The sequence below is a fragment of the Strongylocentrotus purpuratus genome, unplaced genomic scaffold (genome assembly GCF_000002235.5).
Source record: "Strongylocentrotus purpuratus isolate Spur 01 unplaced genomic scaffold, Spur_5.0 spur5_scaffold_15, whole genome shotgun sequence".
Lineage (NCBI taxonomy): Eukaryota > Metazoa > Echinodermata > Echinoidea > Camarodonta > Strongylocentrotidae > Strongylocentrotus > Strongylocentrotus purpuratus.
The window spans coordinates 32,725,624-32,836,824 of record NW_022145600.1 but is presented as its reverse complement, the minus strand read 5'-3'; the positions used below and the strand labels follow the sequence as shown (position 1 = coordinate 32,836,824).

General features: G+C 36.8%; 4 protein-coding genes across 5 annotated transcripts; 2 read left to right on the top strand and 2 right to left on the bottom strand.

Annotated features, from left to right (window-relative positions):
• Positions 1 to 12,864: 12,864 nt before the first annotated feature.
• On the bottom strand, positions 12,865 to 19,041 carry LOC100893965 (monocarboxylate transporter 1). Of its 2 annotated transcripts, XM_003724824.3 has the most exons (4): positions 18,653 to 19,040; positions 16,933 to 17,076; positions 15,162 to 16,169; positions 12,865 to 14,477 (listed from the first exon to the last, which is right to left on the bottom strand). In XM_003724824.3, exons 1-4 carry the CDS (start codon positions 18,729 to 18,731, stop codon positions 14,341 to 14,343), a joined length of 1,368 nt encoding a protein of 455 aa, XP_003724872.2. In that variant the 5' UTR covers positions 18,732 to 19,040; the 3' UTR covers positions 12,865 to 14,340. The 2 variants fall into 2 exon arrangements, with proteins under 2 accessions (XP_003724872.2, XP_030842103.1); XM_030986243.1 differs by lacking the exon at positions 16,933 to 17,076 and having other exon boundaries at positions 18,653 to 19,041.
• Positions 19,042 to 35,873: 16,832 nt separating this feature from the next.
• LOC105442979 lies at positions 35,874 to 37,277 on the top strand. The gene is made up of 2 exons (XM_030986242.1): positions 35,874 to 36,428; positions 36,923 to 37,277. Exons 1-2 carry the CDS (start codon positions 36,194 to 36,196, stop codon positions 37,057 to 37,059), a joined length of 372 nt encoding a protein of 123 aa, XP_030842102.1. The 5' UTR covers positions 35,874 to 36,193; the 3' UTR covers positions 37,060 to 37,277.
• Positions 37,278 to 38,326: 1,049 nt separating this feature from the next.
• Positions 38,327 to 103,150, bottom strand: LOC763857 (cilia- and flagella-associated protein 46). The gene is made up of 66 exons (XM_030986077.1): positions 103,020 to 103,150; positions 100,684 to 100,817; positions 99,957 to 100,088; positions 99,317 to 99,381; positions 98,713 to 99,001; positions 98,310 to 98,404; positions 97,766 to 97,918; positions 96,771 to 96,866; positions 95,882 to 95,914; positions 94,932 to 94,964; positions 94,314 to 94,337; positions 92,236 to 92,295; positions 90,928 to 91,027; positions 90,364 to 90,462; positions 85,754 to 85,944; positions 85,028 to 85,124; positions 84,435 to 84,566; positions 83,775 to 83,895; positions 82,969 to 83,092; positions 82,164 to 82,313; positions 81,038 to 81,188; positions 80,596 to 80,729; positions 79,557 to 79,769; positions 78,627 to 78,870; positions 77,825 to 77,974; positions 77,131 to 77,241; positions 76,272 to 76,444; positions 75,586 to 75,717; positions 74,377 to 74,545; positions 73,630 to 73,803; positions 72,766 to 72,836; positions 72,163 to 72,238; positions 71,668 to 71,775; positions 70,861 to 71,023; positions 69,892 to 70,008; positions 68,858 to 69,093; positions 67,908 to 68,132; positions 67,353 to 67,418; positions 66,692 to 66,840; positions 65,840 to 65,938; positions 64,946 to 65,093; positions 64,426 to 64,524; positions 63,670 to 63,834; positions 62,771 to 62,973; positions 61,840 to 62,019; positions 60,948 to 61,083; positions 59,281 to 59,427; positions 58,397 to 58,467; positions 57,375 to 57,453; positions 55,771 to 55,857; positions 54,972 to 55,142; positions 54,187 to 54,276; positions 53,245 to 53,517; positions 52,054 to 52,151; positions 51,110 to 51,259; positions 50,357 to 50,480; positions 49,770 to 49,888; positions 49,258 to 49,463; positions 48,479 to 48,558; positions 47,974 to 48,034; positions 47,262 to 47,297; positions 46,939 to 47,041; positions 46,107 to 46,219; positions 45,090 to 45,171; positions 41,193 to 41,329; positions 38,327 to 39,896 (listed from the first exon to the last, which is right to left on the bottom strand). Exons 1-66 carry the CDS (start codon positions 103,066 to 103,068, stop codon positions 39,493 to 39,495), a joined length of 8,700 nt encoding a protein of 2,899 aa, XP_030841937.1. The 5' UTR covers positions 103,069 to 103,150; the 3' UTR covers positions 38,327 to 39,492.
• Positions 103,151 to 103,296: 146 nt separating this feature from the next.
• Positions 103,297 to 109,718, top strand: LOC582155 (PACRG-like protein). Its single transcript, XM_030986241.1, has 7 exons — positions 103,297 to 103,605; positions 104,735 to 104,802; positions 105,276 to 105,366; positions 106,979 to 107,113; positions 107,658 to 107,765; positions 108,600 to 108,680; positions 109,245 to 109,718. Exons 1-7 carry the CDS (start codon positions 103,444 to 103,446, stop codon positions 109,296 to 109,298), a joined length of 699 nt encoding a protein of 232 aa, XP_030842101.1. The 5' UTR covers positions 103,297 to 103,443; the 3' UTR covers positions 109,299 to 109,718.
• The last annotated feature ends 1,483 nt before the right edge of the window (positions 109,719 to 111,201 follow it).

The following is a 111,201-nucleotide window of genomic DNA, read 5'->3' as shown; positions in this document are numbered from 1 at the left end:
GTTGTTGAGGTAATTAGAGTTAAGTGAGTTTCCGACCAATGTTTGACCTCTGACTACGCTTTTATTGTTTATGTTTCTAATAATATCATACTGGTAACGAATACTGATAATTTCATTAAATACGAAGCATACGACGATGTACATTGAAACTGTGACAAAACGAAATTGTTTTGAACTTTGGCTTTCGACATACAACCGATACTGACTCTGAAACAGGCCTAGACCTTAACAATGCCTACAAAAATATAAGTGACAACATAGCAGAACTTGAGATTGTAAAACGTAGTGCTTGATTTGACCTACAAAATTACTACAAAATTACAAGAGTTTTCTGACAATTACTCTTTACCATACATTTATTATTGTACCGAATATATGACGTATCTCTATCCATTAACATACAAACGAAATTATTCGACTATAGACTATGAATAGACGTCTACGCTTGAGTAAATAGCCCAATCGCTATCGATGGACTTGACAGGAAGTTAGCCCATCAACGAGTGATTCAGACCCAGCACCATATTTCTCAATTATGGACAAGTTAGTGACTACTACATGTATATACTGACTACTTAATAAGTCTTTTTATTCAGGTTAGTATAAATGTTACTAAAACAGTGGCAAATCCAAGGGCTACCGGGGGCAAAACAAAACAGGAGGGGGGAAGAAGGAAAAAAAGGAGAACCTTGCATGGACTGATGACTGACTTTTGTTTTCCTTGTCAGAATTGTTTTAAAACAAAAATCACACGAAAATCCTGATGATCCTTTTTTACTTGTTACAGAATTTCAGACTTATGCCCCCCCCCCTCAGCCAGGGAATCTTTGACTACCCGTAAAAGGTCTGCTACACGGTTTGCCAACTGTTGTTTCAGTTATCAGTATCACACCTGCAGTTATATTAGTAAGACGTTAAAAGTTATTTAATGCCCGTTTGACATTAACGAAAATATTACTGACGGACAAACTTGTGCAAGTCAATCTACTCTGATGTTGACCTATATTTGTAGATTTTATATATTGTTTTGAAAGTTACACTGACGTCACAGCTTTTCCAAAATGACCATGACCATCACTATTCGACACGTTGCAAGAATTTATTGATGAATACATTCTCAAATAGACAGTTGTACAATGTTTATTCAATGATACATTTCTATATTTATTTGGCATGTCTGGTGCAAGATATCTTTGAAAGGAACAATTTCATTACTTTTATTTTAGGACAAGCACCCCTCCCACCTCAAGAAGGGAAAACTATTCTTAGTTCAAAACTTATGGTAGAATACCCACACTGAGTTACATGTATTATGTCCTAACTTAAACGAACTTATTACATGGACTTGACGTTGTTTCGTTGTGACAAGTATAAAACTCATCATTTAAAGATAAACCAATCTGTGAAATCAGCCTTAGACTTGTTCATTAAGTCGCCATCTCCTGCGTATGATGACCTATGACTAATTATTGGACTTGACCGGGTCCAAAACAATATATTCTTTATGACATGCCCAACTAATTTAGATGAACTGACTTATCGCGGGTTCTCTAGCATCGTATACAACATGTTTTTTTTTTAATTGCAGTATTCTAAATTATGATAATAATTACAGATTAAGTAGAGTCACTCTTGACTTAGGATTGACGATGATTTACGTCGACAATTAATTCATATTTAATAACTATAAAATTATCCTCAATGACCAATGAAGTAGATTAACTCATTTATCAACGGGGACACGCCCTTCTGATTTCTGATTCGTGATTAAAGTTTTATAGATACACATGTACCAACGACGGCCAATGACTTTATAGAAACTTCTCAGTGTTTTATGGCATCGACTACATACATACATGTTACGATTCAGTGCACGATGACCGATTCCTCTCACGAATGAACTATGACTGGTGTTTTATGGCCCCGTGGCCGCTGACTATATAAATACATTCATGATTTATACATGGACACATAACTTCGGTGAACTTTCATAAAGTAGGGCACGACGGTGTTTTTCGAATCTGACTCCTACTGTGACGTAAATAGTCTATTGCGTTGCCGTTGACACGATTAGGCGTTATGAAGCCCGATAAATGCAAAATGTAGAGGATAAATTTGCTCAAAGACAGACAGCATACGGCATGATAACGTAATTATTGCCATTTTTTATATATAAATTTAATATTGCTCAGATAATTTGTTTTCACGGCATATAATTAAAACTATACGAGTAGGGGATCATTCAACGTCAAGTGTTCAATATACAAATTGGTACACAGTCCGTAATATAAAGAATATAACAAATTGAGTTTTTGATGGGAGAATTGACCCACAAAGTCAACATTAATTGTTTAGTGCACTTGGTCTGAAGAAGCCACAGGTTAATGTTGTTTCCCATTTTACATGTTATTGATTTTTGTTGTATTTTTCAGGGGACTGTGTGTTCAAAATAAATACAAATGATAAAGATTATCATTGCCTCAAAACTTTGTAGTGTAACTTGGTTAATTTCGCTTTGTATGAGACTGACCCTGACTTTGTAGACAAGCTATGAAGACACAACCTTATATGATGCCGCTGTGAGTAATTTAAAAGTACAAAGACAAAATGATCTTGCTCTTTTCCACTCTTCCCCTCTACGTGACTCGATTCATGAACCAGAGAAAATGAACAATTTTGTCCCAAAACTATCATACTCTCGAGGACGTAATAAATGTTGACGTTCCTGACCTTATGCAGGATAACTTGAGGTTGAACAAGGAACCTATACTAATGGACTGTGGAGATGACTCGTACAAAGCAATGTCAATGCGACTACACCGTCGACATTGAATCATGATACTGCTACTACATGTAATCATGATATATTGGACTTGGCAATAGACTCAAGGATTCCTGACCTATAATTAGTGAGAGCATTTTGTATCAAACAGTAATACCTTAGTCACACCAACGAAACCAAGACCAGACCGCGACAGAATAAAAAAAACATGCCTTATCTCTTATACCCCATTCACGCCAACGAGACCAACACCAGACCGACAACATACCGACACCAGACCGACGCCAGTCCAACACCAGACCGGCACCAGACCACACAAGACCGATAACAGACCGACAACAGACCAGCATTAAACCAACAACAGACCGACACCAGACCGACACCAGAACGACACTAGACTGACAACAGACTGACATCAGACCAACATTAAACCAACAACAGACCTACACCAGACCGACACCAGAACGACATTAGACTGACAGTAGACCAACAACAGACCAACAGTAAACAGACACGAGAACGACAACAGACGAACACCAGACCGACAACAGACCGACAACATCCCAACATCAGACCAACAACTGACCAAACATTAATCTGAATGGCCATAAGTCAATTGGTTAGGGTCGGTGTTGAGTCAGTTTGGTGGTGTGACTGAGTTATTATCTCATATTAAGACCTTTAACTACAAAAGCGAACTTTTAAACAGACTTATTACCCACTGTACATACGTCTATATGATATCATTAAATACCTGACTTCAATCTGATTTCATTTGTGGGGCACACGTAAAATTAAATAAATGTATTCTTTTCTAATACATCTTCTATAAAATCGCTTTACACATGCCAATATTGTAATTTTTTTTAAACAGTCTTCTAAATCATGTAAGGAATCATCAGAGTACTTCTTACAGATCTGTTAAATGCCGGTAGAGAATAACTAACATTAAAACAAACGACCTATCCTTGGTGAAATGTAGGGCGGATATACCTCGTGGTTATGTCTCCCAACTCTATTTTGTTAAAACGTGACGTTATTTGCTGGCCACAATCGAATATATTCAATGCTCTGTCCAACCACTCGTGTAAACTATGGTTTTTAGATTTGATTACTTCCGCTACCCAAGACAAACGACAACATTCACAAAACAATGATTACCTTCAATCGGAAACCAAAGATTTCACTGTGACTACTTGACTGCTCTATCTATTTATACAGACTCTTAAAGAGGGATTTTCCCCTCTGGATTACCAGTTTCTATTGCTCAATTTTCATGCATATAATTTCTCTATTTTTCAAAATACGGATTAAATTCATGATCTATTCTTCATCTTTAATAACACATCCAAATCATTACCGCATATTTTTATTTTGTTTTCCTGTTTTCGTATTTTACATGACATCAACAATGACATCGACGACCAGAGCACTTGATACTGATGGCATTCGACTTTCACTTCAACTTATTTTATATTAGTACCAACACGAAGACTCACCGTTACACATCGGGGGAGGGGTGTTACGTTTGAATACAAGGTCCATGAATGGACACTTTAACCTTATCACGGTGACCAGACCATATCAAATCTTCAAATCTTAGTACAGCATGATAAAAACAGCATTACAATTACCGATGTAACTGCGACGAAGAATGAGATATAGATTGTTACTGCGTGGTATTATCATGACTACGTCACCTTTTTGTGAAGTTGTTCCTTTCTATGTCGATCATGTCTTGTATATTTTATCCCAGATTATTAAAGATCTATTGCAGACTGACGGACCCAAATGGACCGTGTAATTCCCCCCCCCCCCCCCGCGAGGCAAACTGGGTCAAAGACATTTAGTGAACATGAACTTGACGGACTAATAGACTTACGAACAGACGGATCCTGTTAACTGAGAATAAAAGTCTGCTTTTCAAGACATGGAACACAGACATAGTTTAAAACCATGTTAGAGATCAGATGCAGACCAACGGACTCTATAAGGAGTAAAACAATTTATAAAATTAAAGACATACCTAACGATAAGCCAAAAATGTGGATCACTCGTGAGACTTTACCGATTTGGCAAGCGCCATCACTCGGATGTTTAACACGACTATGACGGATGTAGCAACGGACTCGACGGGAGAACCACTGGAGACTTGTACTCGGATACTGACTTCCATATGACACCAGTAATCTGTGATTACAAAAAACTAAGGCGGACTTTACCCTTTTTTCCCCGGGAGGTAGGCATAAGTACGTCAAAAATATGTAACGAGCTGGAAAAAATTATCAATTGCCAAAGATAGATACTTTTTGTGCTGAAAACATTACAACCGTTACCCCTATATCGTTGCCAAATGTTATAGCCTTCAATCTTGACAATGGTTTCAAATATTTTCAAGAATGTTAGGCATAATTATATACGTATTTTCTATCAGAGCTTAGCTCCCCCCCCCTCCCTCACGCACACACACGTGTTGTCACCACTACAAGTGAGTTCATTTATGAAACCTTTGTTAATATTGATTTTCATAAATTCCAGAACAATTTATTATTATTATTATTATTATTATTATTATTGTTATTATAACTATCATTATTATATTTACTACGATCGTTACTATCATTATTTCAATAACTTCATTCTAATATTGTGATATATGAACATTCTAAAAGATTTGCTGGGTTTTAAACTATGCAGGGCCTTCTGTGCGAAGGATGATCAAAAGTACAAGGTAGCCTAACACCAACTCAAATTCAGACAGGGTCTAAAAGTCTAAAGTCGAGATGATTTCAGCAAACCTCAAAATAGAGACAAAACAAATCAATTAGCATTATTGATGAACTATATTGAAGTGAATATAAAAATGCGTTCATGTTCACGACGCAGCGTTTCCTTGTGTTATAAGTGTATGTTACCCATCAATATCACATGTACATGCCTGGCGTTGTTTGTAAATACTGATTATAGTATGTATATTTCATGGATCTTTTTTATCAGAGACATTTATATTTTATTGTCGAGTTATACTTCAACAAAGTTTGTTGAATATGTTTAATATGAAGGTGATTTCAATTAGTTGGTGTCGTACAAGTAGAATTGCTGCAACGGTTGGCTATTTGACTTTGATTTTTAATACATGGGCCATTTCGGTGATAAAAATGTAAAATTTCATGAATAAAGAAAGCATCATTACAATAATTCGGTTTAAAAATTTGATGTCCGCATCATGATATTTTAATTTAATATTAAAAAACAATATATTGAAAAAAAAGGTAATATGTTTGTTGCTGGTGACGTTTCCTATTTCTTTTAAAATGATTATTTTATCAAAATTGGCGGAAAACCCCAACTACAAACATGAAGTGAACAAAATAGGCCTGTATCTGAAAAATATCTCGCAGATTTTCTGACCAGATGGTTACCATTTTAATGAAATCAGCAACGTATAAATATCTTGCTCATTTGATCTCACCTTCCATGAATATCTTGTTTTCATAAATTTCATGAGGATGCAGAGGATAAGCATCCAATTTGTCATGAAAATTTAACCATTATCCGTCAAAATGAATATAAAAAGCTACAATAATGCTTTGAGATCCATCCCAGAATAAATGTTTGCATTTTATGAACAGATAATTTAATTTCATTTTCTTTTTATCATGGTTAGGCCTTTTAAAGAAGATGTTGTATTGCCCTTTGCGACCTACCCAAAAATCTTGAAATCATCGGTCGGCTTTAAAAAAAAATATAAAAAAATTACCGTTTTTTAGAAAAAAATGTTTAATAAATAAAAAGAGCATTAAAAACTAAAAATATCAACCCCAAAAGGGAGAAAAAAAAAAGTTTTTTTTAAAAAGATTTCCGACCGACCGACCCATGTTTTGGCACTACAACATCTTTTTTAAGGCCTTATGTTACAACGAGTAAGATTATAGTTCGAATATCCCCTTATGAATGATTCGTTTGGCAAAAGCTGTTCTTAAACTAGCCCCTGGAAATGATCATTTTTATGTGAGATCAACGTAATAATACTTATCCAATGCAATTCAAAAGATATTTGATATAGCGCCTTACTAATACTTACTGCACCTTATTTGTGAAACTAAACAAAATATTTATACAAGGGTGTCATGACTTACAGATCAAAATTATTGTAAACGAGATATACTTTTTATGATCACGATCATTTATGTATTTATTGCGTTAGCTTTTTTAAAATACATTAATTTATTGTAGCTTGATTCCTGGTTTTTTAATTAGGCCTAGTTTTATTATATATAATATAACCCATTGTATAACATACAAATAGCATGTGATTGAATTTCAATTAAGTTGCAGAATTTTATATATGATTAACATTCTATCCATAAATCGAGGCTGGTCCTTGAGAAGGTCATTGAAAATCCGTTTTAGGAATAGTAGAACATGTTTCATTTTAGTGCAATAGTTAGATTTTTTTGTGATGCCTTGATTGGATTTTAAAGAAGAAAAAAAACTCGACAAATAAAAATATGAACCCCTCCCCGAATATTATTGGAGAATGCTTATTCTCTTGCACTGTAATCGGCTCTTTTTAAAGAAAACATGCGAGTCAGTATTAAAGGGGAATGTGTCATGTTGTACCGAACATAGCCTCGAGTATACGCAAATATAAAACATTGCTGTCAGTCTGTTGTATTAGTTACCTGAAGTATTTAAAGAAAGCTCATTCTAGCCAGTGGACAAAATAAGTTTAAGACCAATTAATCCACCACATATCACACACCTAAATGTATCAGTCTTTACATTGTTAATAGTGATGTTGTGGGAAATATCTTTTTGTTTTGTTATATTGTTTGTTTGTTTACGTTTTCCTTTGTTAATATAAGGATCATAATTATGGTCTATCATTCTTCCCATAAGCAGAAAACTGTAGCAATAAAACAGGAAAGATGATTATCGCTCTATTGCGTTGTGCACTTGGTTTTTTATTGACGTCCTTTGTTTCTTTTGTTAGTTATGTTATTGTATTTGTTAGTTTGTTTGTTTGTTTGCTTGTTTGTTTACTGTGAGGGTATGCCCAGGGTGCATATCAACATTGTTTTATAAATGATGTATTTTTAGAATTTCCTTAAAAATGCATTACTCTTACATCCGATTTTGTATGCATTATATGGTGAAGCTGGCGTCGCCCCTCCCCCCGCTCCCTCCCGAAATTAAAGGTAAGTAGACTGTACGTAAGTAGACCGGACGCCCTTCCTATCGCTGCGCTAGGTAGATTTTAACCACACTCTTTCAAGCACATGACTTCAGTCAGGCGCGTACGCAGGATTTTTTCAAGGGGGGGGGGGGGGGGTTTAACATTTTCAAATCGGGCCGATAATTTCGCACTCGACTCAGCCAGCCGCTGAATAAGCGGGGGGGGGGGGGGGGGGGGGGGGGGGGGTAAGAGGACACTTTTTTTTTTTTTTTGGTCACCAAAAATCGCAACGACTCAGCCGGCCGCTGAATAAGGGGGGGGTAAGAGGACACTTTTTTTTTTTTGGTCTCGAAATTGAAAATTTGACATTTTGCTCCGAGGGGGGGGGGGTAAGGTCACCTTTTTAGGTCAGCCATTTTTTTTTTAAAATTTTTTTTTTAAAATTTTTTTTTTATTAAAAAAAAAAAAAAAAAAAAAAAAAACCCAAAGGGGGGGGGGGGGGTTTGGTTTTTTTAGGGGGGTTTATACATATAAAAATAAAAAAGGGGGGGGTTAACCCCCAAACACCCCCTTGCGTACGCGCATGACTTCAGTGCCAAACATCAAACCTCAAACCTTTCGGCTTGTTTGTTACTTTTCGGTTATAATTTAAAAGAAACTTTGTTGAGGGGGGCTAAACTTGCCCTTTGAGGGAACTTAAGTAGCTGTCCTAGAATTAAAAGTTAAACGTCATCATCTCAATCACGACTTCCTCCCTCCCAATCTTAAAACCCAGCATCAATCAGATATGTAGTGGCGTAGCATGGATCCAAGAACTAAAGGGCACTTGCATCAGTGGGGGGGGGGCACTGATATTAATTGGTGGATAAAATGCTACTTTAAAAGACGGTCAAATGTGGGATTGGTATGGGAGACATTCTATCGTCTTCCCTTCCCGTATTTGTTGTATACATCTTCCTTCCCCTTCCCTCTCTTTTTTCTATCTTTTTCTTTTGATCCCTTTCTGCCATGTGATGGGGCTCGTCCCCCATGGTCCCTCGCTACGCGACTGCAAGTATGTCATGGAATTAATAGGCGTCACTGTGCTCCAGTCCAATTCGATTGAGCAAATATGCATGACCTGGCATGAAATTTCTACCAAACAAAAATATTTGCTTCGAAATCTTTCATCCAACCATTATCCCTGCCCCCTCCACTTTCTTCTTGAGTGAGCAGAGCAAAAATTGGTATACCTGAACAGACGTCGTATTATGGTAGCCGCCAAAATAAACCCGGGAAGGAAAATCGTTGACTAAAATCATTGCAAATCCCATTCCCGCCCACCGTAATCACTTTAACGTGGAATTATGTTTACATTTAATTCTCCTCGAACGAACGTCTGCTCGATTTAGGGTATGCCCTGGACTTTCCGTATATGACAGCAATATGTCAACTCGGTGAGGTAACCGTTCGTCTTTCACAGGTTCCAATTTACCCGCATGATCACGAACACATCCCAACACTATCTCTAATCTTGTTTATGTATCTTCTTTCTCTCTTTCTCACATACCCTCTCTTTCTATCTCTCTATCTCGCTCTCTCTCTCTCTCTCTCTCTCTTTCTCTCTTTCTCTTCCTCCCTCCCCGTTCCTTTCATGTTCCCCTCACGTTTTTTCTCTCTTCCATCTCCCTTCTCTTTATCTTTCCAACTATTTGCCCGTCTCTTTCCAGCCTTTTAGTTTATTAGTTGATTGTATAATACATAAATATACATAAATATACACAAGTACTTATAAATAAACATTATAATATAAGATATATATATATATATATATATATATAATTCAACGCCAAGAAGATGCAAAAGAAAAAATTTGAGATCACAAATACAAAAACAAATACATGTTGAGCAGGTCGTAAGAGTGTAGCCTACAGATTTCAAAGATTTAAGAAGAAAAAAAGATCGCTTTGATTTGGCCAGGGATTATTCTAACGTATCCGTGAATTTTAAAGCGTAAAAATGGGATACGTAACATTCCACTTGGTTTTGAAGGTCCCAGCTCCAAGCCGCTCTTCCACTGCAGGGAACTTCGGAGGCCAGGCACCAGTTTCACATACATTAAATTACCGTCAAAACTGCAGTGTTAATTATTAACTTCATGTGTAGATTGTATTAGGACTAGTGCATCAAATGTTTTTTTTTTTCAAATTTAGTACTCCGCGCTTCCTATAATGTGTGTGCCAGAGTTAGTAAAAGAAAAATTAGATCCTGACAAAAACTCAATATTTTAGGAAAATCCGATTATTTTCTCATGATTTAAGGTCCCGTCATTTATTCCATGATTTACAATCTTCGATTACTTTAAGTTTCCTTTGTGTTCTTTTGTATTTTTGCAGTTGAAACAAAATATGAACTTACAAAAGTGTGTGTTCGCCTGTTTAAGTCATAACGCATTCAACATTTGATGAGAAATCATTGAATGGGACAGCGAACATTTGCTGAAATACCATTTTTTGGAGGAATTCTAGATCCTGATAATCCATGCGCTCTTTTAGCTCACCCCCTGGCCTCCAAAATTCCCCGCAGTGAAAGAGCGGCTCTGAGCATGGAACTTCAAAGCCGAGTGGAACGTTACGCATCCCATTGTTACGCCTTTTATAGAACTCACGCATGCGTTTGAATAAATTACAAGAGTTTCAACTCCTTCTCTATCACTTCCCTGCCCTACCTAACAACACGTAATGCACGCAATTTGCCTTGCACTCCCGCGATGTCATGTACTACCATTTTCAATAGGTTACTTGTTACTTGGTAGGATTCCTCCAAAAGACGCCGTAAAGGTGTTTAAACTGGAGAAAATTGATGAATTAATGAAACTACCTAAAACGATGCACCTCACAAGGACGCGTGCACGAACTTGGTTACACCAAGGAGTTTGAAGAGCTGGAGTTCCAACCAGGCGCGTACACAGGGGGGGGGGGGGGGTTTAACCCCCCCCCCTTTGGTATTTTTCTGTGTGTAAACCCCCCCCCCCCCATAACCCCCCTAAACCCCCCTCCCCCCTTTGGATTTTTTTTTTGTGTTATTTATAAAAAAATATATATAAAAAAAAATATTCCCATGGCTGACCTAAAAAAAAAGCTGACCTTACCCCCCCCCCCCCAACGGAGTAAAATATCAAATTTTCGAATTTCGAGACCAAAAAAAAAAAAAAAAAAAAAAGTGTCCTCTTACCCTCTTATGATCGTCAATACTTAACCTTTTATTTGAACTGACAAGGGAAAATCGAAAAGATGATATAATATGAATACAAAAGCCTAATTGTGTCAAGAAATCTGCATACAGCAGAATAGCAGTTCTGTCACTTTTCCATTTACTTCCTACGCACGAAAATAAAAAGTGAATATGTTCAAGTACAGTGATTTATGATGTCATAATATGTCAGATTAGTGCCCACACATGCCCAGTCGAGTAATTTTGATTAATATTTCAGGAAATTTCGCTCCATTTCCTTTCGTTTCACATGCCTCCTGTAAAGGTAAGCTCTGTGTTGGCTCGTATTATCAGACGAGTGGTAGCAAAAAGTAATTATCATTATCATTAGCATAATTATGTTCCCTTGAAAGTGGCCTGTTAGTGTTAGTGTGTATAGCTAGGCAGGAATCTTTTGTCTACGTATCTGCAAGGAAGATCCAGTTAAACAAATGCCTGACATATTTTATCCTGACGGCATCGAAGATGATACAAAGGGAATGAGCTAAATATAACTCCAGCTCTTAAAATTCCGTGATCAATCTAAGTTAATGCTACGTTTATGACAACGCCCGCTACTGTGGCTATCTATTGAACATGTCCCACAGGCCACACATAAACCTTCACGCACGGTTTTCTCAAATTTAAAAAAACAGATAGCCACGGATCGGTGCAGATCGGTCCGCACCGGTACGGTGCGCAACGATATATGCTATGTTAATCTAGAGAGGCCGCCACGTTATATCAGATCACTATCAGTTGCATATAACGAAGGATTCATACGTAAATACCAAACTTGTCGTGCCACAGAGAAGATACACATTCTTTAAATTCATCCCGTCTTGATTTTGGAATTGTTCTATTTTTCAATAACCTCAAAATCCCCTGGTATGATTACACAAATTCCAGAATGCTGCTGCTCGTATAGTGCCCCTCTCTAAGAAAAACCAGTCACACAACACTAATTCTCAAAGCCCTCCATTGGTTGCCGACGAGTGCATGAAAGCATCTTTTCAAAATTGTTTTGCTTTTATTTCGTTGTGTCTATATGACCCTGTTCCACGGTACAATAGTACTTTAATTCATGAATCGTCAACTTTAGCCGGTAGCCCAAGGCACTTTCATCAAACGAACAAAGTAACAATAGCCTATATATATATATAATATACTGTATAACCAGTATATGGCCGTCTACCAAAAAATGCGTTTGATCAAACGAACGAGGTACCACTTGAATGCCCGTTGAATAGGCCATTTTCGTAATGTAACTAAATTTAAAGTCTTTGTGAAGTGCCTCAATACGAATTATTTCATTCACCTGATAAGCATAAAAGTATATCAATAGACAGAATTCGAACTGCATACATTAGTTTTGCCAGGTTGGACAAACATTGTGGTTTGACCTACCTAGCAACACTTAATATATGCGGTTAACATTCTGACTATTGAAATGTTATTATTCTTATCGTGTGAATGAAATAATTTGTATTGAGGCACTTCACAAAGACGTATGCACTAAATTTGGTAACATTACGAAAATGGCCTAATGCAAACGAAACGTAGAGGCTAATGAGATTCAAGTGTTCTTAAAAATGTTATTTTTCCATACCACACAATTTGCTTAGAGCAGCACATAAGAAACTAAAAACTACAGCTGGTTCTGTGTAGGGCATTAACATTCGTTCATTCGTTTATTTCATTTCACTGGAAGCAAAAACAAAGAAAGAAGAATTTTTAAAAGACAAGATGCATCACATCAAATAGTAGAATACCACAAACAGTTAAATACTTGTATGCTGAAGTAGGCAGCGGCCAAAAAAAGGATAAGGTCTTTTATTTGAAGTTGACATTGAAGTAACAAAATATTCAATATCTACGTGATATTTGAAATACATTTCAAATCGCAATACAAAAGGCTATACTATCAATTTCAGTTTCTGCTTGACGGAAAAAAAAAAGGGGAAAACAAGGGGAGGACTGACATGGAGATACAGAGAGATAATTATGTGAAAGATGTAGGGAGCACAAAAGATCCTCTCTAGCTTGTGGTATCTGAAAAACTTATAGGCAAATGCTAAATTATTAATAGATGTTAATTGGATTAAAATTAGTAATTTTTTGATAGTCACTAAATATTAGAATACACCACGTTTTATTCTGTAATCAACTTTAGGATTCAAATAATGTGATCTGCTTGAAATGTCGTGTTACAAGGCAAATTTAATCTACAATATCGTTCAATTCCTGAGGCCCACGGTCCACATCGGGCCATCCTTCTTTTTTGGGGGACCTTTGTATAATAAAATTTGTCTTGCATCAACAGTTGATTACTGTGTGGAATGCGCCTTTTTTAATGGTTTGGGTAGTATCTCCCATGTTTTTCATGGGCCATTCGGGGGCCCCTCTTATGTAGGGTGTCTGCCGGCCCCTTTGCAGTAGTAAATTTGTGTTTTTTGGTGTAATTGGGTTTTTTAAGACGTGTACCAACCAGATCTGAATTTATATGTCACTGACCTTAAATGTCACAACGAAAAGACACAGCTTGATATAAACAGTGAGGATACTATAACTTTTACAGGAAGTTGAAAGATACCATCACATGTAATGAATAATTGATCAATTTAGCACACAGTAATTACATTTTGTTACTTTGTCAATTTGTTTGCAACAATTCATTTCGTTATCAATACATAAAGTAAAATAGATATCGATTATTATCTCCATCACTGATTCTTGTAATTCCACTGAAAGATAGTACTTTAACTGAGAGGTAAAGTGGTTTTCATCTACATACTTACGTGTATATACATTATCATAAGATAAATGACAGTATCTATATAGTTGGACAAATAGTGGACCCAACATAGATCCCTGTGGTACGCCCATCAATATGATTTATGGTTCACGCTTTAGCTCTCTCAAATGAAGACCTTCTTCACAATCTGATTCAGGGTTACATAGGATCTAAACCATGTTAAGCATTTAACTAGAACACCCACTACCGGATAATCTCTGATGAAATATTGTGATCGATGGTATATTCCTTTTCGATCTTCTATCGTCTCATTCGTATCATCATGGAATTACTATCTCTATTATGATTATAATCACCACCTCGGCTGTTAATATTATTATAATCACAAATACTTTACTGCGTACTATGAACTATCTGGTATAGTCTCCTGACTAGTTTAGGCATTACCATGGAGGTGAAGGTAAATATGTCGACTACGGCCAGCAACCTGAAACTCGCGTCAAATGATGATACCCTGTCGGCTATCAGTCCTGTATAGTTGCGAAGACGAGAGAAACAATAAAAGAGAAGTAAAAACGGTGGGAGATTTTGGATAGAACATAAGAATTTACCTAAAGCATAGAGAAAACAAAATAACCCCCGCCTGCCCCTAAAGCCAGTTTGTAAAAATAATTTGCGACAATTTGCATGTGTGATAATAATGCAATCATGTGAAGAATTTATTTCAGCTAACTAGTTGAATTAGATCATCGACATTATTTGTGATAATATAAATATACTGTACATACGCTTTCTTCTTTCTTTATGAATGATTCATGGAAATCAGTTTAGGATTTTAAAGATAACCTAATTCGAAGACGTGAACCAATATTACCAGTTTGACAAACATTATCGGAAACAACAAATCAAACTGCTGAAATGGAAATATAGATCATGCTGCAATACACCATGGGTAATATATATTGAAGTTAAACAAATAACTAGCTTTCAGTTATCATTAGCCAAACTAGTTTTAAAGGCCGTCAATACTATTGGGCCAGAAGGAATTAGACTACCCAGCCAGGTCATTGACATGTGGCTTTCTCATCAACTTAGCTCTCAACTAACATAAGCAAAAGAGGGTCATGGGAGACCAACATGCACCGTTTGGGGAAGTTTTCTATATAGAGGGAGCAAGTAGCTACAAGTAGGACAGTAGGGCTTTAAGTACATACCTGCTGCGTATCCACCCAATAAACCTCCACAGCCCGAAGCGACATAAAGCACACCTATGACCATTGGCAGGTTCTCACCAGAGACTATGGCCTTAATCCCCAGTGGCCCTAGCACAGCCCTTCCTGCAATGGCGGAACCTGAAGAACACGATGTCACCAGCATGCCAAAGAAGTAAGGAAGAAATCCATCACATACCAGTGCAGATATGTTCAAGACTGTCAAGGCTAGGTACATATTGATGGGGTCCACGAGCTTGTGAGTCAAAACACCGACGGAGATGCGTCCGAATAGATCCCCCACAGCTGCACTTAAGGCTATGATAATTGTGTTTCTGGTTGAGGTTCCTCTTTGGAGGGCGTGTGGTAAAAGGAACACATGCCATCCAGTGAACACAAATTCATGCATGCCATACGAAAGGATGTTGAAAAATAACAACGGATTCGCATAAAATTCTGAGCTTCTCCACCACACTACTATTCTTCTCAAGAAACCACTGATGTCAAGTGGGCCATGCTTGGCAGATGGTTCATCATCAATGGACAAATTGTTGGAATCGCTTTTCACCAAATCTTGGTTCGTCGTAGAGGAAGAGAGAGTTTCCGCATGTCTGTCCTGGTCTACATAATCACTGTCACTGTCGTTATTAATATCTTGACAGTAGCCACCTTCTGCACCCTGGACTCTTTTGTACAATGTCGAGTGCGACGCATCATCGGATGGAATACCTCCTTGCAATGCAGTTTCAGTCCTGGACGCATGCTCTTCTTGGTCTAAGGGCACCTTGATGATCATGACACACGGTATTAGGTTTAAGTATAATCCACTCAGGATTAAGAGGACGTCCCGCCAACTGTATACAGCAAGCAACTCCTCTGCTAGGAAGGGGAGCAAGACCATTCCTACAGGATATCCACACATTGCTAGGCTAAAAAGAAGGTTGAAGTTCTCACCAGCAAGTCTAGTCAACACTATGAAGCAAGTCATCCACATAATGCTATTCCCGATTCCTGCAAAGTTGAAGATCAGTAAGAACAAGCAATGAACATTTGCATGGATGGGTATGCGTGTAGTGGAGAGGCTTTCTACTGGAGGGGGGGGGGGCAGGGGGGCACAGTACGCAACACGACCATGAATAGGGCTTACTTTATGTGGTAACAATTTTAACATTTTGTCACCCCACTGCCACGCAGATGCCTTGATGTTTATATGATGGCTAGGTTTCAAGGCTTAATTAAGATAACGCACAAAAGAAATGAATTAAAGCTAAACTTTAGTACTGGTAATGCGATTGCATTGTGAAAGAAAAGGTGTGAAAGGATCAGAAACAGTTGATCATGTAGCATGTAAGTATTCGTGTGCACTGCAAGGTTCTGGAGTCATCAAAATCATAATAAATTTGACCGAGTCTTGGTAAAGTAACAAACACTCACATAGAAAGCTATATATGGGACAACACACATGGTGTCGGGGATGGTACTACCTTGGTTTCCTTGTCTTTCTATGCTCATACTCAGCCAGTATACATTTCTTCCAAAATTGTTTGGCACATGTCATTATTTGTTATCTTGAACATCAGTGTAAGTTTCGTTTGATTCTGTGAGAATTTTTTTTTTTTTTTACCAGTACTGGAGTTTATCTTTAATTATAATATTGTAAAAATCCTTCAATAAGTAAATATCAGTCTTATCTGAACTTCACCTTTTGAGTCATAAACAATCTATTCCGAAATGTTTTTTTTCTCCATCGTACATAGTTTCTTTGACAACCTACCCACAAAAGCAAATAAGATGAATACTACTAAGTTAGTAGTGACAAACGGCATAAGCATCATGGCACCGGACTCCAAGGTGGCGCCTACCAATAAAAAGACGCGCTTTCGACCACAACGACTATAAAGGGCTGCAACAACGGGGGCTGAAAAGATCAAAATGTATATTTATTTATTTTCGTTAATGAAAAAAAATGAAAATATATAGTGTGAGTCAGAGAAATAGGAAATCCACATTTAACCCCAAACAACTAAATTATTTATAGCCCTTGTAAATTTTAAACATTCAAAAGAAACATACATCGGGACATATCGGTTTTTTCAGATACTTGAAAAACTACAAAACTTGGTAAGGGTATGAATAATTTGTTTCTTTATTGTATGTTACATTTTTTGTAAGAAATTTAAAAATCAAAATCAGATGAGTGTGCTGCTTCGAGGGAAGCACCGCAATATATTGCTCAGACTAACTCTCTTAGGGGGGTCCTTGGTCTGATCCTCGCTGTAGCAGACAAGCCTCAGAAATAAAGAAAAGGGGGCTCTAGAAAAAGATTCAATGGCATTTTGGCATAATGCATGATATAAATGCGGAAACTATTGCAACAATACCAAGGAATAACATAGGATGCCAGTCGCACTTGTATTTATTTCTTTTTAAACTGCATGTGCATGTTTGGGTCAAAATGTGAAAGAATGTCATTAGTTTTATGATCAAATATGCACCATGAATTATCAGTTTTAAGTAATAAACCTCTTGGCTCAATGAAAATTAAAAACTGTGATTTACTCAAAAATATGAGGGGTGACAGTGCCCCTCCCCCCTCATTTATAAAAAACGTACCCCAAAGTGCCCATTTTTAAGTAGAAAAGTGCCCCCTTTTTCTTTACAACAGGTGCACGCTCCACATTGTTACAAGTCCCCCTTACGACCTATGATAAGTGCCCCGTTTGCCTCTGATAAGGGCCCCTATTTAAATCTGAAAGGTGCCCTTCTCACCTTTCATAATAGCCCTTTTCACCTCTGGAAATTGCCCCCATTCAAATCTGACAGGTGCCACTTTGCCTTTTTTTTAAATGCACTTTCCATCTCTTGTGAGTGTCCATTTCATTTGTACACGTGCCCCCCTCTCCCTTTTCAATAAGTGTCCCTTTTTCATTCTCAGAAGTGCCCCTTTCACGCCTGATAATTGCCCCTATTAAAAGCTGATTGATGCCCCTTTTCACCTCTGATAATTGCCCTTTCTACTTTGACATGCGCTTCTTTTTCCTCTCTAATAAGTGCCCATTTTCCTTTCTACGTACAATTTGCCCCTAATTTAAAGCGAATAAAAGCAACATTTCTTTAATACCCCAAAGCTCGCATTTATAGTTGTTATAATTATGTTACTTTTTAAAGGTATTCAGTCTTTCATGATTAGACTGCTTTAAACAAATCTTAAAATCCTCACTGATCATGTCATCACCGTGGTGGGGTGTATACATGCAATGTCTAAGAATAGTATATTTTCAGTTTGAGGTTTTCCTTTGTAGGTGCCCCCTTTTCCGATGAGCGCCCTTTTTGTTGGAACCCCCCCCCCCCCCCCCCCCCACTTTGGAAGACGCTCCGCCGCCTATGTATACATGAAGTCCATAATTCTTCAAAATATCCACAAAGAAATAAATAAATCAGAATGATGTCTGTTATTCATGTTTAAACCAGGCTTAAGAACATTACAAACTTACCTGCTAAAAAAGTAAACGCAACGAATATTCCCAGTGCGGTTCCTAGCTCTGTAGAAGTCGTCTGAAGTGATTTTGACATATCGGCGACCAACACACATCCATGACTTTGACGGTTCCAATTAGGATACTACAGAGAGAGAACATGGTCAAGACTACAGGGAAACAAGCGGGCGTCATTGCTCTTGACCACTCTATTTCAAGCTTTCAACGGTATTCTCACAACGAAGCTGGACATCAACCACATATTTCTCAGCAAGTGAATGAAATATTCAGATCCATTCTTTGCCTCATAATGAAAGTTTACGGGTCATTGAGCCGAGTAGCTCGTTTCTATCTGAGGTCAGTTATCACACTGAGCGTATTATTGGCGTAGGTCTACAATAGATCAGACCATTTTCGTAATTTTTTTAATTTCATTCACCTGATAAGAATAAGAGTATTTCAATAGACAGAATTCGAACTGCATACATTAGTTGTTGTCAGGTAGGACAAACATTATAGCTTGACCAGAGAGGTGAAAGAAAGGAGTCGAAACTCTAGTAATTTATTCAAACGCATTCGTGAGTTCTAAAGCGTAACAATGAGATCTGTAACATTCCACATGGCTTTGAAGTCCCATGCTCCGAGCCGCGATTCCACTGCGGGGATTTTTGGAGGCCAAGCACCAGTTTCACATTTATTACAAAATATTAAATTACCGGCAAAATGTTAGTGTAAATTATAACTTTATATGGGGATTGTATTAGGAAAAGTGCATTAAACAATTTTTCAAATTTAGGACCCCACCCTTTCTACAATTTGTGTGCCAGAGTTGGTAGAAGAAAAATTAGATCCTGACAAAAACTCAATATTTTAGGATAATGCGCTAATTTGTGCATGTTTTTAATGTCCCGTTATGTAATCCATTATTTACAATCTTCGATAACTTTAAGTTTGCTAATGCGTGTTTTTTGTATTTTCGCAGTTGGAAAAAGATGAAATTACTTTTTTCTAACGTGCCAGGGATCGCTTGTTGGACTGTCCCCTTGTTGGTAATAAATCATTTTCATAATGTTATCAAATTTAATGCACAAGTCTTTGTTAAATGCCTCGTTGCAAATGATTTTATTAACCTGCTACAACCAAATGTATTTCAATAGTCAGAATGCGAATTTGCATAAATCGATTGTTAGGACAAACATTAAAGCGTGTCCAACCTAACATAACGGAAAGTATGCAATTTGCCTTCTGACTAATGAAATACAATTATTTTTAGCAGGTGAATGAAATCACTTATAACGAGGCAAAGATTTGTGCATTCAATTTGATTACTTTACTACGAAAATGGCATATTTCCTGGTTAGACCAAGGAGTTTTAATAGCTGGAGACCCAACTGGCAACCAATTATTCCAAACAGCTGTCGTTTTTTATGGTTGCACAATATAATCTACCGCCAATACATTGGAAAGTTGAGTAGTGATTTTTCCACAAAGAAATATCCTTAATATTTCACTTTTATTTGAACTAACAACAGGAAAATCGAACAGATGATAAAATATGAATACAAAAGCCTATAATAGTGTCAAGAAATTTGCTTACATTGTATGATAGCAGCTTTAATTTGTGAAAAATAGTAAATGTTAGTCCTAAAACCTGCAATTTGACAATTTTCCGATTAATTGCGGCATACGAAAATAAAACGTGAATTTGTTATTAAATGTACAGTTCTTTATGATGTTATATGTCAGAAAAGTACCCACACATGCCCATTCGAGTAATTTTGATTAATATTTCAGGAAATTTTGCTCTATTTCCTTTCGCTTGCCTCATGTAAAGGTAAGCACTGTGTACTGCTCGTTATATCAGACGACTGGTAGCGAAAAGTAATTATCGTTACAAAAGCATATTTCCCTTTGAAAGTGGCCCGTTAGTTTACAGCTAAGCAGGAATCTTTTGTCTACGTATCTACAAGGAAGATCCAGTTAAGCACATGCCTGACATATTTTCTCTTGGCGGCATCGAAGATGGTACAAAGAAAATGAGCTAGATAGGACTCCCTCTCTTAAAAATTCTTGGTCTCAGTGATTTTTACAATTTTGTACAAGTCTTTCTGCATCCTTTACAGTTGCTTCTCTAACGACGTATATTGCTTTTCTGAATGAATGCTGCTAGTAGACCTATTTTTTTAAACAACACATTTTTCCATCCTCGTTGTGTGAATTTGAATTTGAATTTGAATTTATTAACAACAACACATCACAATAATGACAGTACATATGAACAATCATACAATGCAAACAAATAATACTGATACATGTATACATAACATAAAAGTAATGTCGATTGAACAGTAATGGTTTTAAAACGATATTTTTTAGACATACATCTGCATACTATTAAATGTACAAAAGATATATACTTAAATATGTATATTACTATGTTTAGGTGAAGTTGTTAATGGGAACTAGAAGTTAGCACAAGTGCTAGTCGAGCCTAGTTCCATTCTTTGGCAAGTTTTTTTTTCTGTTAATTTGTTTTTACATATGAATGTAAAACTTGTTTGTTTTGTATTTACATATATACAGCAAAATATTACAATATCATGTAACTTGTTTTCTTTACTAAAATGAAAAAATAAAAATAATAAAAGATTAAGCGTAAAGCATTATAATGAAAGAAAACAAATCTTTGAAGAAATAAAATCATCAATGTGTTCATAAAAATGAAAAGGATGTATTAATAAAAATAATCATACACATGTACGTACATGCACAAATCCTGTAAAAGTTTAAGGCCGCTATAAGTGTATACATATATAAAAGGAAGACAAGTAATATAAAAGGAAAAAACGAAGGGGGTGGGATTGAGCCCATGTCATTTACACAGTCACAGAAGGTAGGTGGAAAGATGTCTCCGAAAAGATAACCTTGATGTTTTTAATCTAATTTCATCTGGCAGATCATTCCACAGCTTTGTTCCTACAAACGAAATACAAAATTGCCCTTGTGTTGTTTTACATTTTGGTTGATAAAGTAAGCCACTTTCTTTTCTCCTAGTTGCATATCTATGCTGTATCATCTGACAATAATCCACTAAAGAGTGTGGTAAAAAACCTTTTACCAAATCGTACATAAATGTTGATACAAGAAGTTCATGAAGTTGAAAAATATTTAAAATGTTTAGACTTTGGAAAAGAGCTTTGGAGTCTGTTCTAAGTGGACTGAATGTAATTGCTCTCATCGCCATTTTTTGACTTAAATATATACAATTTAGATTACTTTTGTAAGTGCTCCCCCATACTTCTACTCCATAAGAGAGGTGAGGCTGTATAAAAGCCTTATATAATAACACAAGTATATTCTTGGGAACAAAATGTCTCAGTTTAAACAGAATACCTACTTTCTTTCTTATGCATTTGTTTATCGTCTGAATGTGTTCTTTCCATGAAAGGTGACAATCAATTTCAATTCCTACAAAATGATGCAACAGATACCTCTTTAATATTTGATCTTGATATTCTCACAGATCCCTTTTTGTCTATTGATCTAGCTTTGGATTTCATAATCATATAGTTTGTTTTCTGTAAGTTAATTGTGACTTCATTTGCATTACACCATTCCTGCACCTTCATTAAATTTTCACTTACAATTTCTAAATCAATTTCTTTTTGTCTAGGATTAAAAGTATGAAAAAGATTTGAGTCATCAGCAAATAATCTGAAATTGAAAAAGTTTGTGGAGTTAGGTAAGTCATTTTTATATATATATAGTAAAAATAATGTTGGTCCAAGAACGGAGCCTTGAGGGACACCACATGTTATATTCAATTTCAAAGACATTTTGTCTTTATATTGTATAAACTGTGATCGTTTACACAAATAATCTTCAAACCATTGCAAGGCTAACCCACGTATTCCATAGTGTGACATTTTTTTGAGGAGAATGCTGTGGTTTATAGTATCAAATGCCTTTTAAAAGTCAATAAAGATGCCAACTTGTGTGAATGAATGATACAAATATCCATGTTGAAAATTTTTCATTTTTATCACCAATATGGTAAATCTTGAACTTCAAGATATCATTAATTTTAATTGCAAACCTGGGAAACATCCCCCCCCCCTCCACTCCGTGAACGGAGGGATACCATGCGTGTTCCCAAACTCTCCGGCTCGTAACAAAAGAAAAAGGTCGACCCGTATTAACTTTACACACCGGAATTTCACTGAAAAGCGGGGGGCCGCTGGGAACACGCATATGCGTACCCTGAATGGTGGGGGGCCGGGGAAACATTAGCTTTAACGAGTGTTACTTCATCATCCTTGATTCAATTATTTCTTTTTTACTTATAAGACCTAATAAAATGGATAACGTTTTAAGTCAGCGATTTAGCTCCGGGGAGAAGGTCAAAAGGCACATCGCCCCCTCCTCCAATCGTATTGAGGGAGAGAGAGAGAGAGAGAGCATGGTCCAGGGATAAAATTTCATCGTTTAAAAACATTAAAAATACAAGATATTCACATTTTTCAGACAAGCATTTTCATGTATAAATATTCTCATAATCAACTACCATCCTTATTTCACAATATTTACAGTTTAAACTCAAACATTAACACATATCCCACCCGTTGTTCAACAAATTATCACTTAGAAAATCCTAAAATAATTTTAGCCCAAAAGTCAGTAAGACATCATGGACCAGATGTTTGGAACTCCTTACCAAATTCAATAAGGAATTGTTCATCTCTTTATTCTTTTAAAGTATCTCTTAAAAAATCTCTTATATCGAAGTACCTACATAATTAATTTCAACATGCAGTAGGCATTTATCATTCATATCTCAAATATTGGTCACATAAATTGCAACTCATGTTTGCAAATTTCGTACTCTATTTCGTATTCTTGGTTTCCTTTATTGAAAAGGCTACATTTTGTTTCCACTTTACCATCCAACAGAGAGTTACGTGCACATCCACTATTCGCTACACATACCAACACGCTCGCTTGCGCGCATTATGCACACATACACACATACACACGCACACGCGCACACACACACACGCATACACGCACACACGCACACACACATACACACACACGCAATACACACTCACACAGCACACTCACAAACTCATATACAAACAACGTTTAAACACTTTTTCATTTTAAGTTTCACCTTAAAATTATTTTTTTATCTTTTTGAGGCCGCCATACTAGTCAAGCTTCGCCTATGATTGCGGTCTCCTGCACTTTTTCAACTGATAGTTTGGATAATACTTTGAATTTATAAAATTATGTTATAGAAATATTAAGTGTCGTTATTATATGTACATATGAAGAAAAAAAAAATTGACATGAAGTTATCATTGTATGTATATATTGTATTATACCTTACGTTTATATATTCTGTTATTATAATTGGAAAAATGCAGAAATCAAATCAATTTAAAAAAAAAAAACGATTTGTAAATTTAAACCTGGTACTTATGAATTCATCTGCCATGTGATTGCAATGTGACGCTAGATAAAATATAACCACAATATATTTTATAATTGTAAATAAATGTTTGGCTTGCAGTAAATAAAGATCTCGCGCTTGATCGTGTAATTGAAAACAAGAAAAATTCCAGGAATAAGTGGGATCTACTGGGGGGAAGCAAAATAAATCTTTACAATATTTGAAACTTCTTCCAGTTCCAATACTCAGATATTGGTACCTCGTTCGTTTGGTCACGGTGCATTGGGCTGCCGGGCTAATTTGTTACGCTCTACAACTCCTTATTTATTGTTCTTCCTAATATCAATAATAAGTGGGGTGGAAGAACCTTTGCTCGTGCAGGGCCTTCGCTGTGGAATGCTCTCCCTCTAGAGATTCGTGATGGTAGATATTCAGTGGAAGTGTTTAAAAATCATCTTAAAACGTGTCTGTTAATTCAGCATATAGTTAATTGTTCTGTCATACATTTATACCTTATCTTATTTCTGTTTCTTTGTTTATAATTCTGATGATTTATGTTATCTGTTGTTTCATCTCTTTTTTCATAATGCACATTTAGCATTTGATCTCGAGTGTATTCTGCGCCTTACAAAATGTCGGAAGCTGCAGGTAGAACCATGCACGTACATGTACCGTGCGAGTCAAAAAAAAGTTTACTCCTAGAAAATTGCTAATTATTTCAAAAATCATCTATGAACAGTAAATTAGTATACATTTTATGAAAGAGAGTTTTATCCCCAATCATTGGTATCATGTTTGTTTGGTATGTGTTCATGCTTAGAGGAACAGGATGAATTGTTTGCGAGAGTCCAAAAGCCGACTAGGTGTAAACTTTTTTTGACTCACACGGTATGGCTCCCCCGTCAATGCTGATAACACATAATAAAGTCAATCCCATTGCTGACCCACATTCTTGACCAATGACCAGAAGTTGAACTTCGGATCCCCTTTACAATACGCTCAACGGGAGTATTGATATCACGAGTTATAACTTCATAGGGTATTATGAGGAAAAGAATGCATAGAACATGTCATACACTTGCTGAGAAAGACGTGGTTCATGTCGCGTTGAGAATTTACCGTTGAAACCTAGAAATGGAGTGGTCTAGAGCAATAACGTCCGCTTGTTTCCCTGTAGTCTTGACCATGTTCCTTATCTCATGTTCGCTAATTGGAACTGTCAAAGTAATGGGTGTGTTGGTCGCCGATATGTCAAAATCACTTCAGACGACTTCTACAGACCTAGGAATCGCACTGGGAATATTCGTTGCGTTCTGTTTTTTAACAGGTAAGTTCTACTTCTCTAAAACCTGGTTTAAACATAATAGTAATAGACAGCTAATTTGCAGTACTTGGTACTTGGTTGAGTAATCTCTTTGGCAGCTCACTCGATCAGGAAGCTATAGTGGGATGGTAGGTGAGGCGAGTAACTACAAGGAGTGCCATGAAGTAACAGAAATGATGTGTGGACGAAGCACTTGTCAATTTACTGTAAAATATGCAAAGTCCAGTGCACGTAAAAAAAAAACATGCTAGCAAACTTATACTGTGTGAGAGCCTACCGGAGGCTGCATCATTCTGATCCATAGAGGATAGGGCACCTTCCTTGAAGTAGATTATGTATTTCGCATTGACTGTTGAGTCTGGTACTGGTAGATGGAACGAGATCCTTATTGTTCTTGGATAGTAGGGAAACTTGAAGGAGTCACTCAGTAGTTGCTTCAGGAATTGCATACTTTAGGTTGTGGTCGTGTGAGTCTTCCGAAGTATGTACATGTAGCAGGGATGACAATAGTTGGTTTGGGTATGGGGACAAGACGGTGATGAATCTTGTATAAATGTGTGGAGCATGTCTCATCATAGTGCTGTCACGAGAGCCGAGATATGTGGTGTTCATAGAGGCGGCGCAGCGTCTTCCAAAGATACGGGGGGGGGGTGGTCCAACAGAAATGGGCGCTTATTGGAAAAGGGTCATCTACAAAGAGAAACCTCAAATTGAAAATATACCAATCTTAGTCATGGTGTATACCCCAACACGGTATATCCCTATACCCCTAACCATCGTATCACATTCAAAGTTCTTCTTCTTACATACAAAATTCTCCATGGCCAAGCCCCTAAATATCTTTCAGATTTGATTTCCTTACGTTCTTCTAGTTCTTTAAGACCTCTTCGATCATCATCAACCTTGCAGTTAACCCTCGGACCTCGTACCGCTACAAAATATGGCGACCGAGCTTTCTCAGTAAATGCCCCTATCCTTTGGAACAAATTACCAGCGCACTTTCATAATATTCATTCTCTCGACCAATTCTAGTCCTTGCTGAAAACGCACCTTTTTAATTCATAAATAATATTCTGCAGTTGTGAGTCGGTCAAAGGAGGTGCACACCGTCTTATTTTTTGTTTGTTCGATCCTATGTTTGATCCTATGTTTGACCTCTTGTATGTATGTTTGTTTGATCTCACTCTTATCTTATTTTTATTATTATATATGCATGATTTATTGAATAAAGAACAGATGTATAAGTTGTGTGTTTATTATAAGTTTTGGTAAATAATTGTTAAGTCAGAATATGGTGCGCTTAGAGACACCAGTATTAAGCGCCTTATAAATATTGTTTATTATTATTTATTATAACACGGTGATGACACTATCAGGGACGATTTCATTGTTTGTATAAGGGGAAAAAACATTCCTGGAGGGTTTTAAGCAGTCTAATCTATAAAAAATATATAAAAAAACTGAAAAGACTGTAGAACTCCCCAAAGGGGTTTTACTTATTAACTTTACGAATTCACGAGTAAAAAAACAACAACTATCAAACAATAAGGTAATGTAATTAATATCAAAAATTTAATATAGATAATCAATACAAATAATCGAGGTTTGTATAATCGTTCGGGCACACACAAAAAATACACACAATAATCAAATGTCTAAGGGAACAAACAACTCTCTCAGACGGCAATAATCAACATAGAAATGACAGTGATCACTGTGACAGTGATAAATGATAGTGATAAAACAGGAGCAATAAATCTCCTGTAAATTACGGTATAGTCGGGTCAATATACGGTAAAAAAACACCCCCAACCCCAACAAATTGCAACTGAGGGTTTTTCAACGGTTTCTAGTAGTATTCGACCTCAGAAATAACATACTGAAAGTATACCGAAATTGAAGGCACAGAAAGCTGTTGTTTTCAAGATGGCGTCTAAGATGGCCGCCCATACCTAAAAATGACCATAAATCACTTATTATCCATCCTAAAGAAATAATTTTGGTGTCTATCCCATGGTTTGGGGGGTCAAAGAATTCATTGTTTTTAGATGGTCCAGGAAACCCTCAAATCCGAGATGGCGTCCAAGATGGCCGCCGTTGCTTAAAATATAGCCATGACCCATAAGTCACTTATTATGAGTCCTAGAGACATGACTTTGGTTTCTATCCCATGGTTTTCGAGGCAAAAAATACATTAAAATGAGTTAAAATGTTCATTGGTGGCTAGCTAGGAAACCCCCAAAATTCAAGAGGCCTCGAAAAGATCATCATCATCAGCGTATAAAGTCCATTGTCCCACCTTGTTTTCATTTCCTTAATGGTTGCTTTCCAAGCTTTCCTGTCTGTGGGATCCATATTGATACCAGATGTATTGACATCTTCTTCTAAAGTTTCCCTCCAAGTTTTCACGGGTCTCCCGCAAGGTCTTCTTCCGGTGACCGGAAAGTTTAGAGCCCTCTGGAGGCAGTGGGTTGCCTCTATTCTTGCCACATAGCGTACAAATGCTTTAGCAGTCACGCCGCACAAGCGCTGGCAAATTATTATTTAATAAAATCTGAGAATGTATACTATTATCTAGATCTATTAGGAATAAATCATTGTCAAAATAATTCCATAAATTGGGGTAAAAAAAAATATTTCAACTATATGAGCGACAGTGTAATTAATTGTTCTGTCATTCATAATGTTCTATCTTATTTCTGTTTCTTTGTTTATAATTTTGATGATTTATGTGATATTTTTTTTCTTCTTTTTTTCACAATAAGTGCGCCTTGAACATTAATTTTGATCTCGAATGTATTCCGCGCCTTACAAATCTTATAGTATGTTTTTATCATTATGTAGTAGTAGTAGTAGTAGTATTATCAATATTATTATGATTAATTTCAGTATTATTATTATAAATACAATCAGTGGCAGATCCAGGAATTTCTTACCGGCGGGGGGGGGGGGGGCACAAAATCGCATGAGGTGAAAAATATGAAAAACGATGGAGCGAGGCGTCAGCGGCGAGGAAGCGGAGCGACCAAGCGGGGTGGGCGTGGGAGGGGTTAGAACCCCCTCTCCCTGAGAAGGAAGCATTTGCAACTTTAGAACCACATTAGGCGCATTTTCAGGCACTTTCTGGAGTAATATGACGTAAAATTGCTTTCTCCTACCCCTTCCGAGAGAAGGAATATCTTTTGCAATTTGAGAACTCCATTTGGCGCATTAATGTCCACCGGCACTTTCCGGAAAACACAATTAGAGAAAAGGGATCTGTCACGTCGCAAGACGTTGTATATGCTTCGTTGCTGCACAATGCACAAAGATGGTGATCTGGTACTTCACCAGTAGTACTTTCAAAAATTATCTCGAGTGTATAAACTTTTTTGTTTCAGTATATTCGATCACATCTATTGTACAAATATTTGCACTGATATTGCGACCCTTTAAGAATCCTTGTTGATCAGAATGAATCAAAGTATTGATGACTTTTTTTCGATCTATGACTCATCAATTTCGCTATCAATTTATAATCTACATTTAGTAATGAAATTGGTCTATAATTTTATACATCCAATGGATGTTTATCTCTCTGTGGTAGAAGAGTTTATTACTCCATATCTTTCCGACTGAGTTAATAAGCCATTGCAAAAAGAAAAATTATAGAATTCAATGAGCATTTCGACTATATCATTAAAAAAACACATCATAAAATTCACTTGGAAGATCATCCCAACCCGGGGCTTTGTTTACTGGCATTGACTTCAGCGTGGGCTGCCATTCTGCTGCAAGCGGGATGGTGGTCGTCCCTATGACGTTTCATTTAATTATTAGAGAAATAAGACGATTCGTTGTACTGTTCTCGACTCTTAATCCTTTTCTGAATTCAGTTCTTCCCCTCTCGCGCAAAGCGCGGAAGCTCTGACGTTTCTTTAAATCATTAGAGAACTAAGATGATTCGTTGAATCGTGTCCTTGCCTGAATTCATTCCCCCCTCCCTTCCGCGCGTAGCGCGGAAGCTTTGACGTTTCACTAAATCATTGGAGAAAGAGAACGATTCGTTGTACTGTTTTCGACTCTTAATCCTCGTCTGAATTCAATTTCCCCCACCCGCGCGAAGCGCGGAAGCTTTGACGTTTCATTAAAATTATTTCTCTTTATCCTTGTTTGAATTCAGTTTTCCCCCTCCCGCGCGAAAGCTTTGATCTTTCATTAAATTGTTAGCAAAAGAAGACGACTTGTTGTACCGACTCTTAATCATCTTTCTTGCCCCCCTCGACGTGGTGCTCCATCCAACATCCCCCTCTCTATTTTACTCCCACCCTCTTCTCTCAGACTCTAACCCCTCTCCTTCTCTCTTCTCTTTCATCCCCCGTTTCTTTTGTTCCCCTTTTCTCTTCTTTTTTTTCTTTTTCTCTTTTTTTTTTTTTCTCTTTTTTTGTTTTTTGTTTTCTTTTTGTCCCGTTTTTTTCCTCTCCTTTCTCTTTTTTTTCCCTTTCTTTCTTCTCTTCTTTTTCCTTTTTTTTTCTTTCACTTTCCCTGTCATTTCCCCCCTCCCCCTTTCCTCGTTTTTCCCGAAAGCAGCGCAATGTTACCGCCAATATCCTGATAGGTGGGGGTGTCGCACCCACCCCCCCCCCCTTTTAGCGCCGACCCATTATTCTTTTAAAAGAAATGCAATTCCTCATGCTCTCGAACCTCTCTTCTATTGTTGTTTTATAATTCTCTTCCATTTCTTCCCCCCCCCCCTCCATCTCCTTTTTTGTGGTTCTTCTTGTGTTTTTTTTTAGGGGGGCTACACACCTGGCAAGAGGGACCCCATATACACACTGCAAAATCGCGTCCCCCCCCCCCCCTCTGCACCTTTTCCGGTTAAAAAACACCTTCTTATATATCATTCCCCGTTCTGTCTTTTCCTTTTCTCTCCTCCGTCTTTCCCCCCTTTCTTCACTTTCCGCCTTTTCTCTCCTCTCTTAACCCTTTCTTCCTTTCCTCCTCCTTTTTCTCCTCTTCCCCTTTTCTCTCCTTCTTCTTTTCTTCTTCTTTCTCCCTTACCTTTTCTTTCTTTTCCCCTCCTTTTTCTTCCCCCTCCTTTTTTTCTTTTTCTCCCTTTTTCTTTCCCCTCCTTCCCCCTTTCCCCCTTTTCTTTTACCGGGGGGGGGGGGGGGGAGGGGGGCACCCCGCCCCCCACTTAGTGTTATTTGGGGTACGCGTATGCATGTTCCCACCTTTTTGAAAGCATCCCCCTAAGATGTGTAAAGTCAATACGGGCCGGATTTTGTGTACTACGAGCCGGACTTTGGCACGGTGCGTGAAAAGTACCCCTTTACCGGGGGGGGGGGGGCACGTGCCCCCTGTGTCCCCCTGAATCCGCCACTTATAATCATTACTATCATTACAGTAACAGGCTAACAGCCTATACATGACTGACGTAATACCTAATATTTTCTATATTTCATGTAATACACTTTCAACGTAAACAAACAAGTCTCCGGGGACGTGAACATGTTGAGCAGTTTAGGCCTAATTTGTGAGGTTACAGCAATGTACTATTCGCTTCAAATCAATATTCCTAAAAGCAGACTGATTAGGTCGGCCAAACAAAGAAGGTTTTGCAAGGTGATCGGTGTTGACAGGGGAAAATATCCAATGCAGAAGGCGGTGGCATATCCAGGCAATAAACCATTGTCGTAAAATAAATAAATTGAGTCAACAAATCTTGTTAAATGCCTCGTTACAAATTGTTTTATTCACCTGTTACGAGTGAATGATTTCCAATAGTCAGAATACGAATTTCAAACATCCCGCGGTGTTAGTATACAAGCTGCCTAGATCCTAGCTACAATCAAAGGTCGCGTGACATCCAAATGTAAGTTGATTCCTGTTGATGCACAGTGGCGGATCCAAGATTTTCCAAGAGGGGGGAGGGGGCCGAAATTTGAAAATTGCGCTGACCGATATTTTGCTCGGTTGGGGGGGGGGGGGAGGGGGTTGGGGGACAGCATTAATTTTTCGGGGGTGGTTTTGTGGTTAAACGGGGTGGGGGGGGGGGAGGGAGTGAACACTACTTTTTTCAACATCCAACCCCCCCCCCCTCCTTTTGAGCAATCAAAAAAAAATTGCAAGGGGGGGGGGCATCTGCAAGAATATGTATATTCATTAGGAGCAGCTACACTGTAAGCGCGCACGAATACTTGTGACGTAATGAAGAGTTATGGCCCGGTCCCACTGGCCGATGGACACAAAACGTATGCATAAAGGACACAGCGGACGAGCAAAATTTCGGGGTTGGCTCCATCCGTTTTCATCCGCTCCAGAAATGGACAAAATTTGCGAAAATTTGCGAAAACGGAACGGAAAATCAGGGGCGGATCTAGCTTTTTGCTAAGGGGGGGGGTTGACCAAAATAATGACGATGCGGAGCATCGTCCACGAGCCGCGAAGCGGCGAGCCGATTTTTTTGGGGGTGTTTATTTGAACCCCGTAAGTGATGTTTTCCTGGCATCTATTAACACAATGGAGACCATAAAAAGCAGTGCATGATAACGTCTTTTTAAATCAAGTAACAGTTTAATACATAGTTATATCCAGAGTTATCATGTGTTTGGTTAAGTTACCAGATGAGTTGAATATCTTCTCACAATATTTGCACTTGAAAGGGTTTCTCTCCAGCGTGCGTTCTTTTTTCTTTCTTTTTTTCTTTCTTTTTTTCTTTTTTTTCCCTTTTTTTTTTTTTTTTTTTTTTTGGGCCGCCCTAGGGGGGGGGGTTGCAACCCCCCCAACCCCCCCTGGATCCGCCACTGAAAATAACGGACGTGGGTACTGGGTAGTATGTAGCGGGGATGTTAAACTGATGTTCGTCGGAAGCCTAGCGGATGAAAGCGGATGGGAGTGGATGACAGCTTTGAATACTTTATATACGAGATGCATACGCTTACATCCTTTCTATTTCCGCGCTACTAACGATGTATAGACGTTCCACGTACTTTATCTTTCCTCCCTCTTTCCGTTTTCAGCTGCAGCGGATGTGAGTTGCGAGGATGCCCAGAGGATGCAGAGAGGATACAGCGGACGTTTAACGGACGATAACGGACATAGAACGTTTGTTGCTCGTATACAGGCGCGTACGCAGGGGGGGGGGGGGGGTGTTTGGGGGGTAAAACCCCCCCCCCCTTGGTATTTTTATGTATGTAAACCCCCCTAAAAAAATCCCTAAACCCCCCCCCCCCCTTTGATTTTTTTTTTTTTTTAATTATTTAAAAAAAAAAAAAAAAAAAAAAAAATCACCCCCGTGGCTGACCTAAGAAAGGTGACCTTACCCCCCCCCCCCCCCCCAACGGAGCAAAATGTCAATTTTTCAAATTTTGAGACAAAAAAAAAAAAAAAAAAAAGTGTCCGCTTGGTTTGAGTGAGGATACTACTAATTTCAATAGAACAAAAGTCTTAATTAGTTTAATTTTCCCTATCAAAGTCAAAGAAGAAAAAGCAATTATCAGATGTAAAAAAGAGCACTTCTAGCATCCAAAAAGGGGCACCAATCGGCATTTAATAGGGGCAATTATCAGGCGCAAAGGGGCACTTAGGAGAATAGAAAGGGACACTTATTCCAAATGAAGAGGGGACATGTGTACAAATAAAATGAACACTCGTGGAAGATGGAAAGGAGCACTTAAAAAGGGCAAATTATCAGAGGTAAAGGGGGGGGGCACTTATAACAATATGGAACGGGCATCTATTGAAAATACAAAAAAGAGGCACTTATTCGAATTAAAAGGGGGCACTTTTCCCCATGTAAAAAAAACAAACTTTGGGGTCCTTTTTAAGTATCAGTTTTGTGTTTCAGTGAACCAAGAGGTTAAATACTTAAAACTCATAATTTATGATGCATATTTGGTCAGAAAAATTAAAAACTATGATATATGATATTCTTTCATACTTTGACCGAAAAAATGCACATGCAGTTTTTTTGAATAAATAAAAATGCGGTTGGCATCCACCCCTACGTTATTACTTAGTATTGATGCAATAGTTTTTGCATGGATATCATGCATTTTGCCAAAATACAATGGAATCTTTTTCGAGACCCTCTTTTATTTATCTGTGGCTGGTCTACTATAAATGTAAAGTTATGTGCAAAAGGGAACTATTTATTAATTTTTTAAAAATTGGGTAGAACTAAAAGTTTTCATCTCATGTTCAGCACTCTTCATGTGCTTCCTCTGCTTTTTTTTTTCTTTCCCTTTTTCGTTTCAATATTATTCTCTCTTCTCCTCCTCCTCCTCCTCTCTCTGTCTTGACCTTAGTAATGAAGCTGCACAGACACTCATCTCATTCTGTCTTTTGAAATTTCTCACATAAAACCTTACAATACAGTTGACAACTCAATTATTCATACCCTTAATATTACCTTGTTTTGTAATTTGTCAAGTATGTGAAAAATTGATATGTCCCAATTTATGTTTCTTCAGAATGTGACATATTAAGCTTACATCTAAAAGTATTAAAAAAAAGCCCTAATGCAACTAGCCACCATTCATTCTTGAGTTAGGAAAAACAAAAACAAAAATTAAATTTACAAGGGCTACGAATAATTTAGTTGTTTAAGGTTAATTGTGAATTTCCTATTTCTCTGACTCAAACTATATTTTCATTATTTTCATTAACGAAAAGAATATATATACATTTGATCTTTTCAGCCCCCATTATTGGAGCCCTTTATAGCCGTTGTGGTCGAACCCGCGTCTTTTTATTGGTAGGCGCCACCTTGGAGTCCGGTGCTATGATGCTTATGCCGTTTGTCACTACTAACTTAGTAGTATTCATCTTATTTGCTTTTGTGGGTAGGTTGTCAAAGAAACTGTATGTGCAGTGCAAATAAAATGACACTTTGTAATAGATTGTTTATGACTCAAAAGGTGAAGCTCAGATAAGACTGATATTTACTTAGTGAAGGATTTCACATTAATTATAATTAATTCTTTTCTTTTGGTGCGTTATTTGAATAATGCTTTGAATCCTTGAAAAGATTTCACCTTTTGATAAATGAGCATTTGTTTTTGTGATACGGGGTAGCCTTGGAACCTAGCCGTCATATACACTGTCGCTAATAAAGTTGGAATATTTTTTTATTACCCCAATTTATGGAATTATTTTGACAATGATTTATTCCTAATAGATCTAGATAATAATATACATTCTCAGATTTTATTGAATAATAATTTGCCAGTGTTTGTTTTGCGTGACTGCTAAAGCATGTGTATGCTTCTATGCTTATCAGCTAGGGGACCTACGCCCTTAAGTCATAAATGACAGTAATGAGGATTAATGCCCCACAAAAGGGCACTATTATAGCACATCAACACGGTTTTGATCCTGGGGCCTCACAGTTACGAGGCCATTGCTTAATTGCCACTGAACCATGACTGTACGCAGCAGGGGCTAGGGTAGAGATGAAAAGAAATATTTTATCAACAATTCATTGAATTTCCCCCCAGTCCCCAACAGAAAAAAATCTTCTGTGTGCCCATGCCTTGAGCCATAATGCATGGCCGTACATAGGATTTTTTTCTATGTTGGGGACCGGGGTAAAATGCAATGAATTATTGATAATTTATTGCATTTTTAAATATTTTTGAGGTCCCTAGTTGATAAGCATAGAAGCATACACATGCTTTAGCAGTCACGCAAAACAAACACTGGCAAATTATTATTCAACAAAATCTGAGAATGTATACTATTATCTAGATCTATTAGGAATAAATCATTGTCAAAATAATTCCATAAATTGGGGTAAAAAAAAAATTATTTCCAACTTTATGAGCGACAGTGTAAGATCACGGCATCTGCGTGGCAGTGGGGAGACAAAATGTTAAAATTGTTACCACATAAGTAAGCCCTATCCATTGCCGTGTTGTGTACTGTACGTGCCCCCCCCCCCCCCCCTCCCGTAGTGAGCTACCCCACTACACGCACACCCATCCATGCCAATTTTCATTGCTTGTTCTTACTGATTTTCAACTTTGCAGGAATCGGGAATAGCATTATGTGGATGACTTGCTTCATAGTGTTAACTAGACTAGCTGGTGAGAACTTCAACCTTCTATTTAGTTTAGCAACCTGTGGATATCCAGTAGGAATGGTCTTTCTCCCTTTCCTAGCAGAGGAGTTGCTTACTGTATACAGTTGGCGGGACGTCCTATTAATCCTGGGTGGATTATATTTAAACCTAATACCGTGTGCCATGACCGTCAAGGCACCCTCAGACCTGGTAGAGCATGCGTCCAGAGGTGATACTGCATTGCAAGAGGTTACTTCATCGGACGATGCGACGCACTCGACATTGTACAAAAGAGTCCAGAGTGCAGAAAGTGGCTACTGTCAAGATTTTAATAACGACAGTGACAGTGATTATGTAGACCAGGACAGTCATGTGGAAACTCTCTCTTCCTCTCCTGCGAACCAAGGTCTGGTGAAAAGCGATTCTGAAAATTTGTCTTTTGATGATGAACCATCTGGCAAGCATGACCCTCTTGCCATCGGTGGTTTCTTGAGAAGAATAGCAGTGTGGTGGAGAAGCACAGAACTTTATACAAATCCGTTGTTATTTTTCTTCATTCTTTCTTATGCCCTGCATGAATTTGTGTACACTGGATGGCACGCGTTTCTTTTACCCCATGCCCTCCAAAGAGGAACCTCAGCCAGAAACACAATTATCATTGCCTTAAGTGCAGCTGTTGGGAATCTATCAGGACGCATCTCTGTCGGTGTTTTGACGCACAAGCTCGTGGACCCCATCAATATGTACCTAGCATTGACAGTCGTGAACATATCTGCACTGTTATGTGATGGATTTCTTCCTTACTTCTTTGTCATGCTGTTGACATCGTGTTCTTCAGGTCACGCCATTGCGGGAAGGGCTGTGCTAGGCCCACTGGGGGTTAAGGCTATTGTCTCTGGTGAGAACCTGCCAATGGTCATAGCCGCGCTTTATGTAGTTTCGGGCTGTGGAGCTTTATTGGGTGGATACGCAGCAGGTATGTACTTATAACTAGTTTGGCTTATGATAGCTTGTTATTTGTTTAACTTCAATACATATTAAGCCTGGTGAATTGTAGCATTGATTGCCCCTAAGCCCATTTATATTGCACTGTCAGCAGTTTGATTTGTTGTTCCTGATAATGTATATCAAACTGATATTGGTTCACGTCTTCGAACTAAGTTATCTTTAAAACCCATCAACTAATTTCCATTGCATCATTCATGAAGAAAGAAAAAAGTGGATGTACAATATATTTTTATTATTAAAAATGCGGTCAATGATCTAATTCAACTAATTGTTTGAAATAAATTCATGACATGATTGCATTATTATCACACAAAGTAAATTTGCCACAAATATTTTTTACAAACTGGCTTTAGGGGAAGGCCGAGGGGGTGATTTTGTTTTCCTCATGCTTGAGGTACATGTAAATTCTTATGTTCCGTCCCAAGATCTCCCACCGTTTTGACTTTTCTCTTCTATACACAGGACTGATAGCGGACAGGGTATCATCATATGACGCGAGTTTCAAGTTGCTGGCCGTAGTCGACATATTTACTTTCATCTCCATGGCAATGCCTAAACTAGTCAGGAGACTATACCAGATGGTTCATAGTACGCAGTAAAGTATATGTGATTATAACGATAATGGTTGAGATGATGGTAACATTATTGATAAGAATAAGATGAAAGAAATTCAAAAAGGATTATACCATCGATCACAATATTTCATCAGAGATTGGCTGCAAGTGGGGGTTGTAGTTATTGCTTAACATGGTTTAGATCCTACGTAACCCTGGCTCGGATTGCGAGCAAGATCTTCATTCAAGAGAGCGCTAAAGCATGAACCCTAAATCATATTAATGGGCGTACCACAGGGATCTATGTTGGGTCCATTATTTTTTCTAACTATATAAATAGTATTGTATATCTTACGATAATATATAAACATCATTACATGTAAATGGAAGTATGTAAATAATAACCACTTTACATCTCGGTTGAAGTACTATATTTCAGTGGCATTACAAGAATCAATGTTGGAGATAATAATCTGAATCTTTTTTTACTTAAAGGGAGTAATACAAAGTTTTGGTATGGGGTTATGAATTTGGTTCAAATGAACATATTGGAAGCATACAGTATATGCAATTTTACAATATTCAATGATCGTTGTCGCGGTTGAAATTGAGTCTAAAGTCATGAAATTGTAAATAATAAACTCTTTATGTTGTATAGAGCCCTCTCAGACTGAAATTACTTTAAAACAATATTTCTTGACTACAATCGACCAATTCGCTATTCCTGTTTGGAAATTATGTATCAGAACTGCATATTCTGAGATTTTTCATGGTCGCAGCTACCATGGAATGGCTTTAGGTGCTATTTGAAATATTTGAAATTTACCAGGAGCACTGGTAAATTTTTAATTATTCAATTTCTCGAAAGCAGAAGTGTTTTAGGTGCTTAATTTTCTAGTGCTTATAATACATCCACAGGGGCATCCAAATATATCAACATTTTAAAGAATTACTATCTATCCAATTTTCAAAATTTCCCAAAACTTTGCATTACCTATAATGTATTGATAACGAAATGAATTGTTGCAAACAAATTAACACAGTCAGGAAATGTAATTACAGTGTGATAAATTGAAAAAAGGGTTATTCATTACACGTTATGGTATCTTTGAACTTTTTGTAAAAGTACTGATATGTTTATCCTCACAGTTTTATATCAAGCTGTGTCTTTTTGTTGTGACATTAAATATCGGTGTCATACAAATTCAGATCTGATTGGTACACGTCTGTAAAAACCCAATTACACACAAACACCTACACATGCCTCCAAGGTACATTCACAAAGTATGACAAAATTATGCATTCAATTTCATTGATGAAAGATATAAAGATTGGATTTGATATATATTCTGAAAATTCATATTTCACAAAAAAAATCACAGCAAAAATGCAAAAATCAATCATTTTGAATAAAACATCGAACAGAATGAAAAGTAATCAAGGCATAATGAATTGGACGGATCTGAAATATGAAAAACAAGTACAAGTTGTGCAGAATACACATATGATTTTTGTGGAGCATCATACATTTATGTTTTTATAGAGACACACATACATGTTGGATGCATTTACAAAATTACAGTTAATAAACAATTACTACAAGTAATTCTGCTTAAGCAGGGAAATTATTAGATTAAGTTAATTCACTTAAATCATCTCGCATCAATGTACAAGAGACCAAATATTTACATATTTTTGTCATAAAACATCCCCTTCAAGATTTAAGACTTTGCTTAAGGTTCTCCTATAAAGCAACAACCTGGATAACAACCACTGATAATATGAATAAATGTGTAACATGTGAATCAAACGGTTTCATCACAAGAAATGTGCTGGTACCTTAATTATGGAGCAGGAGAAACATATCAACTATATCAATGAGCACATTTTGAAAGACCAGGGTGATCAGATTTACAAATGGTGAAGTTTAACTTTTTATACAGTTGAATTCATTTGCTAAAACTCATATTTAATTTTTTTTAATTCAGTCTTCCTTTCCATTTTAAACCAATGTGAAAACAGCAAGGCAATTTCAAAACTTCAAATATGAAATCGAACCCTATATGAAAGGTGATTAATAGCATTGTTGAGTTTGAATTGTTAAACACATGTGTATGTATATATATATATATATTCAAAAACTGTTCTTGCAAGGATAAAACCTGTTTTTGCAATCATTCATTAAAATAACAATCGTAGGATGGGATGGTTATCCTGTTGAACAAAATAACTGACTTCTTGAACTTTCATGTCTGTTAAACCGTCTTGTTTAACACTTACTGAAATTTGCATAATATATTCATGCATGCAAGTCAGAAATAACAAAGGATATTACCTTACTTTTCTTATTTTAAAAAACAGAGGGTAATCCATGGACAGCAAAATTCCTTATTCTATATTTACATAGAAATGTCTTATTCGTGGGCCTATTTGAAAGACACATAGCAAACAGTTTTTGTATTCAATTTCAATAATTTCTTAGACTTGAGTGACAATGAGATTGGGCAGACCATAACAGACAAAGTTGAACCATCCTCGATTCAACAAGTCCAGCTGAAGCTGGTCGCCATCCCCTTTGCCCTCTTGACCCTTGCCACTGGATGCTGCTGACCCCTGACCTTGGGGTCGACCCGACATTGACCCACTCTTCTTCCTACCTGTATCCTTCTCCTTCTTTTGCTCCTCTTGTTTGCCTCCCTTGCCCCCCTTAGCACTAGCCTTGGCCTTGCCCCCTGCCTTGCCATCTTTCTCCTTATCGGGAGTGGCATCTTCCCCCTCACCCTCTCCTTCGTCCTCTTCCTCCTCCTCTCCTGGAGCCTTGTAGTACGGGATGAACATGCGACGGACTGTCTGACCGGTGGTGCGGCCGGTCTCCAGAAGACCTGAAGAAACGAGATAGAGTTAAAAGAGAAAAGCCAAAACAAATTGATGTAGTTATATAATGAGAACAAGATACAAAGAGGGAGGGAGGGAGAGAAGGGGAGGGGAGGGGGAGAACAGAAACAGAGAAAGTGGCTGGTGGAGTGAGATGGAAAGATGAGATAAAGAGAGAAACAGAGACAGATAGAAAAGATATTCAAGAAATGCAGTCCTGTAATATTCCGACAGCAAGAACATGAATGAAGGGTAAGCAATCTGAGAAGTGTTTCACAAAGACTAAGATCGACTTTAAGTTGGACTCAACTATGGCAGGCTGTTCATGCCACTGTTTGCTCTCACCATTTACTGGCATTGGTCTTTCAAGGGACATACAAATCATGGTCACAAATCTACAGAATTTATATTTTTCGATAATTCATAATAGAAGGAAATAATATCTAAATATCATAATGGTGAGGACAAACAGTGACATGAACAGCCTGCCATAGTTAAGTCCAACTTAAAATTGATCTTACTCTTTGTGGTACACTTCCCAGGTAACCTTTCACTGTCAGTCATCTTCCAGTTTAATGCACTACCTATTAAGGACTTGGCATTTAACTTGGAACCTCCACATTTTCAAGTTCACTGCACAAACTACTTACTGGGATGACTATTGGCCATAAATCTATTGATGCTACTTTGCTAGAATCACATTTCTGGGAAAGAAGGGATGTCACAGAAGCATTAAAAAGTAGCTTTTTACTACAAAAAAAAAAACTACAAAAATAAAATCCTCCTGGTTAAACTGATTGGGGTGGGCATGATGTGGACAACTACACTGTTGTTTATTATTGATTATTTATCAACGATTCATTAATATTCATTATTAAATATGTGGCGACACCTACTCTTAAACAAATAGTGCAGTGGGTTCTTAATGTGCAAAGGTGGTGACACTCCTCTACAGGGGGGCCTCCATATATTTTCCTTTCCGAGGGACAGAGTGTTTTCCACTGTAAACATGACCTGCATCTATGAAATGGGAGGGGCACGTCAACACACAATGCAGGCTTAAGGCATCTGCCTGGGTTGGATTCGAATCTACGATCTTTGGTTCGACAGGCAGATGCTTTATCAACTGGGCCTACTCACCTCCCTGTAAGTTAGGTTTGATGTTAGGGTTAGGTTTAGTGTTTGGTCAACGGTTGAAGTTAGGAAATTAGTTAATGTAGTAAACTGACATGGAGCAACTGTCACAAGAAAGCATTTGCCAGCCCACCGTTTCAGGGGCACTGCAAATCAAGACTGTTCCTTACCTTTCATGAGTGTGTTGAAGGTTGAAGCATTGTCCCCTAGCTTGCAGTGCCACTGGTTAGCCATCACACACCCAGCTCCAGCTAAGCTCAGCAGCATGGCTGTCTCCACTGGCTTCTCAAGGGATAGGTCAGTGTTGCTGTTTTAAGGAGTATTAAAGTAGTGAACAAAATGAGAAACAATCTTTGTCTAATCCCTGTTTATAGAGATGAGAAGAACAGAAATGTAACACCTGCCCACCCCTCTCATCCACCAAGAATTTTTTTTGTTTTTTAATTGAAAGAAGAAAAAAAATCTTGTTAGTCTCTGCAGGGCCTGAATCTTGAATTGTAATGGTCTTGTAAAAAACTAAAGTATGGTAAAAGCTTATCAAAATTCATATAATACAAGAAATGAAAGAGCATAGTGCAAAATAATTTTCCACTACAGTATCATAGTAAAAACATTCAACTCATGAAATATTAAATACAATTATATATTTTTTCTCATTTAAGGTACCGTACACGGTAGTGAGCTTATGTAATGGATTATCTTTTCTAATGTTATTTGTCTGAATAGATCAAATAAAATCATAAAATATCAATTTTTGTTTGTTTTTGCTTCTCCTATAAAGTGAATTTGATATAAAAATATTTATAAATAGGAAACAAAATCATATGAAAAGATGTCTGCTGACATGGAAATGGAGCTTTGCATCTATTAGATAGGAAAAAGTAAAATAACTCATATTTACTCAACAACCAAAATTAGAATAATATAAACCTGATCATCTAAAAACCAAACTTGCAAAAAAAAATAAAGAATAGAATACAACTTTTAAACAAAATCATACAGAAAAAAAAGCTAAAGGTTAATACACCAAAAGTGTAAAGAATAAAAATGCAGTAAAACGAATAAAAATAAACATATGGAGGATCATTTGTTGTAGCAGAATAATAACATTGCTTTTTAAATCTGTAGGACCCTGTCTTACAACATGGTGTGACCTATCTAGATTGATTGCAAGAAGTCCAATTGATCGCACACCTACTCCTATCTCATTGGTAGACAGTTGCAGTTGGTATCAAGATGCTATCAATTTCAATCGATCGCAAATTGTTATAAGACAGTGTCTTGCTGGATTTAGGAAGTTACCTGATTTCTTTTTTAATAATTAAAAATTCAAACAAGAAAAAAAAATGGCCTCATGAATGGTCTCATGAATTTTTTATTGACCATCAAAGAGAACTTTGGTGATTTTGGGGTGAAAATCATGAAGTTCAGTTCAAGTTCAAGTTTAATGATCCACATTTTACAGAAAATACAAACATACAATATAGAATAACAAATTATACATTACAATTGTAGTATAAATGAGCACAAGTCAATGATTCTCAATTCATATAATAGATAAAGTAGAATGTGAGGAACCTATTAAAAGCTTGAAGGTTGTGTGTGCTTTTTTATATTTTTTACAAAGAGGTGAAATAGTTGGAGAAAAAAAAAATCTTCATTTAAATGAAAAGTTGAATTTATATTCATATTCATTGGTATTTTTGTTTTAAAGCAGCATTTGATATATACATTTCATTAAGCACTGGTGATGTTGGTATAGCTTTTGTGTATGAAAATATGTAAAGACTCTTAATAAAAGTGCATTTAATTCAATTTGCACTAAAGCTGTGAAGTGGAAGTACATGTAGCTGTGAGATATAATGTGTTGAAATACTATGTATGGTGCCATATTGATTTTTTGTTTTTTATGAAGTAGATCCTGTACATGGATCGATTATGTATTATTAGAGTTTTAAATATATGAATTGTCAACTGTAACAAAAAAAAACAAAAAATGGCAAAGCTAAACACTAAATTAAACTATACATAACTACATGTCAATCTACATGTAGAAGTGATTCAAAAGAGAAAATGCTTTTTTTCTCATGAAAAATGCATTTCATCTATGAGTATTTATATGCGGTCACATACAGAAATGCAGCATAAAAGCAAACTAAATAAAAAAATCCTTGAAGGTGTAAATCAGAATGATTAAAATAATCCAGATTAAAAAAAACAGAACTATAACTGGTATATAATTGCAAAGTCAATACATATAGCAAAGCAAAATACAAACATACAATATAGAATAACAAATTATACATTACAATTGTAGTATAAATGAGCACAAGTCAATGATTCTCAATTCATATAATAGATAAAGTAGAATGTGAGGAACCTATTAAAAGCTTGAAGGTTGTGTGTGCTTTTTTATATTTTTTACAAAGAGGTGAAATAGTTGGAGAAAAAAAAAATCTTCATTTAAATGAAAAGTTGAATTTATATTCATATTCATTGGTATTTTTGTTTTAAAGCAGCATTTGATATATACATTTCATTAAGCACTGGTGATGTTGGTATAGCTTTTGTGTATGAAAATATGTAAAGACTCTTAATAAAAGTGCATTTAATTCAATTTGCACTAAAGCTGTGAAGTGGAAGTACATGTAGCTGTGAGGTATAATGTGTTGAAATACTATGTATGGTGCCATATTGATTTTTTGTTTTTTATGAAGTAGATCCTGTACATGGATCGATTATGTATTATTAGAGTTTTAAATATATGAATTGTCAACTGTAACAAAAAAAAAAAAAAAAATGGCAAAGCTAAACACTAAATTAAACTATACATAACTACATGTCAATCTACATGTAGAAGTGATTCAAAAGAGAAAATGCTTTTTTTCTCATGAAAAATGCATTTCATCTATGAGTATTTATATGCGGTCACATACAGAAATGCAGCATAAAAGCAAACTAAATAAAAAAATCCTTGAAGGTGTAAATCAGAATGATTAAAATAATCCAGATTAAAAAAAACAGAACTATAACTGGTATATAATTGCAAAGTCAATACATATAGCAAAGCAAGGTGCATGTCCAGTGAGGCTCAGTCAGTCTTTCTCAGTAAAGGATTAAATTAGGATCCAATGTCATTGATCAGTGACACGTTTTAATTTAAAACTATCTTCTTCTTTTTTTCTTCTCCTTTTCAAAAAACCTCTTCCCGAAGTGTTCTTTGTTCTCTTAAACAAAATAAAAGAATTTGTAGATGATATATGATTAATTTGAAATTGTGAAATTTATTAAAATTTAAAAAGTGAGATTTGAGTTTTAACTGAAAAGCATATGAAGTGATAATTTATTTTAATTTCCTCTTATACACGCATGTAAACAACTGCCTGCAAAGCAGAAAGTGAACATCAACGAGATAAAAAATAGATACATGAACAACGGTCATATAGCAACATGTGTGAGTGTGAACTGAGATGTTACCGTTCCATAACTCGTAGATCCTTGGGCGGATTAAGCTCTTGACCTAGTGCTCTTCTGGTATATCAATCATAATTCATAGCAATATACATATTTTCAAATAACATTATTGTGATACAGGACTGAAAATCAAAGTTAAATCTTACAAGGATATATAAATTTTCTTTGAAAAAGACGACATACGTGTCTGTTTCTTAGTAAACATTTCATTCATTCCAACAATTTCTGAATCTTCTTGATTCAGTTGCTATTACCATGTCTTAAGCTCAGAAGAACATATCAAAGAATAAAATTTATTATACACGAACCTCTATTCTGCTTTCATTTTCAATAATATTGTATTAACAAAAATTACGAACGATATCATAGTGGAAATTAGATAAGGCAATCAAAAAATTATTTATTATTAAGAAAATAACATTGCTTTTTAGCTGCACCATCTTGTTGAACTGGTTTAATCATAGTACATGTACATAAGATGTTAAAATTAAACACACTCTTTCTTGATTTACTTTTCAGATTACACACTGCCATAGTTATCATGCCCTAATCAATCTGGAAAGAAATCAGAAAAGTTTTCTTATTGAGCTTACCTCTTTTCTACATCAATCTTTGACTGACGCATGAAACTCTGGTTGGTCTGCACCAGGTCCAGTATGATTGCTAGAGAGATTTCTGTAAATAACAAATTAATGGTGGTAGTCAAGCGTAAGAACCCAAATCAACTCCTTACAGATATTCATCATGTTAGGTCCAACATTTTCGTCTTTCTTTCTTTGTCTCTATCAATAATTTTTTCTTTATAACCATCTACCGATCATTCTTTTTGTTCATTGATCCATCAAACAATCTTTTATATATATATATATACATGTTCATATATAACTTTACTCATCTATTTATCCCACGACAATCATTCAATGTATCTATTACTCATTTACATATTAATAGGTCTAGCCATCTATTTATTCATCTATTTATTCGTCAAGACCCAGTATGCTTCTTACCATTGGACCTTCTTTAAGCTACTAAACATCTGGCTGAAATACCTGAACCTTAGGTCCTGTTTCATAAAACTTGTTATCAACAACAAATTACAATAACTGTAATAAGCTACTGAAATCGTGACATTTGATTGACTGAGAGCAAATTTATCATAGAAATTTAGAATTTTTTATTGATAACAAGTTTAATGAAACAGGGCCCTGGTACTACATACCTGCCAACATTTGAAAATAATTTAGGAACTTTTAGCACGGTATGCCTTCAAAAAAAAGAAACTTGCACTTGCAGCGGCAGTGTAACTGGCAGTTCGCTGTAAATCTGTACCAAAAAGCGAAAACGAATTCGCTGCTCGATCATGCAGCCATTCAACGCATGCAAAGCGCATGATAAAACAAGCTTAATTTGGCTTTAGCACCAAAAAATTAAAAAATTAAAAAAAAATTGAAATTGCGAAAAATCAGAATATTCTGACTTTTCAAGGTCCTAAGAACCCAGAAAATCAAAATATTCCGGATTATTCGGAAGGTATGGTACTGAATAACAAAGAACCAAAGACTCAAAACCACAAGACCATGTCACAAGTTTGAACATGAATTCATTCTTACCTGATAGGTTGACGGGGGCTAGTTTGAATGGCGGCAGTTGGGATAGAAACTTCTCAAGTCCGTAGAAGACGAATGCATTGCAGTCCTTCATCTGCTCTTCAAACTCTCCCAGACTGCAAGATAAGAAAAATTAAGGTGCTTACAAATAACATACCGTATATATATAGCAACAACCGTCTGTCATTACTGAAACCATTATCTTTATACAAATAAACGTATATACCTAGACATAGCAGCTTTTACAAGTAGCAAACAACTAAACAAAGCCCTTTGCAGTATATTATGGCAATATACTATAGTGAGGTAAACGTGCAAACAAACAAAAATGATTTTGGAACAAAATATATATATATATATATATATATATATATATATATATATATATATATTATATTTTTGCTTTTTATTAATTTATTTATTATTTTGTATTTATTTATTGATTTATTTATCTATTTATTTGTATTTATTTATTCATTTAAAAAAAAATATTATTATTTATTTATTTATTTGTTATTTTTTATTTATTTATTTAATTATTTATTTATTTATTTTTGGAGGGGGGGGGGGGGTCTAGTCTTCTTAGAATTGCATTCTAGTTAAACCTTTACCTCTGAGTAGTGGTTGGCTCCTATATCAAGCATATATGGGAATGAGAGAATTCCATAGTCGATAGGTCATTGACCAAGGTAATCAGATGGTTTCAGCAGAAAGCCAAGGGGAACAAGAGCATTCAGGGTTAACATGGGTTAACACATACAAAGGCTATCATAAAGTGCAATAACTCTAGTAGCAGCTCCAATGGAGTAGGATTAGGAATGAATGGTGGACCTACCTTGGTATGTGATCATCACCAATCAACCCCTCCCATCTAGCTGTGAACTGGGTCTGGTAAAGCTGTAGGGCTTCCTTGGTCACATGGACAGGGCTGTTCGCATCTGAAAAATAAGCATCCAAAGAAAACCGTAATAAGTCATAGGCGTACTCCAAATGCCTTTCAGTATGAAAGCCTCTACAGGGTCTCACTTTGTTGTGGTGGGAATACGGTTATGGCAAATCATAGAGCATTTTATAATTTTTCTTTCTTTCTTTCTTTCTTTTTTTTTGGGGGGGGGGAGATATTACAGCATAAAAATTATTTTTACACATTATTCTTACCTGTTTCAGGAGAATCATAGTGAGGATCCACGACATCTGGTGAAAGTAGGAATTAAGGAAGATGACTTCCTTAAAGAACAATCTAAGTCATTGTGACATAGTATATACATGTATGACAGTTTTTTTTACATTAGAAGGGTATGATTCTATGCAAATAAATCTGTTATCAGTTCCAAACTAGCCTGGAATATAAATGTACACTTTCTGACCTCTCGTTGGTTTACAACTACTAAACCATAGTAATATTTCTTACAATTAACAATAATAAACTTCTACAGGACAGTATATAAAAAATAAGTAGATAGAAAATAAGTAGATAGAAGAATTGTAAATAAATTCACCAACAAAAAATAGTAATTTCCATCTCATCTATACTTGACTTTTTTTTAAATCAATCTAAAAACATACCTCTCCAATTCTTAATTTTTCCTTTATAGACCAAGTGACAGCATCTTGTATCCTCTGGAAATGGTGCTATATAATCCAGTTATTATCATCATGATCGTCATCTTCATCGTCATCATCATCGTCACCGTCACCGTCATCGTCGTCATCATCATCATCATCATCATCATCATCATCATCATCAGCATCATCATCAGCATCATCATTAATATTTTTATCATTATTATCATTATCATTATTATTATTATTATTATTATCATCATCATCATTATTGTCTTTTCCTATGTTGATTTCTTTTCAAGGATACATTTGAAGCTGTGTGTATCTAGAGGGAGACAACCTGGTGGTACTGGTCTGTCTAGGGGTACCTGCACAAAGGAAAAACAGATTTCAAAGGAATTAGTGAAATACTGGAGGAAAAACCTACATGAAACTGACAGAATGATACTTACACAATTAACTGAAAAGTAGCAATGGATACAAAAATTATCTAGAATTCCCACAAACTTCCACAACAAGAACTCAATGAATACACAATTACTCATGTATGTAGTTGAGTTTGTATATACAATTTCTCCAAATACTGAGCTTTGATTATACAGTGTATCTGGAACTTTATGCAAAATGAAAGATAGGAACTATAAAATCATGTTACAATCATGGTCTTGACAAAATATATTAACACTTCTCATTCTTCAAATCTAAGACCTTTCCATTGGAAGCAGCGGCAGTCTGAGAAAGTCATTATTTCCATGTTATATGCCTTCAACATTTTAATTGTAATGATTAAAAGGAAGAAAAAGAAATCTTACCATCTTGACCCCTTTGTTCTTGTCCTTAGCTGCTTTAGCTTTGGCAGCTTCTTTCTTCTTCTTCTCCTCTGACATCTCATCTGTAAAAGAATAACAATAAAATCAAACATAATTATAGAGCTTCATAGTCCATCACAGTCACTAATATATCATATTTATTGCTATTGGTTAAGATTTTTTAGGTCAAGTCAAACAAATGCACTAAATGAAAATATAATTTCTTTGTTTCCACGCTGTTTTCAAAATTTAAGTTTCCGACAAACGAGTGACTTACAAAAAGCTTTTGTTCTGGCAGATAAATGGGTTTTCATAAAATTTATTATTATTATAACTATAATTCAACAAATTTTTCACTTGCTTTTCAACAGGTTTGCAAATATTCCTATGTGAAAATAATTTGAGCATGCAATCTTGATATTTGAAACTCTCACAAGTCACTAAGAAGCACTCGACGGTAGTCATCCCAGTATAGCTGTCAGCGGGGTGTTTCACAAAGACTAAGATCAACTTTAAGTTGGACTTAACTATGGCAGGCCATTTATGCCACTGTTTGCTCTTTCCATTTACTGGCATCGGTTTCTGAAGGGACGTACAAATCATGGTCAAACATCTACAGAATTTACAATTTTTGATTGTATGTTATTGGAGGAAAAAATATTATCTAAAGATCATAATTGAGAGACCGATGGTGAGAGCAACCAGTGGCATAAATGGCCTGCCATAGTTAAGTCCAACCTAAAGAAGATCTTAGTCTTTGTGAAACATTTCCCTGTTCCTACCTTCAGGTTCCCTGTAGAATCTATTGTAGAGCATCTGCAGAGAGAAGTCTCTGGTCAGCGCACTAATGGCCGGAGAAGAGAAGATGGCCAGAGCTTCAAGGGGCATCTCAAGTAGCCACTGGTCAGCTAAGATGATGACACATTCATCCTGGGGTTGGTTAGCCGCATCTCGCCCTGCTGGAGGGTTGTTGGATGTATCTAGAGCTCTGATAGGAGAAAGGGGAGAGAAGATGACATGTGATGTTAAAGGGATCCAGTAACTTTGTCTCAGATTCTGAAACAAATCCTGGACTTAGCTCATGCTGCAATGAAAATTAAAAACCTTAAGGTCAGTCAGGAACCCCATGACTTTTACAAGCCGATCTCCTGTCTAATTATCAAGATATTTGTGATTGGTAATCGAAACCAAATTTTGCGTTTTTCGTAGTCGCATCGTACAGTGTGCTGTGGGCTTTAGGTTGAAATAGTACAGTAGTTTGATCAACTGCGTCTGAAAATGAATTAGTTCTTACCTTATGGCTGGTTCTAAGTAAGAGGTGATAGGTCTGAGATAGTCTTCTAGGGTCAAGAGAAGGTTGATAAACTGAGCCTGAAGATGGTTCTCTGTCTCTCCTAGATCATCTACCAACTCCTACAGATCAAATGGAAATACAAAGATAGTAGATAAGTTACAATTTAACTATTCACATCTTAATGTCATCAATATCAAATTTGTAATATGATTCAGGGTCCTGTCTTACAAAAAGTTGCAATTGATCATCTTCTAATCAATCATAAGTGCAGTCTCCCATCTCTTATGTACAAACATGTAGTTGCCATTGGTCTGTCAAAGAGATAGTAAGAAGAATGCTTGACTAATGCATGTGACACATATAGCCACACCTGAGGCACATGAGGTTTTATTGTTGATGATGTTCCACTTAAAATAGATGCACAGACAACATTTGGCATTGAAACTATAACTTCAGAAGCATCTTCATTTAAAACAGTAATATGAACACAAGTCCTGCATTAACACACACATTGCACCCCCCCCCCCTCAAAAAAATGGGGGGAGGGGGAATCACTAAAGGGAAGTATGAATTGGGTATAGACTTACAGCGACTGCTTCTTTCATATCATCAGAGAGGTTTTCCAGCATACGCTGTCTCTGAGCCTTCTGAGATCTCCTGTACTCGGCCTTCAGTAAGGTCTGCATCACTTCCTGTTTGTGCTGACGGAACCTGAAAATGGAGAAATAGGATTTAGAATAATTTTTTTTTCTTTCTGAGAGCAAATCATGTTACTTATTGCACTGATTCTGTATGAAGGTATGTAGCAATACAATGTTCATATGTATGACTGTAAATAATTAGCTGATCATGTTGTACAGTGTGTGATTGATTGGAGGGCTTCTGATCGATTTGTATTAACTTAATTTCTAAAAGACAGGGCTCAGAAGGATAATACTTTTCTCCCCTTCATATACAGTGCTCTCCTTTTTTATTTTCTTCAAATGTTTGTCTCTATTCTGTGACCTACCAACAGGAACTTATCCACTTTTGTTAACAAGTCAGTTTCAGAAATAGTTCAATACAGTGTGCAATGTTGGATTGATTGGAGGGTTTCTGATCAAAAGCACATTAACTGCACATGTCTAGAATTACAGAGCTGAAAAGGACAAATACTTTTCTCCCCTCTATATACAGTGCTCTCCTTTGAATATATTCTACTTTTCTCTATTTTGTGACCTACCAACAGGTCTTTATCCACTTATGTAAAACAATAAGTTTCAGAAATAATTTCAGTACAAAGATTTGACACAGAAATCAAATGTCTCTATTTCTTCACATAAGTCATCTTCCATTCTCACCTATAGCAGAGGTTTTCTAGAGCTGATGGGTCAACCAGATTACGAGTGACCTTTGCCCTAGAGGTGTGGGAGGAGCCGCCGCCCTTTGACCTTCCACCTTTATCACCACCGGCCTTGGGCTTGTCAAGAATGGCTCCGTACAGCACGGACCTAGGAAGGTAGGAAAACAAGGACGAGGTGTCATAGTCAGGTGGTTAAAGGGGTTGAATGGAATATGAAGGGAGTAGATTTGACCACTTGGGCAAGGGGTAATGAACAGCGTGTCCCAGAAAAAACGAAAAAGAACCGGATTCCATGCCAATTTTTTTAAAGGCCATCTGTACTAGTTTGGCCACGAGGGATTAGACCACCCAGGGTGGTCACTGACAGGTGGTTATCTCATCAACTCAGCTCTCAATTAACATAAGAAAAAAAGGTCATGGGGGACCAACAGGCACCGCTTAGGCATTGTTTTCTATATAGAGGGACCAAGTAGCTACAATTAGTGCAGTGGGGCTTTAAGGGAGTACATTTGACCACTGGCAAGGCGTAATGTATAGAGTGTCCCAGAAAAAATGAAACCGGATTTCATAGCAAAATCATAATGAATAATTTCCTTGATGAGATATACATGTATGAAAAGCTCTACTCTCTTCTTTCATTTGATGCACACCTTCTTATTCATAATTCACTGAAATGTTTGGTGGAAGGGGAGCACAGTCTTACTCGAAAAATGAAATGGGAATTTACAAGGCTACTTGTACTTTCTTTCTGTATTGTTTTCCACTACTTGATTGCAGGGGAAGGGGGCACATGTCATAGAGCTACAGATTTTGGAAGCGCATAGAGGCAAAGAGGCAATATATCATAATGTGATATGAAATAAACAAAGCAAAATACATGTGTATTATCATTATCATCAAGGAGGCAGAAGCACATATTGATTGATAACATTAGAAATTTACCTGTCATCCGTGTGCTGTAGAATGACAATGTTGAAGTTTGGTGGCAGTTCCTTTATCAGCTCCAAATGATTGTTTGCAATCGATAAACGCTTCCAAGCCTGTAATGAGAAAAAATGTAATTACATGTACAAGCTTCGTATCTATCTTCAATAGTATAAACACAAATGTTTGAAAGAGACAACACATAAACATATGTACTCCAATAATTCAAACAAACAAAACATGTCCTGAATTAAGTGCTCTTTAAACAAGCTACACTTTTTGTGCAATTAGTTCAATCATGGTTAAATTTTGAGCAATTGATATACCGGTACTCTACTGAAATTCATGTTAGCAGAAATGTTGTGCAAAAAGTCCTCCAAATGGCTAAAATTGGTCTAAAACTAACAAGAAGAGTAGTAGAGGTGTTGTGGTCGAGTGGATACGTCGCCGGACTGCCGATCACAAGGTCCGCGGTTCGAGTCCCGCCGCTGCACTAATGTCCTTTGGCAAGACATTGATCTACATTTGCCACACTCCACCCAGGTGAAGTAAATGGGTACCTGGTAGGAATTTATTCCTTGAAACGCAGCGCGCGTAACAGCTGCACTGCTAAAGCCAGGGTAATTGTGCTGCATTATTGTAGAGCGCTTAGAGACTTCTGATAAAGTAAGTGTTAGGCGCTATATAAGCACTGTAATTATTATTATTATAAGAAAATGAATTTTGTACAGATTTAAGAACCAACATATAGGATATGGTAAAATTTGCTTGTAAACAATGTAAGGAGATGTAAGATTTCCACTGAGAATGGTACTGTACATTTCATCCCTCTAACTGGCTACATAAAGTGGTTGACCTTGTGATCATGGGTAATTAGGATTATGACTCGGGGGGGGGGGGGGCGTTTCACAAAACTTGTCATCAGTGACAAATGACAGTTTTTGTGATAAGCTACTGTAATCCTTGCTTCTGATTGGTTATCAGCAGATTTGTCACTAATTTTTGTCATTTGTCATTGAAAAAAGGCTTTGTGAAACGGGTCCCAGTTGTGAAGGAGGACCTTTGAACAAATCAATATAGTATGCGGTACAGCACCTTTTTTTTGGGGGGGGGCAGTAACAAAGCACTTTACACAATTTACTCCACACTTTAATAACATGACATTGATAATCAAGAAAGATAGAAGAAAAAGAAAGATCTAGAGCTCACCTCTGACTCCGTATCGAGAGCATCTAAAGCCGTCTTCATGACTGTCCCCATGCCCTGGTTAGTGGCTGTGTTCTGGCCCAGGAGCTGCTGTCTCTGGTGCAGGATGTTAGCCTGTCTGGAGGTTGTCGGGTCCACCTGTGCCCTGGTGAGGGCATCCTCCAGGGAGGCAGAGGCCTGGCAGGACTGGTACAGGGCAAGGTAGTGACAGGCCATGGCCTGGTCATACTGGCCGCAGGACTCGATGATGTCCATGCAGGCTGACCGTACAATGTCCTGCGGGAGGGAGATAGATAGAACATAGCATAATAATAATATAATAATGATAATAAAACAGTCCTTATAAAACGCTTTCCACCAAAGTCTCTGAGTGCTATAACAAACAAAATTAAATGACAAATATTTACATATAAAACAAAAATTACAAATGAATCTACAAATTACAATACATATGAATATTCATCAATGTGAACAGAGCAAGTTAACCATCAAAAGCAATTTTGAATATCGGTAAATGTGTCTGAAGACTAATTTTGAATTGGTTGACAGTCTGACAGTCTTTGACATGTAAAGGTAGTTTGTTCCAAATTTCAGCAAAAGCTTTGCAAAAAGAGCAATGACTATAAGAAAGAGTATTCCGAAATAATATTTCATATGACCAAACTATTTCCTGGTTATGAAATATTGTCAGATTTCAGTAGAGAATACAGATTCCTGAACAAAATATACAAAATGAATCCTTTCTGCACCTACATGTACTACACAAAATGTACATGTTTGAACAAAAAAAATATTCTGAAAATAGAAACTTTTCAAGATGAAAAAGTATTTAGAATTTGTATCATTTATCATTCACTGTGGCTACATGGATGATAGAGTTGATTAAAATAAATAATGATGTGTTTGACAGTATTAACGGAATATGGAAAAGTGAGGATCACACACCTTGAGGTTATTCTGTAGAGCCAGCTGAACACATTGTGCAAGGACTTCAGTGGCTTGGCTCAGGTATAACTCAGATGCAGTCTGCTCACCCTACACAGGTAACAAGGAATAACAAGTAATACAAGCATAAGTTCACATTCAGGGACGAAACATACTTTGTAGTAAATATAATGTGCATCAGGGATCCTAAGGTTCAGTACAGTTTTCTCTAAATCAGTCATCAAATTTGTCATTTAATGATAAAGGGGGAAAGAGCACATCAGAATGACTGTCCGGTCTCTCCTCCCTGTAAAACTGATTGGGATGTGCAGGTGCACCACAACACTAGGGGCTCCCCCCTCCCCCAATGTTTACAAACAGCACAGTGGGTTCTCAACATCCATAAAATATGGTTCTGTGTACGTCTCTCCTCAGAGCAGGAGTGTTTTGTACTGTTTCCTAGCCTGGACCTTTGGAGCAAGAATAGGACATGTTTACACACACCTTCACCAAATAGAAAATGCAGAAAGCCTTCAGAGTGGATTAAAAAATAATTTACACAGTGGTCCTTAAAATACAGAACAGGATTATCACATTTTGGGATTTCGACATTTAAACTTTTGTGTACAAATAAACTATTGAAGAAAAAAAAGGAAAAAAAGAAGAATAAACTTTGAAAGCAGAAGCAGGTAGGGATTAAAATTTGTATGGATGTCCTCTTTTTATATGTATTTGTAAGCGCTATCTATGGTAGTCATTGTTTTTAGCGCTCCTAAATATTCTATATTATTATTATTATTAATTACCTTATACTGGTTGACCATCTTACTGATCTTCTCAGCTTGTCTGTTCTCTTCCGGAGTCAATTCTTCTTCTTCCTCTACCTTCGCCTCAGCTTCCTCCTCCTCCCCATCTCCCCCATCTCCCTGGGTAGGCTGGGGCGGGGCCTTGCTAGCCGCTGGTACAGGTACCAGGTTCTGTTAGAGTAGGGTGATGTAAATGTGGATAAATACAAACCAGTAATAGAGCAAGAAAATGGTAGAACTTGAGTATAGCAAGCAAAAAAATGGTATAACGTTAGTATGGCAACAAATAAGCACCTGAATAAGTATATGTGGATGAATACATATAGAGCATGCAAAAAATGCTGCAATTTAAGTATGGCAACAAATAAGTACCTGTATGAACTGAGGAACTAGTTCATCTTTTCCTCAAGTATCGAAATTGTAATTGTCTATCCCTTCCACCATAGGGATTGAGATTATGGCTGTGCTTATTATACACAGACGTGCTGTAGTATCAATCCAAGAAATATTCATTATAAGGTTTAAGTATGGTAATGGTTGCCATATAGACAGCCGTCTCCTCCTCGGAAAGCAGGATGAGGGGCTTGTTGACTGCTGCTGTTTCAGCAGGCATGGGTGCATGCATCAGGTTTGGTGTATCAAGACAAGACAAGAATAAGACAAGTGTTCTTGATTTAAAACATGTCAGATTTAAATGCACTGTAAATATATGGGTGTTTCTTTTAGAACACCAGTAAAAAGCATGAAACTTTAGTGCAAACTGATGTTCGAGCAGAAAGCAAGTGTATGAATATCTTACCATGAACTGTACGTCCCACTGGTTAGGAGGGTTTGGTCCTCTCTGGATACCCAGCATCCTCAGGCAGCGACCAATGTTGTACATGGCCTTTAGGTAAACATAGAGTAACACAAATAAGAAGGAGTGCACAGATATCGGATGCATTACCAAGCAAAGTTGGACCCCGTTTCACAAAACTTGTCATCAGTGACAACTGAATGACAGTTTTTGTTTAAGCTTCTGAAATCCTGGTTGGTTATCAGCAGATTTGTCACTGTTTTTTGCAATTTGGCATTGAAAAAAGGCTTTGTGAAGCACGTCGTAGGACTTCAGGGTGGAAGTTGATTATCAAAAATATAAAAGACAAGTTGACAATGAATTGAAGGGATATACAAAATAGATATCAAAATGACAACACCTTCCTTTAATGAACATCATAAAGTATTAAAAAGACTGACTGACTAAATTTTTTGGTTTGTGGACAATTTTTATCTCATATAAAACTAAAAATAATGAATAAAAAAAATCCTTTTATATTTCATTACAAAATAAGAAGGTGAAAATTCAAATAGAGATCTGAAGAATGTACCATGAAAAACTAGATGGAACTTTGACTGCGCGCAGTCAAAAATGATGCCTCCGCCATAGAGCAATTTTACAAACCAAAACAGAAACAATTTTTAAATTCAAGTTTGATTGTAATCCATCTGTGGGTTTTAATGATAATGCATGCACAAGCTATTTTTGGCATACATAATGAGCCATGTGACCTTTGACCTTCGACCTGGTGACCCCAAAATCTAATCAGTTCATTGGCTCTGCAAGATACATACATGACTTGAGTTTGATAGTAATCTGTCTATTTGATCTCATGATAATGCGATCACAAGCTATTGTTGGATACATAAAGACCCCTGTGACCTTTGACCTGGTGACCCCAAAATCGAATCATTTCATTGGCTCTGCAAGATACATACATGACCTGAGTTTGGCAGGAATCCATCAATCGGTTCTTGAGATAATGCGATCACAAGCTATTTTGCATACATAATGAGCCCTGTGACCTTTGACCTTCGACCTTGTGACCCCAAAATCTAATCAGTTCACTGGCTCTGCAAGATACATCCATGACTTAAGTTTGGCAGGAATCCATCAATCAGTTCTTGAGATAACGCGATCACGAGCCATTTTCGCATACATAATGAGCCCTGTGACCTTTGACCTTGGATCTCGTGACCCCAAAATCTAATCAGTTCATTGGCTCTGTGAGATACATACATGACTCAAGTTTGGCAGGAATCCATAAATCGGTTCTTGAGATAACGCGATCACGAGCCATTGTCGCATAAATAATGAGCCCTGTGACCTTTGACCTTGGATCTCGTGACCCCAAAATCTATTCAGTTCATTGGCTCTGTGAGATACATACATGACCCAAGTTTGGTGGGAATCAACCAATCGGTTCTTGAGATAACGCGATCACGAGAACGGGACGTACGGACAGACGTACGGACGGACGGACAACCCAAAAACATAATGCCTCCGGCTACTTTGTAGCGGAGGCATAAAAAATAATACCAAGAGAAAGAAAGCAAGAAAGTAAGCACAAAGTTGCTTATGATTACCTTTGCCTTGAGGTGTGGTATGGAGCCCCCTAGAGTCAGTGCACCTGTCAGCTGACTCAGAGCAGAAGATGCTACAGTGCTATAGAGAGAGAGATATTATAAATATTCAATAGTTGTGTAAATTGATTTCATTGAACATCATTATGAAGGATTGATAAAGAGATAGTATCGTAATTAACGGTGTATTAACCACACCTTTTTGCCGCCGAAAGAAATTCAAAGTCGGGGTGCGGTTTATACACGGTACACCAAAAAACATTTTTAAAGTTTCGATTTATGCCCCTCCACCTGGCGCTATGCCTGGCAATGTCTCCCAGCTCAGTAATCGGTGTGTTGACTCACCACTCGGAAACTAGAACAACACTCAAATTTGTCTGTCATCTTGGTTTGAAAGTAGTCTTTCTGATAGATTTCAATATGTAGTTGATAATTCCTCCAATTTTTCTTCTATTACACGGCGTACCACAAGGTTCTATCCTAGGTCCTCTACTGTTTTTTAAGTCGGCAAATTTTTTTTTTTTTTTTTTAGGGCGAAAAAAGAGGGGTGCGGTTAATACACAAGGGCGGTTTATACAACGTTAATTACGGTACATGTTTTCAATAATAGTATTATTTGATTTCACATTCGAGATTCATGAAGGGGTTAACAGCCCCCAAAAAATGTTTCAATATGTCTTGTCAATTGGCTTACAGTGATTTCACGAGTTGAAGGAATTATGAAACCGGTTTGACGATGCAAGCAAGATCAAATGGTAATATTTCTTATGAGACCAACAAGTTTACAAGCATATACCGCAAATGCTCGGTCAAAAGACAAGTTTTCAACCGCAGTGTCTTCTTCACATCTGCATCCTGACACAAAAACTGTTTCATGATATCTATCTTCAAAATATATGAACTTGGTTTAAATTTCAAGAAGACAGGCTTTACTCAAAACATGAGATACAAAATCAAAATGCTTGAAGTCTAAATCATCTATGACATTGACAGAGAGACAATAGACATTTTAAAGCAAGTAATACCTAGTGAGTTCCTTCCAATCCCTGGTCACATCACTCATTATCGGTGTGGCTGCAATAAACTCCTCAACCAACTGCAGGGAAAGAGAGAATAACAATACAATTAAACAAGTGTTACCAGGTGAGAGGGGGTTTGAAGACAATTAAACCTGTGCTTGTTTGTGATAGTCACCGATATTCATGATTTGACTACGAACAGACAATGCCTGTTTTTAGAAAATTATCCAGTAATAATTTCTGAATGATTACAGAATGATTTAAACTGGAATTTATGGTAATGAGCAGTAGATTACAGGACAGGATTTTTCCCGTACTCCCACATGTTTAAAGTCTGATTTGTTTATGGGGCAGGTCATCTTTGTGTTACAATATGTCAATGTGAACCATTAAGGTTGGAAATAAAGTGCCACAGTTCTCTGAATAGTAAGAACAGGTGTCTGGTATTTTGGAATTCTACAGTCTCCCTCTTTCTCTCTATCTTTTCTCTCTCTATTGCAAGTCATTCTCTCTCTTCATTATATTTCATATATACTATAGGCTTTTAGTTTAGTTTAGTTTAATTAATAATAGTTTAGTTTAATTAATAATAGTTTAGTTTAATTAATAATAGTTTAGTTTAATTAATAATAGTTTAGTTTAATTAATTATAGTTTAGTTTAATTAATAATAGTTTAGTTTAATCGAGGGCTGCAAGCATTTCAAGCTGAAATGAGTAATGTTCTCCTATGTATTGTCTATGTTCTATACAGAATGAGAATCATATATTGTACTTTGAAACGTAAATTATATCACACTGATGGACATTATGTTTATTTAAAATATGTATGTTTAAAATATGAAATAGAAATCAATAAATCAAATCAAATCAAATCAAACATTATTCATACCTTCTCAAGAGAACCTTTCCTAGATTCTGCAATCCTGTGTTTCCTGTCCTCTTCAGCAAAGATGGCAAACACATCAATGAGGAGCTCACTCAGCGTCAGCTTGGCAGCACAGGCTTCTCGCTGTACAGGCAGGCTCACGTTTCTCATCTAGAGAAAATAAAATAAAATAGATGAACAGTAAATCATAGAGTTTGATAGGGTTACATGAATGGAGTCAAAAGATAATGGAGGATATAGCCTTTGGAGCTGATGGCATGGCATGATTGTACCATTTACGGACAAACAAAGTGGTTAAAATTGAGAGCTGGTCATTTCTAAATTCATGTGGTAATATAAATGCGTGAACCAGAGTGAAGATCGTGATTCATACGTGATTCTTTGCATTATTTTTACTCCATGAAATTTCAATTCATTTCAGGAGTGCAAAGGGCAAAATAGATTACAAAGAGAGCACAGCACATTAAAGAGAAACAAACAAACCATCACAAAATGTCTGTGGAGTAAAAAAAAAAATTATAAAAAAAAAAAAAGAATCTTTCAAAAGACTCTCCTTAGTATTAGCTGACTGTGGAAATGTTTAATAGGCCTGTTTACTAATGTATTCACGGACCTTTAAATTTGCACACGGTTGTAAGCTCTGGCAAACAAACCGAGCGCAGTGTCTGCTACGGCCCTGCTACACACACTTTGTATACGGCGATGTGGGAAATGCGAGGAAAAAAAGGCTGATCATCGTCCTAATAAACTTCGTTTAAAACTGTTTGTTTTCCAACCTTAGGGTATATAATTAAAATAAATATAGTTTTTCTCAGTTGTACATGACAAATCTTCGATTTTATTTTCCGAAATCCGACGAAATATCGCAAAAATGGGAGGTAAGCATTGCTGTTACGGCACGTGTAACAGCGATTCACGGTACGCAGACAGACCCCATATGAATGGACTTCATTGAACTTCATTTGCTCCACATTCCCGTCAGCAAATAGACGATAGTCCTCAAACGATTTATATGCTTTGAGTTTCTTTCTGTCGTAGTCAGTTCTATTTACTATCAGGTAGTTGAAAATGTCGTATAATCCGAAATCTGGTATACTTTCAAAGTTCTCGGTGTAGCCGGTGATTTTCATTGGGTCGTCGAACGAGCACCCCGCACGCTCCAACTTCTCCCGCAGCGACCGTGCGGAGTCGAAGCTCGCAAGGTCCGGGTCTTGGGGCAAAGCGATATCGGCCACAGCAGTCGCAAGTTGAACTAGTTTCTGTTTGTTGTACCCTGATGTCGTAACTCCTCTCTTTCTTAAATAATCGGTGAGCTCCTTCACTGTCCGCTGCGAAAACGGCTTGCTGGAACTACAACTCGATGTCGAAGGCGATGCCATTGTAGAAATTAGGGTGAAAAAACGTCGCGGTCGCTAGCAATGGCTTTGTATGTGTATAGCGTAGCGGGCATGGAAAAACAATGTGGTGACCGTGCCGCACCACGCAAAGCTTGCCCTACGTAGTAACAATCGCTAGGGTGCGAGGGATTATGACGTCACTCGCATATCATTAGTAAACAGGCCTATTCACTATCTCTTAAAGAGACAATAATACAATATTTAAATCACAAGATGTTGAAAATGATTATCATCATTAAACTGTTTCTCTCTTCAATGAGCTTCCATCATTACCTCAGAAACAGAAGACAGTGTTTGGATCTGAATCATGAGATCATCTGCTATGGAAACCACTGTCTTCATCACACCGTAAGCCTCCAAGAGAAACTTGTGCTGTAGCTCTTTGTCTTGGCTATCGCAGGCAAATAACCTGATGAAAATAAATGGAATTTAATGAAAAGGGATTAGTATGACATCGCTGAACAGTTTGTGCCTCTTTTTCTTCTTCTATTCACCCCTTCTTTTATTTCTTCCTTTTCTCTTGATTGTTTTCTTTGACGTTACCTCTCTCCCCACTTTCACTTTATCACTTTCAATTCACCCTTTTAAAATATCTCAATTTCTCCTCCTCTTCTTCTGAGATGTATTACTTCATAAAGATGTCTAGATCTCCACATCTTGTTTCATTTTTTTACCTTGATATACTCTCTATCTTGCACTACAATGTATAAAACATTTACTGAAGCAAGTTTGTCCCCTCCCCTGAACAAATCCAAAGAAAGATTAAATAAAATAAGAGAGAGAGAGATACATGTAATAACAAAAATGAAGCCTTCAGTTATAAAGCACACCTATCTATTCCATGAAATGGTCAAGGCATGCAACTTAAATGTACCCCCATGAGCCTGGCTTTAAGCTAAGGTGCTCTAGGGTACTAGAAGCACTCCAGGGCCCAGTCTTATACAGAGTTGATATCAATCGCAACTTTGTACATAAGAGATAGAAGACTGCAGACTTGCAATTGATTGAAGGACTTACGATTGATATTGATCAATCGTAACTCTTTATAAGACGTGGCCCAGGAATCTCTTCCCACCTGGTACCAATGTACCTCACCTGGGTTAAGAGAGGCATACCTAAATTATCACAACATATTTTTCAGGCAAACTTGAAAGACCACTGATACCTTAGGATATTGGCCTGTTTTTGCATGATCTGCATTGCTTCTCTCTTGTATCCAGCTCCTAACATCTCCTGGGCGCTGCATTCAAACTTCTGACAAGCCGTCTGTAGCTCTCTATGAGCCTTGGGTTGCATGGTATCACGGCACTCCTGTAGAACCTGGTTTACCTGCACCTCAGCAAATCTGAACACAATCAATGATGACAGAAGGCTTACATAATCATTTCAGAAAACAAGGCAAATCTTTTCATATAAAAGCTTATCTGAAAATGTAGCTGTTTGTGTAGCTTAATAGATCTAGAGTACAGATCTGATTTACCTGCACCTCAGCAAATCTGAAATAATCAACAAATTATAGTCATATTTGACACAAAGCTGACATAAACATTTTAGAAAACAAGGCAAATCTTTTCATGATGATGAAAGAGCAGATCTGAAAATGAAGCTGTATGTGCAGCTTAAAAGATCTGGACAAATTTAACGTATCTACATGATGATTACAGGGCCATGTACGAGTTTGAAAAATGATATTTTAAATGTGACATTGAGTTCTGGCTTAGAATCAGTTTCTCTAGAGCTTTACTTCAATATAAATGCATAAATTATGCATTAAAGTATCTAATGCATATAATGGTAGTCAGTGACAACAATTTGTGTTCATTTCAAAGCACATTTTCAGCACACGATTAACTTAAGTAAATTTTCTCTTTTCTTTATCTCTCTATTTCTCCACCACCATTTCTTTTACGCCTCCTCTTATCTTCCTCTCCCCATCTCTCTTTCCACTGTTCCTTCCTAATCTTTCTCATTCTTCATATTCCTTTAATTCATTTTAAACTGCATACATGTATGTCGTAACCTTTAATTGTTTCCTCTTCTTACTCCCCACACATGCACACAAACAAATAAAAACATAACTATGAAAATATTCTTACTTAGCGTCCAGTGTAGCCTTGATATAGTTGATCATGCCTGCTTTGTTTGGTCTCTTTTCAGCCAGTACAGTGAAGGTTGCTATAGACTTGAGGATGAGAGCTCTAGCCTTGTTGCTCCTCTCCCTATCCTCTATATTTCCCAGATAAGCATCTACCATCAGGAGGGTCGTCTTCAACCAAAACATCTCATCAGTCTCAAGGGCCTTGTACAAACAGGGGAAAAAGCATTATATAATAATGTTGTTGTTGTTGGGTTTAGTTTGATGGCACTGTCCATAGATTTTGATGATATCCACCAGGCTTGGTGTGAGAGGGCGTCTCGCTCTCTCTTCTGCAGCTCTACGTTTCTGTGATTCTGATACTCGCTCGGTGGGTGAGATAAAGACATACCTTGACCTTTGCTAATAATAATATTAATGACTTCTCATATAGCGCTCATATCAATCACCCTGTGACACGCACAGCACTTAGACATTATTATTATGAGATACATTATTTACCCTGGTTAAAGCCAAGCCGCCAAGGAATCTAGTGCTCAAGTATATCAGGTACCCATTTACACCTGGGTGGAGAGAGGCAAATATAGATTAACGTCTTGAAACTAATGCCAAAGCATCATGTAACAACAATAAAAGGATTTGTAGTGTATTACAAGAAAAGACCTGAACTTAAAGCCGTCTGCATTAGTTTGGCCAGGAGGGATTAGACCTCCCTGTATGGTCACTGGCAGGTGGTTATCTCATCAAATCAGCTCTCACTTAACATAAGAAAAAGGGGATCATAGGGGACCAACGGGTACTGCTTAGGCATTGTTTGCTATAAAGAGGGCGCAAGTAGCTACAAGTTGTGCAGTCCTGCATTAAGGAACTTACGAGGAATTAATTCTGATTTAAACCTACCTGTGCCTCTTTAAGAAGGTTGATTGCCTGTCCATAGTTGGCTCCATCACCAATGGCAAGACTGGCCAGATGGAGGAGGATGTAAGCTTGGGTCCAAGTATCTTCAAAGGCCTGAGCTGCTAGGTATGCCTCGTTCAGAAGCTCTCTGGCTGATTGGTAGTAGCCCTAGATAGATATTGAGGATGAATATAATTTAATGATAGTTGCACTGGCTGTGCAAGCTAAATCCACAATATTTGTACTTTCAAGAAAAAATAAGGGGGAACAAAATGAGATGACAGAATACCCATCAACTAAAAATGATATTTCAGCGGCAACATATGGATAAAGCAGAAAGAGGGGAGGGATAGGGGGTTGAGACAGACAGAGGCAGATAGAGACAGATGGAGGGAGAGGAGAGACTAGGACAGACAGAAGGAGGGAAAGAGAAAGAGAGAGAGAGAGAGAGGGGAGGGAGAGGGGGTTGATAGAGACAAAGACAGATAGAATACAGAGGGATGGAAAGAGAAAGACAGTTCTGTACCATGGAAATAGCAATACTTGCATATTTTTCATCATTGTTGTACTCCAGTCAAACCAAAAAGCCAGATATTAAAAACAAAATTATAACACCCGAGTGGGTGACACTTTGTAGGTAAGCAGTCGATATCAGCTTGGTCTGGCAGTGTGACGGGGGTATCAAATAAGACTAGGAATAAGAAATTACCATCTGAATAATGGTTTAATGTATAAGTATAAGATTAGTTCAATGTTCACCTGTTTGATAAGTATCTCAGCTTGCTGTGTCCATGCCTGTCTGTAAGACTGAGCACTCAGTGACTTCTTGAGTCCTTTCACTGCCTCAACGATATCAGTCTGAAATGTGAGAGATTCAATCAATAGGGGAGAAAAGGGTCCATTAGTATAATTGCTAAATTTTACTTTTATGCTCGCTAAACAAATTAACAATTTTTTAGGGTGTTCACTGCCTCTACAGTGTTGGTCTAAAATGAAAAGATTCCATTAAAAAGACGATAATACTCAACTCTTGAATAGCACCAGAGAGTGTTGATAAATTAAGCTATACAAATCTCCTGATGAACTCTGGTACAATGAATGACTTGCAAAATAATGATAAATTATATAAAACAAAACTTAATCAAGACACTAAATATACTTGAGAATACCGAGATATACACTTATACAATCACAAATTCAAATAGAGCTGCCATGAACAAATAGTATTATTTCATGTATGACTCTACATGGATATAACAAGTCAGAAAATAATGCCCACCTTTTGGTCTGGATGGATAACAGTCCTGGCTAGTTTAAGGTTCTTGGTCTTATCAGCTGATATGTTTCTTTTGAGCTCATCCACCCTCTTGGCCTCTCTCTGTACTTGGGCTTGCTTCTCTTTCAGCTTAGCAATCTCATCTCGGGATCTGGAGGAGTGGAGTCATTAAATGATATCAATGATTTGTTACAATGCTCAGCATAATAGGAAAAAAAAAAAGTAGAAGCCCTTTTAAGTTCTGTTTTTCAGATTTTCAAATGATACGTCAGAATACTTGCAGATCGCAAACCATGGATTCTTCACATTTGAAGCTCCACAATGTGATTATAAATGTAGAAGCCCTATAAAGTTCTTTTTCTCAAACTTTCAAATGATATGTCAGGATACCACTGATTCTTCACATTTGAAGGTTTCTAGGTGGTTTGAAGAAATGATCTTACAGAACATGGCTTGAATATGAAGGGCAACACACATTTTTTTAAAAATAATTCAGAAGCTGTTCATTTTGATTGCTATTATCTGAATGGGCAATGTGTGGACTTGGATACACAGTCAAAGAATGATTAAAACTTTTTTTAAATATTTTTGTTGAGATGGACATCCATTATCCATCCATTCCTGCCTTTCTGCCTGTCATAAGACATGTTTACACAGAAAGAAATCAAGTGAGTGAGATAGTGTGTCAAGCAGACAAGATGTGAAATGATGTGGAAAGGGAGACAAGAAAAATGGTCTTCATAGGCAGGTGGTCTTTACATACAGGTTCCTTTAGTTCAATGAGAAACCATTTCCAATGGAAAAAAAAAAAAAATGTGGTCTTTCTACACAAAAGCAGGTTTGATTGTCATAAGATTATCACCTCACTAACATACTGTCAAGGAAAAGGTGACTCACTTGGCTTGTTCCTCTGTGCTGAGATTTGTTGGTCCTACCACAGCCTCATGAAACTTAGCTGCTGTAGACAGGTTCATCTCCCAGCATACCTCAGCAGCACTGTAAACAAATCAAACAGTACGTAAATAGATGAAGCTATTCATATATAGAGATTAAATGGTAGGAAGGATAATATTTGTTCACCAATACTTAGTTTGATAGAACTCATTATGATACCAAGGAGAGTAATTGACACTGTATTTGAAGTGAAACTTTTCATTTGTTTCCTTTTAATAAAAACTTCTACTAATTCTTTCAAATTCACGCCTACAAAAAGTAGTACAATGAACAGTATCCATTGTGAGAAAGTTACAAGGTAAATTTAAATGAAAGTAAAGTTGATAATATAGTCATTCTTTAAAGGAGGCGGGATCGCTCAGTGGTAGAGCAGTGGCCTCATAACCGGAAGGTCCTGGTGTTCGTAACCAAGTTAATGCGCTTGTGCCCTTTGGTAAGGCTTTACTCCTCATTAACAATTCCTTCGGAGAGGACTTGAACTAAAGGTAGTCATCAGGTGAAAAAAACAGATCCAACAATCTATGTAATGCATGATAAACAATCCAGAATTACTTTAGTCCAGTTCATTGCTCTAAAGACAGTTATCCCTCAAATGCAATGCTAGAACTCACTATTAAATTTAACAAGTCATGTCACTGTAATAAATATATGTATATTTTAGTCCTGTATTCTCGTATCTTCACCAAATTTGCTTGTAATATGTAAACAAATCATCCTTTGGCTGCTTAACACGTTTTGTATTATACCATGAATAAATAAAAATGTATGAAATGGATAAAGTGATGTATTTCTTACATGAGACGATAGGTCTTTGCGGATGTCTCAGAGAAGACAATGTCCCTGGCTATGACCTCAGCCATGTTGAGTGCAGGGAAGACAAGATGGGTGAAGTTAGATGCTCTCAGTTCCATCACTAAGGTCTCCAGATAGTACATGGTCAATGTCTGCAAACAAAACAATGCATAGATGAGAGTCAAGAGATTTTTTATAAAGGTTGATATGGATCAATGCCTGTAGAGGGCTATACATAGATGGAGAAGCATATATCAATGCAGAAATGTCTTTGGTGTAACATTTTTATTTTTTTTTGCTTGATCATTAGATCATCAAATATTTTAGAGCTGAACAAGTGAATGGTATCAATAATATTCAATCCAGGCTAATACATAGAAAGGGTGAGGGGGAAATATCGTAATTACATATTTTGGACTGATTGATAATCAAGTAATAAAACTTATTATTTGAAGTATTGATAAGTTAATACATGTATATTACTAGGGCCATTCTTTTTTCAAAATACAACAATCGTAAGGATATATGTCATAATTTCAATTACATATTTTGGTTCTAGCTTCTTGAAGTATAATTCAAAACTCTAACTTGCGGCCATTTGGATTCAAGTCTATAGAACACTAGTGAGTTTGTCCTATCTGAGTGTAGGATGGGTAGAACTTACCGGTTTGAGAATAGATGCCTTGTTAATACTCTCTCCAGACGGGTCATGCTTGAAGGCTTCTCGGATCTGCATCATTCAATGAAAAAAAGAGAATGATTGGTAAGAAACAATCAGGATTATCAACTTTCTTTGCCGATAGCATGATGAAGGATCATCAGAAAAATCAGCCCTTAAAAGGTCAAAATTGGAAATGTAGTTATTTTGTCAATGTAAAATCTTGCATTAGATATCTTCCATGGGAATAACATTCAAAATGGATATATCTGGTTCTTATTGAGGAAGAAAGACAATAATATTTGTTGTCTAAACTGAAAGGGGAAGATTTACATTCCTTCAATTTTTTTCTGCAAAAGCCCGGCATATAAGGGATTCTAGGTTAGCCAAAGCTTAATGATAGCATGCAGAGAGTCGAGGCAACTCACAAATTTTTTTTAAAATTCTAATGGACCTTTGATATATGGCAGAGCTTCATGTAATGAAGCAATTTTTGACAGTATACTCTATCAAAAGAACAAGGAAAAGGTTATCATATGAGCAGAATGCACGATTAAATACCTCATCAGGGACATCATAAGCAGCCCATTCTTCAGGACTAGTAGGCACCGCATCGATGGGTCCCTTCCGCTTGGGTTTCTCCTTGACAGGCTCCTGGTCCTTGCCTCCTTTACCCTTGTCTCCTCCTTTCTTCCCCTTGGCGGATCCCTTAGCAGCCGTCTGATCACCGGCCGCTGCGGCTTTGGCCAGCTCCTTGGCCACTTGACCGGCAGAAGTTATGGACACCTGGTACAAACAAAATAAATTTAATAGATACATCAGAATTAATTTGTCCACAATTGAGATGGTGCAGTAAAGGTTTGCTTCAGTAACACAGCTGAGCAGTCAATGTGCCACATATACAAGCATCAAAGAAAATGGACTTCTTTTCCTTTTTATAATAACAATAATAATATTCCGCTTTTATATAGCGCCCAATACATCGATCGATACAAAGATGTGCCTAAGCGCTTTACATATATTACCCCGGTAATCGGATTCAGGCTTACCCAAACACAATGTATGCATATTTTCCACTCCCTGGGGAGCATTTTTATAGTTTATCCATATTTCTTTGAAGTATAGTAGTGACCAATTTTTGTCCTGCACAGTCAGAATGAACAGAAAGCTGAAATATTTCTCATATAGAATTGCATAAATGTTTATTAAAAAGTATTATATATTCAAAAGAAATGGACACTTGATCATTTAGGTGTGCACACATTAAACTTCTAGTGGACTGGGATATCATGTTTATATCATATGTATTAATTGCAAATATGACTCCATTTACATTTACAAATACAAATCCTATAAGTTTATGTATGCACACATTTCAGTTACACTTGACAGACCTGATTAAAAGGGAGTGAATCAAAATGAGCCTTCAACACCTATCTATCACAACAAATCACAAATATATCCCACAAAATCATTCTTTCTTTCGAGTCCAGATTCAAAACATAACAAACCTGCATGAGTCTGGAGAGAAAGCCCCAGGCCAAGGTACAGTAGTTGCTATGGGCATCGGAGCCACGCCCGGCAACCACAGCCAGCATGGTGTGGATGCGTACAAGGTGCTCTAGGATCTTTGCGCTGGTGATCTCCTCCACGCTCAAGTCCAGATTGGATGCGGAGAGACCGATGACGAAGGTCTTCTGGACCGGTACAAAGCGAGCGGCCTTCATCCCATCAGCATCACCACTCTCTGTATTATTAAAACAAAGAGAGATGAAGGAGGATACAGTTACAATTCATGTACAGTCAAACCTGCTTCAGTGACCACCTGTCTACAAAGACCACATTTTTTGTTTCCCTTGAAAATGGTTTCTCATTGAAACAAGAAGAGATGAAGGATACAGTCACAATTCATGTACAGTTAAACCTGCTTTAGTGACCACCTGTCTACAAAGACCACATTTTTTGTTTCCCTTGAAAATGGTTTTTCATTGAAACATGTACTAAAGGAACCTGTACATAAAGACCTCCTGCCTATAAAGACCACTTTTCTTGTCTTCCTTAGGTGGTCTTTATAGACAGGTTACACTGTAATGGTAACAAATCATATCGCTGAACAAATCTTGTGCTCCGCATACATAGAACTCTTTACGTAGAAATATTAGCATTCATAAGTGAATAGATACTGAAGTTCTATTTTTCTTTGACCCTATGAAACTTGATATCGGATACCTCAAAATTAATCATTTATTCTCCAAAGGCTAAAATTTCTTGACCAAAGTTCAAAGATCTTTTTTTTTCTATTCATCATTTTCATTTTTTCCAAAATCACTGCAGAAAAAGAAACAGTAAAATGCACACATAAAGTACAAACAACCTGAAAACATGATGCCTCTATCACCACATTAAATGGCGGATACCAAATGAGTTTTATGTAGCTCCCTATGTTTTGCATTTGTGGAGAAATAAATTGAACTTTGAACTTTGAACTTTGAGTTTATTTGTTAAAAAGACAAATGACTGTACATAAACCTCAATACAAACTTACCCATTGTATCGACTGTCTTGTTGTCTGTAGGGGCTGGGGAAGGCTGCTGGATCTCTACAGGAGTATTGACCTTAGATGACCTCTTAGACTTCTTCCTCTTAATACCTCTCTCAGATCCTATGATCAAGACCAAATGAAAGAATAAAATAGTTTTACATGTATTATTCAATGAAAATGTTCTATACCTATTAATTTATCTGATATTTTATAATTTATTTGATATTGTGTGATAATTTGACTGTAGCAACCACATAGTTATTGATTTATTTATGTGTCTGAGTAAACACTTTCACTGTCTTAATTATTTATATCATTGCTATGAATCTCTTTTATTTTTTATTTGTCTTTGAAATCCAACCTTTCAGTTGCAATAATGGAATAATACCGGTAGTCAAAATAATAGGTAGTTTATTGTACAGTCATTAAACTATAAGCTATCCCTTAATGAATATCGCACCAATACTAAATGGAAACAAATGATATAGACAATATCATACAGCAAAGATTCCCAAAGCACAAAGCTGTACACCATGTTAATAATTATTATACATTAGATTATTAATTATGCACTGACAAGTCAGGGTCAAAGTTCCAGTTGTGGTTCGAGAAAAAGTGAATCCTGAAGGCCTAATGATACTCACGTACATAAAATGCTGCAGCTTAAATACAACTCTACAATTAAAAACAGACACAGTTCTGGTTATCGATTAAGAGTGATGATAATTGTTATAATCTACTCAAATCCTTGCATTTGATTGGTAGTTGTTATTGATAACAAGTTTTATAAAACAGAGCTCTGGGACCCGTTTCACAAAGCTTCTTTTCAATGACATATGACAAAAATCAGTGACAAATCTGCTGATAACCAATCAGAAGCAAAGGATTTCAATAGCTTATAACAAAAATTGTAATTTGTCACTGATGACAAGTTTTGTGAAGTGGGATCTGATCTACAGCCCAATCTCTCACCTGCACTTTTCTTTGCGCTGCGAGTCCTGATCCTCATATTAAGAAGGATATCAGCGGCCCATTCTAGCTGGTCCATGCAATCCTGAAGAGGGAACTCGTTGAGGTAGAGCCATTCAGCAAACTCCATCAAGTATTCCACCTTCTGCCAATCACTGGAGGGGGACTGCAAGGAGGTGGGGAAGATTGTGAAGTGACAGGTGATTATAAGAAGGGGTATCAGGGTCTATTGGATAAGGCACACAGAATTAATTGGTAGAGGGTTCAAATCCCAGCTGCAGCATTAATGTCCTTTGACAAGGTTTTCATATACATATGCCAAATTAATCCCCACTAAAATAGGACATGATCTATTGGAATTATTCATTGAATGGTTGCATGGATGTATGCCTTATCACAAAAGCTCTGATGATTGAAATGTAAAATGAAAATCATGATATGAACTGACTGATGGAATATTCAATTTGTAGAAGAAAAAAACTACGCTCAGGCAAAAACACTAAGTTGCATATCTCTTCATAACAAATTTGTTCATATCGATAAAGTGACCAAACATTGAAATCCTAACAGTTCTCTGCAATGTGAAATGGACAAAAAAAAATGAATGTGTATCTCCCACCAGCACAAGTCAATAAACCTACATAGGGCAGACTGAAATGCAAATTTTCAGAACTTGCATGAACATATCTTTCAATGGTATTGAAATTTGATTTATATTAATTTCTTTCTTCAAAAGGGCTTCATAAATTGCATTCAAATAATTCTTTGAGTTTTAATTTAAGCATTTCTAAGAGAAATATTGTCACTTACCCTCAGAGCCTCAATAGCATTCTGGTATGCAGTGAGCTGCTCAAACTGATCCTTGGAACATTTAGCCACCTTGTACCACATTAGAGCTACATAGTCCTCACTCTCATCCTGTCAACAAAGTCAAGAGAATTATCATAATTATTATTTAAAAATCATACATTTAAAAAGAATAGTTATGTTGCAAGGTAGCTGTTGTCATATGTTTCATCTAGTAAGATAAATTCATATTAAATATTTCAGTATCAGGTGTTTTTCTAATGTTATATTATAAACAATGCCACGATTTTAACAAATTTAAAACGTATCATGTCTCTAATGACACAATGACTCAACACATCATTTCTATACCTGCCATTCCAATAGTCATTCTCTCTTTGACCCTTCAAAAGTTCATTCTACCATTAAGAAAGTTGCAAAAAAAAATTCTAGTTAAAATTGCACCTACTTTCCATTATTTGAAAGTCAATTCACATGTAGGAATATAGATATTCTTACTCTGAATTTTGCAATATCAACATGAATGTCCCGTCCTAGTTGTGCCTTCACCATCAGACGATGCTTGAAGATCAACCTGCAAGAAAATAAAGATTACAAGACAAGGCATCACTTTTGTGAATTTGGGGTATGCCTTGAGCAACACACCGGGGCATAAACAGCACCATAATTAAGTTTATTTGCTTTGAAACATCCCACAACTTTGAATTCAGAATCAAAGATAAGTTTTCTTGTCTCAGCTTCTGTCTCTTGGTTCCATATTTGTAAAATAAATGGAGACAAGTCTGTATTTAAACTTGTTTTGGCTGTAGATATAGTCTACCTTAATGTTAACAAAGATGTTTTATTGTGAAAATGAAATTTCAGTTCATGATACTGTTTTCAATTCAAGAAGACATAAAAACTTTCCTTAGTTCAAAAGTATTTGATACATTATAATAAACTTTGGCATTTCAAAATTCAGAAACGATGAAAACATTTACCAGTCCAATCGTTTGACGAATCAAGTTGAAATTATCAATGGGTCTACAATTTCAGAACCACTGGAAACTAGAATTGTCAACTTAATACAATCAAGGTATGAGACGCGAGTATTTGACTTACAGTCTATGTTTAGTTCTCGGCATGTCATTCACTGCTTTGTCCATTGCTGCTAAAGCTGCCTCCCATTCTCCCTATTGAGATGAAGAAAGATAAAAAGATATTCCTGGTGAAAAGTTGTTGCACTTTTACAGATGTCTCAATTCAGTATAAAAGTCTCAATTAGCAGTCGATTTATTTATTTATACAATTTTGTCCAAGGATTAGCTTTTTATTTTTGTCTCATGATCCACACTTTTGAAATTTATATACCTCAGTACAATAACTAGCCTTATATCGAACCAAATATCACAAAACTTAAATAAAGTTGAATTAAGTACAACAAATAAGATGGTCTCCAAGCTTTGGCTTATAAAACAAGGCAAAGCAGGTGTTCTTGGGAGTCTTGGACACCCCATAGAGAGACCCTGCTTTCAAGCAGCCTTCCTGTATGACTGTCTGATTTTGACAGAAGTACCTAACTACACAAACGAACAAGAGACCATATAGTAAATTCACTTGAATTCAAGTCACTCTATTTAGATTCCATATTTTTATAAAACATTTGTAAAAATACATCAATTAAAAACATGCGATTTCATACATAAATACATTTGAATAATAATGATAATAATAATAGTGGCTACTTGTATAGCGCACAGGTCAACCTTTCAATATTCATGGCGCTTGAAAATGACATTAACATAACATGTATATACAAATGAATGATGACAGAACTAAATTGGGCACAGCTATAAAAAAAGAAAACAAGGTTTTGTCAAGACAGCTTCTCTGATGAAATAGGATTTGGTCAACATAAATGGCAGGAAAAAAATATCAAGTCAAATATAGAAACCAATGGGCCTGCAACCAATGGTCAATATTTACCTGGTCAGCATAAGCCTGAAAGAGGACACCATAGATAGCAGCTCTGAGGGTCACGTCATCCTCTGGGTCAGATAAGATGTCGACAGTGGACGAGGGCAAAGTTGCAAAGGAAGCCATGGTGCGAGGGGTGGGGGCTCCTCCGTCTTCATCCTCATTATCACTATCATCAGTTTTCTAATAAGTGGAAGGCAACATCAAAATATTACATGACAATTAATCTCTGGAGACTCAATAGGAATAATTTCTAAAGCTTATAGTGAATTTTGAATGTAAAGTTAAAAAGAAAGAAAATGTATGTGAACAGAAAGGATTCCTGTTCTTTTACTTCTTCAATATCATTTTCAAATAGAGTGGGTGGTAAACACTGTAACTACAAAAATATATGCAAAACAGATATACGTGTATAATTGGAGTATACTAATACAGAGACCTCTGTCACAAGATGACACAATATACCAACTAAGCCACTATCTTTAGTATGAATACTTCATCTTCTAACAATAATAAATGCTGAAAAGCAATGTTTATCTTGATAACACTCATTTTATGAGTGCATTAAAAAAATACAAACACATTGTAAAATTGTGAACATCTAACTTTGCCTAGAAATTTCACAATTGTGGCATATGGCAAACAAACTATGGTATTAAGATATTGTATATAATTATTATAAATACAATATTCTTGGACTTCTTCTAATAAAGAACCCCATGGGTATGTAACATATGTATGATATTAAAGTCTCACCACTTTCACATCTTTCTTGTATGTAGCATTGATGCACTCTAAGATGGACGTCAGAGGTTCTTTGAGGAGCTGACGTTCCAAGGGTTCCGAGATCAACACCAAGCATGCATTCCAGTAACGTCTTGCTGCGGTGATCACCAGGTCGTAGTTGTTGGCCTTCCTTCCATATCTGGATGAAACAATCAAATAGAGTGTAATATGATATCAAATAAATACAAAGTGGTTCATTTATATCTAAGAAATCTCTCTCTTAACTTTTGCTCCCTTTTATTTTACTCTTTGATACTATCCCACTTCTAAATGAATTTACAAGATAGTTTAGAATAATGAACTAGTGCTGTTTATGTTCGGGTCATGAATTTTTAATGATTAACTTCCAAGAAGAGCTTTGCAATATGAAATTTAACTGCTATTAAAGTCACACATTATGTAAAGAAGACAATAATATCGCATTTATTTGCCTTGCCAGAGCATGATGGACTACCTACACATTAAAAACCTGAAACCAATGCTCATCTATACCCTCATATCCAAAATCTATCACATTCCTGCCATTGGTTTAGTCAATGGAAACCATCAATGAACCTAAATATTTGATGTCTAACCCAAGATAGGACATTCATGTTGATGAGAGTTGTAATCTGAGCCCCATTTCACAAAACTTGTCAATTACCAGATTTAAATCAATGTATAAAAAAAGTATTTTTCAATCCATGGTTGAGTAGGTACTTCTCTTTCCCATCTTTTTTCTACTTTTATCTCTTTCTGCCCTATTTTTCGCTTCCTTCTATTCTTTCTCTGTAACCTTCTTTATGGACGTGTGTGTGAGTTGATGTACAGGTGCGTACTTGTATTGTCCAAGTCTTTTACTTTTTATCGTTAATTTATGTGCATTATCTTGTTATTGTTTGTTTGCAGGGCCCCAATTTCAAGCAAATTTCTGCTTCTTAGGGGTCCTAACCATTATATTGTATATTGTATATTGTATTTTCATTGTAAATTGTTCTTATACTGGTTGAATAAATGAAATGAAATCAGTGACAAATTACAGTTTTTGTTATAAGCTACTGAAATCCTTGCTTCTGATTAGTTATCAGCAGATTAGTCACTGATTTTCGTCATTTGTCATTGAAAAAAGGCTTTGTGAAACGGATCCCTGAACCTTTGCCATATCATGCAGAGACCAACAACCACTTTGACAGTACTTACCTGACACTGTAGAGGAATGCTTCCATTGCTGATCTGCGTACAGCGTTGTTTCCATCCATGCTACGTACATGGCTCTGGCCCAGGACACAGCTAGCATAGCTCAACATCTCATACCATACCATCTGTTTGTGCCTGCCATATCAGAAGAGAGAAAATTGATAGCTTTGAGATGAAGGGTCTATATAAAACTCAAATTCTTACGATTGCTATACCAACTCTTTGTGCCCATCCGTGGTGGTAACAGGGCACAGGTCAGAGAAGAAGAATGAGAAATTCCTAAATGTATATCCGTCCAATATTTAAACTCACCATTCCAGCTACTAGAAGGCCATTAGTTTTGTTGTAGAGTAGAAAGTTAGATTTCCTTTTAAGTGATGAAGAGTATAGCATTCTAAGTAATTGACTTGGTACAGTTGATCAACCCATTCCTATGAAATCTTTTTCATTCAATGAGATAAACAAGGTAAATCATCCTAACAGGTCCCTATTTCCTTTCTCAATGTGAAACATAACTCATTCAATATTAATCAACATCTTGGTACAAAATGGTGGTGCTGTAGCTAGGATTGGATCATTAAATATACATGTACTGAGAGAATTCACATGTAACTGCAATTACTATACAATATCCCCTGAACCAAAGAAATCTAAGAATAAAAAGGCTTGGAACAATTTTTAAGACTTACTCGTCCAGTCTACGATGCTTGATCGGAACCGCATCAAATGCCATAGCCTTAGCAGCACAGCGCATCACAAGGGAGTGGTTCTTGGACTTGTATGCAAGGTAGGTCAGACGAGACCAGACCTGGAGCTCCACAGACGGGTCTGGCCATTGGCACTGCTCTACCAGGTTACTCAACTGCAAAGGAACAAAACCATGAATATTAGAGACATCGTCTTCTTTCTCTTTATCTTTCATATCCTCCTATATATTGTCATTCTCCTCTTTTTATTCTTCTTTTTAAATGAAAGGTTCACTTTTCTACATCTAAAAGATACTCCTTGGTATTCTTGTTTGGTTTCATAATGTTAAAATGTAAATGCACTTCCGTGTACTAACACAAAATGAACATAACTAAACATAGAAGTCTGCCACAAATGCCTGGAATCTGATGCATTATTTGATTTCCCCAAACCACATTGATCTCAGACAACCACCCCTGAATTATCATTTCTGTACAACAACTATATACCCCAAGAAAACTACCTCCTAAGACAACTAGCCAAACTTTAATTACCCCTCAGTTGTTGTCTCAGGGTAATTGGTAATAATGAGGCAAGTAGCCTCAGATGGTAAAGTGTGGGCCTTTTGAACCAAAGAAAACCCTGGTGAAGTGGTCCACCTGCACACTCCCAATAAGTTATACTAGGAGGAGAAACCTGTGGGTTACAGTGATTCAGTTCACTTTTAATTAATGATAATAATATTAATAATAATTGTAGTTTTCAACAGGGTAGGTGTGTAAGGGGATAGTTGTATGCGGGGTGATAGACCACGGGTATAGTTGTCCTGATATGAACAGCACACCACAATGTAAGACTTACATCATTGAGAGACGGTGCATCTTTGAAGTCCATGATGCCATTCCCATTCAGTGTCAGTATCTCCAAGGCAACCATACATCGGGTTAAGGGTCGCTGGCCATCCATGTTGCTCTATATCAAAAGCAAAGCACCAGCAGGGAAATGATTGAGAATCAAATTCACTATAGTGAATGTCATCTATTTAGAGCCAGAAAGCATTTTTGTTTGTTTTACAGTGATAATACCTTTCTGGTTCCAAACACATAATATCTGACTGCAACTTCCTACCTCTATCACTAGTATTGAAATGTCCAGAACTACAATCTATTCTGTGTTATCTTAATACAAAAAGCTCTATCATCATCTAATAACTTCATAAAATTGCACTTACTTGTACCTACTTCTCTTATGCAAAAAGGTTATGTCCAGAGGTAGAAGAACCCTTTTTGATTTGAGAGGCAAAGTAGCTCATATTTTAAATGAAAATATCAATTGACCGACAGAAGGAGAACTAGTATTGCAAACCAAGTCAATGTAAGGTTCCGCAACTCTCCTTATCTCCCAGTAACTGTTTACAGCTGCAGTGAAATACACAAGTACCATCAATACAATATAAGCCTTTTGCAAGTGCATGATTGGTTACTGAGCATCCAATGAAAATACAATAATTTCACCAATCTATCTATCAAAGGGTTATTGATGGAAGTGATCTTACCTCATCTTCAGTGCCAAGACTCTTCTGGATCTGTTGGTTGAGGAGCTGTTTGACACGGACCCACGTGATGAGCAGGGGGTGGCGGATAGCGATGGGTACCAGGTCCAGAGGTCTGGTCCCGTTGGTCACGGTTATGGCATAGTCACATACCTATAATGGGTGAAACAAAGAGAGAGAGAGAGAGAGAGAGGAGAGGGGGAGCGATAGAGAGACAGAGAGAGAGAACAGAGAGTGAGAGAGGGAGAACAAGAAAATATTAAAAGTAACAACTGTCCAAACATCATGCTCTATAGAGAGGATGGGCCTGAAATACAACCAGTGTCGTAGTCGAGTGGTTTAAGCACTTGAATCTAAAATTCAAAGGTCGTGGTTCGATCTCCGACGAAGGCATTAATCTTCATTTGCCACAATCAAGCCAGGTGAGGTAAGTGGGTACCTGGCAGAAATTAATTCCCTGAAATGCTGGAGCGCTGTAATGACAGATAGGCTAAAGCCGGGTAATAATAAATGCGCCTCCGAATAGAGCTTCTAGATAGACGGCGCTATAGAAATGCCTATTATTATTATTATTAATACTTCTATAGAAGATCATCAACAAAGATGATATCGCATAAACATGATGAAAAAGTGTGTTTTCTAAGTGGTTGGATTAAAGAGATGAAATAATACTTTATTGGATAACTTGTTTAACACAAGGCTAATCTTCCAATTGGTCCATAATTATATCAAGTATAATTCATCACACTCATGGTAATCTGATCACTACCATCATAACAACCGCCATCATCTATCTTCATCCTACCTCAAGTGCTTGTTTGATGTCGGTACCTCCATCAGGGTCCACTGCCAACACCTGCTTACTCTTGCCGCTGGTATGGCTGGCCACCGACTTGGCTTTCCTTGGGGAGGGGTCTGGATCCTTTGCACCCTTGCCTTTCACCTGGGGTGGGGAGGGCCCGTCGGGTTCAGCGTCAGGGTTGGGTATCCAGGGGAGAATCAGGCCAACAGCCAAGGCATTGCATAGGTTCACCAGAAGGACTGTTTCACTGTGTTAGGAAATGAAAAACATCTCTCTATAACCTGTTTTTATACATTTTTGGTTCAGAATGTTTTTTCTCCTATTTCCTTCATTTACATTATTGTTCTTTTTTCATAATTATAACAAGGGTCTTGCTCAAATTTTCTAGCCAATTTATAACTAAATCAACATATTTGTTCAGAAAAAATGTATCTACCAAAAATATGATTCACTTACTAAATGTAGACAAAGTTTTGAGGAGCAGTGGTTTTAAAATACAGGCTTGTTTTCAAGTGGTTATTGTTAATATAATTTTTCTAAAGCAACCACCTTTTCTTCCCCACTATATCTCTTGCATATTCACACTTTGTAGGTACATTATATGTTAATATTTCTCTTCATTTCATATTATTCTCATGATTACAGACATGTATATATATATATATATATCTATATACTGTATCTCCAAAAGGAGTTCACTAAAATGATATGAATACGGCCAAACCTGCTTTAGCGACCGCCTGTAAAGAAAATCTGTTTATAAAGACTACATTTTTTGGTTTCCTTGAATATGATTTCTCATTGAAACCTATACTACAGGAACCAGTACATAAAGACCGCTTTTCATGTTTCCCTTCAGTGGTCTTTACATACAGGTTTCACTGTATTATGATTTGGGTTCACTATGGTATGCTGGGTATGCTGATTCTGTACCTGGAATGGCCAACTTGCTTGAGGGCCTGAAGAAGAGACGTAAAGGGAGTAACCAGCTCTCTGTGTCTGTTCTCAGTCATCACATGGTTGGTGTAGTTCCAGAAGTACGAAGCAGCGCTGCACACAATCCAGGATTCGTTGAGGGTCACACCAAGTTCAGCAGCCCGCAGGAAACCCTTGGTGGATGAGGCTGTCAGGTACTTGATGAAGTCACTGTGGGATCAAATCATATCATTCTTCTTAAATTATCTACAAGTGATTATGAGAGTTACACGTACTGTACCTCTATTTAAGTCATCATCAACATTTTCAATATGTTTAATCATCATGCTGTTCTGTTTAATTTGACCATTGTATACATCATTATCTTCATCATCATCATCATCGTCACCATCATCATCATCATCATCATCAGCAACATCATCAGCATCATCAACATCATCATCATCATCATCATCATCATCGCCATCATCATCATCATCATCACCATCATCATCATCATCATCATCATCATCATCATCATCATCATCATCATCATCATCATCATCATCATCATCATCATCATCATCATCATCATCATCATCATCATCATCATCATCATCATCATCATCATCATCATCATCATCATCATCAACAAGACCAAGCTCTGTAATTATTAGGATCTCTGTCCAGTAGTGCCGTGTTTGTGCCATCGAACTGGATCGACCAAATCATTGATTCATAATATATGTATATGCAGTATTTTTTCCCGTAACATGAGAGTAATTTTAATAGTTTCATACTATTAATTAAATGTATTGTTAACTGTAACTGTATAATTGTTTTAAATGGGGGCACGCTACAAGAGTCCTATCTCGCTACCCGGGGCAACGTGTCTGACACGGCCGGTTGTAGCAACTACTCCGAAGATCAAGATTACAGTAATCTTGATCTAAGGAGACACGAACGAACGATCATCATCATCATCATCATCATCATCATCATCACCACCACCACCACCACCACCACCACAACCACCACGTTATCTTCAGAGACTTACCAATAGTCAATCCAGTCTGGGTCCTCCTCTGGTTTCTTAGGGATGTATCCTTTGGGATGCTTTCTCTTGTCTACCGGTGGGATAGGTTTGTTATACATCTCAACATCCTCTGACCTCAACAGATGAATCAATGCCTGGAAAGAACAAATTACAATACCAGTAGAAGTTACATTTTCTCGCATCATGAAAATGAAAATTTGATGGGTGCAAAGAATTGGATATTTAAAAATGGCGTACAAGGAATGAATGAACACAATATAAAAGCAAATGAGAAAACGAGTATATTCTATCAAATTTTCAGCCTTCAGATTTACAATTTAAGTCCATGAGATACTACAACTGAAGATACTATCTATGCCTCATGACTCCAAAAACCATACTGCATGGAATTTTAACATCACATACAGAGAGAGAGACCTAAGAAAAGCGCCATCTTGCTTACCTCTGAATTGAGAAAATGAACCTCAGCGAGCATACGGACGAGATCCTTGTCCGACAAGCCCAGGACCGGTTCAGCAACAATGGTGTTCTGGGACTTCTTACGACTCGTTGGTGTTTCAGAGGTGGGTGGATGGTCACTGGCAACACTAGAACTAGGTTAGACAAGAATGAAACTTGTTATCGCTTTAGATCAATCAGCAAATTCCTCATTTGTCTTGAATGGGAAAAGCAAAGTATATCACTGTGACTCTCCAGCCTCTTTTCTTGACAGTAGGAGTGTCGTGGTCGAGTGGTTTAAGGCGCTTGACTTGGAGATGCGAAGGTCGAGGGTTCGACTCCCGACACGGCACTAATATCCTTTGGCAAGATATTAACCTGCACTTGCTACTCTCCACCCAGGTGTTAAATGGGTACCCGGTAGGATGCGACCGTCATTGTTGGTCAAACAGTTTTTGAGCGTCATGTAACGCCTGGCTGGAATGCTCCCCAGGGAGTGGAGATTGTGCACACATTGTGTGCGGGTAAGCACTGAATCCAATGACCGGGGTAATAATATCTTTGTAAAGCGCTTAGAGACATTTGTATTAAGCGCTATATAAATTAAATTTATTATTATTATTATTTTCTTGTACAACCGACTAAGTTAGCAGGTGTCCTGATATGTCAGGTATGGCTTGTCGGGGAATTATAGAGCATTCTTGATGTGCTGAAGGTATGACTGCCACATAGAATTAGATCGGACTTCCATTTAGCATCCTTTTAAAGGGACAGTGTGTTAAACCATACGTACCTATCCTACTTATTTGGAACAGGGGAAGGGCAAGATTACACAAAACACTGGCTTTACTTATTCGCGTAAGCTGGTCACAAACACCATGATCATTCTTTGATTATGAAGATTCTTTAGATACTAAGCCATTCTGCTTATGAATAGGAAATGCCCCTTACTCGCCGCTCTCAACAAGACTGAGAATAATGATTAAAACAACCTTATTACTATTTTCTATGTGAGTATCAACAATGTTACAATAATGCACAGATCATTGCCTTGTAGGTAGGAAATGAGAAGGGTAGATCTCAAATCAAATCTTGTTCTTGCTATCTCTACATTTTCAAACAATACTCACTTTTCTTGGCGTGTTTCTGGTCTGGAAGGAGATTGAGGTTTGCTCCAGCGATCATCGTCGTAGAGAAGGCAGAAGCGGGCTGCTACACGACAGATATCCCAAACCTCTTGCTTACGAGCAGTCTTGGCAAGGTCTCCCCACAGACGGGCCCTGGAAGAAAATCACAGGGATTTGCGTTTTAAAGGTTAATCCAGCCAGTTAGATTTCATAATGCAATTCAGCAGAGAAGTTATATGATATTTGTTAGATGATACAAACGAATGAAATCTCTCTAACCTACACAATAGCTCTTACTCTACAAAATGTACATGTAAATTGGTCTTAAGAGTCGAAGCCACAGGTCCCTTGGTTCCTTGCATTTTTATGTTGCCTTTCTTCTATAGAAGTTTTAGCGATGTGGTATACTTTTCCTTTTTTTCTCTATCGCTCATCTGTTTCCCTAGGGTGGTAATGAAAATTAATTGCTAAACCAATGAAGGATATAAATGAGCAGCATTAATTCTAACAATAGGCCTGCCTTCATCAGCTTGAGTTTGCCAAATAACCTGTATTTTCAGATTCAGGATATTATCCCCAAATTCTAAATAGCGTCTTCACCAGACCGATATGCTCATCACAAACTAGCTTGGATGGGCCCAAATTAATTAGCCCACTATTTGGTAAAATAGCGGGATATTTTGGAAGCAAGACCAAGATATCTCAGGATATTTTCACAACCAAATATCCCGCTAATTGCAACTGCGGCGGGCTGATGACGACAGGCCTAATGATCTCCTACCCAAAACAGCCATTGATGATGACTTACCTTTCCCTTTCATTCTCACTACAAATTCTCTTGATGTGTCCAATGGCTTTCTTAGTACTCTTCTTGAAGTTCCTAGCCTTGCCACCAAGCTGAGCTATGATGGAATCAGCACCACGCCCTCCAGCTACATATTGAGGAAAATTATGATGATAGTATCCAAGTAAAAGCACATGCCTAATTCAATGCTTCTCTTTATCAATTTGAACTCACTACAAAAAGTGTAAAATCAATGTTTCCATGGGACATGACTGATGGACTGAAATAACTCCAATAACTTCTTCCATCCAACTATGAATTTAAATCTTATATTTAATACAGGTTTGGGAGTATCCTGAAGCAGAAATGGAGACATGCATTGTGAAGGTTATTCTAAAAGAAGATATTTCTTTGCCAATTTATCAATAGGCCTACATTTAATCCATGCCATACAGAACTTGGTGGTCACTGTATTTAGCCTATTAAAGTGAATTAGAGAATTCAGTAGTCAAGGGGTTAAGAATTAAAAATCACTTCTTATCTCTTGAAAATATATTCATGATTTCAGGGGTGTAAAACTGGAGACACAGGAGGTTTCAATATCTATATGTAATTATTGGCTATCATGATGAACATCATGACATTCTTTTACCAAACCGCCATAAGTACAAGTTCGCCGATATCCTTTTGAACCACTTGTCGGAAATTAACACACCTTTCAATGGGTAATTGTCACAGACTTGTACATCTGATGGTATTGTGAGACTCTGCCCAGGCTCAGTCCAGCCCAGCCCAGCCCAGTCTCTACCCAGGCTTTAAGGGTTACCTACCTTTAGGTGCTCTCTCACTCTCTAGGACCAGCATGAAGGCATCCGGAGACAGGGCCTGTCCGGCCTTGACCAACAGTGACCGCTTCATCAGGACAGTTCCAGAATCAGCACTTGTTCTTGCCTGCAAATGAAGTCAAGGGGAACAATCAAAAGCATGGTGTCTTATTTATTAAATAAGGAGGTCTAATGACTCAGTATACAGTGGTTTGATGCAAGTCAACGCACTAACGCCCAATTGCAAGATCTTAATCCTGAACTACAAAGTCCCTTGAACAGGGCTTAAAGCCACAGGTCCCAAGGTTCTTTTATACACATTAGCTTATAATGGCTTCCTTGATAGACAGCTACATGAAAAAGTCATATCATATCAACGAATTGGTGCCTCCTTATTTTTAATCTCATTTGCACAATATTCAGAAATAAATAAATTTGAATATCATTTCCATAGGGAGAATCATAAACAAAACAAAACCTTACCAATAATTCAGAATTGAGGTGTACATATTGTGTTCATCATAAAATCAGAGAAATTAATTAAGATGTAATCAATACATTGAAATTTCTCCCACACTATGGTGAACACTAAATTCCCATGATTTTCATATGGTGAATCTTGCCGTAGAGATTGAAAGGATTAATCAATCATGATGGTCTAGCTACCTGTTCAATGATCATAGCAGCCTGATCCTCCAGTCTCTCTGGTGGCTTGTAAAGCTCAGCTCTCAGCTCCAGGCGGTGAAGAGACGTCTCTAGACGTTCATGGTAATGTCCTCCATCATCAAGACTCAGAGCCTGTGGAAAAATAAAAATCAGAGAACAGTAAAATAATCTGATATACACAGCTGTTTTTCATATTATGATCGTTGACACCAACTGCGTGATATCCTAGCAAGCCTTTTTCTTCCCATTTCCTACTCTCTCTGTGTTTCTCTTTATTTGCCTGCCTACCTACTTTGTTTCGTATATTGTATGTCTCCCACCCCTTTTTTTCCCTTCTCTATCTCTCTCTCTCTTTCTCTCTCTCTCTCTCTCTCTCTCTCTCTCTCTTACTCTCACTCTATCTCTCTCACTCTTTCTCTCTGCCTGTTTGTGTGTCTCCCTACGACTCTATATCTTCATGTTATCTCTCTTTCTTGACATCTCTCTTGCATTCTTTCCCTATTTTCTACCCCTCCCCCTTTTCTCCATCTCACTTTACCTCGTACCTCTCCCCTTCTATCTCACTCTTTCAGCCTCTTTCATCATACTGTTACCTTTTTCAGATGTTCCATAGCCACTTGTATCTGTTCCATGTCTTCTTCACATTTAGCTAACTCAGTATGCATCTGACACCGCAGCAGGATCAGTAAACTAAACAAAAGACAATCAAATCATAAAACATTATATTTTCAAAATTTTAACCCTGTATACAACACTGTATGTTAAAGTAACTCGGTAACCTTGCCTTAGATTCTGAAACAAAATCCTGGATTTAGCTCATGCTGCAATCATAAGTATAAACCTTTAGGTCGGTCAGGAATCCCATGATGTTTACAAGCCGATTACCTGTCTGATTATCAAGATATTTACGATTGGAAATCAAATTTCATTTTTCATTTTCCTAACGGTTTTTATGACACTACAGTCTATTGGGGAAAATGAGTATTGTAAAACCGGTCACTTAAAGATTTTTACTTTTTGAGGCACTTCATGATCATTTTGAAGCGCAATTTTTGTTAGGGCTTCAATATTACACCATATTACAGACACTAACACTTAGGACCACGCATCTCAGATTTAACATTGTTAAACGATGCCTTTAACTCTTGTCACTGAACCTAGCCGAAAAAGCCAATTGTAATTAGTCTAAGCGCTAACCCTATATCTTTAAAGACACAAAGCATATAGCAAGTGTTGACAGAGCAAGGGATCATCAATTGGGCTTTTATCCTCAATGAAGACTCTGTACTTTGAAGACTACAGCAAAATCAAGTCCATACCTCTGAATATTTTCCAGGGACTCGGCAAGGAGTGTGAGGGGTTTCCTGAGCTGACCCCTGAGGTTCAACTGTAGCAGAGGTAAGCAGACATTCCACAGGGTCACACAGCCAGCCTGTATGATGTTAGGATCACCGTGACGGACCGCGTTCATGACGGCCTCGCTTACACGATCTATGGCATGCAGACGAACCTGAAAGCAAAAACACAATGTAAATCATGGTATTTCAAGAATATGATCAACTTGAAATATGGTATTGTAAATGAGAGTGAACAGAAACAGTTTATTTACATTTTGGATACATTTTGTACTTGACCATCTTGCAGTGTCAAGGATATTGGCATCATTAAATGTTCATTCATGCTCAATTTCCTTGGCCAAAAACAGAGAAAAGAATATTGCATTGCTATTAGATTGCACATTTATATATTCAGATTGTTCCTATTTACTTTCCTTAGTTTCTGAGGCAATGGTAGTCATAAGTATGAGATGAAATAACTTGAGCTTTCTCCATTCCACAATCATTGTACTAAATTCTCAATATAGATAACATTGTCACAGGCCTCGAATTACATCAAATTTGGGTCAAGGCCACTTTTTTGAGAGGGCACAAATCCACTGAAAGGGGCACAAATCTATCCTAAGGGGCACTAAGGCCAACGTGGAAAGTGCGCGTAAAATCACCTCACGCCGTTGTTTTCAAGGTGGGGGGGGGGGGGGGATATGTGCACCCAGGGGCGGATCCAGGATTTCTTCCTTGGGGGGGGGGGGGGCCCACCTTTTTTTTTTGTCCCAAAAAATCGCAACGACTCAGCCAGCCGCTGAATAAGCGGGGGGGGGGGGGGGGGGGGGGGGGGGGGGTAAGAGGACACTTTTTTTCTTTTTTTTTGGTCTCGAAATTTGAAAATTTGACATTTTGTTCCCTTTGGGGTGGGGGGGAGGGGTGGGGGGGGTGAGATCACCTTTTTTAGATCAGCCATTGGCATAATTTTTTTTTTTTTTGTGTTTTCATTTAAAAAAAAAGGGGGGTTTGCTCTAAAATACAGACATAAAAAAAACCGAAGGGGGGGGGGGGTTGAACGCCCCAAACCCCCTCCCCCTCCCCCCTGCGTACGTGCCTGCTCGTCTGAATACAGTTCCCCTCCCTCCGCGCAAAACGCGGAAGCTTTTACGTTTCATTAAATCATTAGAGAAAGAAGAGGATTCGTTGTACCGTTTTTTACTCTTAATCCTCGTCTAAATTCATCCCCCCCCCCTCCCCCGCAAAGCTCGGAAGCTTTTACGTTTCATTAAATCATTTAAAGCATTACATTACCGTCAGATTAGCATCCGGTGGGGTCCAGGGGGCAGAGCCCCCGGAAGCTCAGGGGTTTAAGCATTTGATTACGGTCAGATGAACATGTTTTTATACTTTATTTGTGACACTGGCAGGACACTGATTGGCGTGAGGTCCAGCGGGCGGAGCTCCCAGAAGATCAAGGGTTTTAGGCACTAAATTGCAGTTAGATGAGTATCAAGAGGCCTGCCAAAGGGCCCTTGGTTGGGTCCCGGGGGCAGAGCCCACGGAAGCTCAGGGGTTTTAGGCGTTTAATTACGATCAGATGAGCAATTTTTGATACCTTATTTTGTTGAGAAACTGGTAGTTAACTATTTTTTCTTTCTTGCTCTCTTTCTTTCTATTTCTCTTTAAAATGCTTTTCAAAAAAAAAATTGGGGGGGGGGGGGGTTCCCCCTTTGACGTTTCATTGAATTATTAGAGAAAGAAGATGATTCTTTGTACCGTTCTTGACTCTTTATCCTTTTCTGAATTCCAAGGGAAGCGCGGAAGCTTAGACGTTTTTAACAAATTATTAGGGAAAGAAGACGATTCGTCTCGATCTCGACTACCGGTATTATACTTTTCTGAACTCAATTCACTCCCCTCCCGCGCGATGGGCGGAAGCTATGACGTTTTAATTAAAACGTATGGGAAAGAAGACGATTCTTTGTACCATTATCTCGACTCTTAATCCTTTTCTGATTTAATTCCAGACCCTCCTCCCGAGAAAAATCCAAGTTTTTCACTGATTAAAAACTGTGAAAACGCACCAAAAAAGGTCACAACGCGAAGTAAAGATGTTGAACCAACGATGGGTAAACAAAACTTCCCGATATTGATTGGTTCAAATAAAAAGGATGGATTGAAAAACTAAGCCTGAGTCATTACGGTTTTTGTGCCAAACGTTTCAGTCATTTGGATGAAGACATTCTTTCATATCTCCGTATCGGCAATTAAGTCCCGCCAATTAATTTAGGAGTTCCATAGTGGAAATTAAGTCTCGCCAATAATTATTGTTTTAGATCTCCGCAGGGGCAATAAAGTCTTGCCCATTATCATTGTTTTAGAGCTCCGGAGGGGCAACAAAACCTTCCGGTAATTATTGTTTTTAGAGCTCGGGAGGGGCAATAAAACCTTGCCGATAAATATTGTTTTTAGAGCTCCGGAGGGGCAACAAAACCTTGCCGACTATTATTGTTTTTAGAGCTCCGGAGGGGCAACAAAACCTTGCCGATTATTATTGTTTTTAGAGCTCCGTAGGGGCAACAAAACCTTCCGGTAATTATTGTTTTTAGAGCTGCAGAAGGGCAACAAAACCTTGCCGATTATTATTGTTTTTAGAGGTCCGTAGGGGCAACAAAACCTTGCCGATAATTATTGTTTTTAGAGCTCCGGAGGGGCAACAAAACCTTCCGATAATTATTGTTTTTAGAGCCTCGGAGGGGCAACAAAACCTTGCCGATAAATATTGTTTTTAGAGCTCCGGAGGAGCAACAAAACCTTGCCGACTATTATTGTTTTTAGAGCTCCGGAGAAGCAACAAAACCTTCCGGTAATTGTTTTTAGAGCTCCGGAGGGGCAACAAAACCTTCCAGTAATTATTGTTTTTAGAGCTCCGGAGGGGCAACAAAACCTTCCAGTAATTATTGTTTTTAGAGCTCCGGAGGGGCAACAAAACCTTGCCGACTATAATTGTTTTTAGAGCTCCGTAGGGGCAACAAAACCTTGCCGACTATAATTGTTTTTAGAGCTCCGTAGGGGCAACAAAACCTTCCGGTAATTATTGTTTTTAGAGCCTCGGAGGGGCAACAAAACCTTGCCGATAATTATTGTTTTTAGAGATCCGGAAGGGGCAACAAAACCTTACCGACTATAATTGTTTTTAGAGCTCCGTAGGGGCAACAAAACCTTCCGGTAATTATTGTTTTTAGAGCTCCAGAGGGGCAACAAAACCTTCCGGTAATTATTGTTTTTAGAGCTCCAGAGGGGCAACAAAACCTTGCCGATTATTATTGTTTTTAGAGGTCCGTAGGGGCAACTAAACCTTGCCGTTAATTATTGTTTTTAGAGCTCCGGAGGGGCAACAAAACCTTCCGATAATTATTGCTTTTAGAGCCTCGGAGGGGCAACAAAACCTTGCCGATAAATATTGTTTTTAGAGCTCCGGAGGGGCATTAAAACCTTGCCGACTATTATTGTTTTTAGAGCTCCGGAGGGGCAACAAAACCTTCCGGTAATTATTGTTTTTAGAGCTCGGGAGGGGCAATAAAACCTTGCCGATAAATATTGTTTTTAGAGCTCCGGAGGGGCAACAAAACCTTGCCGACTATTATTGTTTTTAGAGCTCCGGAGGGGCAACAAAACCTTGCCGATTATTATTGTTTTTAGAGCTCCGTAGGGGCAACAAAACCTTCCGGTAATTATTGTTTTTAGAGCTGCAGAAGGGCAACAAAACCTTGCCGATTATTATTGTTTTTAGAGGTCCGTAGGGGCAACGAAACCTTGCCGATAATTATTGTTTTTAGAGCTCCGGAGGGGCAACAAAACCTTCCGATAATTATTGTTTTTAGAGCCTCGGAGGGGCAACAAAACCTTGCCGATAAATATTGTTTTTAGAGCTCCGGAGGAGCAACAAAACCTTGCCGACTATTATTGTTTTTAGAGCTCCGGAGGGGCAACAAAACCTTCCGGTAATTATTGTTTTTAGAGCTCCGGAGGGGCAACAAAACCTTGCCGATAAATATTGTTTTTAGAGCTCCGGAGGGGCAACAAAACCTTGCCGACTATTATTGTTTTTAGAGCTCCGGAGGGGCAACAAAACCTTGCCGACTATCATTGTTTTTAGAGCTCCGGAGGGGCAACAAAACCTTCCGGTATTTATTGTTTTTAGAGCTCCGGAGGGGCAACAAAACCTTGCCAACTATCATTGTTTTTAGAGCTCCGGAGGGGCAACAAAACCTTGCCGACTATCATTGTTTTTAGAGCTCCGTATGGGCAACAAAACCTTTTTGAACATTACAAGTCGGGTTGGCTTACGATGACTATAATGACGGCAAAACTTTTGTGGATTAAAATATTGTGGCCGTAAACGGTTTGACTTTGAAAAGGGCATTCCGGCCAGTGAGAGGGGCATGGCGGCAAATTGCCGATTGCCGGTGGGTAATTCGAGCCCTGTTGTCAATATCAAACTGAACAAAAATTAGTAAACCAGCTTCAAAATCTAAAATGGGCAGAAGGAAGAGGGAGAGGGGATAATCGACATAAATATTTTGCTAATTTAACCATTTGCTTACCTCCACTGCATTCTTGTTGTAAGTTTCCTGTTTGTCCAGTAGGTTTCTAACCATCAGGTCACATTGGAGAAACTCCATCTCAAAGAATGCACCTTTGTCCTGTCAATCATAACGGTTAAAACCAAAAGCATTTGTGACATTTTCTATTCATGCATTTCTTCACTTGTACAACTCTAATACCAAATGTAATGGACATGAGCATCATGTCCAGATTTCAAACCACATCCATGTTTTTGAAAATTCAGAAGAGCAACACGATTTTCTCAAAGCTTCTACAATTACAATTCATCATCATTATCATTACCATCATAAACATTTATCAAGTTCAGCATTTTCCATCTTACGAGGGGTCACTGATTTTCGCACCCTGATAACACTCCCTCTCTCCAACTTCTTCTTATCTTGAGCATCCTCTTCATTCAGGCCATACCTCACTGCTTTCGTTCTTTTCCATATCTTTCCCTCTTAATGCCACCCATTTCCCAATCCCATGCTCTTTTCACAGGTTCATTAAAAAATATGTATCATGAATTTCATGAAATGGACTTGAATTCTTGTGCTGACCTTGAGAGGAAAGTTCTTCATGGCATCCAGAGTCCTGGCTAGGAGATCAGGCAGGTTGTATTCAGAACAGAGACGGGCCAGGTCTAGTAACAATGACGCTCTGAAGTGGACAAGGGCACATATACAGTCAATATCTCAATGTAAACCTACTAATTAGCTGATTTCATTCATACTCCATTACCATTGCTATCAACTACTACGGTGACATTCAATTCCCCCTGGACATCTAACTGCTGGACAACTACCCCCAGAGACAACTAACCATCGGTCTATGGTGTATGTATACACTGTTTGTCCTAAGAAATAGCTGAGGAGAGGGGGGGGGGGGGGGCAAAGGGGGTAGTCAAGTGGATGATAGGGGGTGATAGCTACCCTGGTAGGTACGTGCCCTGAAATGGTAATATTCACCTGTGTGGTAATATAATTACAACACTACAGAGTTAATGCAATGAAACAGGTATATGAATGTAATCAGCTAAATTACATTTAGCACTAAACCAATGTTTGTAATTCATCATGTATTGTTCTCACAAGCTTTAAACGATTAATTACAAAGTAAAAAAGTTTGGAAACAAATGAAGTATGTTCAATACTTTTTTGCCTATGGTAGATCCTTTTAAATGACATAAATTGATATGATTTTATCATGCCATATGTTGAGCTTATTCCTGTTGTGTGTGATGGTCTGCTAAAGCAATGTAAACACTGCATGTATGAAAAAGCATATCATGATATTGTAACTTCCAATCAAAATCAGATATGTTCAAAGTAAAATCAAAACTGTAACAAATATTTATATATATATATATGTATATATTTCAGGTGGAAATATGATTCTTTCATAAAGCTGTGCAAAGAAAACAAGTTTACCTGAAAGACAAGTTACACAAAACAATAAACAATGCTCATACAGTACGTTATTACCATACAGTGCTTTATATATAGATAAGTAATAGAAACATGCTTTTTTACAAGAACATGCAAGTCCTGATGACTGTAGTATTGGTAGTTCACTGTGATATATCTGAAGCATAAAATAATATAATATAGACATATAGTATGTAAAAATAGCTGTAAAAGCAATGTAAAGTATACATTTGGCATCATAACTTACAAAAACATGCATCAACACACACACACGCACACCACCACATTCTCACATTGCACACATCATCAAAATAGAACATATATCACCATATTTCATACCATTTCATCATTCACATTGTTTTATCTCAATGTTTCTTACAGTAGTGGTTGAGAAGAAGTGATGCACACAGCAGTTATCATATCACACACCAATTAACTTACTTTTTATCCCTATTGACAGGGGCTACGGGAGCTGCTTTCCATTTAGACGCAATAGACTTGCTACATGACAGCATGCAATTGCCATGAAGCAGGATTAGAAGTGAAATAATCAAAATAAAAAAGCAGGAATATATAAGTCTTTGTGAGCACATGCATGCATAGAATAAATAAAGCATAGGAAAGAAGACCAAGAACCAGAATTGAGCTAAAATGTTCAAGCTTTGAAGCAAAAAAGCCACAAAAATTAAAGATATTTCAAAAATTGTCAAGATGTAAATATTTGTAAAATATTTATATCATCTCAGTGGTGATTTTTGAGACTACTAGCAGGCTCCAATCAGAAGGTAGAAACTAAAAATATATAACTTGACTGCTGGAGAAATATACATATTTTGTTGTCTTGTTTTTTAAACATCAAGTGTTATTAGTGAGGTATAGCAGCAACTATATCTTTTTCAATGGAAATGCAAATAACAAACAGATGTGCTTTTGAGATAATGCTCTTTTATGGTTACTTAATAAGAGTTTCAAAAGGCAAAGCCATGGATTCGAAATAATTACAAAGTTTACACATATAATCTTTTATATAATATTGAATTTTGATGCTGTTACTGTCTTAGTTCATTTGGCTATCAGCAGAAAAAAGCAAAAGCACTTACCAACAGATTTCTGTTAAAGGAAACCAAAACCTTCATACTAAGTTACTTTTATTGTAAAGTTTAAGATATTTGTAAAATATCAGTGAAAATTTGAACAAAATCGGGCAAGGAATAAGGAAGTAAGAGCTTTTTGAAATGACTAGTCACTAGAGGGCGGTATTCAATTTGATGACATCATCTGTGAACAACTCTCCATGCCTTTTGTACATCAAATTTCATGTTTTTCCTCCTTTCTTGTGATTGAGATAATGTATTCCCCCAAAAGCAAGATATAGAATGCAAAATGATATTCTACTTCACATGTAATGAAGTCGGATCAGGAACACAAATAAATACGAAGAAAACAAAAAAATTGTGAAATTTTATGTACAAAAGGCATGGAGAGTTGTTCACAGATGATGTCATCAAATTGAATACCGCCCTCTAGTGACTAGTCATTTCAAAAAGCTCTTACTTCCTTATTCCTTGCCCGATTTTGTTCAAATTGTCACTTATTTTATTCAAATCTTTTAAACTTTACAATAAAAGTAACTTAGTATGAAGGTTTTGGTTTCCTTTAACTTTATGGCCTTTACCAAATGTGCGAATCAAAAAATGTTCTAACTCACAAACAGATTTTTAGTAAAATTAAATTCCACTACAGTCAAAAATAATATCACTTTACTAGTATATATTTTGATTTTTATTGTTGTTAAGAGTTGTAAGTACTTCACAGTAGAAAAGTAATGTGTGCAGCTTTTATAAAGTGATAGGCTATTGGGAAGTGTCAAACAGTGCATGAAAACTGTTATGTCAACTCCAGTCTATAGCGTTAGTTTAATGAATATGATTAAGTTGAAATGGACAGATCTAAAACTTTTATACCAAGGCTGTGAAAAATGTCATGATCTGTATGCATGAAAATACTGTATGTGATATATTGCACAGCATATAAAGGGCAAATGAGTGAATAAGACAAATACTGCATTCTGAGAATGATGTACATGTATGTTGAATCAAAGAAAAAATATCAACAAAGACAAGAAACTTGTGATGAGCATTATTTCTTATCTCTTTTGAAAAGGCTGACAAAAGAATCTAGTAGAGCATCACTAGAGAAAAAAAACATGAATGCTAACTAAAGTCTACATTATTCACATCCTTGCACTGTGCATACCAAGTTCTAAACTGTACTACAAAATAAGAAACTAGACCTAAATTGAACATTCCATAATATTAATTTGAAATATAAATCTCCTTTTATTGCTAAAAAATGTAGCAGAATAAAAAGGGGAAAGTTTACATATACAGCTAAACATGCGACAAGCTACATATTTTATATCAAAGTATATGTACAGGCTACTCTATCAGATTCTACAAATTTTAAAGACCTGCTCTAAATAGATGCACATGCAAAAATCTATGATGTCTTCAACTTACACAGGTGGGTCAAGTTTTGGTGACCTGGCAAGGAATGAAATTTAGAAACAAACAAGTGAAATATTTGCATATATAGGTTTGCTTTGGAAAACAGTCAGTTTTTGCAATTTGGTGAATATTGGATCGTTGGATTTAAAAGGCAATATTATTTGTTAATTTGGAGGAAATAATGACATTTCACATTTTTACACCTCACGTTATGAAGCTTCATTCATTCAGATGCAGATGCATACAATCCTCATACCCGTTTTGTCACTCAAAATTTAACAGTCATGCAAATTTCTGACGTGTTTTTCGATCATTCATCGTCAAAAAGACAAAACCTGAAAAACAAAAAAAATTCCCCAAATAAGTGCAAAACCAGAATTACAAAAAATATCAATAATAACAATCTTAAAAGTGTAGAATAACCACTTTCCTGTCCAAAGTAGAAAGTGAACAAAAACAAAAAAAAACACAAGTTCTCTCCAAAAATTATACAACATACCAAAGCTTCAAAATTAATCAAAATAGACAAGGGATAGCCACAACAAAATAATTTTGAAAGAAAAAATATCACAAGGACCCAGTTCCACTTCATCGTAAAAACTATTCATTTGGAAAAGAAACACAATTTACCCAGATGATACAAGCTCATCGGTTGGACTAGCGCTGTGTAAAAATCAAATATAGAAAATCATGATAACATCGTATCAGAGCAACAGGGACATGAAATCTGAATAAATCGGAATTATCATTATTATTAATGCCCTTCAGGCTCCCAACAGACGATATGATAATGTCGAAATGTCGAAACAAGGAAGTAAAAAAAAAAGGAAAAATACAGGCCCCATAACACTTCTACAGCATACTCAAGTTTAAAGTTGAATTAAAAATATCAAAAAGGAAACAAAGAAACAGCCACAAGATAATTTTGAAGGAAAAATATCACAAGGACCCAGTTCCATTTAATCATAAAAACTGTTAATTTAGAAAAGAAACAAACTTTACCCAGATGATACAAGCTCATCAGTTGGACTGAATCAAAAGTAGAAAAGAAACAGCCACAGGAGAATTTTGAAGGAGAAATATCATAAGGACCCAGTTTCACTTAATCATAACATCTGTTAATCCCGAAAAGAAACATAATTTACCCAGATGATACAAGCTCACCAGTTGGACTGAATCAAAAATAGATGAGAGACAGCCACAAACAAAATATTTTTGAAGGAGAAATACCATAAGGATCCAGTTTCATTTAATCATAAAATCTGTTAATTCTGAAAAGAAATATATTTTACCCAGAAAATACCAACACATCGGTTGGACTGAATACAGAAATAGATGAGGGACAGCAGCAACAAGATAATTTTGAAAAATATCACAAGGACCCAGTTCTACTTAATTGTAAAAACTATTAATTTGAAAAAAATACATAATTTACCCAGATGATACAAGCTCATCAGTTGGACCGAATTAAAAATAGACAAGAGACAGCCAAAAACAAGATGATTTTGAAGGAAAAATATTACAAAGACCCATACCACTTAATCGTAAAAATTATTCATTTGGAAAGAAACGCAATTTACCCAGATGATACGGGCTCATCAGTTGGACTAGTGCTGCATAAAAAATTAAACATGGAAATCATGGTAAGATAATGTAGAATGGTTAAGGAACAAGATGACATTTTAGAGCCAAGAAAGTGTTAACTCTTATACTTTACACAAAGAGTTAATGCCCTTTTGGCTCTCAACAGATATGGACTGAAATAAAGTCATGCACAGAATGAACAGAGTACAATATATATACAAGTGTTATAATATAAAATGTTAAATTATAACATTATAAATATTAGCTGAGGATTATACGAGAGGTGCTTTGATGATCATGGCAAAAACAAAATTAAGGTTTTTTCTTTCTTCCTTGAAAGAAGAGGTTTTTACATGTACAAAATAAAAGCTATGAACCAATTGAGTATGAAATATTACACAACGAATGTCCGTTCTCAGCAAACATCGTCATCTCATGTCAAGATATCTAACTAATCAACTAAATTTCTACCATGAATCATACATCAAGGAGATAAGCCGACATGTGATCCAGCGACATCTGCTCGGGTTTTATTTCATCAAAGATATATGGTCATTGGTCAGGGTTAGGGTTGCAATTGGGCTTTTAGGTTACTGATAGGGTTAGGGTTAGTGTTGATACAGGGTAATGTTATATGAGTTTGTTTAGCATTAGAAACTGACCAAGGAGATGATGTCACAGGAGCATGTTTCCTATAACCATCAAGGCACCTCATATTTAGGTCATTTAAAATTGTTAAGGGTGTAGCAAGAATTAAAAGGAAAGGGGGAGGGGTGGAATTGGGGATAAATACAGTGAAGGATAACCGCAACCCATGAACCATGTTCTGTGTGTGTGTGGGGGGGGGGGGGGGGGGGGGGGGAGGGAGGGAGAGAAACAACTTACACCTCGTTGGCAGTGTTGGCCATGCGTATAATAGAAGCTATGGAAGGGGAGCTCGACCCTTCGCCCGATCCTTGGGCGGAAGCAGATGACCTATTCCTAGATCATCGTGTAGGGGGAGAATATATAACAGCAAACAAGGATGAAGTATGAACAAGTTAGAATGAACAATAACAAAGTTATACAAAGAGAAATATTACTAACAAACACAAAATACTATATAAATTTGATGCAAAAGATTAGATATACAGACACCAAAAACTAGCATAAATTGTTCAATATTAGAGCAAGCAACTTTCTAAGCTGTTAATTGTTGTTAACATCAAACAGTCATGAATGTCTAGGCTTCACCTATTTCAAATGAGAACTAAACTTTGTTTTTAAGAAAGCTGCGGATTAGATATGTTTTCTTTCAGAAGTCAACTAGCATAGGGGAAAATAAAATATGAATATATAAACAGCACATTTCTGGAGATATTTCAGTTTTCTAATATACTTTTTTTCAGAGAAAGCAGATTAAGCTCTACACTATTAGTTATTAACACACATTTGCAACTTCTCATGTTTTAAGGACACTGCATTGATAAACATACAGATGTTTATTTGTTGTCATTTCCTTTTTAAGAGATTACAGATGCATTTGAACTCAAAATTTGAAAAGTGTCATCCTATCAACGAATAAGACCAAAAACATTCCATTCATACAATCATAAACAACACAACATTTTGGAATACATGCAAGATAGCATTAAACAATGTTAATTCACAAATATTTATTGACTAAAATATAGAAGATAGAAGAAATGGTCAAACACACATGCTGAAACCAATATCATTTAAAAATTCTCCTTAAATGTAGCTCTACATTAATGTTACTACCTCAAACTAACACAAAAACATGCATACTATACAAATACACACAGGATGTTCATTATTTGCTTTATATCTAGCCATATATAAACCTATCTCAATGCCTAATAGATCAGCTTTGATCCTACCTTTCTTCAGTAGTAGTCGGTGTTGCTGTCTTTCTGCCACTAGCCGCGCTCATGGAACTCGAGGCTCGAGAGAAGTCTTCGTCGTGCACAATGTTCTTCAGTATCCGCTCCAGATGAGGTGAATGGTCGGTTATTTCACCCTGCTCAAAAGCACTACAAATATAATCATACAATGCAGTTTAGGGAGAATTTGGCCCTGTTGTACAAAATTCAAGTTCAAATGTGGAACATAAGAGAAGCTCATTTTCCAAGCAAAATCTCACTGAAGATTTTGTTTTTAAAGACCATTTTAAAATATTGTTCAGTGAATTATAAATTAAATGGATTAATATTATTGGGTTATCATAATATATGTTCTCATCAGAAATTCAATTTGAGTAGGCCTCCTGAAATTCAAATAATTTGAATTAACAATGAAGGTCATATATTTTATTTTTAAAGAGCATTATATTTAAGAATGTTTACAAATAAGCCTCTGTAGTTCAAGAGTTACACTTCTATTTCTATTCTGACAAAATGTATCAGTTGCAAAGGGCATACTTACACTCTCAATCTCATGAGCTTGAAATAAACAGTGAGTTCACCGCTTGATCTGAGATCCTTCTGAAGTTTGGTCATATCCACAAGCTGGTGACGAACCTGGTAAGTAAAAAAAAAAGTAGCATTTACTGACCAAAAAATCATAATCAAGATGAAAAAGAATGAATTCAACATACTAAAAGCCCCTCTAAAATTCCCCAAAATTTAATGGCAAAATTTCACTTAAATTTTTTTCATAATGAAATTTTGCCATCAAATTTTTGGGACTCCCAACACATTAGAGGGGCTTTTAAAAGTTAGCAGTTTGGAAAAAGAAAAATTATGTATTTGCACAAAAAAGTGGTTTATAAGATCTAACAATTATTACTATTGATATGTTTGTCTTTAAATTTGATGTAAAAACTCACCTGGAGAGCTATAACTTGTTTGTAGAGGAGTGGGACGTGCGTCTTGGTGAACTCGGCAGTGGCCTTGCTGACCTCCGCAGCCTCCTTGGTCCGACCTGCGTCTGCATGACATTCAATGAGGGCTATCATAAGCTGGGCTCGCCACTCGTAGTCCTTGTCTTCAATATCATCCAGCGCCTTGACGACGTGATGGAGACTGACGGAGAGGTACTGTCGGAAGTTGAGCTTCAGGAACGGTCGACAGAACTGCCAGTAGAGGACTGAAGCATTGTAGACAAGGAAATGGTACCTGAGGGAGGGGGGACAACAAATTTCAATTGTTTTTTACTCTCTAATTCACTTACGAACCCCTTCCCATGTATGATGACTGCACATGTTCACATTTGAAAATGGTAAACAATAGCTGGTCCTAATTAAGGCATAAAGTTTAAAGTTGATGGTATTCCCAATTTTACATTTCAAACAATGATATTTGTGTATGTCTTCATTATTTGAACACATTAACCCACAAACTATGAATTCATAATTCCCTGTAAACATCTACACAATCCAAAATTACACTGCATTTACTGACTCATGGCTACTAATAAATCAGATACCATACCTTGGATTTTCTTTAGCAAAGTTGATTGCCTTTTGGATGTAAACCACCGCCTTTTCAAGCTGGGCCTGTAAAAGAATACAAAAATATACAAAATATGAAATCAACATGAAATTCTTCATTGCTAAAATTTGCAATAGTCTTTACAATTAAATGTGGAAAAATGAATACAAATATAAATAATGATAATCACTGTCCAGCAATTCATCAAATAATTATGATAAAACCGCCCTAAGCCATTCAGAAATATTAGTGCTTCCTGTTCATAAATCTTGTAACACTGCTAAAAATTACTTGGCCTTTACTTCATCTTCCCAAAACATTGAATAATGTTTCAATTTAACACCTGTGGCATTTATTTTTAATTGATAGCTTTATCTTACAAATGTCAAACTTTACCTTTAATAAATCACTCATATGCCCCCCCCCCCCATTTTCTTCTAGCTTTCTTTCCCATTTCTCCTTGTCTTTCATTTTATTTTATTCATTTTTGTTTTCTTGACGGGGCTGCCAAGTACCATACCTGTTCTAATGACTAATTTACTAATGCACAGTACTAAAATTGGTATAAAATGTCAAATTTTCTGGTATGATCACAATCTAAATGTACAAGTACAATGACCCCCAGATCAAGCAAACTCACAGAGTCATTAGCTGATGAAGGTGCTAACAGCTGAGCATGGCATAGGTAGGCTCTACACAGAAATTGGTTGGACGGTGGAGTTTTCATGAAGAACATTTTGAGGCACTCCTTGGTGATGTGTGGCAGATCATTCTGGAATAGGAAAAATAAAAAAACAAGCGTTTATTATCTAGTCAACAATCAAATACATTCCAAGTATAAATGTCAAAGATTATAATGGTCAATGTTTCAATAATCAGGGCATCATATTGTAAAGCCGTCACAAGTACAAGTTTGCAGAACTTCACTGGCTTCCCATTGAAACAAGTGGTAATTAGCATTTCAATGAGATGTCAGAAAACTTGTAGTTATGACATTTAATAAGTGAAATGGCACCTAGGATATTTTTTCGGCTATTTCAATTAAATATTCCTCTGATTTACTAACATAAATTATGAATAATTGAGAGCCATTTATTTTCATGTGGCTTCCATATTTCATCTAATCACTGGAATAAATTGAACGAATTATTTATGTGACTGATAACAAGTCTGAAGCATCTTTAAGTAATACACAAGAACAATATTGATTCCTAAAATTCCTAATATATACTATAAGAATATATTTCAACTTCCTGATTTAAGAACTACAGTTTGGAATTAACCTTATAATTATATGAGTTATATAGGCCTAGATCTATAATAATTCTATTTCAGGTCAGTCAAATCTGTTTCTTGTAAACACCTACCTTAAGCGCCAGTTCTGCACACAGCACATAGAGATCTTGGTTGAATGGCAGAGGGCCATCTGGATTTGGTTTAGAGTCAGCAGCACTCTTCAACAGGTCATACGCTTGATGAAGGAAAGATCCCTTTCCTTGCACTAGATGATATGGATAATGGAACAGAGAACATTTCATAGTAAGACATGATTCACACTATGTTTGCAGAGCGGGGTCATCTTAAAGCGAAATTGATTTCCTTTTTCATTTTTTTATTCACGAATCATCATGTAGGTCTAGGTTTATTCATGATAGGGATGTTACAAAAAAATTAAATCTCATAATTCAAGCTCTTGCTTTATGCCATTAGACAGAGCTTGATAAGATCTTTTATTTGATGCCTCATTCATCGTAATAGCCCCAGTAATAAGAAAGTCATGCCAATATTAAACGCCCGGAAATCATGTATTTAATTGCTTTGTTTTCCTTTGTTATTAAACCAAAAGTTGTGATCTCAAATGTGACCGAAAGATTCTATTTCATTACATAAAATCGCCCCAAAATGTATGTAAATACATGAAAACCGCTAATCGGGCCGTCATTTTTGCATGACATTTTCACATTCCTCATCCAAAAAAACATATTTCTCATCGATAGATTTTGCTGAAATTTCACCAAAAGCAAATTCACATGTTAACCAATCATCCTAGATACTTTTTTTTCAAATCCTGCAGGTGGGATCAGGGTACAGAATGGCACTAAACACGGCTCTTGTGAAACAGTGCAGCAAAACAAACTGCCGAAAACATAAATCATAAAAAGTTTAGTATGAAATGAAAGATAACAATGTCATTCTTCTCATCCAATAGAAATCATGAAACTTAAATCTAATCAGCCCATCAAAAGATCACATTTACGTAGGCTATCAAAATTGGTCTCCAATAGGTCTAGTACATAACAGCCCCATGGCAGAAACCTTCATGGCGAAGGCACACACATTGTAACATATGGTGGTGTGACCAAAGTTCGCGCGTGACCAAAGTTCGCGTACTAACACTAAAAGCGCTTATAACAGGAGAACGATACGCGATGCCTGTGTGGGACAACAAAATCTTTGAGCACCGTCGAAAACTCCAAAAGTCAAAATGCGACATAAAAATGAGAATAAGCTAGCTTTTTCACGCTTTTTATCATAAGACATTGTGTTTTTTTTATATGAAAATCAGTTTATTAGAGGGATTGACTCCGAAAAATAATGATAAAATTCCAATTTCTTACGCAAAAAACGGAACCTGCGCGCCTGCTTCCACCGTATCTGTGTTTGTGAATTACAATGAATCTATGGGTTTCGTAAGAATACAATTTAAAAGGGAAAAGTGGAGAGACAAAGAGAGAAAAGAGCGAGAACTCATGTATGGCTGACATATAAAAAGGAGACACATGATAAGCTTTTTAAACAAATAAATGACATGCAGATAGGGACTATATTGTCATCAACACATAAACATTGAAAAATATTGTCTTTTATTTGAAAAATTTAACAAGGTATTTTTTTCGGGCAAAATTTCAATGATAGAGAGAATTATTTATCTTTTTCAAAGTTTCAATATAAAGTTCGGCTTCTGATCGAAGCTATGTTCCTTTTTTGAATGTTTAAATAGACTATGTAACGCCCATCACAAGAGGGCAGTAAATATCATGCGCGAACTTAGGTCACACTTTTTGACAGACGCCGGTAGTGGTAAGCCTTCCGATATTTTCGTCTTATCATTGGTTTGAAGTAAATACAGCCTTGGAATGTCATTTTAATCTGATTATATGATCAATTACGAATCTTATGACGTATGTGATATATGTTGATCTGGATATTTTGTAATGTGCAAGAAAAGAAAAATATCCCCGAACTTTGGTCACCCCTTCATACCTATTCATGATCATGTCCACATATGGGCTGGCATTATTGTCTGATAATTACGAATAGTCTAGGTCTAAGTTAGTCTAGACTAGAGCCAGAGGTCTACGATTTATTTTAATAGATTCTAGATCTAATAGGCTAGATCTAGAGTCTAATAGATCTAACATTAAAAGGGTTTATACTCAACTCTTGAGTCAAGGACTAGATCTTTCAGAATCAATATGAATTTAGCCAATATGGGTTTATAATATAGTATACATCCCCGCCTCCTACAGACGATACCCACGATACGCCCCAGGCCCCGTCGGCGATCAAATTTGAACTGACCCAGTCCCATATGCTGGATATTGTGGCAGTGCGGACACGTCAAATAACAAACATAAATCAACCCCTTCTAAAGTTATCGTGCATCAAGCCATAGACATAACACTAAGCACTCATAACTTACCTCCAAATTGTTGAGTAGCTGCCAGTAGTTGTCTTATGTTACTATCCATTTTGACAGTAAAAGATGAAGACTTTGCATAATTTCGGTACTCTAGGCAACCTTGGCAACAGAAATTGTTTAATACCCACAATGCATGAAAAATGTACCAGGTACGTGCGTTTCGTGCGTGCATGCACCGCGTACCGTACGCGTAGTGCATTTCGTATGTGTTTTCATCGGAGCGCTAGCGCAGCAGAATTAGCCGTGCGCGCGCGCAGGAAATTGTGTTAGGTATTTTTTACTCTTTGCTACTGCCTAGCCTGCAAGTATTTTCGTTCACTAAATCAGTAAATGCATGAGGTGGCTTACGACTCAACGCAAACAATATTTCTCCCTGTCATATGGTTGGTGATTCTGTCAAGTAAAGAAGGGTAATATTGTAAAAATGTCATCATTTGGACCTCCTCCTAAGAAGAAAGGCACTAGTTCAAACAGCAGGGGTACCAATCAAGCAGGCGATGGAAAACGTACGGGGAGTTCCGGGGGAGCTGTCGGTTCTGGAGCCGCTAGACCGTCTCAAAGGCTAAATCCCAAGACAGTTGATCCAGTGAGTATCAAAAATCATTTTTTTCCTTGTAAAGCCTGACTTTTTTTTAAACAGTTAAATTAGGGAATGATACTGATAAAATGATAATGCAGATGTGTGAGAGCAACAAAAAAAAGTAGGGGGATAAATGTGCTGAATAATCTAGACTAATTCTTCTTCTTCCGAGAAAAGTGCTGCTTCTTCAAGGCCTTGAAGATTGCGCAATGTGTATTAAAATTCAAACTGTTATTGAAATATTGTTAATATTTATATCATAATACTACCGGTAACTATTACTAAATACTAAGCTGTGTTCATGCTATGATGTTACCTCTGCGAGGACCCACATGTCAGATGTGTGATTTAAACCAGCATGATGGGGTTGTGTGTCTGGAGCCTGGTCCTGGACGCTTTTTAACAAAAATAAAAGCCATCTTCTTGCCTTAGGATTTAACGAAATGTATACATTTGAGAGACTCTCTCCCAACTGTCTCCCAACTCGGGGATTTAACTTAAAAAAAGAACAACATCTACAACAAGGCAATTTTTCTCTGCCAAAGTCTTGCCTCTCTTGCCTCTCTTGCCTCTCTGAGGTCAGGAGCCTGTTGGTTAAGGTAGACAGGCTCAAGCCTCAAGGAGAAATTTTTAATGAGGAACATACAAATCATATTTTGATTTTGAGCTGAGGTATAATCCCTATGCAGCAAATGTAAATAAAGTAAATAGGTATCCCAAATGGACCACCAAAAATGCTTGACAAAACTCTCTGATATTGGAGACAGTCTCCCAATGAGGCAATAGGTGTTCTCCCATATTAGACATGCACCTCAGTACCGATAAAGGAGATATATCTGTGATGGTTGGTGCTGTTTGAATGTTAAAGGGAAAAGTGAGACAGAGCATTATTTTTGCTGAACGTCCAGACACACTACCCCCATCATACCACATTCATGACATTGACAATACCCTTGGGTCTTAAGTCGCTCAGCCCATAAGACAAGGCAGGTGTAAGACCAAAATGTATTCTAGAAATAGAACCACATAAATGAATAACATAACCTCTATGAATTCCGATAAATCATTGGCTAAATATTATTTTTTCTTTTTCCTCTCTTTCTTTTCATTTTTTTGTTTTTGTTGTAAACGTCAGTTCACAAACCAGAAAAAGTCCAAGTCCGCATTTGAGACAGTGTATGTGAGTGGAGGTGTACCTTGCAGGTATGATTTTGAAGCTTTTTATTTGAACAAATTAATGTGTATTTTCTTTTAAATTACTTTATTTAAGAACTGTTCAACTTCAACTCTATTTTGTTACAAAAAAGAACATTCAAGAAATTAAAGTACATTCTACAAAAATTGGTAATTCCATGCTCAAGAATAGAGAATGTCTAATGTATCTAGTTATAACATCTTGTTCAAACTGGTGTAATTTATCTTTAAAATATATGATTCTTCTGAAAAGATTTTGTAAAGAAAATTGGACTCAAGGATAATTTATATTAGTGTGTCAAATTGAAATTTAAAAAGTTTTCTTCCTTCCTTATTTGTTTGACAAAGAGTAGTCACAAAAATTATACACATATTTATTTGTAATTGTTACACCTGAACATTATTGTTTATATATATATATATATATATATATGACTTTTGTGCTTTCTTTTTTTGAATGTGTAATGTGTATGTTTCTACAGGCTTGTACATGGTTCAGTGAAGCACAAGCTTCAATGGGAGAGTAATCCAGAAGACATTCCCTATGATCCAGTGCTACTTACACTAGCAGAGGTGAGTTGTCTTTCTTTCTTTAGGAGGGGGAGGGAGGGGTAGAGATCTTCAATATTGTGCCAAGGGTCAAGGGAAAACAGCTTGCACTTTTGATAATGTGTTATTTTGATTAGCTACCCACTGCTAGAGCAATAATTCATTGAGTTCAGAATTAAACTAGCTGAACTGACATAAATGGATCCGGGTTAAATTTATGTCAGTAAAGCTTAAAAAAAAGAAATGTCATCTTGGCTCACAGTTCAAAATTTGCTTATTTTCTGCCTGCTAAATGTTGAATTTTCTATAACTTGAAAAGTAGATTTTGAATATAAGGATCAAGTAAAGATTGATCCTGCAATATATATACAATGCAACCACTATTCTAGATAATCAATTTCTTTTTCACAGAGAATGTTCTTTTTTCTTTAAAGTTCTATAAATGACATAGTTCTCTCTGAATATGTTCATATCATGAGTAGATAGCATGATGTGTGTATTATTTGATGATTTCCAAAGGTCCTATCCAGTAAATACAAGGATAAGGAATACAGGTTCTAAGTAACAATCTACCATTAATTCATTCCCTCTGTAATTCAGATACAGAAGTATTTAGTAAAGGCAGCATTGCCTTGAGAATGGAAAGATAAATTAAATTTCAATGTCTTTACAAGTAGATGCACTACTGCCATATCTAGAATTACATGTATAAGAGCATTTTGTTTTATTCACCACTTTTCAAAAACTGAATAATGCTGTAGCATACCATGCATGTCATGAACATTGTATGAACAAAAATATACACTGAAATTATGTAGTTCCATCCGACTGGATTCAGTGGCAAACCATCTCCGCTTAGATTACAGTTGTTAATTTGTTTTAACAAATAAACTTGCTTGAACATTATCACAATATCCATGCTACTTACATTCCCAATCTTTCAATTTTTATGCCTCCGCCACCGAAGGTGGTGCCGGAGGCATCATGTTTTCGGGTTGTCCGTCCGTACGTCCGTCCCATTTGACCGTTATCACAATATCTCAAGAACCATTTAAGATTTAAACTCAAGACTCGGGAATAGTATTTATCACCATAGGAAGACGATCTGATTAGATTTTGGAGCCCGTATGTCAAAGGTCAAGGGTCACAGAGGTCAACTTATGAAATTCCATACATTGAGATTGTTATCATGATATCTCAAGAACCACTGGAGATTTAAACTTCAAACTTAGTGATAGTGTGTATCACTATAGGAAAACAATCTGATTACATTTTGGAGCACGTAGGTCAAAGGTCAAGGGTCATAGAGGTCAACTTATGAAATTCCATACATTGAGATTGTTATCATGATATCTCAAGAACCACTGGAGATGTAAAAACTTCAAATTTAAGGATAGTATGTATCACCATAGGAAGACAATCTGAGTAGATTTTGGAGCACATAGGTCAAAGGTCAAGGGTCACAGAGGTCAACTTATGAAATTCCATACATTGAGATTGTTATCATGATATCTAGAGAACCACTGGAGATTTAAACTCCAAACTTGTTTAAATTGCTCTATGGCGGAGGCATCATTTTCGACTGCGCGCAGTCAAAATTCCATCTAGTTTTGTTATTTATTTCTGCTCCTTGCAGGGTTTGAAGGAATTTAAGCATCCGTACCAGTTTGTGGCTCAGCAGGGCTTCAAAGAATTACTCCAAATTGAAGGTGCACATGTCAAGGCTGTACCACTTCTCACAAGGCTCATTCCACCCCTGCGTGCGGCATTGGTGAGTCCTATTTTTGTGTTGTTCTCTCCAACAATCTCCATCTCTCTCCCTCTCTCTCTATCTCTCTTTCTCTCTATCTCTATCTCTCTCAATACACTCATAATTTCAACAAAATATGATTTTGAGCTCATCTTCTTTAGATATTAAACAATTTTTTCAGAAAATATAGATTCGTCTTTATAGGATCAACACTTCAATATTGTTTTCATTATTCTGCAAAGGAGATACAATTCAGATCAGATTCAGATTAATTTTATTGGTCCATTTGGAAATTTATTATAATTGTATTATTATACAGTAGGCTTGCAGGTGCACCATGTGAGAGAGAGGGAGGATTGAGGAGTCCTGAAAAGGACTCTCGGTAATCTTTCTTGAGGATGTGTAGTCCTGAAAAGGACTGTTGGTGTAATCTTGAAAAAGACTGTTGGTTATCTTTCTTAGCTTATAGTTCTAAGGAGAACTATATTATTATTGTTATATCTTCAGTAGATATCAACATTTGTACAATTGTTTCTTTTGTTATTATTATTATTATTATTTATAGGGTTCAGGCAATGAATCTGTGTACCTAGGAGCAGTGATTGCATTAGTTGACCTTAGCGGTGCAGTTGGTCCACATCTCAACTCACATCTCAAGTCAGTGCTTGCCTATGTAAGTAATCATTCCTTGTTTCTAAAAGAAATCAGTGTCAAGCTTTAAATCCCATCTGTACTGGTTTACAGGAGGGATTGGATCACCCTGTAAGGTCACTGACAGGTGGTTACCTCATCAAATAAGCTCTCACTTAACATTAGAAAAAGAGGATCACAGGGGACCAATGGTCACCGATTAGGCATTGTTTGCTATATAGAGGCACAAGTAGCTATAAGTAGTGCAGTGGGGCTTTAAAGAAAAATCATATTCTGTAAGCACTTTAGAAAAGCTTCTCCATTGCAAGTGTTGCTGAGATGAGAAAGTAGAGTATAATCGTGTCTGTCTTGAATAAAGACAGCTTCACTGTTCACATGACTTCTACTATTTATTAAAGCTTGAAACATCAATTAGGTTAACCATACACATGTTATGGTAGCCAAGGGAACTTTTAATCTGTTTACGTTTCAAATATTGGTGAGTCATTCATAAACGTGCTGAGGCCAAAATACTTGTTATATTAATTTTTGAAAAAAATGGAGAAAAACAAATTCCCATAGGTGATCATATGAAGGTGTCGATTTGAACTGAATGATGCTGAACATTAAAGATACAATCATTAATTATAAACTGTTTGAATATGTGTTTAGCTGTGCATCTATCACGCAACACCCCTAATGTGATAGCATACTTATTTATGCATATACAGTGTATGGTGGTGCCGCAAGTAAGAAAACAGCATACACTCTCTGAAAATACTTTGTGTAAACTTGACACGTGTGTTGTTATGTACAGTTGTGATATGAAAATATCATGTCCATGTTATAATTTTTCTTTCCTGCTTTAATCCTGCAGTTATCAAAACACCAGAATGATAAGAAGTTCAGGGACCAGATTTACTCAGCTCTTCAAGAAATTGAACAGAATTGTGGAAGGGTAAATAAAACTCTTGAATTCATTTTGTTTTCCATTTTTTTGTTTCATTTAAAAAAAATAGTTTTAGGGAAGCAGTGATATTTGTGAATAGCTGCAATCTTTGTTCTGCTATCAAAATGAAGAACATTGGGTTTGCAATACCTACCAGTATTTGAATTTCAACATCTTATGGAATTGTAGCGTTAGTGGACATTGTTCGATTTGATAAACCCCATTAATCCTTCTGTTTTGGGTAATTGAGAGGTATTAGTCACACCACTAAAAAGCAACTCTAAACGGACAGATTATTCACCATTGAGGATAATTTATTATCTTGTTTGGTCTGTTGTCAGTCTCATTGATGGGATTGGGGTACAGTATACATGTATTAACATTAAAATAGATACCACTTAGAACGTTCAATGATTTAGCCAGCATTAATTCATTTCATGAAAGAGAAACCTAACCAAGTTTTCCATGGGTGATTGCATCCTGCTTCATTTTTTTTTCTTCACGCTATCCATTTAAATGAATCTACAATTCTTTTATCCATTCTTGACTTCTCTTTTCTTAATTCTGCTACAGGAGAGTGTCCCTATCATCAAGTCCAAGATTCCAACATACACATCAATAACCTGAAAGGATCCAACCCAGTCATGTGAACATAGATCTATGAAGATTCCGTCCATACAAGCAAATTACCTGAGGCAATAGGTTGCATGCTGGTATTTTTAGAACTTGTAAATACAGTTCTATTTCTCTATGTGTCAGAGTTTAATCTTGATTCTGTATGTATTGTTATTATTATTATTATTGAAATGTGATGAAATAGACCATCACAATTTCAGAGGTGATACACACTTGAACTCTCAAAAAATATGATTTGTTTGTTGTTGTTTTTTGTGTTTTTTGTGTGGGGGGGGGGGGGATAAAGCTGTAGTCCAGTGTTTCTAATAATGATACCTATAACTTATGATGAAGGTAGGCCCCACTACATGTATTTAAAGCTTACAGTAAAACATATTTAATGACTGTTGTGCATGAATCCGTTTGAAAAAACATATGAGAAGTATTTAGTTTTAAAGATCATCATCTACAAGTTTGAATAAAATATATATATATGCTCTTTTATGTGATTGCCAAATACACCTTGGGAAAACATGTATACCAAAACTATCAACAAATTTATTTATGTTGGATATCATTGGATATTTTCTTCTGTTGGTTATTCTTTTCCTAAACACTTTTAGTCCACAAAGTTCCATTGCCTTCAAGAATGGAGTCCGTGTTTGAGAGGTAGAGAGTGAGTGAGAGAAAAAGAGAGAGAGAGAAAGATTGTTCAGTGGGGCTGGTCTTAATGCAGTGTTTTGATCAAGGTAACCATGACCAATTTCCTTCAAGTAGTGTTCAAAGCTGTACAGTGGAAAATGCAGTTCCATTTCAAATTTCATGTCAGTATTCAGAAATAGCTTTCTTTTCATACATACCATGTACATTGTACAGTGTAAACTTACTGAAAGTGCTCCCAAAATTTCTAAATTGTTAGTGTATATACCAGTATTGTAAATTTATATTCTCCATATTTTACATTTTATGGAGATTGTACCCAGTCATTATTTTGTATGTCAACCTATGTGAACAAGTCTTCAGTTGGTTTCAGATGTTAAGCACTGATATTTTATTTTGCTATATCTTTACACGTTTTCATTATTTTCCTGTTATATATGTCAGAGAGACAGCATATTACATCATGGGTTTCTGTCTCAATGTCTCTGTATTATTACTTTATTGCATAAATAGATAATAAATTTTGATTAGTTGATGTTTCCATTGTGTGTTAAATATGATGACTATATTCTTTTTGAAGCACATAAAAATGTTGTTTACTTATTGTCTCCATCGTGCGTTTAATATAATGACTATGTTCATTTTAAAGCACATATGTATGTAACTGAAATTATCAAAAGATAGACTAGACACGAACTGTTCCATTTTAAAGGGCAATAAACTCCAAAGAAGTTCCAATTCATAAATGTATTCATATTATATGCATGTTTCTACTGCAATGGCAGCTCGTCATGGGCTTAAAGTAACAACCGATAAATGCAACCTGTCTGATGATTCAACTGTCACTTGAAATAAAGTTTATTACAAATTATATAACTTGAATAGTGTATTTCTTGTCATAATTTTCCATCAATGCATATTTATATTGATACATCATAATGTATAACAAGAAATAAGACAATAAAAGAAATGTTCACAAACTTCAAAAGTAGTGGCAAAAAACACAGATCTTCATCATAGATTAGATTAATTTACTACTGATTAATTGTCAAAAAGTTTTAAAATTATTAAATATTCAATTTTTATTACACAAGAAAAATAGGAAATTTTAATTTCATCTTATTGTGATCAGGAACTTTTTCTTTCGAGACAGTATAAAAATCAATAATATAATTGAATTAATTATTTCAACTACATTTATTTCTGACATAATGCCATATTTTCAGGACTTGTTTCTTTTTCTTTTTCAAAGGAA

Excerpts from the sequence above, each read along its gene's own strand:
- LOC582155 (XM_030986241.1), top strand. The coding sequence starts at position 103,444 with ATGTCATCATTTGGACCTCCTCCTAAGAAGAAAGGCACTAGTTCAAAC. Across the intron at positions 103,606-104,734 it reads ATCCCAAGACAGTTGATCCA|TTCACAAACCAGAAAAAGTC; the intron begins GTGAGTATCAAA and ends TGTAAACGTCAG. Across the intron at positions 104,803-105,275 it reads AGTGGAGGTGTACCTTGCAG|GCTTGTACATGGTTCAGTGA; the intron begins GTATGATTTTGA and ends ATGTTTCTACAG.
- LOC105442979 (XM_030986242.1), top strand. The coding sequence starts at position 36,194 with ATGTACCTAGCATTGACAGTCGTGAACATATCTGCACTGTTATGTGAT. Across the intron at positions 36,429-36,922 it reads ATTGGGTGGATACGCAGCAG|GACTGATAGCGGACAGGGTA; the intron begins GTATGTACTTAT and ends TTCTATACACAG.
- LOC100893965 (XM_003724824.3), bottom strand. The coding sequence starts at position 18,731 with ATGTCAAAATCACTTCAGACGACTTCTACAGAGCTAGGAACCGCACTG. Across the intron at positions 16,170-16,932 it reads CATCTTATTTGCTTTTGTGG|GAATCGGGAATAGCATTATG; the intron begins GTAGGTTGTCAA and ends TCAACTTTGCAG. Across the intron at positions 14,478-15,161 it reads ATTGGGTGGATACGCAGCAG|GACTGATAGCCGACAGGGTA; the intron begins GTATGTACTTAA and ends GCAACTATACAG.
- LOC763857 (XM_030986077.1), bottom strand. The coding sequence starts at position 103,068 with ATGGATAGTAACATAAGACAACTACTGGCAGCTACTCAACAATTTGGA. Across the intron at positions 62,020-62,770 it reads AAGGCTACACTGGACGCTAA|ATTTGCTGAGGTGCAGGTAA; the intron begins GTAAGAATATTT and ends GATTGTGTTCAG. Across the intron at positions 41,330-45,089 it reads AAGATTGATGTAGAAAAGAG|CAACACTGACCTATCCCTTG; the intron begins GTAAGCTCAATA and ends TCCTTAAAACAG.